Source organism: Mya arenaria, chromosome 4 (assembly GCF_026914265.1).
Source record: "Mya arenaria isolate MELC-2E11 chromosome 4, ASM2691426v1".
Lineage (NCBI taxonomy): Eukaryota > Metazoa > Mollusca > Bivalvia > Myida > Myidae > Mya > Mya arenaria.
This window is the reverse complement of record NC_069125.1, coordinates 43,973,432-44,091,354: the sequence shown is the minus strand read 5'-3', so window position 1 is coordinate 44,091,354 and position 117,923 is coordinate 43,973,432. Positions and strand designations below refer to the sequence as shown.

General features: G+C 34.9%; 6 protein-coding genes and 2 long non-coding RNA genes across 12 annotated transcripts; 4 read left to right on the top strand and 4 right to left on the bottom strand.

Moving 5' to 3' along the window:
- Positions 1–312: 312 nt before the first annotated feature.
- Positions 313–37,833, bottom strand: LOC128230611 (piwi-like protein 1). Of its 5 annotated transcripts, none has more exons than XM_052943031.1 (19): positions 37,705–37,833; positions 22,400–22,502; positions 15,314–15,563; positions 14,855–15,069; positions 14,452–14,576; positions 14,068–14,148; positions 13,651–13,845; positions 13,382–13,493; positions 12,704–12,827; positions 12,189–12,306; positions 11,627–11,741; positions 8,461–8,648; positions 5,218–5,369; positions 4,756–4,880; positions 4,301–4,475; positions 3,730–3,886; positions 3,263–3,388; positions 2,680–2,827; positions 313–1,823 (listed from the first exon to the last, which is right to left on the bottom strand). In XM_052943031.1, exons 2-19 carry the CDS (start codon positions 22,499–22,501, stop codon positions 1,707–1,709), a joined length of 2,625 nt encoding a protein of 874 aa, XP_052798991.1. In that variant the 5' UTR covers position 22,502; positions 37,705–37,833; the 3' UTR covers positions 313–1,706. The 5 variants fall into 5 exon arrangements, with proteins under 5 accessions (XP_052798991.1, XP_052798990.1, XP_052798992.1 ...); XM_052943030.1 differs by lacking the exon at positions 37,705–37,833 and adding an exon at positions 36,111–36,160; XM_052943032.1 differs by lacking the exon at positions 37,705–37,833 and adding an exon at positions 35,906–35,926.
- A 163-nt stretch (positions 37,834–37,996) lies between these two features.
- On the top strand, positions 37,997–49,904 carry LOC128230610 (uncharacterized). Its single transcript, XM_052943028.1, has 10 exons — positions 37,997–38,535; positions 41,422–43,460; positions 43,906–44,130; positions 45,121–45,246; positions 45,457–45,591; positions 45,700–45,823; positions 46,148–46,275; positions 47,943–48,023; positions 48,521–48,691; positions 49,090–49,904. The coding sequence occupies exons 1-10, from the start codon at positions 38,394–38,396 to the stop codon at positions 49,450–49,452; spliced, it is 3,534 nt and encodes a 1,177-aa protein (XP_052798988.1). The 5' UTR covers positions 37,997–38,393; the 3' UTR covers positions 49,453–49,904.
- A 2,553-nt stretch (positions 49,905–52,457) lies between these two features.
- On the bottom strand, positions 52,458–54,551 carry LOC128232380 (uncharacterized). The gene is made up of 3 exons (XR_008260522.1): positions 54,453–54,551; positions 53,913–53,991; positions 52,458–53,608 (listed from the first exon to the last, which is right to left on the bottom strand). It is a non-coding gene; the product is annotated as an uncharacterized LOC128232380 (long non-coding RNA).
- Positions 54,552–59,228: 4,677 nt separating this feature from the next.
- Positions 59,229–61,340, bottom strand: LOC128232252 (uncharacterized). Its single transcript, XR_008260513.1, has 3 exons — positions 61,242–61,340; positions 60,702–60,780; positions 59,229–60,396 (listed from the first exon to the last, which is right to left on the bottom strand). It is a non-coding gene; the product is annotated as an uncharacterized LOC128232252 (long non-coding RNA).
- Positions 61,341–66,013: 4,673 nt separating this feature from the next.
- On the bottom strand, positions 66,014–79,831 carry LOC128232780 (serine/threonine-protein phosphatase 4 catalytic subunit). Its single transcript, XM_052946508.1, has 9 exons — positions 79,756–79,831; positions 75,290–75,334; positions 74,555–74,678; positions 73,917–74,069; positions 72,920–73,093; positions 70,910–71,036; positions 70,274–70,463; positions 67,487–67,565; positions 66,014–67,181 (listed from the first exon to the last, which is right to left on the bottom strand). The coding sequence occupies exons 2-9, from the start codon at positions 75,313–75,315 to the stop codon at positions 67,131–67,133; spliced, it is 924 nt and encodes a 307-aa protein (XP_052802468.1). The 5' UTR covers positions 75,316–75,334; positions 79,756–79,831; the 3' UTR covers positions 66,014–67,130.
- A 4,167-nt stretch (positions 79,832–83,998) lies between these two features.
- On the top strand, positions 83,999–95,400 carry LOC128231604 (flotillin-2-like). Its single transcript, XM_052944630.1, has 9 exons — positions 83,999–84,149; positions 86,515–86,596; positions 87,223–87,437; positions 88,242–88,474; positions 88,691–88,810; positions 89,520–89,734; positions 90,434–90,617; positions 91,163–91,306; positions 92,045–95,400. Exons 1-9 carry the CDS (start codon positions 84,101–84,103, stop codon positions 92,075–92,077), a joined length of 1,275 nt encoding a protein of 424 aa, XP_052800590.1. The 5' UTR covers positions 83,999–84,100; the 3' UTR covers positions 92,078–95,400.
- A 7,542-nt stretch (positions 95,401–102,942) lies between these two features.
- Positions 102,943–106,534, top strand: LOC128229662 (uncharacterized PE-PGRS family protein PE_PGRS54-like). Its single transcript, XM_052941439.1, has 7 exons — positions 102,943–102,968; positions 103,654–103,742; positions 104,231–104,311; positions 104,555–105,358; positions 105,588–105,755; positions 106,034–106,123; positions 106,368–106,534. The coding sequence occupies exons 2-7, from the start codon at positions 103,658–103,660 to the stop codon at positions 106,382–106,384; spliced, it is 1,245 nt and encodes a 414-aa protein (XP_052797399.1). The 5' UTR covers positions 102,943–102,968; positions 103,654–103,657; the 3' UTR covers positions 106,385–106,534.
- Positions 106,535–111,876: 5,342 nt separating this feature from the next.
- On the top strand, positions 111,877–115,554 carry LOC128233104 (uncharacterized PE-PGRS family protein PE_PGRS3-like). Its single transcript, XM_052946988.1, has 7 exons — positions 111,877–111,923; positions 112,684–112,772; positions 113,262–113,381; positions 113,586–114,377; positions 114,608–114,775; positions 115,054–115,143; positions 115,388–115,554. Exons 2-7 carry the CDS (start codon positions 112,688–112,690, stop codon positions 115,402–115,404), a joined length of 1,272 nt encoding a protein of 423 aa, XP_052802948.1. The 5' UTR covers positions 111,877–111,923; positions 112,684–112,687; the 3' UTR covers positions 115,405–115,554.
- Positions 115,555–117,923: the final 2,369 nt, after the last annotated feature.

Here is a 117,923-nt window from a genome sequence, read left to right as displayed (position 1 = left end):
GAACTATCAACTAGAAGATGGTACACTTGCTGTTCGTAATCATGGGCTGATAGTCAAAAGGGTTGCTGCTAGTGTTAACTGGACTATCCCAAATTTGTTTTGACACAACCAAGGTACATGAACTTGTCTTTTCAGGTTTGTTGACAATAAATGGACAAAGTTTCTTTAGGTACCATTCCAGCTAAACAAGTCTTTTAGTCATATAACACTGTCAACAAGGTCTGACATTTTGCTAACAATGGTGGGTGTATTTTTCTTCACGTAAGTCCACATCCCGGCATGGATTGAATAGGATGAAAATTCTGTAACAAATGTGCTTCGAAAGTTTTATTGCTCTTTTCATAACATGAGTACAAAATAAGGAAATAAACATTGAACTAAAATATTTGATAAATTATATACACTCCCACGAGTTGCTGCCAACAGTCCATACATCAATTTGAATAGTTGACATTTATTTTAACAATTTCTTCTTTAAAAGTCGGGTATTTTTAAATGTATTCATAACCACATATTCATTCAAAATAATGGATCCAAATGATTTATTCTTCACGATTACCAATACTTCCATTAAACCAACAGAAGCCACTTCTAGCGTTTACATCAATGTCAAATTATTACTTTTGACTTTAACAATTTCTTTCTGTAAAAGTATTGAATTTTTAAAGTTTTATGATCACAATCATTCACAGCACTAAGTTTTTTTTTATTCTCAACAATCAACACTTTCCCTTTTAACTCTATATACACTATTTACACATTTATGTCTTTCTTGTCTCAAATACAGAGTACAACTGGACTAAAACACCTGATTATTTAAGAGAAACAAAGTTAAAGTAACATTTGAATTTTGAATAAAAACAAAACAAAAACTGTAACACTTTACAAAACACTCCCATACATGATAACACCGTCAATATCAAATTTTTTAAACAAAGTCACATATAAACAGTGTCTGAGATCAAAATGGATACTTCACCACAACTTTTCAAGTCACAAATTAAGAATTTAAATTCGCTGCTTCCAAGGGTTCTAATAACTGATATTTGTCAGCATACAAAATAGCTGAGGGTCTGGAGTGCAAGGAATTCATGCCCAAAAGCATGATAAAGAAGCTTAACCTCCTTTGAATATTTTCCAAAGGAATTTATATTCATTTCAAGGCACTTTCTTCAGTTTGTTAATACTGTAAAATAGTCCAAAGTTTAAAGATCTCGATCTCGAGTTAAGTTATTTTATAGAACCCATGTTCTAAATATTCTAAAGCACTAAAATTAGTAAAGTGGAATTATCATCGAAAAATAAAAAAGAACACTTTAAAAATTAAGATGACTAGTAAGTTCTAAGTTGAAAAATCTTTGAGCTTAGCTTGAAAACTTATGAAAATGCCACGGTTAAGATAATCAAATATGTACATGATTAAGTTCACACAAATTTGAGCTCAGCTTGAAAACTTAAAAATACTTATTATGTACATTGCAAAAAAGTTCACAAAAAACAGCATACACACCATATGGTGTAATCTCATAAAAGATAAGAACTACTGAACGCTCTAAAATATTGCTAAAACATGTGACAAATTTTAACAGTCATCCATATAAATGAAAGTTAAACACACCAAACCCACTGGACACATGTTTGATCATACAATGTCTGAACACTTATGGTGGAGATGGCTACCCCTGAGAATGGAACTTCTTTCCGCTCTACAAGAAATACAGCTTGTCGGACAACTCCAGTGCCGGATCTTTGTGGATGCTCTGTCCAACCAAGAAGGCCAGCTTGTGTGCATACTGGCATGGGGCTGGTACTCTGATGGTGCCCTGTAAGAGATCGGTATGAACATTTTTTACTTGTAAGCTAGTGTTGTGTGCATTTCTTATTTGTAAATTAGTCTGTACTACCGGTATGCACTATGCTTAGGCCAAACTAAAATAGTTTAGTTAGGGTTACATCCTAATCATAAACAGGTTGGGTAGGTAGGATTTTTTTGTCATCATTGAAGAAATGTGTTTAAATTATCTTCAGTCAGCTTTAAGGGTTGTTAACTACATAATAAACACAGACTTAAAGCTACACTCTCACAGATTGACCATTTTAACAACTTTTTTATTTTTTGTTTTGGAAAGCTGCGTAAATATTTGCAAACCAAAGATATGATTGCTGACAAAAATCAGATAGTAGATTTTTATATTTTTGTTAGAAAATTAATGTTTTATGGCTTAAATCATTACTAACGGTTTAAGAAAAATGCATAAAACATCAATTTTTGGAATTAAATATAAAAACTGCGATCTGATTTTTTGTCATCAGTCTTATATAACTGGTTTCCATGGATTTTCGCAAAAAATGGCTCATTCCAAGACAAAAAAAAAATTGTCAAATTGTTCTGTGAGAGTGCAGCTTTAAAAAAATTAAAAATAATGATTTTATTGTTTATAATTTTGTTTATATACCAACTGACTTAAAACATCAGGGTTGGTGCCTATTTCATAGGTAGGGTCAGATAACCCTATTGAATGTGGTTTTTTTAGAGCACATTTGTATATGAACTAGAATCAAATAATATGCGATACATTTAAACTACTAATATATGATTCATCAATATTTTCTTTCCAAAATGCATTTGAATGCAATATGCAAAACACTGAAGCAGGCAGATGGGAACATAAATCCTACCGGCCAGTTGTAGTACAGATGGCACAGCTTGTATGTAAGCCTCTGCATATGGTCGGGTTTGAGGCCAGTGTTGTCGTGAATGATGTTGTAGTGGGTCGGTGTCACAGTACCCTGGCGAACACACTGGGATACCAGGAAGAAGTCGTACCTGCAAATCACATTACAGGGATTTAAGACATATTTGTCTCACATTCTTTATACAGATTTTGTAGCACAAAATAGGTTTCTCCTATTCATTGTCATGAGTAATCAGTATTTCAAAATGTGACCATCAGCAATGCATTTTCCCAGAATTGTCAATACAGTGTATTTGTTATATTTTTATTTATGAAAGATATGCCAGCAAACTGCAGTTTCTCTTACAGTATTCAACCAGGCATTTCAAGATGGCAGTTTTTTCACTTGATGAAGTTTTTACTTTTTCCCAAATTTCAAAGTTACCTCTTGAATTTCAATATCCCTTACAGGTTTTCATGCACTATTTCCCCCAACAGAGATTGCTTATCAGCACCAAAGAAACAGCTAACGGATGAAACCAAATTCAGATGTGAGCTTTACAACTGTAAATCTGTCTTCTACCTACCATTCTGGTTTGGTGACTGTGTTGTCTATCACTGTGCCTGGTGGAGGGTTTCCCAGACCCTGACCGGCCCGGGCGAAGAATCGGGAGTTGATCCTCTTCTTAACCACCACCACACCTACACGTGGGCTGGAATGTTAAATCATATCACATTACAATCAACCTATTAATTAATTTTGATTTTTTTGTTAGTCACCAAACAGAACCTAAGCAGTTCACGTGCTTTTTAATTCATTGAATGATTAAACAAAATGGAAATAAATAAATTTAGTCAGGCATCTAGCTAAAACCAGGCAAATGGTAGAAAAAAAGCTGAATTATTTTGTCTGTTCGAAAGCATAATATATTTTTATATATATATATATATATATCTATATCGAGTTTGTTTGTTTTATACCCTCTTTCTGCAACATTTTCTTTCCACATCTGATGCAAACAACATCTTCATCAGGTATAAGCCTAAAACCTACTTGTAGTTCTGTCCACCAGCAGCCTTGAATGCATCCAGCATCTGTGGTACCTCGTGTTCATACACCGTGGGCAGCTGGCCATCACCGACACCGTCACGGAACACGATGATACGCTCAGGGAGACAGTTGTTCACCTCATGGAACTTCTCCAGCGCGCCTGAAATGGTTACGAACATCAACTAGCTGTCAACATTAGAGTCCGGCACACAGCAGCAACAAAATCTTTTAAACGTGATTATAGATGTATAAATGTATTTCTTTTCTTGACCTAAACAGTTGGCATTAACTACTTTCATTTTCTTTTATTAACTTTTGTTGAAGGTTTTATTGCTGAGACTTCCTAGCTTCACTTGTCAACATCATAATTACCAGTTATTTTATTTAATTTATCATTATTAGCTTCACATGTTAACATCATTATTACTGAAAATTATTATCACTACAAGACATACACATGTAGTTCAGATTCCTATACTGTGATGGTTGAAGATGGCCAATTTAAAACTTGAAATAGTTAATGACTATTCTCCTCTTGCATGACTCGATGTATAACAAAATGTCTCCCACTTACCCTTGAAGCACACTTTAAGGCCATCGAGAAGCTCCTGCATGGAGTGTTGGAATGTGCAGCGAGAGTAGTAACGTGTGAGAGCCTGGTTCATGGAGGCGATTACCCCACCCACTGACCGTCCTTTCTTCGCAGAGTCATGGTAGCTGTCAATCCCCACAACCATCATGTTTTTCAACTGGTGGTAAAAATATTAGTATTAGTGATTTTTGGTTCAATATCTTGCATATACTTCCAAGTCATTTTTAAAGTCAAATCTTTAATTTTACTGATGAAATATCTAAATGTTAGAGTGACAATAGATTTCAACAGTTTGAAGATAAAGTGCTGCAGTTTACACAATTATCAATATCAATGTGGCAAACCCTTTCATTCAAGACATTCAAATGATAAATGTTACTTATGATAACAAAAAAACACTAATCCTTAATAAAGGAATATCCAAATCAGCTACATACTGGGATTTCCAGAGCCCAGACCTCTCCACCCATTTTGCAGTTGAGCTGAATGGCCACCTTGGTCGCCACAGACATCATCATCTGCTTCTTGCTAAGGGTCCTAGATACAATCACCTGGCTCGGAACTAAAATCAAGTTGGATATTAATATCTGTTTACAAGTTACAAACAAGGCGTTAGTTATTCTAATTAATCAATTACCTTCTTAGATCCATCAAGTTAAGGAAGGGCTATTCCATTTATACACACAGTCCCAACTCAAGGTACTTTCATAAGGTCCATCAGAATTTTATTTAGCATAAAACAGAGACCTTCCCGTACAGACTCTTTTATTTGACGTTTAAGTCAGATTCTTATTTCATATGGTATCACCTTTGCAAGGATTATCAAGTTAAACATTATATTTTTTAACATTAATAACCAAATTACCTTACTGAACAGTTTCTTAAAAATAAATCATTACCTGGATGGTCAACACAGGTGAATTTCTTGATTGCATCATATCTGTCTTTCTTGTTTGTTGGCACAATACACATGACCATCTGCGTCTGGGGTCCAATGTTCTGTCGCAGAGCAGTCAGGTAAGAATCATTTCTGTCATCCTGTAACTCCACTCTGAAAGTATATACATTGAATCATCAAATAAGACTCAATTAGTAAAGGAATGATATTTCAATAATTACACTCCTACAGGGTTCGAATTTAGACTCGCATACTCGCAAAATGCGAGCGACATTTACAAATTGCGAGTGACTTTTATTCAAGCTTGCAAAATTCTGCGAGTGGCTTTTTCTAGACCACAAAATGTTAAAAGGAAAGTAGAATAAACATGAACTTAACTCCCCTAGGTAGTCGAGTGTAAACAGCCTATAAGTGGCATGTTTACACTACCACTATAAAGAAGACAGTGCGGAGTCCCGCTCTAGTAAGTTTTCAAAAATAGAACAAATACGGAAAGGCCGAGTTTTATCTCGAATCTTTCCGGGATGCTCCGAGGCGTGCATTATACAAAGTGAATACAAATGACGTAATCACCTAGCTCAATCATTGGCTAAATTTAGCGCTTCCGCGCACTATATGTAAACCCCATCATCCTTTGAAAATATTTTCGCCCCACTGTCAAAATGAATACAGTAGACTTTGTCGATCGATATATTTCATGGTCCAAAGTATCCACGCTACATTTACTGTTCTTTTTTTTATTTCAAATTTATAATGTTATTGATTTTAATACTTACAGACTTAATGAAATCTGTAGCGTGCTTGTCGAATGGGTATTAAATTACCCGATGGCGAGGGTAAATATACAAAGTGAACAATGTCAAATTATTGGGCATCTTTGTTATCAAAAAGCTGCAAGCATATGATGAGTCTTTCCGTACCCCCCAAATAGAATAAGCCATCAATAAGTTCTAGTAGTCGAGTCACTAAAGATTGATACCTTTTAATATTCATAATATGTCTTAGGTGTAAATTTCTACTTTAATTAGACAATATTATAAGGCAAGTTGATTTTTTATTTTGCGAGTTGCCTCAAAATGCACTCGCAAAATATTGCGAGTGCTCCTCAAAGTTAAATTCGAACCCTGACCTATCAAATTACAGTTGTACAGTTTTAAAAACAGCTATTAACAAGAGATGTTTCCCCCCCACCTTGAGCGCCATGTTGTCAGGATTATATGGACAATTAAATGAAATATGCATGGACCGAAATGACAGCTGATTTGTCAATGACATGGTTGATGCAGTTTTAAGATTATGAACATTCAAAGTGTGATGCTGGAGTGTGTTATGACCATGACCTTTGACCTAAAAATCCATAGGAGTCATCAGCTGGACACCAAATGTGAAGTTTTGAGGGCCATGGGTGCAGGCACTGACAATTCATCACACAGACAAGCTTTTTTCGTTCAAGGTCACTGTGACCGTGACCCGCTGACCCCTAAAATCATTGTCGAGTTATCACTCAAAACATTTTCGCATTCAAGGTCACTGTGAACTTGACCTTTGACCCTGTGGCTCCTAAAATCAATAAAGGTCATCTACTGGTCATGCCCAACTTCCATGTCAAGTCTGATGATCATAGGTTCAGACATTGTTGAAATATCACTGGGAGGTGATTTGTTAACTTTTTTGCATTAAAGATTACTGTGACCTTGACCCGATGACCCCCAAAGTCAAGAGGGGGCATCTACTGGTCAGGCCCAACCTTAATGTCAAGTTTAATAACCATAGGTCCAGGAATTGTCCAGTTTGCTTTCAAGGTCAATGTGTCCTTGACCTTTGACCTCTAGAATCAATAGGGGTCATCTACTGGTCAGGCCCATCTCCAAGTCAAGTTTGAGGGCCATGGGTGTAGCCATTGTTGAGTTATCACTCAGACAACCTTTATCATTAAAGGTCACTGTGACCGTGACCTTTGGCCCAATGACCCCTAAAATCAATAGGGGCCATCTTCTGGTCAGGCCCAACCTCCAAGTCAAGTTTAAGGGCCATGGGTGCAGGCAATGTCGAGTTATTACTGGGACAACCTTTAACCATTCAAGGTCACTGTGACCTTGACCTTTGGCCCGATGACCCCCAAAAACAATAGGGGTCATCTACTGGTCAGGCCCAACCTCCAAGTCAAGTTTGAGGGCCATGGGTGCAGGCATTGTCGAGTTATCACAAGGATTACATTTAACCATTCAAGGTCACTGTGACTTTGACCTTTGGCTCAATGACCCCCCAAAACAATAGGTGTCATCCACTGGTCAGGCCCAACCTCCAAGTCAAGTATGAGGGTCATGGGTGCAGGCATTGTCGAGTAATCACACGGACAACCTTCAATCGTTCAAGGTCACTGTGACCTTGACCTTTAGTCCGATGACCCCAGAAAACAATAGGGGTCATCTACTGGTCAGGCCCAACCTCCAAGTCAAATATGAGGGCCATGGGTGCAGGCATTGTCGAGTTATCACACGGACAACCTTTTACCATTCAAGGTTACCGTGATCTTGACCTTTGGCCCGATTACCCCCCAAAACAATAGGGGTCATCTAGTGGTCAGGCCCAACTTCAATATCAAGTTTGATGACCATAGGTCTAGGCATTGTTGAGTTATCACTTGGACAAGCTTCAACATTCTTTTACCATTAAAGGTCACTGTTACCTTTACCTTTGACCCGATGAGCCCTAAAATCAATAGGGGACATCTACTGGTCAGGCCCAACCTTCATGTCAAGTTTGATGACCATACGTCCAGGAATTGTTGAGTTATCACTTGGACAAGCTTTGGTCTACCGACGGACCGACCTACCGACCTACATGTGCAAAGCAATATATACCCCTTTTCTTCGAAGGGGGGCATAATAAAGAGCATACATTAAAGCGGGTTGTTTTGCATGAATTGTGAAGAAAAACACTTCTACAATGATCAAATTCAAATACGAGTTCTATTTGTTCATTATCATTGTAAAATGTTCAAGAGAATGCTTTATCTACATATCTACATAGGCAAGACTATTAAAAATTTAAATTATTTTAGGTTTGAATTTACAAAATGATTCTGATTGATCATACAAATATTTACCAGTCGCGGATTCAATTTCAAACACCTTAATAAAAAATTAATACTGCCATCTCTGAACAGTGCCTTCAAAAAATGTACTTGTGAACTATCTTTTGTCTCATTTAACAAGTTATTAAAGTGCAAAGTAATACATACGGTTGTGGGTTGTTGATCATCATGCCCATCGGTGGGCCAACGCGGGACAGAGTCTGCACAAACTCCTGGGCCTGCTGGTTGTTACGACGGAAGAAGATGACAACCCAGTTCTGCAGGTTCACGGGGGTGATCAATCGCTTCCCTCTCATGTCCCTGCTCCAGTCCGCATCCTCCTGCTTGTAGTTCAGCTGCAATGAGAGAAAATTCAAATTCTCATTTAATTGGTAAAGAAGACATTGTACTTGCAACAATCATATGAGTTAAGCTCAGGACACAACCAATCTCATAATCAAGTTAGATTTCATTTCAATCTTCATATAAGAAAAGCCCAACAGCATTACATTTTATTGGGAAATAAAATACCTAAACATTGTTCAAGTTACAGGGGTCGACACTAACCATTTTTTCAAGGGATCCCGAAGGGACACCAACATTTGAAATCAGGTGTCCCTTCCTGAAATTATGAGTCCCTTCCATTTTTTACATTACTTAACCTGTTTTAATATTGTATTTACCATGGAAATACAGTGTCTTTTAAACACCATATAAGCCGCATCGCGTGATTTTGGGCCTTCGGACATAATTATTACAAATGAAATAATCATTAATAAAAAATGCCAAAAATAATGATTTTTCTATGTACCGTAAATCAATTTCTTCCAAACTTCTTTCTTTTTAAGGTTTGTCATTGGTGCGTCATTTTCTCGACAATTTATGACCATTGGTTTACTCATGTTGCCATAGCAACCATGGATTTCGTCCCGACATATGCCTGCATTAATAGTCTGTGTTTAAAACTGCTAAATTTATGTATTAAAAATACTAAACTGATTCATTATTTTAACTTAATTTATGGTCATTGAAGATTCTATGATAAGAAAAGAATTTAAATTATAAGCTAAATGTGATATCGATACATTAATTTTGCACGTCATTTGAATAATGTGCTTTCGTAATGACGACATTTGAATGACGTCAAATTTAGTATTCAAAATGCGCAATACATGGTCTTACTTGTAAGCACGTATCTTACGCAATCTAAGTGATATCATCATGAATTTTTTAGAATATCTTCCTGAAACATCATTCCATTCAAATACCTTAAAACATTGTAATAGCATTATATGTCCAAAGGCCCAAAATCGCGCGACGCGGCTCATATTATACATGTTTTCAACAGCATGTAATGACAAGTTAGTAGCACAATGTCAGACATATGAACCTCTGGCAATGGCAAGAGGAAGATTTGGGTCTCCGAGTCAGTAGATTGGGTTCAAAAGCGGTAGAATGTCTAAGTCCAATTTGTTTTCAGTCAAAAACAAAGATGGATAAAATGTAAACAAAAACTTGATAGTTGGTAGTATTTTTAGATTTTCAGAAAATACGCATAAAATATGTCATGGTTCAGGGTCTTGTCATATGTCAGTGCTTTTGATTGAGAAACAGTTGGAATATTACATCTGGCTTGTGAAAACTCCAGTCTATACAGAAGAAACTCACTAAACCGGAACTCCACAAAACCGGAATCCTCGGGATACTAGACTTTTTTCAGAGTTCAGGTTTTCCCCTTCTATTTTCAATGTAAAAAAATCCCTACAAAACCGAAACCCTGGAATTCCGGATACCGGACAAAAAATCGAGAAAATTTGTTAGTTGTCAACGTAATTTTACCTCACAAAACCGGACATATATTTGTCCAACATGTCAAAATGATTTTGTGTACTAGTAATTCGCGAATCGCGTGTCACTGTTTTGACAGCCGGTGCATCGTTAAATATTGCACCTGTGATGTTGTGTTAACTCGATAATCGATAATGATGATTGCGCTATGGATTGACTGCCGCACGATAATCAAAGACTTCTATGATTGAATCAAATTAGAGCGATGCGTTAATTTAACTATCAAACATACTTAACAAGAATTAAATTACAGATAATCGGATAATTTGTTTGTTTGTTACTCAAATCAAGAACTTCGATTGGTGATGAAGTGGTCATTTTCGCGAGTTGTTTTATTTTAAGACTTGAAAAAAAGGATGATTATAAAAACGCAGAAATGTTTAATTATGTTTATCACTTTTGCATGCACATTGATATACATGTATTAACGAATATATATTCTATGCATTATTTCAAGTTACTTGAACCATTGTTGATGTAAAATAAATGTTATCTTTATGTATTTTCATTTTATTCCAGTTTTCAACTTCGCTTTAAAGGTTAACTCAGTTAATATTTTGAGTAAACTTACTCTGTACATCAAATCCTCACTAAACCGGAACCCTCACTTAACCGGAAATTTTGCCCAGTCGGGACCTTGTCCGGTTTAGTGAGTTTCTACTGTATTTAGTAGAGCTGTTGATCAATCAATCAGACTGCCCAACAGGTGTAGTGCATACTGGAAGAGCAGACCACCGAAAAATTGTGTATGTCAATTTTCGCGCCAAAATGTCGTAAAATTTTATACATTGATTGCATTGCTAAAACTATGGGAATTTTATTTCTATGTTGTTTTGATCAAAGCATAAAACAAAGAATGTTAAATAGTAGGATTCCGGAATTTGTGCCGTAAATGTTACTGTAACAACTTGAAGGTCGCATCATTAAGGCATCAAAGTCAGTAGTGTTGGCATCTTTTTTGGGCGGTTCTGACACACAAGCAAACTAATTCAACATAATTATTGTACCGATAATAAAAGTCTGTCACCTCTGACCTTGTTAATAATGACAACAAAACGGAAGCGTTAACTTGCATGCGCACTGTGAAATGACCTGTTTATTTATAGATTCATGACGTAACTATAGTCAAGAAGTCAGCCATACTTTCGCTTTAGTGTGTGCAACGTATTCATGATAATATCATTTTTACATGCACAGCACTTTTAAGAAATTTTGGGGGCCCAAATTTAGGTAACCCCCAAATTTCAATAATAAATTAATGAAATGCTATTTATTTATTGATATTTAGCTTTTATCAGTAAAAATTTAAGTGTCCCGACAGAATACCGGACTTTGTAGTTCAGGTGTCCCTCCCGAAACATTGGTGTCCTCGGGATCCCGGGACCCCGTTAGTGTCGAACACTGAGTTATAAGAAGCATTTTTTTAGTAATATGCATTTAAGATACACTATCATGTCTCACAATAACTTTTAACAGGATAACGTACCTCTCCATTCTGCTGGAATATCTTCTCCTGGGGCATCACACGAGCACTCAGTGTGACCAAACTGTCAGTGAACTTGAGGCCCCAGCCACCCATTTCTACACGAACCTTCTCGTTTCTGAAATCATATAAAATATAACATGTGCCACATGCTTAAAAACCGGCATGCTTAAAAACCCAGGCCACACGAGATAATGAAATAAAGCGATAATTGGATTTTTTTCAACAAGCTGATTTTTTAAGAGTGACTGTGGTTTAATTTTCTGTAAACTAACGGACTCACATTACAGCATTTTTGCATGTGGCCTGGTATTTGCAGATTTGATTGCATCACATATTTACAGAGAACATACAATGAACAAAAGACTGCCTTGCTACTTTCGTAACAATTACATCAAATAACTATATTTGAACACAAAAAGAAAAGCACACATTTTGCATTATGGAAAATAAATTCAGTTGAATTCTTGAAATGAAAAAAAAACAGCCTTCTTTTACCCTCTTCTAGGTAGATGGCCTTCACTTAAACTTCCTTACACTTTAACTCGATACCTCAATTATTTACCTGTTGATCTGTGAGATGAACCCTGTGAGGGTCTGTTCCCTGCTAGATGGGGCCACCCTTGTGTGTACAGCAACATCCTTCATGACAGTGAAGTCCGCCCTCGCATCATCAGACAAACCTGAGGATAAACAGAGACTTCTTACAATCGGTAATAAAGCAAACAAAAAAAGCATTTAAGTTCAGACCTGTGGAATAAATGTGATAATCAGTCTTCTAACAATCGGTAATCAAGTATTCATAAAAAGTATGCAAGTTCAAACCTGTGGAATAAATGGTTATAATCACAGTCTTAGTAAAATTGATAATGAAATAATCATCAAAAGCAGAAAGGGTTGTGAGGTTGGTGAATGGTTACACCTCTAGATGTCACAACTGTTTACTAAATGATTATACTGAAAACAATATTTTTTCGATATCTAATTAAAAATTAGAAACTAGAACATCTAAACATGGGCTCAATAAAGAATTGCTAGCAGTCAATCGTTTATATTTACTGGTTTCATACAAAAGCATACCTGTGAGAGTGCAGAGTTCTGGAATAAAGTACAGATTCTCCTTCATGCCTCGCCGGATGTCCTTAGGCTTGGGCTTGGATACAAGCAAAGGCTGCTGGTCATCTGCTATGTTCAGCTCATAATGCTGTAATCAAGTATGGGTGATTTCTTCCAGTAATGACTAACAACAAGTCAAATTCATGCAAGTGAACACAGTATCCACAACTTGAACATAGAATACATGATATACAATGTGATAATTTGATGCCTGGTAGCCTTTGGGCATCATTTAAAATGGTTTAATAGGTCAAAGAAGAATATGTTAATATTATTGAGATAAAAAATAAATATTGCATTCAAGCTGTTTTGACCATAATGGTCATTTCAGTTTTCAATCAGTTGGCAAAACCCTTTAAAACAGTACCAAAATTTTATGGGGTCCCCAGGCATCCATTTAATCATATTGACCGCCAGGATCAAATGACTAGCTTATTTGTACAACGGATTCCTTAAATAAAAATAGGGCTTCCAAAACAAACTGATGTTTGACCAAAGGCATACATGCACAGATATTTTCACAAAGAATGCTTAGAACAGAAATGATTAATTTCCAACTAGTTTGTTACCATCATTAAACTGTTATTCAGCCATTTATCCTTAGTCACAAAACCAATCTTACAGTGGAACATTAAATCCTACCTTCTGATAATACTCCTTGTATGTTATTTTGGACTTGTCCCTCAATTCGAACGAGTCCGTAGGATGCATGTCCCAGCAAATGTCATCCACTCGGTACGTCTTATTGTTGTACCTACAAGGTTTGAAATGAAAGAAATAATATGCAAAGTTAGCTAGCAACGTTAATGACAAGATGGCAAAGCATTTATTTTCATTTGCCTCCCGAGCACTTTCCATAATCTAAAATGTTCTTACCATTTCTTACTTTACAGTGAAGGACAAAACCTCACCTGGTCATGATGATGGTGCCGACCAGTTTTCTTGTGCATGCGTCGTAGAAGTTATCCCCCATGCGGGCATACATGTCGTACATGATGTCTAGGACAGTGTCACTACGCAGGATCTTATGGGAGATATCACAGTTCAGCAGCACGTTTGACTCATACTGCAGAATGGATGTGACGAATCCTGGCATCACACACAACCTAGAGAAAAGAGAAAATACAGTTGGAAGTATTTATCATCTTGAAATATGTAAATAAAGTTCATATACGTTTTTAATAAGTGTAAGTGCTTAAAGCATCAAATTTAAAAAAATAAATGGAGAGGTGAGAGATGATAGGTAGGCACCTACAATATAAACGTTCACTGAACACATCTCCACAATTTATGTACTAAACTAACAAATGAAATATCAGGTTGCTTACTTGTGTTGAGGGATGGTCACTTGCTGGGCTGGGTTGTAGTAGTTCCTACCAATCTGCTGCATCTCAATGGCTGCTAAGACTCTGTAATACAATAGGTAACATTTTATGATGATTTTATGGGCTACAATATGATAGGCATGTGCATGCATGAACATAATCAGATCATGATCAGAATTCTTAACTTCAACATCACGATCAACATTAGATCATGTAAAAACTACTTACTTTCCACATCTATCAATCATTTTGACCAATCAGTCAACATTTTGGCCAAGTTTGACCAAACCAAAAGGTCATACAATGACATTCTTGTAAACTATCATACATGCACAAGTCATTTTGCTGAGGGTGACATAAGCAGCAACAGTGCCTATACAGTATTACCTCCTAAAGATAATGTTGTAGACCTGGATACACTGAGGGGAGTTTGGAGGCAGCTCATTTGTCAGTTTGATGGTGATCTTTACCTTGGCGCTGTCCGACCTTCTCTCTGAGAAAACTTCGGTCACCTGCACACATAGTAAAAGTAAGTGCACATTGGTGTGTGGGCTCCTTCTTCAACCTTTTGAAATCATGCAACATATTAAGAAAACAATTTTGAGCAGTCTATTACATCAAACATGTTACAAATTTGGTGCAAGAAAAATGAGGTCATCGGGGTTTTTTCTTAAGTTGTTAAGTCATCACTTTTGTCAACATCCATGATTATTCTGCCAAACTAGAGAAAACAAGGAATATACTAGTTATTGAATATGGTTCTAAAAATGTTTGAGGCAAGGTAATGTACATTGTCCTGCAGTTTGTGTGGCAGGTAGAGCGTCATGCCATCAAAAGCCTTGGTCTTGCCCAACAGCTCTTCATGATGGTAGAGGAGACCAATACGCGTTTTCTTGAATTCAATATCTGGATTGTAGTCTACATGGTACTGATACAGGTGCCAGTCAGGGGCCTGCTCTAGGCCAAAATAGTTGGTCTTCAGTGGGATTGGCTGCCCTGATGTGCCTGTAATCATGTACAAAATAAAATATAAAATTGTCAATTTTTTAATTCTGACTTTAAGTCATTCATCATCACATTCAAGCCAGAACCATGTAATTAAATTAAAATATATGCGAAACATTTTCAAAAGAAAATACAAGTAACCCTCAGAAATTAATAGTAAGATCACAGGATCCAAGAGATCATCATCTAAAAACATGATACATTTCTGTCAACTTGATTATTATCAACAAGGCATCCAACTTACCACTCTTATCAGTGATGTGTGCAGGCCTAGTACGTGGCTCCTCTCCATACGTCCTGCGCCGGTCTCCCCTGCCATCGCCCCCACCCATGGAGAGTCTGGCCATCTCGTCTGCTGGTGCTCTCATCCCTTCCCCACCTGCCATGCCCGGCTTGGACTCCCTGGCTCCACCCCTGTATGAGGCCCGGCCGCTGGCTGGTGGAGGACCCCCATTTCCATTACCACTGTCAGGCGGAATAACTTGTGGCACAACCTTCATTGGATGAAAACCATATTCTTATTTTAAACAAGATCTATTGCCATGGCTGTTCAAGAAATATGTTGACACTGTACATAAAACATTTAATACAGTTAGGAATTGGGTGTTTATTTTTTTTTAGTCATATCTCACCAGTCTGTGCTAAAAGTCATAAATTTACCATACAAATTGGCAATATGATTGGGGGTTGTCTTGGAACTATACCAGTGTTATTTGGAAAATACATATATAAAACAAGAGGGCCATGATGGCCCTAAATTGCTCACCTGAGTAAAAAAGTTTAACCTATGTCAATATAGCTTGATATTTGCTCTCAAAGAATATTGAAAAACATACTGGTCAAACATGTTGCCTGGATAATCACTGACAGGACTTGTCACAGCAGGGTTCGAATTTAGACTCGCATACTCGCAAAATGCGAGCGACATTTACAAATTGCGAGTGACTTTTATTCAAGCTCGCACAATTCTGCGAGTGGCTTTTTCTAGACCACAAAATGTTAAAAAGGAAAGTAGAATAAACATGAACTTAACTCCCCTATGTAGTCGAGTGTAAACAGCCTATAAGTGGCATGTTTACACTACCAGTATAAAGAAGACAGTACAGATCGAGTCACGCTCTAGTAAGTTTTCAAAAATAGAAGTAGAACAAATACGGAAAAGGCCGAGTTTTATCTCGAATCATTACGGGATGCTCCGAGGCGTGCATTATACAAAGTGAATACAAATGACGTAATCACCTAGCTCAATCATTGGCTAAATTTAGCGCTTTCGCGCACTATATGTAAACCCCATCACCCTTTGAATATATTTTCGCCCAACTGTCAAAATGAATAGACTTCGTCGATCGATATATTTCATGGTCCAAAGTATCCACGCTACATTTACTGTTGCTTTTTTTATTTTAAATTTATATTGTTATTGATTTTAATACTTACAGACTTAATGAAATCTGTAGCGTGCTTGTCGAATGGGTATTAAATTACCCGATGGCGAGGTTAAATATACAATTTCAAATTATTGGAGAGCTTTGTTATCAAAAAGCTGCCAGCATCAGATGAGTCTATCCGTACCCCCCAAATAGAATAAGCCATCAACAAGTTCTAGTCCGGAAACCGTTTTTCTACTTTTAGTAACAGTGACCTTGACCTTGGCCCCACCAGCCCCAATATCAAACTTGGCCTGTATCTTCTGATGTTACACCTGTGTACCAAAAATTGTTCAAATCTGTCTAGCCTTTCATGAGTTATCGTCCGGAAACCGTTTTTCTATTTTAAGTAACAGTGACCTTGACCTTGGCCCCACCAGCCCCAATATCGAACTTGACCTGTATCTTCTGATGTTACACCTGTGTACCAAACTGTATCTTCTGATGTTACACCTGTGTACCAAAAATTGTTCAAATCTGTCTAGCCTTTTATGAGTTATCGTCCGGAAAACGTTTTTCTATTTTTAGTAACAGTGACCTTGACCTTGGCCCCACCAGCCCCAATATTGAACTTGACCTGTATCTTCTGATGTTACACCTGTGTACCAAAAATTGTTCAAATCTGTCTAGCCTTTCATGAGTTATCGTCCGGAAACCGTTTTTCTATTTTTAGTAACAGTGACCTTGACCTTGGCCCCACCAGCCCCAATATCGAACTTGACCTGTATCTTCTGATGTTACACCTGTGTACCAAAAATTGTTCAAATCTGTCTAGCCTTTCATGAGTTATCGTCCGGAAAACGTTTTTCTATTTTTAGTAACAGTGACCTTGACCTTGGCCCCACCAGCCCCAATATCGAACTTGACCTGTTTCTTCTGATGTTACACCTGTGTACCAAAAATTGTTCAAATCTGTCTAGCCTTTCATGAGTTATCGTCCGGAAACCGTTTTTCTATTTTTAGTAACAGTGACCTTGACCTTGGCCCCACCAGCCCCAATATCGAACTTGACCTGTATCTTCTGATGTTACACCTGTGTACCAAAAATTGTTCAAATCTGTCAAGCCTTTCATGAGTTATCGTCCAGAAACCGTTTTTCTATTTTTAGTAACAATGACCTTGACCTTGGCCCCACCAGCCCCAATATCGAACTTGACCTGTATCTTCTGATGTTACACCTGTGTACCAAAAATTGTTCAAATCTGTCTAGCCTTTCATGAGTTATCGTCCGGAAACCGTTTTTCTATTTTTAGTAACAGTGACCTTGACCCCACCAGCCCCAATATCGAACTTGGCCTTTATCTACGGATGTTACACCTGTGTACCAAAAATTGTTCAAATCTGTCAAGCCTTTCATGAGTTATCGTCCAGAAACCGTTTTTCTATTTTTAGTAACAGTGACCTTGACCTTGGCCCCACCAGCCCCAATATCGAACTTGACCTATATCTTCTGATGTTACACCTGTGTTCCAAATTTTTTTCAATCTGTCTAGCCTTTCATGAGTTATCGTCCGGAAACCATGAAAACCGACAGACCGACCGACCGACAGACAAGCTCACTCCTATATACCCCCTCAAACTTCGTTTGTCGGGGTATAAAAATGAAATTTCTTCTAAAGAATAAAGTGTATAATAATTATTTTAATCTATGATCCTAAAAAAGAACAATAATTACCTTAGAAGTGACTATGTTGAAGACTTACTAAAATCTAAAATATTTTCCCTTGATACTAAAAATAGAAAGTAGTGGAATCTCCAACAAAAAGGGAGACAATATAGCAAGACTTGCCAGGGCTCTCACTAGGCTGAAAATTTTGGGAGAAGTGACTTCTCCCTTCAGTCAAATTAGGGAGAAGTGGGGAGACTTTAGGGAGAAGTGATACTTTTCGTAACACCTGATACATAAACTATGCCCTACCACACACCTCATTTTGTACTCACATTGAAATTGATTGCTATAACTATAAAAAGTATTCATTAAATAATGTATCGTTTTTGGCTCAGCAAAAGTGTATTTGTCAATGTCACATAGTTTATCAGCAAAAAGCATCTAAAATGAAACAAAAACCAAGACAGCTAAGGATTTGAAACAATCAAAATGACCTTCAGGGCTCTCACTAGGCTGAAATTTTTGGGAGAAGTGACTTCTCCCTTCAGTCAATTTAGGGAGAAGTGGGGAGACTTTAGGGAGAAGTGATACTTTTCGTAACACCTGATACAAAAACTATGCCATACCACACACCTAAGTTTACATTCACATTCAAATTAATTGCTATAACTATATAAAATGTTCACAAATAATGTATCATTTTTGGCTCAGCAAAAGTGTATTTGTCAATGTCACATAGTTTATCTCCAAATAGCATCTAAAATGAATCAAACATCAAGACAGCTAAGGATTTGAAACAATCAAAATGAACTGTCAATATAGTAGGGGGACGAATCTTATTTTGGTACGTTCGGGATGGGTACGAATGTCACATTCAGCTATGCTGTTATATGCTTGTCTCTGGCTAAATAATTTTCAATATGCTGACATTTAAGAACCAAATTACATTTAAATCACTGTTCTTGATGAAATTTTAACCAATACATAATGGGTGGTTGAAAAATATAACTCGGAAAAGTGTTCTGACAAAATGGCGATCTCGCCGATTTTAAAGTCATCAACAGGAGAAAAATACTGTAAGTAAACACTACATAAAGCAAAAAAGAAGATATTTTTGTGTTTACAAATCATTTTTTATCATTTCATTATATCATGAACAGTTCACTTAAACCAATCAAATATTTGTTGATACGTCATGTTATTTTTTTTCTTAGCGCCACCTTGCCGATGGCCCGAGATGGTTATGACCGTCTGCTTCAAAAGCAACAATGTTTAAAATGTCTTGCATTGTTTGTTCAATACATATATCAATTACTTTTTAACTTCTTAATGCTTAACAAGATTTTTCATAATTATTTCGCCTTTTCAATCTGATTAAAACAAACTTATTTCATTTGATCAGGGACTTCTCAATGTACATTCTGATTGGTTGACCATCAATAGCTCCGCCTACTGGCGATGTTTTGGTAATTGGATGACACGGCCCAATTATCGGATTAGGAGATTACCTAATTTTATGAATGGCTAATTGCGGTGTTTTGACTAATGTGACAGTGGCCAAAGACTGCTGATTGACAGATTTACAATGTGCTATTTTTTTCGGCAAAGTCAATGTCGCTTTGATGATACAAATGGGCGAAGTCTGGGAATTTTAGGCGACCACTTCGCCCAAGTCGCCCCCTCGCGAGAGCCCTGCTTGCTGCCCTTGTTTCAAAGGTAAACTTTATATCACTATCAAATTTTAACAACATGTATTTATAATGAACTTGTAACCCACTGGGTGGGGCCAATTTTTCTTTAGGGGCATAATTTGAATACCGTAAATGACTGGGTATAAGACGATAGGGGGTATTAGACGCAGGGAAAAAAATCTGTGAAAAATCCAAGAAAAAAACTTTTGATCTATGTTTTTGGTTAAAAGACGCATAGAAAAAATGTCACAATCGTCCGGCATTTTCAGCCACCATGTTTGTTGACAGTGACAAAAAAATTTCTTTTCGTGAAAATGGCGATGGTTATCTTTAAAACCATACTGTCGAGAATGAAGTTATGTTAAGCAAAAAATGTTTTGACAGTGCCCAACTTTGCTTTTTTATATGTAAGTTTGATTATTGTTTAATTCAATTTATTATTCAAAATAATATTGAATACCGTAATTCACAAGAGTTCGGACACCATAAATTAATTATCTTTTTCGCTCTCCGAATACATAGAAAATTATCATTTTTACATTTTATTTACATGTTTGTTTAACCTGCCTTTTTTCTTCATGTTTGCTTTTTACCACTTATTAATTTATCCGTAGTAATCAATGGTCATAAACTTATTTATTACGCCTTTAAGTGTAAATCCTTCATGAAGTTAATTAAAACACCATTTTATACATGCACTGAACTGAATAAACACATTCTATCGCTTCAGATCAAAGAGTCACACTGTGTGACGTCACATAACTTACAGTTATGCCCACGAGGATCTCGTGGAGAGCATGGACATTGCTGTGCAGGATTAATGTATAACTGTACGATTATTGCTTCATATATTCTATAAGTGTGGTACAAGTTTGAAAGCTTATTGGCAGATCGTTTTACAAACATGCCATGTCGATGTTTTCTTAATCCCTTGATTGCCCTTGTTGTTTGTTTAATCCTCAAATAAATATATCACACTTCCTTTTCAACAGGCAATAAATCGTTTAGGATGGGTAGTAACTAATTAAATTGTCACAGTGGTGTATACGTTAGGTAATCTAGCCAGGCAGTGTAAAGATAAAAATCAATATTCTTCGTCTGTGAAACTTGGTAACTATGAAAGTTATGATTGATGTCCTTTGGGTGTCCGAAAATTAGGTACGCAAAATAAATTATTTTGGGAAATAATTATGGGTGTCCAAATATAAAATATTTTTGTTGAAATTATAAACGTCTTACGATATACCGTATCCCGATCTTCAACTGCCGTTTTAACCCGTATATACTCGATCAATATGACGCGAGTAACATCCCTTTCTACATAAATCTAAACAAACTCTCGGCTTGAAATTGACATCAGAAAAAAAGTTCAAAAAATTGTTACCGGGTATTATACGCAGGCATTTTTTTGCATCAAAATCTGAGGAAAAAAAGTGCGTCTAATACCCAGTCATTTACGGTAAACATGGTAGATAACCAATAGACAGTGTTACACGCCAAATATTTAAGCACTAGGCCTAATAGTATTTGCCAAAAAAAGTTTTGAAATATTTCCTTTAGGTTGCCATGGCAACAAGAGTTCTGTATGGAATTCAATTCTTTTAACAAATTTGAAAAAGCACCAACCAAGGATCATTCCTATGAAGTTTCATTCAAATTGTCCGAGGAGTTTAGGAGAAGATGATTATAACCAAATTGTTGACATTTTCCTTTAGGTTGCCATGGCAACCAGAGTTCTGCATGGAATTCTTTGAACAATTTTGAAAAAGCACCAACCAAGGATCATTCCTATGAAGTTTTGTCCAAGTGGTTTAGGAGAAGAAAATGATTATAACCAATTGTTGACGACGGACGACAGACGCCGGACATAGACCGATTACAAAAGCTCACCTTGAGCACTTTGTGCTCAGGTGAGCTAAAAACACATACTAGTTTGCATGTGGATCACTATTCTATTTTACCTTGTTAACATTATTATAAGGATGACTGTGAGCTCATTCACTGACAGGGCTTTTTCACCAAACATTGGGAAGAGGCCTAGTGTTTTCATTTTGGGAAATTTTAGCGCGTGAAATCCTGATAATTGGGAAATGTAAGCGCGTTAACGCCCCAAATTGGCAAATTCATCAAAGTCTTCGTCACTTTGCTGTCTCTTAATGAGACTAATTTGGATGAGAGCATCAAGCTGGGAAGAAGTCAGGGATCTTCTTAGCTTACTACATATTATAATATCATTTATGCAACTGAATCTAAAAAAAAAAAAAATAAATAAATGAAATGAACATTTTCCGCAATTGTGAAGTAGCCGAAATTCGGCCCCTTGCAAAGAAGGTAAAAAAGCCCTGACTGATGCCATTAATTCACAAGAAAGTGTTTTGTTGAAACAGGTTATTCGTCAAGGTACAGTCTTTCAGGAAAACACTTCAATTCATAATAATGAATGAAATGGAACCTAAAAGTGAAAGACTAAACATGTTAGTCTTGTTAATCACTGTTGCTGCTATTTTTTACAAAGATCATCAAATTTCTAGAGGTGCAGTTTGGTAAGAAAGTGCAATGCCTTTGATGTGTATGACTGTGTCATGATGTACTTCTCACTGTACCTGTTGTGGAGGTGGTGCAGCAGTTTCCCCTGGCCTCTGTGATGCATCATCTGTCGTGCCTCGGGCTCGTCCTCTTGCCTTGCCCCTTGCCCTGCCAGTCATGCTGCATAGAGAAATAAAATCACTTTTATTAAACTAATACTTTGAGGTCAGGTTTCAAGTGTATGACAGACCTGATGGAAGTTTTTCACTTGATGAATAATCTGGATTTCATTCAACCATGTTTTGATGATGTTTTTCTCATAATATTTGTGATGATAATTAAGTGATTCATTTTAAAATATGAGTTGAATAAATGCATGTTTCGAATCAATTTTGAGAAAGGAAATATCTAGGTGGCGAAAATATAAATGGTCCCCCTGCCACATTAAATTTTATCCTACTTCCGGTATGCATGTGCAAACAGTACAAGGAGACAAAACATGCATTTATGTAATTAATGCACCAAAAAATGTTCTGCACTTAACAATTTAAAACAACCCTCACCAAATAATCAATTTTATGAGACAGACTGGCGAGATATCCGAAAAATACTGATAATTAATATACCATGCATATAGCATAGTATATGGTTTTGCAGTTAAAAAGAATTATTTATCATGAAAATTTCACAAATACACTTGAAACTCACGAAAGCAAGATATGATAAATGTGCAAACTTTATTTGAAGAATTGGTACCCGGTGTGTATGGAATAAAATAGGGTCCATTGGAATAAGTAGATACCAGCAAGGTTCGAATTTAAATTTAAATGCGAGTGCTTAAATTTTCAACTCGCAAAACAAGACACTCGCTCGCAATTTTTAAGGCAAACTTTGTGTTTGCTAGGAAAAAGTATATATATTGTATGGAAAACAATGGTTTATAAGGTAAAGTGTAATTGTTTGAATGAATGATCATGTAATTGTACATTAAACAATATCATCATATCTGTAACACTGACAAAACATACATAGGAAGTCTGATCAGGCCAGTTTTGGTCTGTGCAAAATATTTTGAAAACGTTCCTTTCGTCATCTGTGTTGAGGGTAAATTTATTGTTCAACTCCCTCTTCCACATCGAAACAGTTTTAACGGACAAATTACAGGCCTAACGGATTATTTCATTTTGACGTCTTTTTTTGGAACTGATTGATCATCAGCCGTCGGCAATTTTAAAATCAACACGCGTAAAAATACTTATCTTTTTGCTTGTCATCATTATACAGACTGTGTCTCGATATGATTATCTCTAAATACCGCCGCCAAAAAATGTCAACGAAAGACCAGTCTACAAAAATACATAGCAACGAGTACCTGCCACATAGTAACGAGTACCTGCCTGTGCCCATAACGTTAATTGATCTACGTCATCAACTTCTGTGTGATTATCGGAAAGTGAAAGTAAGCATTTCTAAAATTAGCTTTATATCAACTGTGCAGGAATTAATCACCGATTATGTTCATATCTATTTCGAGAATTGCATATTTTCTGCAAATTTTGAACTCGCAATTTTTTGCGAGTGTCTTTAAATTCAACTCGCATTTTTCAATTTTTGCTCGCATTTTGCGAGTGTGGGAGTGCTAAATTCGAACCCTGACCAGTATGTTGTTTGCATGAGGTTTTTTGTGTCAAATTCAGTGTTCAAACAAGTAGCTACTAGAATGAGCATTCAGGGATACTTTACTATTAACATTTCTTTTGTATTCCTGTAGCGATTCTGTCATAGTCATAAAATCTTAGGGCCATTTTTTTTTATTTCAATCTAGTTTCAGTTTTGGTTTCATGGATTTCAATGGTTTGGAAACCCGTTTTAAAGGTTTCTCATGAAGTAACAAATGCATGGTTTTGTTTACAGTTTCTACAACATGGAGCTTCTGCATGTAGCCATTACTTCTGAACTTCTATAAAACAATGATGCCGCATATGGTTGTTTGCCTGTTTAAACTAAATGGTGTTTCAATACACTTCCTGGATCACTGTTTATACACCTTAGATGGAACAAACTGACAGTTTGAAAAACCAGTTCCGGTTTATGTTAAACAAATGATACTGGTTGACGGTACATTTCCGAACTAGGCACAAATCCCGAACACCTGTATAAACTAGCGTTTGTTTACCGTGTTTGATTATTCTTTGATCTAGATCAATACAGAGGCTTGCCTTGGGCACACTTGCGAAGTTTCAGCTTGTTGAGTTGAGTATTTTTATCAAAATGCCATTCAATGTTCTAATTGAATAAAGATCAAAATGTAGTACACGGGGAATGACGTCAGAGGGCGCATGCGCATCACTGAGACCTTGCAGTTATGTTGACCTACATTCAAGATAATTATCAATAGAAATCACGCTTTACATTTAAATCGCATGTTTTGAAAAACAGTGGGTAAATAACTTAGCAGCTAAGTGACTGGTTAGCGACCTATTATTCGCCCATACCACTTTTTCGCCCACCCAGTTAAAACCAGTCAAAACAACATATTTTACACAAATTAGTCTGGCGTTTCATTTCGGCATATTTTTTGACAGATATCAGCTGTTTTCTGTGTTCAAATGTTAAGTAGTATGTGGAATTCGATCCAAATAAACATTGTTTACACGTCTGACCTTGTAAGTTGCACGCGGGGGATGACGTCATCACGCGCGCGCTCATGTGCATGAGGCCCTGTTAGGATTTTTTAATTTTTCTTATACCTTGCACTATCAGACAACATTATTGATTTGTCATTATAAAGTACAAAACCGGTGATAAATTATTCAAATACCATAAATTGCTGTATTTCAAGTTCAATTTTCGACAAAGCCAATGGTAAAACCTAAAACCGGTGAAGTAATCGCTGATTGTTTCGTCTAAGGGAAGCAACTCAAATTTGAATTAATCATTACATTCTTCTACGGACATGCGTTGTCCCTCTTCGGAAGTCTTTAAATAAGCATACATACTGTAGGTCATGTTTCAAGAAGGAATCCCGGTAGCTTTTTAAATTTTCTTCAAAGAGAAGCCTTAGGCCTAAAAAAAATAATATGTTTGGTTAGGGTTACATCCTTTTCAAAAATAGGTAGGGTAGGTAGGCTTTTTAATTTTTTCTATTTTTTTTTTTTATTAGGCTTTATATAAGAATGTCATTTTCATCATTGGAGAATGGTGTTAAAGTTATCTTCTATATAAGCAATTAAGGTTTTAAACTACATATTGAAAAGCAATTTTTTATTTTTTTTAGTTTTTCATTTATTTTTTTCAAACTGACTATAAAAACGTTAGGGTCGGCGCCTATTCCGTAGGTAGGGTCGGGTAACCCGAACCAAATGTATATTTTTTTTAGGCCTTATCAAGTAGGTGTTGTATCATTTTAAACATATGTTATAGTTATTAACATATTATATTTATTGATCAATTGTCATTTTAAACGGTCGCTAGACTGGTCAAATAAAATAAAAATGTTTGAAGATATAGTTTAGAGAGAAATATATGGAAACATTGTAAGAACAGCGAATTTATGTGGTGGGCGAATAGTTGGTACAGTAGGGTGCTTATTTTAGCGAAATTATAGGGGTACTTTTCACGTGGGAATATTCAAAATATATGAGATAGATGCAAAGCTAGCTGTTTTTAAAAACAAATAACACAGTTTTTGTCGGAAGAGCCAACTTGTCTGAGTGTAAAGTTTTATCGTAATAGCTATCTGGTGTCAAAAGTAACATAGGAAAAACCTCCGTTTCCGGCCAAAAAGGGGTCGCTCACCAGTATTTGCTAAAGAATACTTATAAATTAATTATATTTGTATGACCATGTATATTCCTGTTTTCAAGTGTTCGGTATTTGTGCCCTCTATAGCATACATTGACGGATGATTGACTGTCCATAAAATGAACGATTTTCGACCTAAATTCGATAAGATCGTAAATCTGTACTTTGACAGATGCTGTCACATCAACCAAAGATGTTTCATTTGAAATTTTAACTTACAAAAACTCTTCAAGATAATTGTAAAAAACCTCCAAAAGTGTTCGGATATGTGACCTTAGCCAGTAAAGAGAACCCGTATCCTAACCCAACCAGCATTCATGACATTTTTATATCACACTGTTATTTCACTTGTATGCATTGTACAGACAAAATAACTATATTCTCAGGTAAATGAAGTAAATGTAGTTCACAAACACATTTTCAAAACCAAAAAACACTTCATAGATAGCTGTTTTACCCTTACTGGTTGATGGTACACTTCCGAACAGGACACAAATCCCGAACACCAGCTAAAACACACATTTGTTTACTGTGATCGATTATTCGATGATCTAGATCAATACAAAGGCTTGCCTTGGTCACACTTGCAAAGTTTCATTTTGTTTTGTTGAGTATTTTTCTAAAAAAATGCCATTCAATGTTTATTTGTTAAAGATCAAAATGTAGCACACGGGGGACTGACGTCAGAGGGCGCACGCGCATCCCCAGGTTTTGCGGTTATGTTGACCTACATTCAAGATATTTATAAATAGAAATCGAGCTTTACATTTGAATTGAATGTTTGGAAAACATCGGAAACAATAAATAACTTTGCAGCTAAGTGTTTATTTAATATAACATACTTAATAATTATAATTGTAAGACCATGTATTTTCACTTTTCAAGTGTTCGGTATTTGTGCATAAATTAAAGGATGATTAACTGTCTATAAAATGAATGATTTGCAACATAAAATTGATGAGATCGTGAATCTGTATTTTGACAGATGTTGTCACATTAACCAAAGATGTTTCATACGCAATTTTAACTTGCTACAACAAAAACTCTCCAAGATAATTGTGAAAAACCTCAAAAAGTGTTCGGATTTGTGACCTTAGCTAGCAATAACAACGTAAAAAAATCATTTCATGCGGTATAGTAAAGTGATATATCAGTTTAAAGGTTACGTCATCACAAACTCAAATATGCACATTTTTTTAAAATCCATCAATTTTTGACAGAATTATGGCCCTTTTAATTTTACATTTTTTTTCTGGCAAAATAAGTCAAATTAAAAACTTCGGAATTTAAATGAAATAAATAATGTAAAACAACACATTTTGTTTATTTTCTATAAATTTAATACACATTCCTAAATATCAGAACTTAAACAATGTTTTAAGCAAATTATTTCACGTTAAACAAATGATGAAAAAACGTCCATTTTTAAGAAATTTTAAAAATGCCGTATATTTTGAAGAATGAGCTAGCAAAAAGGTAAAAGTCAAAGAACATTTACATTCTTCCATTCACTGCTTGACTGTTGCATTTTTACAATTAATGGTATTATAAATAGGAAGATTAAAGGCAAACAAAAAATTATTTGCCATGGTAACCATTCGATAAAAAAAAAAAAATGCTTTAAACACCGCTTTTTGTCAAAAAGGAGATTTATGTATATCTTGCATTGATTTGCCTGACAACTGTAAAAAAGGTGAACTTCAACCCATCTGGCATTTCTGAATATTTTAATATAAGTATGAGATTGTCAGCAATTTTCAAGGTTAGATTATAAGTATAATTGTATACAAAGTATGACCAAATAAGTAAAAATAACAGAAATATTTCATTGACTGAAGCGGACATGCTAAAAGAGTATCACATTGAAAATACTACGGTTTTTAGACAACAATCACAGTTTCCTAGAAAAACTAGACTCCAGTAACCCTGGCAACTGTTTAAAGTGACACTCTTATTAAATATCAATGCATACACATGTATAACAAACATATACTTTGACTGTTAACGCTTTAACAACTTACCTAATAATTCATTTATGAAAAATATTTAGTATTGATAACAAGATTGTAACCGTGTATTTAATAGCTGAAAAAGCAAAAATTTTATATGATTGGTGAATGCTTAAAGATTTACTGTGATCTACTACGAATGGTAGAAATACTGTGTTTTATGCACATTTCCTTCAAGTAAAAATAGGTATCTTTCATTAGGACCATTGTTTTCGACATTTATTCATCCATTTTGGAATAATAAAACAATAGTATTAATTGTGGTAAATCTTTTGTGGGAGTAAGAGTGCATCTTTAAAAGAACTGACTTTTTTTAAATGGACATGGATACTATAAACAGAATAATACAAGTTACTGTTTAGAAACAAACAAAAGGACAATATTTCTGTTTCAAACAAAATTTAAAATACTTTTGTGGTTAATTATTGGAATCAAAATGTGCATAGATTTGGAATCATAATGTCCATGCATGTATTTGTAACCATTCATAACAAGTTTTAAACAATGTGACCAAAGACATTTTATATGGAAACATTTTCGATCTATAATCACTCAAAAATGAAGGAACTGTTCATGCTGTACAGGGGTATTTGGAAGTGCAGATACTTCTTATTGCAAGAAAATAATCCTCTTTGCACTACACTGTAATCTTGGATATTGCAGGAATTGAGAGAGAATCTGTGAGACACTTCATGGTATGACTGTTGCATGATAGAACCACTGTCAAATACTGAAAAATACTCTCAAATTACACCAAGCTGTTTTTTCTCAGAAACCATCATGAACCTGAAAATATAACAAAGGAATGTGTTGATTTCAATACACATGTACACAAAAGAAACTACATGCATTCAGTTTATATGGCAACATACATTTACAGATGTATACAAACAGTGTAAAAAGGTTTTATCACAATTAATTAAGGAAATACATTTTATTACCAAATATTATCTTAATCAAGTTGACATACAAGCAGAGAGAAATAAGGATTTTCTACTTTAAAACTTCATACTGTTCAACATTTTTGTCAACTTTTTTGTACATAGCAAATTACTTTTTCTTTATAATAATTTATTTTTCCTTTCCAAATTATTCCTCAAAAAGGTCAACATTATATTTTAATAGAGCAAAAAAATACAATTTGACAAAAAAGTACATACAATTAGGTTACTGAATCTGCATCAGTCAGGTGAGGGTGAAACTGAAAGTAAAAAAAAACATATTAAAGATAATTATGTATTATTCAGACAGGGACAACTATGTATATTTATGTAATGAGGTTTGATGTCTATACACAGTTTGGTATTTATCAGAATCATTTTAATAATCAATTCAACTTTACAGCTCAGAAAAATGTCAAAAGCATTTATTTTACATGCCATCATACAAAATGTCACAGTTTATAAAGAGTTCTCAATAAGTTAAGGTATAATTCCAAAGAAAATTAAGCAAATGGCATGTTCATGAGATATTCTCTGGTAAATATGAATCATAGTTCTAAGTTACCTCAGTTCTGCAATCCTTCCCATCATTCTGAGTGGCTGAATTTGAGTGGCATGGATGTATTCTATGGCTTTATATCTCACTGAAAGGAAGAAAATACTAAGTAAAAAAAGGAAAAGAGACCAATAAATGGCAAAACTGACCAACCATGAATTGGCAGACTTACTAATGTGTAAAAATACTAAGTAAAAAAAGTAAGAACAGCCATTTATGGAATGTGAAGTTTAAAATCATTTCAAATGAATAATCACAACATTGAGTTGAAAATTGATGACAGCAATTGAAATCCCATCATAACAGAAATTCCAATAAATTTGAAGACTCATAATGTTTGAAAAGTTGAATAATTTTTACAGAGAGTGATTTAATAATCCAAGTAACTATACAGAACATAAAAATGTCTCCTGAAATTTACACCTTAAAACATTGATCTGTTGAAATTTGAAACTTTCCCATTATTATTTAAGTATTAGTTACTTAGTGATAATGTATGATCTATAAACAATTAAAATTGGTAGGCATCCAATTAACTTTTTAGAAAATTAAAAAATGCTTACTTTCTTAGTTTCAATTGTGAAATGCCTATATATAAGTCAGCCTGCATTTTTCTTATTAACCAATAAAACACTAAATAGAAACTTGGCGTTGTAATTCGATTAATTGAGTTTTGGTTGTCGAGCTCCTTTAAGTTATTAAATATGATTTTGTCGGGCAATGCCGTTGGCAGAAACATGCGCATAAACGCTAACAACCTTCAGCTTGACAGATTTTTAATTAATAATTTAGAATGGCTTAAATAAAAAATAACTGCCAATTCTCCATTAGTTTATTTACATGTTTTAAAACCGAAAGTGACCAGATCCCTAAAGAACCCGGTCTGTTGATTTCATTAAAACCAATCACAATATCCAAAATTAAAACAATTGCAAAATATGTCTTTTTTATTTAAATTATAACACATTTGACCAATTTTCATGCAAAAGAATTGGCAACCCCTAATAAATAGCATTCTAAATATAATAAAACAATGATATGCATAAACCTACCTCAGGCCAGAGTTTTTATATCTTTAGATTTACGGGAGCGCCGTACCTAAATATTGCAAAACCCAAATAAAAATAAAATTCATTTTCGTAGTTTTATTTTTATTTTTTCCGACGAACGTTGCTCCAAGGTTAAGAAAAAAATAAAATTAGTGTTCTATAACCCATATCTCAGAACCAACTGGTGTACCAATTGTCATTCATTATCGGTCTTTTTACTGCACAAACCACGTAACCAGTCGGAAATACGCGGGGAAACAGAACAGGTACCCGTTACCATAACAACGTCCTGACAAAAGTGAAAGTACTTTTTGTCATACCCCTTATTTCTCACAATTTCTGCAGCTATATAGAAATGTTTTACTACAAAAACGTTCCGATGTTTATGTTTCATTATTTAAATCAAACCGTAGTGATCTTAGAGCGTGTTTATTGTGATTTTTTTGTAGATTCAGTATGTTGTTCGCGTTTCGTGGAATGATTGCGAAACTTCCGGTCAAAATAAGGAGACAGAAATTCGTGGGTTGTATTGTCTATTAAAAGTCGTTGGCGCACGTCGTATATTAACAAGGATGAATTGGATTACAGCGCAAAAATGTATAGCTTCTGACAAACACAAACTGCAAAATGATATAGTGTTCATCATAGTCAAAATTTTTGTTTGAATTTGACTCTGGGAGCATTGAACACACTGCTTCACGATCACATATTTGAAGAGAAAAACACAAGGTATCGTGATATTCGTAGTTGTTAATTAGTTTAATAATGATTTAGAATTTAAATCGTTATAGAATACTGAAAATGATGTAATAATAACATAGTGTGTGTTTCCGATAAAACAGAAAAAATCTGAACATAAGATATCTGGCAGTCAGTGCAAAGTCAAACTTATCCGTTGCTTATTGCCAACGGGCATAGCTGGAATTAGAAGGATATTTTTCAGGACTGATTCTAAAATCAGTTCTTAGACCTGGCTTTTTGAAACATATAACACTTGTAAAATTTATCTTAATGCTCCCGAATTTTCTTTGGTGAAGTACATAAATGTAGATTTTGACTGTCTGTGTATCTGTAAGCCCTGTCAAACTTTTAAGTGAAGAGGAATTTCCATCAGGGCTTCTACTTTTTTTGGTTATATTTTCTATATAACTAGAACTCCGCGAGTCGGATCTGTCGCCTGACGAATTATTTACTGTCGACATTATAGCTGTTAGATTGGCATTTTATTCATTTATAGACAATGATGTTGCCATTTAACTTTCAATTGTAGGTGGCATTTGAACCCTCAATCAGATATACCTACGGAATAAGTTTCAGGTTGAAACCTCCTATAGTTTACGAGATATGCCACGGACAAAACCTAAGCAAGAAAATTAACAAAGGGCAATAATTTTAAAACTAAGAAAGCAAGAGTTACTGTTATTGTGCACTGCACTTGCCCTCAATTAGGTCTATCTAGCTATGAAGTTTCAAGTTGATACCTCTTATATTCTTCAAGATATGCCCCGGACAAAACTTTAAGCATGAAAATTAACAAAGGGCAATAATTTTAAAACTAAGAAAGCAAGAGTTACTGTTATTGTGCACTGCACTTGCCCTCCATGAGATCTATCTACATATAAAGATTCAAGTTGATAACTCTTATATTCTACAAGATATGCCACGGACAAAACTTTAAGCATGAAAAATAACAAAGGGCAATAACTTTAAAAATATGGAAGCAAGAGTAACAGTTCTTGTGCACTGCACTTGCCCTCAATTAGATCTATCTACATATGAAGTTTCAAGTTGATACCACTAATAGTTTAGGAGATATACCCCGGACAAGCGAAAATGGGACGCGGCTGCCGCCACCGCCGACAAAAGTAACCCCAATATGTCATCTTTTCAGGCGACACAAAAACCACATCACGGTAAATTGTCACGGTGCTATTTCGTTAAAGACAGAAAAACACATTTGACCTCCTTATTATACCGTGTAAACTGTGTTCAATGTTTGATTACTTCACAATGGGAAGGATATGCTTATATTGTGGGCAAAAGGTTAGAATTGGCCATTTAAACTTCTTTATTACAGTACACTCCACGCGGAACTACCACTTTCCTCGGTGACTCGGAGGCGTTTTTAATTTATCGCGGATTTCCGCCGAGTACGCAACCTTTTTCCTCGCAAAATTTCGCCGAGTTGCACTGAGTTAATCGTTTTCTATGGAGGGTTTTATTGCCGGTAGCGCCGGTGATCGAATCGATTTATTGACCTAATCGCGGAACTCCGCGTGTTGTGCATAGCTACTACAGAACATTGCTTCTGTTAAAACAGTATTAAATAATTAGATATTAATTAATTTTTCAAAGTACAGTAAGTTTCTTTTTAAAAACAATTATCGAAAATTTCCATATCAATTTTCATCAGCATCGTCTAACAACTGTTGTTTTTCACATTATGTAATTGAAAGATATACCATAGCGTGCGTTTGTTATTGTCATCTTTCTCTTACTATATTAAGGTGTTGAGAACTTAAATTAGATTGGAGTAATGAAGGTGTTGAGAACTTTGTAAGTGTGAATATTTTTCGGTCTTTTTTTCCTAATTTGCATTTTACCGGACTTATTAATTTATCCGTACTTATCGATGGTTCTAAACTTATTTATAACGCATATAAGTGTAAATCCTTCATCAAGTTAATTAAAATCCCATAAAACACCATTTTATACATGCATTGAAATGAAGAACACATTCTATCGGCTTTAGATCAAACAGTCACTCTGTGTGACGTCACATAACTCAAAGTTTTACCCACGAGGATCTCATGGAGATCATGTATATTGTTATGCAGGATTAATGTGTCTGAGTGGTGTTTTCGAATGTAACTGGAGTATTGCATTTCCAACTTTAATTCATCACATTAATTAGTTACCTATATCATTGTATGTGTTGACTTTTATTGATGATTCAATAAGTATAACTGTACATAATTGCTTCATACAGTCTATAAGTGGTATAAGTTTTAAAGTTTATTGGCAGATTGTTTTACAAAAATGTCATGTCTTTGTTTTCTTAATCCCTTGATTGCCCTTGTTGTTTATTTAATCCTCCAATAAATATTTCACACTTTCCCTTTTTACATGCAATACATCGTTTAAGATGGGTATTTACTAATTAACTTGTCACAGTGGTGTACTATACGGTTAGGTAATCTAGCCAGGATAAAAGATGAAAATCAATAATCTTCGTCTGTGAAACTTGGTAAGTGTGAAAGTTTCGATTGATGTCCTTTGGGTGTCCGAAAATTAGGTACGCGAAATAAATTATTTTTATAAACAATTACCGGTGTAGCAAAAATTATCAAATAAATTAAACAAAATTAGATAAAGTGGGAGATTCTTATCAGTTTTCCTCCGAGTTTCGCGGTGTTTTTACCTCCGAGTAACGCGGGGATTGTAATTATACGGTCCACTGATCAGCCTCGGTGGGTGAACGAGTAAAAACGCCGAGGAAAGAGGATTATGATCAATTGGATGTCGTGTCCGTGATGACCAAAATCCGCCAAGGAAAACGGAAAGTGGTAGTTCCCCGTGGAGTGTATGTACACTGACATGTTTCATAAAATCCATGGGTTGATAATATATGCTGCTCATATGCATAGATGCATTCGAACAAATATATACAATTAATTTCAATGAGCGCTTGAACTCAGTGTTGAGGTCAATATTTTCAGTCATTAAAAGGATCTTTTAATTATGCTTTTGAAACTTTGTGGTGATCTATCACCCTTTTTTCAGCCTATGAAATAGCTGACACAAGTAAGGTGTGTTTTGTCTTCATGATATAAGAAGATTTAAAAAATAAAAAAATCAGAGAAAAATCCGTTTTATTTTTATTTATTTCTCCTTAGGGACATTTTATGCATTTTATTTTTATTTCCTCCTACTTACCCAACTTTTTGAAAAATCTCCCGTAAATCTAAAGATAAAAAAACTCTGGCCTCAATGTTTACTCAAAATCAATTACTATTTACAGAGGTTGGCATTGTAAAAGTATACAAAAATTACTTCCTGGTTAACTCGGATACTCTCGGCTTTTAAGGTTGCATGCCTTAAGAGTAGCTACAATAATGAGCGATCAGGGATACTTTTTTATTATTTTGACATTTCATGTGTATCCCTGTCACCAGTCTGCCATAGTCTAAAAATCGTCAAAAGACTGGTTGACGGCCATTTAGGTGGACTAACCTTAAGAGTCATCAATATTGTTCTTGTTTTTGACCACTCTCAGAAACGATGTGTTTATAAATAGCCCTTGCGGAAAAATGCGACAAATTACTGACTCAAATGGATAGTATCACTGTGTAGATAAATGAATGCATTTTCAGAAATTCGATGATGCATTGTTGATCTCTTTCGATTTGGACCTGTAATTCAGCATGTTTTATGCCCTGTTTCAGTTTTTGTCAAAATAAAAGCAGAAAAACTACATAATAATTCATAAAAGTTATACTCACCGATGCAGGAGACGTCAATGTATCCTTGTAAAGTCATTGACAATCAAAACAATTCTTCAAATATCCGAAATCGGAAGTATAAATTGTCAGTCAAAACGTCCCAAGACCGGCAGAAAAACAACATATTACAATAAATGCTTGTGAAACTTTTTGCTTGTTTTATTTTGTTTCACATTTGTATCCATTGGAGTGAGGAGTGGCATTAGCATTGTGCAGAATAGGGAAGTGTAAAATACGACGTCACGTTGTTATTGCTACCTTAGCCAGTATAATAAATCTGATTACCAACATTCCTGAACTAGGTCATAGTTGTGTTCAAATTTGATCATGCCGATAATAAGATTTTCAGAAAATATCCATGTGACCTACATTTTACCTCACAAATGTATAGTTTATTTTGGTGTTATTTTTGTATTTTGAATGATTAGAAATCTGGGGGTTACGCCATAATTTTAATGTGAAGTAAACATAAAAAAAATCAACATTAGCTTCCGTAATCAGATATTTTACTGTACACATAGACAGAAATAAACAAAAGAATAAATTTGATAAAAGTTCCTTTCTGTACTGTACCTGAAAAAGTGATTATTACGCTAACTAAAATTCCTTCGTGTCCAAAAAATGTATTAAATCTATTCAATAAAATAAATCTATTCAAATAAATAATAATTTGCGAATTTGATTTTCACTTTAAAAATAAATGTTTATTTTAGGAATGTGACCTTTGTCCAGGAAGAAATTCTTGTTTAATAATCGGTCCTTTAATAATCACGTGTTACACTGCACGCTCGGTTGAATTTAATCTTAATTTTAAAGTTACACTGATATTCAGGGTACACCTAAACTAGATAATACAGATACTTGTTGTAAATAGTATCTGTTTCAAGCTGCAATGATGCAGAATGTGAGGAAGTCCGTAAGGCATACCTGAAAATATTATTAAGTTTTTGGTGAACGTGTTCTTCTCTTCGGCTTGGTAATGTCTATCGGCTGTTACTCGCGGGAAAGATTGAAAACGCAGATAACATAGACATAGTGTTACGCAGATCATATATGCACAATGATGGACAAGGTGTTATGCAGACTATAAAGAATAAGTTGGGTTTTAAAGGCTTAAGGAATGCTTGGCATGATAATCCCCTGCTGTGCATATCCGGTTTATTGCAATTGGGTGACAATAAGGGTCCAATTTCCTGTGTATGTGTTTACATTCCCATCCATCAGAGGTAAATAATGATATATCTTACTCATAGCATCATCACTCTGGTGTACGAGAATGTTGTTTATTGGCTCAAGGCCATTTAGAGTTGACACTCCACTTTTAGTAGATAATCTCATTGTCCACTAATACATATAAACAATATGCATAGCTAATGTATTTATTATTTTATCCCATTGGAAATCAATAATAAACATAAGAGTAATAAGTGTTTAAATAGTTCTGCAGCATATGTATTTAAATCCTCTTTAAATGCATGGCCACAATTGTGCTATCCAAATTTTGAAGCATCATGGTTAAATCATAATAATGGGCTATTTTATGTATATCATTATTCTTATTCTAAAGCATTGTAATGCCAATAATATTATTGTTTTTAAAAAGTAAACAAAACACTTATAGACAAGATGTTTTGTTCAATTCTAAAATAAAACTGCCTGAACTGCACAGCATGACACTCAGATTGGTGATCTGATAGACAGCACAAGGCAATAAAGATTAGATCAATTCATATATATATATATATATATATATATATATATATTAGTTGTACTAAACACGGATGTTGGAGTGGATCACTTATAGAAGGCTTAAACTAAGCCTTTAAGTGTATGTTAATATCAATATCACACAGTAACACCCTGTCTATCAGATTTCAGAAATGAGTGTAGAACAGATGGGTATAACAGACTGGCCGGAACGGACCATTTCCGTACCAAATCATAATAATAAAAACAATCAACAATTAACAGCTTATTATATATAAGTATTGATTATATAATACAAAAGTTACATAAAATTATAATACTTGATAATGTTTGGATAGACACCGTGTGAACAATATACTCATTAAAAAACCATACAGAGAAATGTACATCAAAATAGCTCAAATTAATCAGGGACCAATAACAAATCTTCTTCCAGAATAAATGCACACATCAAACAATAAGCAATTACACTTTTGACGCAAATAACTATATTTCACAAAACCACTCCGTTTAAAATATTAATGTTTTATTGTTTGAATTTGTCTCTTTTGTATATTTATAAGTAAATATTTGTGATCATCATCTGAAACCGATGTTTGATCATTTGTATTTAGTAAACATGAAACGGACGTTATTACACAACGTAAACACGTACTGTTTACAAATTTTATTGAAATTTTAAATGCACTTCACAAAACAATACATATTTTCATATTTAACACACTAAGTGCACATTTGCATATACATTGTTAATAATTTTATTTTATTGAAACCCTGAAGGGATAATTGTACATAAAGAAAAAAATATACTTACCTATATAATAATTGTTTCCATTATATACTTTGATTTCAATATCGAATATAATGAAATTAAGTTGTGTCCAATAAAGCCCGCTAGTTTAACGTACACAAGGATTGTCTCAGGTCGCATTCATGAGTGAATTATAAATTATTTCACATTTCCGCCACTAGTGGCCGTGTACAATCGATTAGCTCTACAGAAATATAATACAGTGAGATCATTAATGATTGTAATTTTCATGTAGTTGTTTCATCCCAGGTAAATTCAAATACCACGACAGGTGGATAATTATTTTAATACCATTTGCACAATAAACTGCCATATACATGTAGTAAAAACGGATACGTGCGTATAGAGCATTATGAAATGAAAGTCGTAATTCAGAAATAAGAGTGATCGGACGATTATTGTGCTATGAAATATTCGATATTTAAAAAAGTATCTGTGCCCAGTGTTGCAAACAATGAGACGATGCAACGCTTGGTTAACCGAACAAAACACTGTGTTTATTGGGTATTACGGGATTGAATGACTTAGTAAAATTTATAATATCTGAATAGTGAACTGGGGTAATATATGGTGACACAACATAACAAGTACAGTACAGTTGTACCCTGTTCACTGCGATTTACATACCGGAGCAAACAAAATGGATTTTCAGTTCTAGTTTCCTCTGTTTTAAAGACAATACCGGATAGATCATGAACGTGAACATTGATTGGTCAGCCGAGTCGAGTGATGCACGTGCTGAGCTCGACGCACTAGATCGTCAGAAGAAACGTCGTGACGCCGAACCGCTGCTGTACACCAAGATCATCACAGAATGGACAAAAGCTGCATTTGGTAAGTGTTATAGCATTTACATGTAACAGAAACTATTTAATATGATTTTCAATTGTTCCATAGATTAGTGGAGTGGATTACTTCAATTTCCAGCATTTCCTTCCAAAATCATAATATTTAATTGTTCATATTGTGACACATTGTGTCAATTTCTCCGTTAGCAATAAGCTGCCAGTACCATGCAGCAGCTCTCGTTTTCTTACAAAATACATGTAATTCACTGTTTGATGATTTGTATGGTAACATATATACCCTGTCAGGGCTGTAATAATTTTATTATTGTGATTGTAATTTATTAGTTAGATAAAACCACATGTACTATGATTCAGTGCAGATTCTCTACAAAGGGAAGGATGTTATTATTTATGAGTGCTATGTTCTATAATGTTGTATATACGTCACACTTTCACTTATATAATGGTTAAACAAGGCCCTCAAGTGCTTGGCATCGTATAATTATATGAAACCCTGATAAGAGTTACCATTGTTATAGACAGTTATATAATGTTTAAACAAGGCAATGCATCCCCGTTAAGAGATACCTAAAAGCTTCCCCTAGTTATTGATATACATGTATCACAAATTCTTTCTTAAGCTTCGATAAAATCCTCTTTGTATTACACAATACCAACCTGGATACATATTGTATAATGAAAGGCGACCCGAGTTCTGTTTTCCGTTTCTCATTTTAACATTTATTATGAACGATTTTATTACAATACAAAACACATTGAGACTATTGTATCAGGTTTATATGACTTCACGGACCTATAAGTCCGGGATGACTTAGCACATTTAAAGCTGCACTCTCAGAGATATACCATTTTTACAACTTTTTTTTATTTTTTTTTGTCTTGGAAAGAGCAAATGTTTGCATAAATATCTGCAAACCAATGATAAAAGATTGCTGATAAAAAATAGATCGTAGATTATCATATTTCCGTTTAAAAATTAATGTTTTATGGCTTAAACCGTTAGGAAAAATGCATTTAACATCGTTTTTTGAACTGAAATATAAAATTCTGCAATCCAGTTAGAAGCAGTCTTATATAATTGGTTTCCATGGATTTTCGCAAAAAATGGCTCGTTCCAAGACAAAAAAAAATAGAAAAACGTCCAATCTGTGGGAGTGCAGCTCTAAAAACAAAAGAATACAAATACATTATAATTAAATGATCTTGCTGATGTTTTGGCACCAAAAATGAGTTTTCTCGATAATGCATCTGAAAACACTTATATCATAATTATTTAACTCTTTGATACCGAAATTTAGAATTTTTTTTTTATAGTACTAACACCTGGTTGTAGTGGGGAGCGAACCCAATCCGGAACAGTCTATAATAAAATAGATAACTGATACTATATCCACTCGCCCGCAAGTACTCACAGTAAGTTGACTGATTTTTCACGTGATAATGTCAATCAACCAATCGCGATACAGCCTTTTGATGAATCGCATTACTAATGCTTTTCAAAATCGTGGACTTCAACGACAAGATTTTAGCATGTATTAGCATTTGTTGAAGGGTTCCAGTCGTCAGTATTTTAGTTTTAACACTCCTAATGATTTGCCACACTTTATTTCGTAATAAAAAAATCCGCAATAAGTGCATTTTACAAACCGTGAAATAATCCCTTCAAGGACCTACATAAGTACCGAGCAAAAAGGAAATAAATGTGTCTGAATATGTGCGGATATGCAAATCCTCCCAACCACACCAACCCCCCAGTAAGGTTCTATTGATCGATAGGCATAATACCCAAACGGATAAAACCATCCATATGAACCGTTTTACTTCATTTATTATGACACATATGACTTTTAATCATCTTTAAAATTACCAAATACATGTAATAATATTACTTTTTCGACCAGCAAAACGTCTTTGATAGTGTAATTACGTGTATTATCGCTATTCTATTCCAGTTATGAACATTTTTGTAGATTGCCGTTAGTAAATTTTGCAAAAATGTATTTATGTATTGGTTTAAGAAATTGACTGGTTATTAAAGTTCATCGTAAAAACAATATAAAAAAGTAACTGTACCATATTGTAAAACATACGATTATGAAAAAACAAACGATAATGGTAATGTGCATATACAGCGCGTATATGCATAGATATAATACGATCTCTATTTTTTTCACTCTGGACTGGTATTCAAATTTGTCTTCATTGGATCTAAAAACGACGTAGCTAATCAGATTACTTGTTATTACTGACCAATAGAGTGAATGAAGTCATTGATGTATGACCCTAAGATAAACGTAAGTTCGGTATTATATACAGGTCCCAATATCACAAAATTACTTCAGTCATTTCTAAATCTCAATCTCAACTCATTTTACAAAATAACAGCATGCAATTATCGAATATCTCCTAGTGCTTTAAAGATGCACTCTTGCACTCAAATGAGATTTACCACAATTAATAATATTGTTTTAATATCCCAAAAAGGAAGCATAAATGTCGAAAACAATGGTTCCTATGAAGGATACCGAGTTTAATCTGAAAGAAATGTGCAGATAAAACACAGTATTTCTACCTTATGAGACTATAGCTGACCACAGTAAATCTTTTAGCATTCACCAATCACTAATATTTTTGTGCTTTCTTTTATTAAATACACGATTACAATCTTGTTATCAGAAATTAATATTTTCCATGAATGCATTATTTAGTAAGTACATAAAGGTTTATCAGTCAAATTTAATGTTTGTGATACATGTATATATGTATTGACTTTGAATAAGAGTGTCACTTTAATATTTAGAAGCTGGTTCACTCATTCATGCATACACTCATTCTACAGCAAAAATATTATTGAGTAAAACCCATTGTGTATACAAGAATGTATAATTCAAAACAAGTTTTTACTTTTCAGCGGTGGCATTAATTCTACAGGTGTTAATGTTTGCCACAACGGGGATTCTCCTTTTGACCGGTTACGATATTCTACCCATTTTTTTTGACGACGTGCCCATGCGTATGACGGATGAGCCATGGGACGCACGCTGGTACGCTTGGGAGGATCGAAACGACTTCCCGGGCAGTTACAAGCGAAGTGGGGAGGGGTTTAGGACAGCCACAAACTGGTTCAGTTCTATTGATATCATTTTCGATGCTGGCACCGGAAGAAATATTTTCAACAGAGATATTTTAAAAAAAATTCGAGAAATTGAAGACGAAGTTACTCACGCTAAGGACTATGATAAGATGTGCCAACTAGATCCGTCGACAAACGATTGTCTCCCTCCTGGATCTGTTACTCAGTTCTTTGACGGAACATTTGCAAGCATTAATCCTATATTCAACGATACTAACTTCGAAAATATAAATGCAGTAGCCAATGAAGCAAAAACTAACAATTTGACGAAAGAAAAGTTTGCATATTTTCTGGACAAAGACAACACACATTCCAATAACGTAGTCAAGACCTCGATAACAAGAACAACTATTTACTTCGGCCAGCCACATGAAACATACGAGGACACGCAGGATACAAGAGTGGATGAATACTGCGGTGAGGTTATGAAACCAATATTAGAAAAACACATGGAAGAGAATGGCCTCTTTACTATGGTCTTCCGATCGGTGCCCCTCTGGCAGTACGATGTGAGAAATCAAGCATTTAAGGACATGTATTTAGCCGGGGCAAGCATGGCTTTTATATTCTTCTTAATCCTGTTTCACACAAGATCGCTTTGGATCGCTGGGTTTGCAATGATGAGCATCTTTGGAAGCTTTGTGACCGGAAACTTGATATACAATCTTATCTACAGCTACAAGTATTTGGGATTCTTCCACGTCCTAGCTGTGTTTATAATTCTTGGCATTGGTGCAGACAATATTTTTGTTTTCTACGACATGTGGAGAGCTTCTGCTACAGAGCAATACTTAAGTTTGGCCCACCGACTGTCCGATGTGTACAAGCGTTCAGCCATAAGTATGTTCTTTACGTCGTTAACTACAACAGTTGCTTTCCTCTCCACAGCCATCTTGCCACTGTTGGGAATAAGGTCTTTTGGGTTGTTCGCTGGAACTGTTGTGGCAGTTAATTACATTTCGGTAATAACTCAGTTCCCTATTGTAATACTTATGTACCATAAATACTTTGAACATACTAAATGGCCATGTTGTGTTCCGTGTGTGCATTTGAAAAAGAAATGTTGTCAGAAAGAATCGGAACATTATGAAGAAGATGGCATCAGAGAAAACCGACTTAAAAACACAGAAGGCGACGAGGATGTCTCCAAGAACGTCGATCGTGGGAAATTTAATCCGGTTTTCATTTCAAACGATTATCAGAGCTACCCAGGACAGTCTCGCTTTCCGAATGAAAACCGACCTCGCTCAATATCGCCCTATATAGTGGAGCCTGGTCCCGATTATTCTTTCCCTAGGATTAATGGTGGCTCTCCTGAATATTCCAATGGCGGTATTAGGTCGGACAGATATAATGACAATCGTCAACCCATCCATATTCAATATACAAGAAATAATCAGGAAGGAAATCTCCCACGGAATGGAGGGCCATATGACTATGAAGTAACACCGTTTCCACACAAAGGCTATGAAAAGCGCAGCCATGATGATACGTTTTTCTACGATGGTAAGAAAGAAACGGGTCGTTTGCAAGGGAGTCCTGCTCGACATTATAAAATTGATGCACCGAATGATAGGTATCAGAATGGAGGTATGGACTCTGGAAAACATTGGAATCCAGTGAAGCAAGCTGTTCAATCTTCGAGTAAAGAACTACAGGGGCGCAAAAAGAAGTCCATATCAGTGCAGTTCTTTACGAATTACTACTTCCGGTTCGTGACCCATCGGGTCATTCGCTGGGTAATTCCGCTCGTTTTGTTCGGCGTTCTTGCATTCTTCATCTACGAAGCTTCAACTTTGAAAGCTGCTGGAGAAATCGTAGGTTAATAAACAAATCTGTGTTTTTAATGATAAAACATAAAATTCACTATATAATTTTGTTGGACATTCGAAACCCGGTCCTTCTGCTTGAATTTCAAATTAAACAGGTTGTTAACTGAGCATTAGTTTTTAAATAAGCAATTTATTTACCAAGTTTACAAAGTTCAAAAAGAAAATAATAATTGAAAAGAAAGTTGACAAATCGTATCTTTATAAACGTACCTATTATCTAACAATTAATGTTGTTTTGTTTTGTTTTTATCACACAATTTATTATATAGTATGCGTAACTTTTAACATAGCTGTTGTACTTAAATAAACAAAATGACCTCTTTTATCCAAAGCTTTATTGCAACAAATATTTTGTATGTTTTTACCGTAAGTAATTGGCAATTTCATATTGTATAACATATTTAAAATTTGGCAACCTTTACAATTTCAGTTCAAAGTTCTTCCGGATGACCATCATTTTGTGAAGGCAGCAGTTTACAAGAAGGAGAGTTTTGTTAGCAACAGCAAAGCGGAAATTGTTTCGGTCAACTTGATGTTTGGATCGTTGGAGAATGACCTCAGCGTGTGCGACTTTACGACCCCTATCTGCCGAGGGAATCAAGGACACGATCCAAGGTTCAACCCCAGCACCATGGAAGCTCAACTTGTTATTAAGGTAATACTCTAAGTCATATGACAATAATAATACAAACATTACAGGTCGAAACCCAGTAGCGCCACAATCCTCTCCTACCAGATTTGTTTTAGCAATAACCCTGGTTAGAAGCACAAAGCTGGATGTCTGACCGACACTAAACGAGAAAACACACGTCGTTTAAATATCACAATAATGAGACAATTGAAATTACAGGTGGAAGGCCAGTAGCGCCGCCCCAAAACAAAGACAGGCATTAAAATTAAAAAGAACTAGTATGAGGTCCCTGGGTCAAAGCGTTCTCAAGTTATTGATCGGAAACCGTTTTTCATGTTAAGGTCACACTGACCTTGACCTTTGACCCACTGACCTCAAAATCAATAGGGTTCATCTGCTGGTCATGACCAATACACCTACCAAGTATGAGGTTCCTGGGTCAAAGCGTTCTCAAGTTATTGATCGGAAACCGTTTTTCATGTAAAGGTCACACTGACCTTGACCTTTGACCCACTGACCTCAAAATCAATAGGGTTCATCTGCTGGTGATGACCAATACACATACCAAGTATGAGGTCCCTCGGTCAAAGCGTTCTCAAGTTATTGATCGGAAACCATTTGGTATTCCGACCGACCGACAGACAGACAGACCGACCGACCGACCGACCGACATGTGCAAAACAATATACCCCACTTTTTTCAAAAGGGGGCATAAATATATGTAAAGATGTTGGGAAAACCGCATTGGTACGGTCTAAGAAATATTAAGTTCACTGGGAAGTAAACCTCACGCTTGCCTTCATAAAGTTTTGATAAATTGGCGAGATTCACATAAACGTACTACTTTTGGTGTTTGTTTCAAAAGTACAAATACGCCATTAGTGATCGATCTTGCAGTACGTATAACATACTTGAGAAAGCGTTACCAGTGTGGCAATACATCCAAATGTTTATACATGCATCGATTAATAGTTATAGAGTAGTTGCGTTTGTATTTTCCATTTTCCATTTTAGAATTTATGCACCACATTGAAGACCCTGCCGGAAAAAGACGCAGAGGACTTGGCCATTCTTAAAAATCAATTTACAGGCCAGTACGAAGTCAAATGTTTTATGGACAATTTTGAAGTATTTTTAGAAGTAAGTATCCTACCTCAGTTATATATGTGTGTGTATCTTAATGAAAACGCAAATAGATAATGTGATAAGGTTTTATTGGAATGACACTTTCATAAAATTTAAAATGGGTAACAAAATTATAGCGTAGTGGTACGCAAAACTTATTTTAAGACCCTCTCCTTTGAAAATCACATCCATTTTTTTAACTTACAGCATATAAATTGATTACAGAATGAAGCTTCGACAACAGGCGAAAATCTGACTTTGCCTATTACAAACGCAAAAATGGTGGCCTTTATGAACACCAGACCCAAGTTCTACAACCTCACAGCTTTTGATGTGAACACGTTTAATGATACATTACAGGTAACTATCGCCATATTTTGAATCATCCTGATTTTGGTTAATTCATTCTCAAGTATTTATTGTTCAATGTATCCTTGTAAAGACGTTTTCTAAAATGCATTATTTTAGGTACCATTGTCTTACTGGCTTTTCAATAGATACGACGGGTCGTTTTCGGATGATTTTAAAACCTACGATTCCATGATCGGGGAGGAAAAGGTCAATAGTAGCCTGCCCGTCAGCTCCTCCTCAAGTAAGAGCTTTAACTCATACATTTTGAACAGAGTAGACTAATAACGGCAATCGTAACAACTCGGTCATCTCCAGTAAGCTTCGAGATAGACAATTATGTTGGATAATGGCCGAGGTGTTCCGATTGTAATAATGGTACACTCGTATTATTTCAGCCATGACGTCTCTTTTTTCGTCAAATGATGTCATAATTTGAAAATACAGCTATGATTTCAAAGTCAAAAACAAAACATTCAATGTAAATCGAAACATGAATAATTCATTCCAATTGTTGAAACTATATAAATACGGAGAAAAATAAGTATTTTTTGTTGTTTTGTTGCAGATGCCTACTACGGCAACAACATCATGCATATGACAATCCAGGTTGACACATCACTCCGGTTTGGGACTTTAAACCCAAGCGAAGGAATTCCAGTCAGAGACAAGTGGGAGGAATTTATGGGCAAAGAGGCAATACCAATTTGAAAACTCTGAATGATTAGTTGATCTGATTTAAATTCGCACACAGAACTGGGCTGGTTTCACACAAAAAATCAACAACATATGTCACATAAAAAATACTCAGCATATACTTCATTGCTGCGTGATTGGATTCTAATTATTCGTGACTGTCGATTCATATTATTGCAAATATTTTCTCATCTTAAGTAGTTCGAGAAACTAGCCCTGGTTTTTTAATTTTATGCCCCAAATCTATCGAAATAACTTAAACGTAAAAGGCTTATTATAATCTTTCAGATAGCTTAATTTCATACTTAATTTTTGGTAACAAAAAAATAGTTTACCGTGACAATCATACATATAATTTAATGATCTCAAAATCTCATTTAAGAAAAAAAAGTTCACAATTTTATCCGAAATGAAAATAGTGTGCTTAGCTTGAGCCTCTTATAAGGAACTTCACATCGTTTGAGAAATTTGGTCCTGGTATTTCGGGATCTTTAGAAATATCAACTTAGTGATTACCGTTAAACATGACACGTGCTTAAAATTGGTGACAGTATTGCAATTTGCCAAATACCATTATCTTATTAAATAACAATCTCAATCTAACTATAGCTGGTCCATTTTTAGCTCGACTATTCGAATGCATGTAACAAGGAAAGCTATACTACTCGCCTTTGCGTCGACGTCGGCGTCACACCTTGGTAAAGGTTTTGCATGTAAGCACCTTTAAGTCAATATCTCAGCAAATGCATCATGTATTGCAATGAAACTTAAGATATGTATTCCCAACTATATAACCTACTTAATTAAGAAAGATAACTCTAATTTGAATATATTGCAAATCACGGGCCTTGTAAGCACACAAAGGTTAATATCTCAGCAACAACTTGATGTATTGTGTTGAAACTTTATATAATGGTACTTAACCATCCAAACTACTTAAAACCAAAAAAGATGAATCTTTTTTTTATATAAAATGCAAATTTTGACCCTTTATATTATTCGATTTAGAAATTCTGGTTAAGGTTTTGCATGTCAGCACTCATAAGTTAATATATCAGCAACCACTTGATGGATTGCATTGTGACGTTATGCAACGGTACTCAACCGCCATAATTATAAACTACTTGATTAACAAAGTTAGATAACTCTGTTTTGCAAATAATGGCCCTTCATTATTCGACTAAGAAATTCTGGTTAAGGTTTTGCATGTTACTACATTTATGTCAATATCTCAGCAAGTACATCATGTATTACATTGAAACTTTATAAGTGGGCTCCTAACCATCCAGCTTTCTAAATTAATAAAGTTAGGTAACTCTGTCTTACATATGACATAAGTTTTGCCCCTTTATTTTTCGAATTATGGTTAAGGGTTTTCGTGTAAGCACATGTAAGTCAATAGCTCACCAACTACTTGATGTATTGCATTGGAAATTTAAACAATCAAGTATGATAACTCTATCTTAAGTATAATATAATTTTGCCCCTTTATATTTTGACTAAGAAATTCTGTTTTTTTTTTGCATTTAATCAAATTTTACAATGCATGTTTCACTAAATACTTTGCAAATCTTAACTCTTTTCACAAGTATTAATGTTTCAATGTTTCTACAAATGAAAGATCACGCAGGTTTAGCTGAAAATCACTCAACGGTTTTGTTTTATAGTTGAAGAAAATGCCCGCAGAGTTACAGAGCGGATTCCAGATGTCTTCACACCAGGCCTGGGTCTGGATTACAAGGCAACAGGTCGTTTATTGCATTAGTTATTTATTTTACAGCGATTGTGAAACAAGTCATAACAACATTATATTAATCAATTTCGTTGGCACCATGTAAGTGTGGTCTTGTTTTTTTTTCGCGGAGAAACGGAGAAAACCCACTTGTCCGGCTTGGTGACCACAAACGAAAATCACATGCACCATGACCGGGAATCGAACCCAGGTCGCCTAGGTGAGAAGCCAGTGTGCTAACCGCTCCGCTAAAAGGACAACCGGTTCATTGCATTGCTTTTTTTATCATCATTTTTTACAAAGACTATTGTGAAACTAGCCCACAGTACACAACATGGGCTTCTGAAATATGTTGTTCAAAATATATTTTCGGTATTGTTAAAATCAATTCTGTAGTGGATGATTGTTTCTCAGTTATTTTCTTTTCAATTGATTTCAACATTTCATTTCTATGATTTCAAAATATATCATGCATTGCAAACGCTCATTTACATTTTTGCAATCCTTTTACAGAGAATGATAATGAACGCTATGTACGGCATCATTATCGGTGTGTGCCTAGCGTTCCCCATATTGGTCATAGCGACCGGAAACATCATCACCGGCCTGCTTGCCACGTTCTGCATGTGCTGCTGTACTGCTTGTGTCGTCGGCGTCATTCCGTTGGGCGGTTGGAACCTCGGGGTATACTTCAGTCTCCTTTAAAATATCATTTTTAGAACTATTTTGCTTATAATTAACCCTCTTACTTAACTGATTTTTAATGGTTAAAGGAAAATAAGGAATATTTCTTATATATAATGATGAACAAAAAGAAAAAAAATGAAAAATGTGACTGATTATTTCAATATCATATGTGAACAGGACCAATAGCAAATCCTACCCTCAGTTGGATAGTAATAACTTGTATGCGTACATTGATACCATTTCATATCTTCTTGTAGTGTCCCGGTATATATGAAATATACAGCGCTTTACCGCCAGAATTTAATTGATAAAGTAGTTCCAACTTTCTGAAAAGTTTTAATGTAAAATGGACATATTCTTTCAGTAATGATAATTTACCAATTCTAATTCTGCAGTTGGTTGAATCCATCAACATGTGCATGATCGTAGGCCTTGCGGTTGATTACGTTGTCCATCTGGCGGAGGGATACACCCACTCTATGCACCGCGACCGCCTATCTCGGGTCCGCGACATGCTCGAGGAAATGGCCGTGCCCGTATTCTTCGGCGCCATTACCACCCTCGGGGCCGCCGCCTTCATGTTCCTGACTAAGCTCACATTCTTTATGCAGTTCGGAGTCTTCCTGTTTTCAACCATTGGGTTCTCATTAGTGTACTCCATGGGGCTGTTTGTGACCCTTATGGGCATTGTTGGGCCCGAAAATGACACCGGGGACCTTTACGCGTTGTTCAGGCGGTGTTGCAGACGGCGAAAATAGCTCAAATGACAGAATATTTGGGAACGAAACTGCCTGTTGATAACATATATATATACATTTACAATTTGTGGAGTCTCATTTTAAGATATGTAAAGTTGATTTTTAACCAGTGCATCTGCTTACCAGTGTATTGTTGCAAAATTGGCATATATGTATGTGTTGTTTGTATCTGTAAAAGAAATGCTTTTTACCGATATATTTTAACAAATACATAGTTTTACATTTTACTATGTATAAATGTAATAAACAGGCCCCAATTTCTCGACTTCAGGCTTATGTAGCTTATTTCAATTACTCAAAATACATACTTGAATTGAATTTTGATAAATAACTTAATCCTGTTATAAGGGACTTAAAAAGTTTCGAGAAATAGAGGCCTGGATAACATTGAGGCTTTTGTGAGTTTATGTCTTGACGCAAAGAGTTCAATAAACGCAGCAAATGCATCGCAATATGTTCGTTACCGTTCCGAAGAGTTCAATAAACGCAGCAAATGCATCGCAATATGTTCGTTACCGTTCCGAAGAGTTCAATAAACGCAGCAAATGCATCGCAATATGTTCGTTACCGTTCCATGACAAAACCAAAGCATATTAGTTACGCAAATTCCGTAGTGTGTGAATTTCGAATTGTGCACAAATAATCAGGACAACTTGCAATGACTGAGATAGTTTAAAGACAGCCTTTTGTGGATATCAAGTTTGTAAACCGCGCAATAAACTACATGGGACACCGATAATTACCCAACATACTCGAATTTCATGTCAGTTTCCTTTGTTACAGAATTGAGACGAGATCTGGTGTATGAAGAAGGTATCAAATAACATTTAATAAATACATTTAATGAATATTTTTGGTTTCAGTTACAGTAAGCTGCATTATCATGCTCTAAGACAAGATACATCAGACAGGTGTTTACTTATATCAAAACTTTCAAATGTCCCCTTCATGTATGTCGAATAACTTTAAATGTCGCAACAGTAAAGTTGTATAATAGGGACAACATACTTTGTTATAATAATGTCTTTTAGGCAAAGTGTTTACGGAACAATCGGATGGTCCCGATACTTTAAGCAGAAAATGCATTTTTCCAAGATACATTAAGTACTATGGCATTGTTTTATGAACTTTGTTATATTCATCTTGATAGCCCTTACCAAAGAATGTTATTTGGACGTTGTTTACCTTTGACATAGCGTAATACAAAATATACTCAAAATGAACACTAATGTACATATCGACGCTTCGTTTGTCTTTGGTCATGCAGATACTGCAGATGTAATTTTGGTGTTTGTACTCACAAACGGGGTGTTTTCAGTAAATTGATAACGTATGCTTAAATAACGCCTCTATTAATTACATATATCTCACAGTGGTGTTGATATTATTTTTGGTACTTAGGAGTTGTTATTCACAAATCCTTCGTAATCCACCAGCAGGGAAGCAAGTAATTCAATACTAGTAATTTAAAACTGCTGCGCACATAATATAGAAAACTAGAGTTTGCGTTTTTGTCTCCCTCATTGTGTGGTCATAGGTGGGAAATAATCAATGATGGACATGAAATTTGTACTAATGGACTGGAGACGAACACACATAGGGGTCATGTATTGGTCATTACCAACCTGCATTCCAAGTATTGAGTTCCTGGGTCCAAGTATGGTGTTCCTGGGTCCAAGCATTCTTTAGTTATTGAGCGGAAAGATGTGTGACGTACGGACTGGTGACCAACAAATTGTTTTTCACCTGAAGGTAACCGATTCAAGTTTTCTTTAGTTATTATTGGAAATTGTTCTTCCCTCAAGAACATTGCGACCTTGACCTTTGACCTACTGTTCTTAAAATCAATTGGGGTCATCTAAAAATCAAGACTTACTAGCAAACCAAGTGTAAAGATCCTGTGCCATGCATTAAGTTATTAAGCGGAAACATTATTTTACCTGTAGGTCACCTTGATCTTTGACTTGCTGGCCTGAAAGTCATTAACTAGTCATGACCAACTGACATACCAAGTATAAAAATCCTTGGTGCAAGGGTTCTTCAGTTATTGAGCAGAAACCGTATTTTCATCTTGCGGTCATTACGACCTATACCACGCCCTTGAACTTTGACCTACTGATCCCCAAATCAAAAGGGGTCATCAAGTAGTCATGACCAACTTGCATACCAAGTATGAAATTCTAAAGTGCACGCAATTTTACGTTATTCAGCGGAAACCGTTTTTGTCACCGCGACTTTGACCTACTAATTCCAAAATCAATAGGTGTCATCTACTAGTCATGAAAAACTGGCACCCCAAGTATGAAGTTCCTGTGTGCAATTGTTCTTAAGTTATTATTGGAAACTGTTTTTTTTCCATTCAAGGTCACTGCAATATTGACCTTTGGTATACTGATCCCTAAAATTAGAGGTCATCTTCTAGTCATGACCAATCGGCATATCAAGTGTGAAGTTCCTTAGTACAAGGGTTCTTTAGTTGTTCAACGGAAACCATTTTTTTCCCCTTAAGATCACTTGACCTTTTGATCTTAAAATCGACACAGGTCATCAGCTAGTCATGACCAACTGGCTCAACAAGTATGAAATTCCTGGGTTAAAGTGATCTAAAGTTATTGAGCGAAAATCGTTTATTCACCTCAAGGTCACCACAACCTTAACCTATAACCTTCTGATCTTAAATAGGGATCATCTTCTAGTCATGACTAACAATCATACAAAGTATGAAGTTCCTGGGTCTTAGCGTGTTCAACTATTGAGCGGAAACGAAGTGTGACGGACAGACTGACTGAGGCACGGACGGACTGATGTGGCAAAAACAATTATTGGGGGGACATAATTGCATTTTAGTAAATACTGATGAGAGCTACCTTGGTTGCCCGAAAAACTCATTAAATGCCGGAGAAATACTTTTTGAGATTTATATTGGCCTCATCAACCAACCCTATTCTGAAGGAAATATTAGTACCATGAAATGTCATTACTAGAATACAATAAAACAGAACAGATATGTGTTCATACTCTTTGATGCTTTTATTTGATCATATTACTAATACCACACATGAGAATAAAATCAGTAAGATGACAGATTCAAACAAATGGCCCTTCTTTATATTTACAAGAACACATGTACTTAAACATACAACTTAGAAAACATAGTAACTGAAAATAGTTTTAATTGAAATAAAGTAAATTAAATGAAAATATTTACAAATTAACATCATGAGGATCTTCATAAAATACAAATTCAAATATGTCACATATTTGATTTACACAATGTTAAATTAAAATATGTCAAACAACAATTAAACACATCTTCAATGAACTAAAATACTACAAAGTCTGCATTGGGATTCTTTGATACATACATCTATAAGTGATGACAAGGATGTTTAAGTACACTATTTATGTAACATTATCAATGTAAAAATGACCAGCATTTCCTTTATCTGAATACAGTCTTATATTCCCTCCAGTGGAATCAATAAGGCAAAATTATTCTATTAGGAAATTGAAAATACAATTGGTTAATTAAAATTACAAAATTACTTGCAATAAATATCAACTTTTGAAAACACCATAAATGACTGAATCCTTTCAATTTTTTTAAACAATACTTTGATACAATATCATTCCTAAAAAAACATACATGTACGGTATAACCACACTTATATTCATAATACTTAAATGTACCTTTGTGTATTTTCAAACTTCAATAAAAATGTACATACACATTTAATTTAGTCTGATCAATCATGAATGATTAGCCTAATCTTGAATTGATTATGCACATGTAGTAATCCGCTTAAAATCAATACACATCAAAGTATTGCCAGAGAAAATAAGTAACTAAAGGTGAAATTTAATTGGAATTTATCAGAATATTTATTACTAAAATATTTTCATAAATAATACAGTGAAATGCAGTGAAATACACAATACTGTGTCATTTGAATGTTTTTGACTTCCCAGATAAAACCTTTAATAGACAGATTGAGACGTTTTTAGCTTAAAACACAGTCTGAACACCTTAAACCAGTCTGCCAACCTGGCACCAGTCTCTTGCCACCTATCACATGTTGCTCTCTGTACGAAGGCTTTGTTGCGTTTATAAGAAATAGTCTGGCTGGGGCTTTTTGGTAAGTATTCCTCGAAGCTCCTGTAAAACAAAACCACGTAATTGGTTAAACATTTACACAAACAGATCATCCACAGCTGTGTTGAATCATCATTCCCAGATAAATCAGAAATGTAACACATGTTTTTATGCAAAAGAACAAATAAAAAACAACATGAAGCATGACATTGAGAAAGTTTCAACCTTGTTTTTTCAATCCACTTCACAGCTACCAGAAAACTTTTCATAGGGTTTAATCAAAAAGCATATAGGAATAATTGAATTATACAAATATCCAATAACAACATATAACTACAGCAATGCTTCCTTAAAAAAAATCCATTACCTGAGGAGCAGCTTCAAATATAGTAAAATCTCTCTGTAAATGTTCATCTAACTCTAGTATTGCAGCTACATTGCCGCATCTGAAAGAACAAATTCTTTTAATTACAATCTGCAATACAGTACTTTAATAGTCCACTACTTCATCCAGACTGCAATCACCTTTAGCAGTGGTTTTGTACAGATCAAAGGATGTGTGTTTCATTTAAATGGCATATGCCTTTCATAAGAAGCTCGGAGCATAAACAAAGGGAGATTATACATCGTCTTCAATCAAAGTATCCATTTACAAACTAACAAACCCCTCCCCATCTAAAGCGCTTACAGAAGTAGTAAGGTGCAGATCAGACAATAATTGTTTGTATAAAATTCAAAATGGTATATAAAAGGCAATGCCAACTACAATCAAAATTTACCAAACATACTATCAAAGTATTCAATTTTGTTTTCACAATGTTAAGTAGTAATTTAGTGCTGAATATGTTGTGAGAACCATCACTGGTCTAAATGAATTGCAAATCAATTTGAAAATGATACTGTCTACCGTAAATGACTGGGTATTAGACGCACTTTTCCCCCTCAGATTTTGATGCAAAAAAATGCCTGCGTATAATACCCAGTAACAATTTTTTTTAACTTTTTTTCTGAGGTCAATTTCAAGATGAGAGATTGTTTCGATTTATGTAGAAAGGGATGTTACTCGCGTCATATTAATCGAGTATATACGGGTTAAAACGGCAGTTGAAGATCGGGATACGGTATATCGTAAGATGTTTATAATTTCAACAAAAATATTTTTCGATTAAAGTTACCGTAATTCACCTAAGAGTTCGGACACTCTAAATATTTGGACACCCATAATTACTTCCCAAAATAATTTATTTTGCGTACCTAATTTTCAGACACCCAAAGGACATCAATCATAACTTTCATAGTTACCAAGTTTCACAGACGAAGATTATTGATTTTTATCTTTTCAATGCCTGGCTAGTCCCTAAATCTGGTCCGTAATGTCCCTAAATCTGGTCCGTAATGTCCATGGTCCGTAGTGTCCGTGACCCGGCTAGATTACCTAACCGTATACAACACTGTGACAATTTAATTAGTTACTACCCATCCTAAACGATTTATTGCCTGTTTAAAAGGAAGTGCGATATATTTATTTGAGGATTAAACAAACAACAAGGGCAATCAAGGGATTAAGAAAACATCGACATGACATGTTCGTAAAACAATCTGCCAATAAACTTTCAAACTTGTACCACACTTATATCTACTATATGAAGCAATTATCGTACAGTTATACATTAATCCTGCATAGCAATGTCCATGCTCTCCACGAGATCCTCGTGGGTATAACTGTAAGTTATGTGACGTCACACAGTGTGACTCTTTGATCTGAAGCCGATAGAATGTGTTTATTCAGTTCAGTTTTAATTAACTTGATGAAGGATTTACACTTAAAGGCGTAATAAGTAAGTTTATGACCATTGATTACTACGGATAAATTAATAAGTGGTAAAAAGCAACCATGAAGAAACTAGAAATGTGTCCATAGGACACGGATGCCCCCACTTCGATTTTTTGTCACAGAAAATAAGCCATAATGATTATTCAGGATAATCTGAGGGCCCTAACTCCTAAATGATTAAAGCGATTTCCATGGCTATCGAACTTGATCAAGATATTATGGTCACAAACATGTGTTAAAAGTTTGGTGAGGATTGGACAAACAGTTTTCAAGAATTAGATCGGAAACAATCTTCAGGACGTATTTTTCAAGTCTTTTTTTGCAAATAAAGGGCCGTAACTCCTAAATGACAAAAGCGATTTCCATGGCTATCGAACTTGATCAAGATATTATGGTCACAAACATGTGTTTAAAGTTTGGTGAGGATTGAACAAACGGTTTTCAAGAATTAGATCGGAAACAATCTTCGGGAATTTTTGGCAAAAAAGGGCCGTTACTCCTAAATGACTAAAGCGATTTCCATGACTATCGAACTTGATCAAGATATTATGGTCACAAACATGTGTTTAAAGTTTGGTGAGGATTGGACAAACGGTTTTCAAGAATTAGATCGGAAACAATCTTCGGGACGTACGTACGTACGTACGTACGTACGGACAAGGGCAACCCTATATGCCGCCACTTTGTGGGGGCATAAAAAGGCAGGTTAAACAAACATGTAAATAAAATGTAAAAATGAAAATTTTCTATGTATTCGCGTTGTTCAGGCGGTGTTGCAGACGGCGAAAATAGCTCAAATGACAGAATATTTGGGAACGAAACTGCCTGTTGATAACATATATATATACATTTACAATTTGTGGAGTCTCATTTTAAGATATGTAAAGTTGATTTTTAACCAGTGCATCTGCTTACCAGTGTATTGTTGCAAAATTGGCATATATGTATTTGTTGTTTGTATCTGTAAAAGAAATGCTTTTTACCGATATATTTTAACAAATACATAGTTTTACATTTTACTATGTATAAATGTAATAAACAGGCCCCAATTTCTCGACTTCAGGCTTATGTAGCTTATTTCAATTACTCAAAATACATACTTGAATTGAATTTTGATAAATAACTTAATCCTGTTATAAGGGACTTAAAAAGTTTCGAGAAATAGAGGCCTGGATAACATTGAGGCTTTTGTGAGTTTATGTCTTGACGCAAAGAGTTCAATAAACGCAGCAAATGCATCGCAATATGTTCGTTACCGTTCCGAAGAGTTCAATAAACGCAGCAAATGCATCGCAATATGTTCGTTACCGTTCCGAAGAGTTCAATAAACGCAGCAAATGCATCGCAATATGTTCGTTACCGTTCCGAAGAGTTCAATAAACGCAGCAAATGCATCGCAATATGTTCGTTACCGTTCCATGACAAAACCAAAGCATATTAGTTACGCAAATTCCGTAGTGTGTGAATTTCGAATTGTGCACAAATAATCAGGACAACTTGCAATGACTGAGATAGTTTAAAGACAGCCTTTTGTGGATATCAAGTTTGTAAACCGCGCAATAAACTACATGGGACACCGATAATTACCCAACATACTCGAATTTCATGTCAGTTTCCTTTGTTACAGAATTGAGACGAGCTCTGGTGTATGAAGAAGGTGTCAAATAACATTTAATAAATACATTTAATGAATATTTTTGGTTTCAGTTACAGTAAGCTGCATTATCATGCTCTAAGACAAGATACATCAGACAGGTGTTTACTTATATCAAAACTTTCAAATGTCCCCTTCATGTATGTCGAATAACTTTAAATGTCGCAACAGTAAAGTTGTATAATAGGGACAACATACTTTGTTATAATAATGTCTTTTAGGCAAAGTGTTTACGGAACAATCGGATGGTCCCGATACTTTAAGCAGAAAATGCATTTTTCCAAGATACATTAAGTACTATGGCATTGTTTTATGAACTTTGTTATATTCATCTTGATAGCCCTTACCAAAGAATGTTATTTGGACGTTGTTTACCTTTGACATAGCGTAATACAAAATATACTCAAAATGAACACTAATGTACATATCGACGCTTCGTTTGTCTTTGGTCATGCAGATACTGCAGATGTAATTTTGGTGTTTGTACTCACAAACGGGGTGTTTTCAGTAAATTGATAACGTATGCTTAAATAACGCCTCTATTAATTACATATATCTCACAGTGGTGTTGATATTATTTTTGGTACTTAGGAGTTGTTATTCACAAATCCTTCGTAATCCACCAGCAGGGAAGCAAGTAATTCAATACTAGTAATTTAAAACTGCTGCGCACATAATATAGAAAACTAGAGTTTGCGTTTTTGTCTCCCTCATTGTGTGGTCATAGGTGGGAAATAATCAATGATGGACATGAAATTTGTACTAATGGACTGGAGACGAACACACATAGGGGTCATGTATTGGTCATTACCAACCTGCATTCCAAGTATTGAGTTCCTGGGTCCAAGTATGGTGTTCCTGGGTCCAAGCATTCTTTAGTTATTGAGCGGAAAGATGTGTGACGTACGGACTGGTGACCAACAAATTGTTTTTCACCTGAAGGTAACCGATTCAAGTTTTCTTTAGTTATTATTGGAAATTGTTCTTCCCTCAAGAACATTGCGACCTTGACCTTTGACCTACTGTTCTTAAAATCAATTGGGGTCATCTAAAAATCAAGACTTACTAGCAAACCAAGTGTAAAGATCCTGTGCCATGCATTAAGTTATTAAGCGGAAACATTATTTTACCTGTAGGTCACCTTGATCTTTGACTTGCTGGCCTGAAAGTCATTAACTAGTCATGACCAACTGACATACCAAGTATAAAAATCCTTGGTGCAAGGGTTCTTCAGTTATTGAGCAGAAACCGTATTTTCATCTTGCGGTCATTACGACCTATACCACGCCCTTGAACTTTGACCTACTGATCCCCAAATCAAAAGGGGTCATCAAGTAGTCATGACCAACTTGCATACCAAGTATGAAATTCTAAAGTGCACGCAATTTTACGTTATTCAGCGGAAACCGTTTTTGTCACCGCGACTTTGACCTACTAATTCCAAAATCAATAGGTGTCATCTACTAGTCATGAAAAACTGGCACCCCAAGTATGAAGTTCCTGTGTGCAATTGTTCTTAAGTTATTATTGGAAACTGTTTTTTTTCCATTCAAGGTCACTGCAATATTGACCTTTGGTATACTGATCCCTAAAATTAGAGGTCATCTTCTAGTCATGACCAATCGGCATATCAAGTGTGAAGTTCCTTAGTACAAGGGTTCTTTAGTTGTTCAACGGAAACCATTTTTTTCCCCTTAAGATCACTTGACCTTTTGATCTTAAAATCGACACAGGTCATCAGCTAGTCATGACCAACTGGCTCAACAAGTATGAAATTCCTGGGTTAAAGTGATCTAAAGTTATTGAGCGAAAATCGTTTATTCACCTCAAGGTCACCACAACCTTAACCTATAACCTTCTGATCTTAAATAGGGATCATCTTCTAGTCATGACTAACAATCATACAAAGTATGAAGTTCCTGGGTCTTAGCGTGTTCAACTATTGAGCGGAAACGAAGTGTGACGGACAGACTGACTGAGGCACGGACGGACTGATGTGGCAAAAACAATTATTGGGGGGACATAATTGCATTTTAGTAAATACTGATGAGAGCTACCTTGGTTGCCCGAAAAACTCATTAAATGCCGGAGAAATACTTTTTGAGATTTATATTGGCCTCATCAACCAACCCTATTCTGAAGGAAATATTAGTACCATGAAATGTCATTACTAGAATACAATAAAACAGAACAGATATGTGTTCATACTCTTTGATGCTTTTATTTGATCATATTACTAATACCACACATGAGAATAAAATCAGTAAGATGACAGATTCAAACAAATGGCCCTTCTTTATATTTACAAGAACACATGTACTTAAACATACAACTTAGAAAACATAGTAACTGAAAATAGTTTTAATTGAAATAAAGTAAATTAAATGAAAATATTTACAAATTAACATCATGAGGATCTTCATAAAATACAAATTCAAATATGTCACATATTTGATTTACACAATGTTAAATTAAAATATGTCAAACAACAATTAAACACATCTTCAATGAACTAAAATACTACAAAGTCTGCATTGGGATTCTTTGATACATACATCTATAAGTGATGACAAGGATGTTTAAGTACACTATTTATGTAACATTATCAATGTAAAAATGACCAGCATTTCCTTTATCTGAATACAGTCTTATATTCCCTCCAGTGGAATCAATAAGGCAAAATTATTCTATTAGGAAATTGAAAATACAATTGGTTAATTAAAATTACAAAATTACTTGCAATAAATATCAACTTTTGAAAACACCATAAATGACTGAATCCTTTCAATTTTTTTAAACAATACTTTGATACAATATCATTCCTAAAAAAACATACATGTACGGTATAACCACACTTATATTCATAATACTTAAATGTACCTTTGTGTATTTTCAAACTTCAATAAAAATGTACATACACATTTAATTTAGTCTGATCAATCATGAATGATTAGCCTAATCTTGAATTGATTATGCACATGTAGTAATCCGCTTAAAATCAATACACATCAAAGTATTGCCAGAGAAAATAAGTAACTAAAGGTGAAATTTAATTGGAATTTATCAGAATATTTATTACTAAAATATTTTCATAAATAATACAGTGAAATGCAGTGAAATACACAATACTGTGCTATCACTTACTGGCAATCATTTGAATGTTTTTGACTTCCCAGATAAAACCTTTAATAGACAGATTGAGACGTTTTTAGCTTAAAACACAGTCTGAACACCTTAAACCAGTCTGCCAACCTGGCACCAGTCTCTTGCCACCTATCACATGTTGCTCTCTGTACGAAGGCTTTGTTGCGTTTATAAGAAATAGTCTGGCTGGGGCTTTTTGGTAAGTATTCCTCGAAGCTCCTGTAAAACAAAACCACGTAATTGGTTAAACATTTACACAAACAGATCATCCACAGCTGTGTTGAATCATCATTCCCAGATAAATCAGAAATGTAACACATGTTTTTATGCAAAAGAACAAATAAAAAACAACATGAAGCATGACATTGAGAAAGTTTCAACCTTGTTTTTTCAATCCACTTCACAGCTACCAGAAAACTTTTCATAGGGTTTAATCAAAAAGCATATAGGAATAATTGAATTATACAAATATCCAATAACAACATATAACTACAGCAATGCTTCCTTAAAAAAAAATCCATTACCTGAGGAGCAGCTTCAAATATAGTAAAATCTCTCTGTAAATGTTCATCTAACTCTAGTATTGCAGCTACATTGCCGCATCTGAAAGAACAAATTCTTTTAATTACAATCTGCAATACAGTACTTTAATAGTCCACTACTTCATCCAGACTGCAATCACCTTTAGCAGTGGTTTTGTACAGATCAAAGGATGTGTGTTTCATTTAAATGGCATATGCCTTTCATAAGAAGCTCGGAGCATAAACAAAGGGAGATTATACATCGTCTTCAATCAAAGTATCCATTTACAAACTAACAAACCCCTCCCCATCTAAAGCGCTTACAGAAGTAGTAAGGTGCAGATCAGACAATAATTGTTTGTATAAAATTCAAAATGGTATATAAAAGGCAATGCCAACTACAATCAAAATTTACCAAACATACTATCAAAGTATTCAATTTTGTTTTCACAATGTTAAGTAGTAATTTAGTGCTGAATATGTTGTGAGAACCATCACTGGTCTAAATGAATTGCAAATCAATTTGAAAATGATACTGTCTACCGTAAATGACTGGGTATTAGACGCACTTTTCCCCCTCAGATTTTGATGCAAAAAAATGCCTGCGTATAATACCCAGTAACAATTTTTTTTAACTTTTTTTCTGAGGTCAATTTCAAGATGAGAGATTGTTTCGATTTATGTAGAAAGGGATGTTACTCGCGTCATATTAATCGAGTATATACGGGTTAAAACGGCAGTTGAAGATCGGGATACGGTATATCGTAAGATGTTTATAATTTCAACAAAAATATTTTTCGATTAAAGTTACCGTAATTCACCTAAGAGTTCGGACACTCTAAATATTTGGACACCCATAATTACTTCCCAAAATAATTTATTTTGCGTACCTAATTTTCAGACACCCAAAGGACATCAATCATAACTTTCATAGTTACCAAGTTTCACAGACGAAGATTATTGATTTTTATCTTTTCAATGCCTGGCTAGTCCCTAAATCTGGTCCGTAATGTCCCTAAATCTGGTCCGTAATGTCCATGGTCCGTAGTGTCCGTGACCCGGCTAGATTACCTAACCGTATACAACACTGTGACAATTTAATTAGTTACTACCCATCCTAAACGATTTATTGCCTGTTTAAAAGGAAGTGCGATATATTTATTTGAGGATTAAACAAACAACAAGGGCAATCAAGGGATTAAGAAAACATCGACATGACATGTTCGTAAAACAATCTGCCAATAAACTTTCAAACTTGTACCACACTTATATCTACTATATGAAGCAATTATCGTACAGTTATACATTAATCCTGCATAGCAATGTCCATGCTCTCCACGAGATCCTCGTGGGTATAACTGTAAGTTATGTGACGTCACACAGTGTGACTCTTTGATCTGAAGCCGATAGAATGTGTTTATTCAGTTCAGTTTTAATTAACTTGATGAAGGATTTACACTTAAAGGCGTAATAAGTAAGTTTATGACCATTGATTACTACGGATAAATTAATAAGTGGTAAAAAGCAACCATGAAGAAACTAGAAATGTGTCCATAGGACACGGATGCCCCCACTTCGATTTTTTGTCACAGAAAATAAGCCATAATGATTATTCAGGATAATCTGAGGGCCCTAACTCCTAAATGATTAAAGCGATTTCCATGGCTATCGAACTTGATCAAGATATTATGGTCACAAACATGTGTTAAAAGTTTGGTGAGGATTGGACAAACAGTTTTCAAGAATTAGATCGGAAACAATCTTCGGGACGTATTTTTCAAGTCTTTTTTTGCAAATAAAGGGCCGTAACTCCTAAATGACAAAAGCGATTTCCATGGCTATCGAACTTGATCAAGATATTATGGTCACAAACATGTGTTTAAAGTTTGGTGAGGATTGAACAAACGGTTTTCAAGAATTAGATCGGAAACAATCTTCGGGAATTTTTGGCAAAAAAGGGCCGTTACTCTTAAATGACTAAAGCGATTTCCATGACTATCGAACTTGATCAAGATATTATGGTCACAAACATGTGTTTAAAGTTTGGTGAGGATTGGACAAACGGTTTTCAAGAATTAGATCGGAAACAATCTTCGGGACGTACGTACGTACGTACGTACGGACAAGGGCAACCCTATATGCCGCCACTTTGTGGGGGCATAAAAAGGCAGGTTAAACAAACATGTAAATAAAATGTAAAAATGAAAATTTTCTATGTATTCGCGTTGTTCAGGCGGTGTTGCAGACGGCGAAAATAGCTCAAATGACAGAATATTTGGGAACGAAACTGCCTGTTGATAACATATATATATACATTTACAATTTGTGGAGTCTCATTTTAAGATATGTAAAGTTGATTTTTAACCAGTGCATCTGCTTACCAGTGTATTGTTGCAAAATTGGCATATATGTATTTGTTGTTTGTATCTGTAAAAGAAATGCTTTTTACCGATATATTTTAACAAATACATAGTTTTACATTTTACTATGTATAAATGTAATAAACAGGCCCCAATTTCTCGACTTCAGGCTTATGTAGCTTATTTCAATTACTCAAAATACATACTTGAATTGAATTTTGATAAATAACTTAATCCTGTTATAAGGGACTTAAAAAGTTTCGAGAAATAGAGGCCTGGATAACATTGAGGCTTTTGTGAGTTTATGTCTTGACGCAAAGAGTTCAATAAACGCAGCAAATGCATCGCAATATGTTCGTTACCGTTCCGAAGAGTTCAATAAACGCAGCAAATGCATCGCAATATGTTCGTTACCGTTCCGAAGAGTTCAATAAACGCAGCAAATGCATCGCAATATGTTCGTTACCGTTCCGAAGAGTTCAATAAACGCAGCAAATGCATCGCAATATGTTCGTTACCGTTCCATGACAAAACCAAAGCATATTAGTTACGCAAATTCCGTAGTGTGTGAATTTCGAATTGTGCACAAATAATCAGGACAACTTGCAATGACTGAGATAGTTTAAAGACAGCCTTTTGTGGATATCAAGTTTGTAAACCGCGCAATAAACTACATGGGACACCGATAATTACCCAACATACTCGAATTTCATGTCAGTTTCCTTTGTTACAGAATTGAGACGAGCTCTGGTGTATGAAGAAGGTGTCAAATAACATTTAATAAATACATTTAATGAATATTTTTGGTTTCAGTTACAGTAAGCTGCATTATCATGCTCTAAGACAAGATACATCAGACAGGTGTTTACTTATATCAAAACTTTCAAATGTCCCCTTCATGTATGTCGAATAACTTTAAATGTCGCAACAGTAAAGTTGTATAATAGGGACAACATACTTTGTTATAATAATGTCTTTTAGGCAAAGTGTTTACGGAACAATCGGATGGTCCCGATACTTTAAGCAGAAAATGCATTTTTCCAAGATACATTAAGTACTATGGCATTGTTTTATGAACTTTGTTATATTCATCTTGATAGCCCTTACCAAAGAATGTTATTTGGACGTTGTTTACCTTTGACATAGCGTAATACAAAATATACTCAAAATGAACACTAATGTACATATCGACGCTTCGTTTGTCTTTGGTCATGCAGATACTGCAGATGTAATTTTGGTGTTTGTACTCACAAACGGGGTGTTTTCAGTAAATTGATAACGTATGCTTAAATAACGCCTCTATTAATTACATATATCTCACAGTGGTGTTGATATTATTTTTGGTACTTAGGAGTTGTTATTCACAAATCCTTCGTAATCCACCAGCAGGGAAGCAAGTAATTCAATACTAGTAATTTAAAACTGCTGCGCACATAATATAGAAAACTAGAGTTTGCGTTTTTGTCTCCCTCATTGTGTGGTCATAGGTGGGAAATAATCAATGATGGACATGAAATTTGTACTAATGGACTGGAGACGAACACACATAGGGGTCATGTATTGGTCATTACCAACCTGCATTCCAAGTATTGAGTTCCTGGGTCCAAGTATGGTGTTCCTGGGTCCAAGCATTCTTTAGTTATTGAGCGGAAAGATGTGTGACGTACGGACTGGTGACCAACAAATTGTTTTTCACCTGAAGGTAACCGATTCAAGTTTTCTTTAGTTATTATTGGAAATTGTTCTTCCCTCAAGAACATTGCGACCTTGACCTTTGACCTACTGTTCTTAAAATCAATTGGGGTCATCTAAAAATCAAGACTTACTAGCAAACCAAGTGTAAAGATCCTGTGCCATGCATTAAGTTATTAAGCGGAAACATTATTTTACCTGTAGGTCACCTTGATCTTTGACTTGCTGGCCTGAAAGTCATTAACTAGTCATGACCAACTGACATACCAAGTATAAAAATCCTTGGTGCAAGGGTTCTTCAGTTATTGAGCAGAAACCGTATTTTCATCTTGCGGTCATTACGACCTATACCACGCCCTTGAACTTTGACCTACTGATCCCCAAATCAAAAGGGGTCATCAAGTAGTCATGACCAACTTGCATACCAAGTATGAAATTCTAAAGTGCACGCAATTTTACGTTATTCAGCGGAAACCGTTTTTGTCACCGCGACTTTGACCTACTAATTCCAAAATCAATAGGTGTCATCTACTAGTCATGAAAAACTGGCACCCCAAGTATGAAGTTCCTGTGTGCAATTGTTCTTAAGTTATTATTGGAAACTGTTTTTTTTCCATTCAAGGTCACTGCAATATTGACCTTTGGTATACTGATCCCTAAAATTAGAGGTCATCTTCTAGTCATGACCAATCGGCATATCAAGTGTGAAGTTCCTTAGTACAAGGGTTCTTTAGTTGTTCAACGGAAACCATTTTTTTCCCCTTAAGATCACTTGACCTTTTGATCTTAAAATCGACACAGGTCATCAGCTAGTCATGACCAACTGGCTCAACAAGTATGAAATTCCTGGGTTAAAGTGATCTAAAGTTATTGAGCGAAAATCGTTTATTCACCTCAAGGTCACCACAACCTTAACCTATAACCTTCTGATCTTAAATAGGGATCATCTTCTAGTCATGACTAACAATCATACAAAGTATGAAGTTCCTGGGTCTTAGCGTGTTCAACTATTGAGCGGAAACGAAGTGTGACGGACAGACTGACTGAGGCACGGACGGACTGATGTGGCAAAAACAATTATTGGGGGGACATAATTGCATTTTAGTAAATACTGATGAGAGCTACCTTGGTTGCCCGAAAAACTCATTAAATGCCGGAGAAATACTTTTTGAGATTTATATTGGCCTCATCAACCAACCCTATTCTGAAGGAAATATTAGTACCATGAAATGTCATTACTAGAATACAATAAAACAGAACAGATATGTGTTCATACTCTTTGATGCTTTTATTTGATCATATTACTAATACCACACATGAGAATAAAATCAGTAAGATGACAGATTCAAACAAATGGCCCTTCTTTATATTTACAAGAACACATGTACTTAAACATACAACTTAGAAAACATAGTAACTGAAAATAGTTTTAATTGAAATAAAGTAAATTAAATGAAAATATTTACAAATTAACATCATGAGGATCTTCATAAAATACAAATTCAAATATGTCACATATTTGATTTACACAATGTTAAATTAAAATATGTCAAACAACAATTAAACACATCTTCAATGAACTAAAATACTACAAAGTCTGCATTGGGATTCTTTGATACATACATCTGTAAGTGATGACAAGGATGTTTAAGTACACTATTTATGTAACATTATCAATGTAAAAATGACCAGCATTTCCTTTATCTGAATACAGTCTTATATTCCCTCCAGTGGAATCAATAAGGCAAAATTATTCTATTAGGAAATTGAAAATACAATTGGTTAATTAAAATTACAAAATTACTTGCAATAAATATCAACTTTTGAAAACACCATAAATGACTGAATCCTTTCAATTTTTTTAAACAATACTTTGATACAATATCATTCCTAAAAAAACATACATGTACGGTATAACCACACTTATATTCATAATACTTAAATGTACCTTTGTGTATTTTCAAACTTCAATAAAAATGTACATACACATTTAATTTAGTCTGATCAATCATGAATGATTAGCCTAATCTTGAATTGATTATGCACATTTAGTAATCCGCTTAAAATCAATACACATCAAAGTATTGCCAGAGAAAATAAGTAACTAAAGGTGAAATTTAATTGGAATTTATCAGAATATTTATTACTAAAATATTTTCATAAATAATACAGTGAAATGCAGTGAAATACACAATACTGTGCTATCACTTACTGGCAATCATTTGAATGTTTTTGACTTCCCAGATAAAACCTTTAATAGACAGATTGAGACGTTTTTAGCTTAAAACACAGTCTGAACACCTTAAACCAGTCTGCCAACCTGGCACCAGTCTCTTGCCACCTATCACATGTTGCTCTCTGTACGAAGGCTTTGTTGCGTTTATAAGAAATAGTCTGGCTGGGGCTTTTTGGTAGGTATTCCTCGAAGCTCCTGTAAAACAAAACCACGTAATTGGTTAAACATTTACACAAACAGATCATCCACAGCTGTGTTGAATCATCATTCCCAGATAAATCAGAAATGTAACACATGTTTTTATGCAAAAGAACAAATAAAAAACAACATGAAGCATGACATTGAGAAAGTTTCAACCTTGTTTTTTCAATCCACTTCACAGCTACCAGAAAACTTTTCATAGGGTTTAATCAAAAAGCATATAGGAATAATTGAATTATACAAATATCCAATAACAACATATAACTACAGCAATGCTTCCTTAAAAAAAAATCCATTACCTGAGGAGCAGCTTCAAATATAGTAAAATCTCTCTGTAAATGTTCATCTAACTCTAGTATTGCAGCTACATTGCCGCATCTGAAAGAACAAATTCTTTTAATTACAATCTGCAATACAGTACTTTAATAGTCCACTACTTCATCCAGACTGCAATCACCTTTAGCAGTGGTTTTGTACAGATCAAAGGATGTGTGTTTCATTTAAATGGCATATGCCTTTCATAAGAAGCTCGGAGCATAAACAAAGGGAGATTATACATCGTCTTCAATCAAAGTATCCATTTACAAACTAACAAACCCCTCCCCATCTAAAGCGCTTACAGAAGTAGTAAGGTGCAGATCAGACAATAATTGTTTGTATAAAATTCAAAATGGTATATAAAAGGCAATGCCAACTACAATCAAAATTTACCAAACATACTATCAAAGTATTCAATTTTGTTTTCACAATGTAAAGTAGTAATTTAGTGCTGAATATGTTGTGAGAACCATCACTGGTCTAAATGAATTGCAAATCAATTTGAAAATGATACTGTCTACCGTAAATGACTGGGTATTAGACGCACTTTTCCCCCTCAGATTTTGATGCAAAAAAATGCCTGCGTATAATACCCAGTAACCTTTTTTTTTAACTTTTTTTCTGAGGTCAATTTCAAGACGAGAGTTTGTATAGATTTATGTAGAAAGGGATGTTACTCGCGTCATATTAATCGAGTATATACGGGTTAAAACGGCAGTTGAAGATCGGGATACGGTATATCGTAAGACGTTTATAATTTCAACAAAAATATTTTTCGATTAAAGTTACCGTAATTCACCTAAGAGTTCGGACACTCTAAATATTTGGACACCCATAATTACTTCCCAAAATAATTTATTTTGCGTACCTAATTTTCAGACACCCAAAGGACATCAATCATAACTTTCATAGTTACCAAGTTTCACAGACGAAGATTATTGATTTTTATCTTTTCAATGCCTGGCTAGTCCCTAAATCTGGTCCGTAATGTCCCTAAATCTGGTCCGTAATGTCCATGGTCCGTAGTGTCCGTGACCCGGCTAGATTACCTAACCGTATACAACACTGTGACAATTTAATTAGTTACTACCCATCCTAAACGATTTATTGCCTGTTTAAAAGGAAGTGCGATATATTTATTTGAGGATTAAACAAACAACAAGGGCAATCAAGGGATTAAGAAAACATCGACATGACATGTTCGTAAAACGATCTGCCAATAAACTTTCAAACTTGTACCACACTTATATCTACTATATGAAGCAATTATCGTACAGTTATACATTAATCCTGCATAGCAATGTCCATGCTCTCCACGAGATCCTCGTGGGTATAACTGTAAGTTATGTGACGTCACACAGTGTGACTCTTTGATCTGAAGCCGATAGAATGTGTTTATTCAGTTCAGTTTTAATTAACTTGATGAAGGATTTACACTTAAAGGCGTAATAAGTAAGTTTATGACCATTGATTACTACGGATAAATTAATAAGTGGTAAAAAGCAACCATGAAGAAACTAGAAATGTGTCCATAGGACACGGATGCCCCCACTTCGATTTTTTGTCACAGAAAATAAGCCATAATGATTATTCAGGATAATCTGAGGGCCCTAACTCCTAAATGATTAAAGCGATTTCCATGGCTATCGAACTTGATCAAGATATTATGGTCACAAACATGTGTTAAAAGTTTGGTGAGGATTGGACAAACAGTTTTCAAGAATTAGATCGGAAACAATCTTCGGGACGTATTTTTCAAGTCTTTTTTTGCAAATAAAGGGCCGTAACTCCTAAATGACAAAAGCGATTTCCATGGCTATCGAACTTGATCAAGATATTATGGTCACAAACATGTGTTTAAAGTTTGGTGAGGATTGAACAAACGGTTTTCAAGAATTAGATCGGAAACAATCTTCGGGAATTTTTGGCAAAAAAGGGCCGTAACTCCTAAATGACTAAAGCGATTTCCATGACTATCGAACTTGATCAAGATATTATGGTCACAAACATGTGTTTAAAGTTTGGTGAGGATTGGACAAACGGTTTTCAAGAATTAGATCGGAAACAATCTTCGGGACGTACGTACGTACGTACGTACGGACAAGGGCAACCCTATATGCCGCCACTTTGTGGGGGCATAAAAAGGCAGGTTAAACAAACATGTAAATAAAATGTAAAAATGAAAATTTTCTATGTATTCGGAGAGCGAAAAAAATAATTAATTTATGGTGTCCGAATTCTTGTGAATTACGGTATACAATATTATTTTGAATAATAAATTGAATTAAACAATAATCAAACTTATATAAAAAAAGCAAAGTTGGGCACTGTCAAAATATTTTTTTGCATATTTATATAACATAACTTTTCATTCTCGACAGTATGGTTGTATGGTTTTAAAGATAACCATCGCCAATTTTTTTTTTTGTCACTGTCAACAAACATGGTGGCTGAAAATGCCGGACGATTTTGACATTTTTTCTATGCGTCTTTTAACCAAAAACATAGATTAAAAGTTTTTTTCTCGGACTTTTCACAGATTTTTTTCCCTGCGTCTAATACCCCCTATCGTCTTATACCCAGTCATTTACGGTAATTACGTAAGTATCTCCTCTATAATCTACTCCATTTTTTCTTTAAATGCTCCCCAGAAGCAGTACCCTGGTACAGATCACACAATAACTGTCTTGAAATACATGTCCTTTTAATATCACGTAGTCTGAATCCAGTATCTTATAACCAATTCAAAGTATTCAATAAACATTCACCTGTAGCAGTAGTTTGGTGCGGACCAGACAGTGAGCACAGTCTCGTTGAAATGCCACTTGTATCCCTCCATAACAAGCTGATGTGCTCGACAGATCAGGTCCACATTGTTTGCCGTGTTGAACTGCGAGACAACATCACTACCGAACAGGTACCCAGCCCCGCGCGGGCTCACACCCCAACCCTGCATGTCTGAAACAAAATCAGCAATTATTACATGAATTAAAATTACTGTAGGTCTTGCTCTCCATGTATCCCGATTATTCAATATGCTAGAAATCCCCCCGAATCATAGGATACAGCAGCAATCAATTCATATGAACCAAAACTGTTTTGTTCCCAATAACATGTGGGTTCTAAGTTATACCATTACAGAACTTTCAATTTTGTGAATATCTTTGTTCATTGTAACTGACTAGATTATAATTGCAAGCCAAAACTGTTTAAATATCTGGCATCTGAAATAATTTCATTAATCTTTCAATAGAATGGCCATCCCATTAATATATTGGCAAATCTAAAAGATTATCTGCTTTAAGGTCATGTATAATTATAAATTATCTTACAATAAAAATCTCTTAAATTCTGTACTAAATTTTTTACTGGTAATGATCATTTAAGCAATTTGTACAACCCACCTTCAGGGTCTGACCAGAGCAGGTCACACATGGGCCCGTCATGGGGCACCTCCTGTTTCCTGTCTATTGACCGGATTTGGTCCAGGGTCTGAATGGATGGGGACAGGCCTCCATGTACACAGAATATCTGTATAAACAAGTTATAGTTCTCATGATCTTAATGAAAAGTAAAGCCAATAAATATTTAAATGCATGTACTTATTAATACATAATCGTTCCTTATCAACAAGAGCCGTCGTAAGACAGCGCGGTCGACTACGCCGCTTTGACTTAGAATACAATAACGATGTAATAATACCAAGTTTGGTCTCTTTATGTCAAACCTAACTATAATTATTTGATACATAAGGTGACTTTGATGCTGCCCTCCCACCAGCCCGCCCAAACAATGATGCAACTCATTCAAATAACTTGATTTCCCATTATGAAAATGTGGTTAAGAATATACAAATGTGCCTTTTAAAGGAAATTTAAAAAAAATAAAAAAATAAAAAAAAAAAAAAAATTCAAGGGCCATAACTTGTATTTAGGCTTAAAACGGAGTTATGTTTCTTGTTGTAAGATGGTCATAAATAATTTTGAACTTTATGAAGTGCATTTAATGAACGGTATAGAAGTTTTTTTTATTAACATCCCAACTTGCCCTTAACTTTTACTTGCCTAAAACTTTAACCTAAGTCAATCAGGGGCCATAACTTTAAGGATATGGAGTTTTAAGGATATGGAGTTATGTAACCTCATTGGGTGATGGTCCTGAACAATTGTGTGAAGTGTTAAGTCAATTGAATGAAGGGTATAGAAGTTATTAAACAATATCCCAACCTGCCCTAAAACTTTAACCTAAGTTCTATAGTCAATCAGGGGCCATAATTTGTATAAAAGATAATATGGAGTTATCTAAACTCATTATGTGATGGCTCTGAACATCTGTGTGAAGTATTAAGTCAATTGAATGAATTGTATTGGAGTTTTAAGTGAAAATCCCAACTTGCCCTAAAACTTTAACCTGCCCTTAAACTTTAACCCAAGTCAATCAGGGGCAATAACTTGTATTTAGGATAATATGGAGTTATGTAACCTCATTGTGGGATGGTCCTGAAATTAAGTCAATTGAACAAAGGATATAGAAGTTATTAGTAAATATTCCAACTTGCCCTAAAACTTTAACCCAAGTTCCTTAGTCAATCAGGGGCCATAATCTGTGTAAAGAATAATATGGAGTTATCTAACCTCATCATGTGATGGCCCTGAACAACTGTGTGAAGTATTAAGTCAATTGAATATAGGGTATTGGACTTATAAGTGAAAATCCCAACTTGCCCTAAAACTTTAACCTGCCCTTAAACTTTAACCCAAGTCAATCAGGGGCAATAACTTGTATTTAGGATAATATGGAGTTATGTAACCTCATTGTGGGATGGTCCTGAAATTAAGTCAATTCAACAAAGGATATAGAAGTTATTAGTAAATATTCCAACTTGCCCTAAAACTTTAACCCAAGTTCCTTAGTCAATCAGGGGCCATAATCTGTGTAAAGAATAATATGGAGTTATCTAACCTCATCATGTGATGGCCCTGAACAACTGTGTGAAGTATTAAGTCAATTGAATGTAGGGTATTGGACTATTCTTCGAATAGTCGAGCTAATAAAAGAATGTTATAAAGCTACTCATAAGTATTAACTTATTATTGGCTTGCTTCTGCAGAATTTAAACACTTAACGTTTTCTAAAAAAATATCAATGTTGAAATATACAAGAACTTGCAAGTGCATGCAAATATATGTCAGATTTTTAAGGGGCACAACAGAAATTTAAGCCTGAAATGTGATCCTTGCTATGCATATTAGTATGTGTATTTGAATTTGCACTGATTGAATAATGCTTGGAGTGAATGTTTTTATTGATTTTTGGATCCAATTTTAGTCTCTATGAATACCTTAACTTGTCTCTGAATTCTCTTTAATAACAAGACCATATACTGGAAGATACACACTAAAACTGTCTTTTACCTTTCCATCTATTATGGCAGAGAGGCTGAGGTAATCAAATATTTCTGTGCAGTAGCGCCAAACTGTGACAGACCCATACTTCCGTAAACATTCATCATAAAATCCGTACACCTGTGTGATCTGTCTACTTTCATGATTACCCCGTATAAGAGTTATTCTGTCTGGATATCGGACCTGAAAATATACAATTTAAGTAACACTCTAAATATAATGAATCACAGAATGCCTGTGTTATACCATTTCGATTTTTATAAATTATTTTCAATGGCATTTCCCTACAATATGTATGCTTGTACACTGTTTACAAGGACATCAACTGTCAGCAGTAAGCATTGCTTAACATTTGACATTGGGCGGATTTTCAGAACTTTGTTAAAGTTAACAACCTTGTTTACATAATCGTGGTTAACTTTCATTTTTTTTACAAATCTTTATTGCACTGGAAGTTTCATCATGTACACACTTTTGCAGTATTTCTGACATATTTCGAGACTGCTTATACAGCTGTGCTTGTTGTCGATGAGAATCAGAACATCATAAATCAATACACTTTTAAAGGTTAAACAATGTTATTAACTTTCAAAAAATGATGAAAAAATGGCCCAGTCTTACAAAATGTGCATTTTATCTATATTATGAATGACAAGGTCATTTAGGATATGACCAAATTGACATGAGATAAAAACCATTTCCAAATCACCAGATAAAATCCAGTGTTTCAAAATAGCTTTCAGTGTTTCAAAATATGTTTGATCAATTTGGTAATTCATGTACCGGTACATTTGTTTTTGTGTTGTTGTTTTTTACAAATATACAATATTTGCAGCCATATGATGCAGTAGAATGAAATTATTTACATTTTTACACTGTACAACTCATAAACCCTGCATGCATAACCATAGTGTGCATTATAGGTTAACATTTGTATCTAATAAATCAGCATTTGGGTTACAATATATTAACACTGTGACTGACTTTTAATATGACTGTGCCTCACCTTTAATGCTAAAAGAAGAAGGAAAGTTTCTACACTATAGAAGCCTCTGTCGACGAAGTCTCCCATGAAAAGATAGTTAGTGTCAGGAACATCCCCTCCTACTTTGAAAAGCTCTTTCAAATCATAAAACTGGCCGTGAATATCCCCACACACCTGCAATAGGGATAAAATTAATGAAAGGTGTTAACAAATTAAAATCAGTAACACAACCACAAACTATATGCCCCCCACCCCCAATAGGTGGGGGGCATAATTAGTACATCATGTGAAATGTTTGTTTTGTTTCTAATAACAACAATTACTTACACAGAGCATAATAACATGTTAGTGATCCAAAAACAAATCAAGTTTCCATACAGAACATAAAAACGGGTACAATTGTACATCCTTATGTATCTCTTATTGGTTATTATATTATTCTCATTGGAGGTAGAACGTGTTTGTGGGTAAACTCTTAAGAGGTTGTGGGTTTGATCATCCACTATCAGAGTACATTTATAACTTCAGCATGGCTCCTAAAATGGAACCCAGCAGTGGTTTATCCCAGGATAAGGAATTAAGCATAATGCTTCATAATTTATCAGTTTTCATACCAATGAAGAATAAACTAATACCCTAAAAATCAATAAACTGCTTACTGTGACAGGTGAATCCACCCTCTGTACATTGCTCTCCTCGACTAGAATTTCCCGGGCCTTGGCACACAGGGATTTAACTTCACTTTCTTTTATTATCTTACACTGACGTAGCAGTTCTATTTGCCTGGCAATATAATAAACATGTATATATACATTTAAGCTTTATTTAACATTTTGATTTAATTAACATGTTTATATTAAATATTCAACAAAAAGTTTCCATTAAACATTTTAACAAGCATCCTTAAAATTCATTTAAGAAAATGTTTAGAAAACATTCTCATCATAATAAAAAGTTTAACTCTAGCAGTTGAAACATATCATCCCTATAAAAAACAGGAATTAAGAAACAGTAAAAAGGCTCAATTTGCAACCACTTGATCAGTCAACTCAGCTATTATAATTTTGATCAAGCTTTAAGTGACAGAAAAAAAAATATATTAAAATAATTATGTTTTTGTAACTTTATGGATTTTTGGCATGATCGATTTACATCTCAAATTTTGGTCTTTAATCACACTCAACTGAATCAAAAAGGCACATGCAGTTTGAAAATGTGAAAGAAAAGTCACTGATGATTATATGTCATACCCTCATTGACTTAAAATAATAATGTAAACATCAAATACATGTAGATAACACTTACTGAGTTGATTAACATATAAGAAGGAAGAATGACTCTTTTTACGGATAACCAATGAATTGTACAATATTATAAAAATAAGTTTGAAATACCTATCAAGGTCACTGACATCAGACATGACTGTTGAAGGTTTGATCCTGAAACAAACAAGTATGTAAATTTAATACCTATTAACTTGGGATGCAAATGAATATTTTGAATATTCGATCGACTGTTGGTATTTGAATGCCAAAATTGGCATTCATATATTCGCTATCTTTTGTTGAATAAATAAAATAATAAATCTTAAGCCTTACGGGGCTGTTGTGTATAAAGTTTGAATTGTCTTTTTTTAAACAACAATTGGCCCCTAATGCCAAAGGCGTGAAGGTCATGACAATACACTATACACATGTCTAAATGTGTCATAAATCAATAAAGGGACGAATGGTCAGGTACTATAAACAGTCCCCGTCATTCTACAATAACAAGTTATCAAACAAGTGACATCAAACAAGTTTCAATTATCACTGACTTATTCGGATCTGCTCGAATGAAGCACCTGAGCAATGTTGATTGAATTTAGTTTTTAAGAAAAATATCAACACTATTTTATCATTTTTTTTTCAACAAACAGAATACAGACACATATTGGTAAGTTTCTCATACCATTCCAAATTATTGTTGAATTACGTTGGAACATGTTGAAATAAGTGCATTTTTACTCTGGACAAACCGGTGATCAGAATACTCTTTTTTTTGTTCTGACTGAACATATTATTTATTTGATGCATGTTCGATGAAACAGGAATTATGCTTGTACTATTCGTTATGTAAGTTAACCCTGTGCATCCTTGTCAGAATACTATATGCACCAGCAATTATTTAGTTGCAACAACATTTTTCTCACTAATACGTACAGTTTCACTTTCAAGTTTTTCATTTTTTTCCGGAAGTAAACAAAAACATTCAACGTTCCTATTGTCAATATTGCAACATATTTGTCTTTATTTTTCATCAATGGCATAACAATGAAACTATGTTGTTATAGACCTTTACTCCACACTGACAACGATCTACGCAGTTCTTCTTTCACTTTCATTAAAATTGACAGGAAGTAAGCGTTCACCTGTTTCCCGCGCTTTTTAGACCACGTGCTATGAGAATGTAATTTTTTCTGTGACACATTAAGAACTAATACAAATATATTTTTGATTTTCAAATAATACAATATATATAAAAAAAAGAAAACAAAATAGCTGTGTTGTTTTTCAAACCATCGTTAAAAGCCGAATATATCCATTAATTTGCATAATGGGGGGAGTCATCACAGTTTGAGTTGGTAACCAAGATTCAAGATCGATAATCGCTTGTCACTTCACAGTTAATTGCTTTTGACTTTAATTGATTCAACAAACATTTAGAGCTTGCCTTGTGGCTCCTTTCAAATGATACAGACTCTTGCGCTGATATTCGCCTGGGTCAAAACTGACACATAGTAAAAATTAATGATGTGCCAATTTTGGGTCATTTATTATTCCCTGGACTACAGGTTTTTTTGGGGTTAGATAAAGTAAACAGGTCAGTTCATTAAATGAACAAGAAACACTTCTGACACATAATAATTAAACAACAGATTTTCCCCAAAAATTATTGCAGGACATGCGGGACTACAATATACATGCAATTGCCGGACCTCGCCATTTATTACTGGTGGGTGCCGAGGTCCGACAAACTTTCGTAAAGACTGTCAGCAGGCTGTTGATTGTGACTGGTGCCAGAGATGGCAGCAGAGATCTTGTGAAACAGGTAAGGAAATGTGTGTGTTTTTTCGTAAAATGTACCAGACCAAATGTAACTGGGCTGAAAATGACCTGGCCGAAAAGCTTATTGGGCCAAATTGACCCGGATTCACACCAGTCACTAGTCCATATAAACAGCCGCTTCAGAGTCTTTGATATTTTTTTGTGTTGGCGACTCTTCGCATCCATATACCACTTGTTGTTTTCCTAGCCAAGATCCCAGCGCTAAGTATATTTAGCGCAAAGATAATGCACACCTGTTCCGGTTAAACTCCACTAATAAAATGCACATTTGAAATCAGGTAGTCATCTTCAGTTAAGGGCATCAATATTTGATAAAAATGTGAACACATATAAATAAGGTTTTTTAAAAGGTTTAATAAAACAAATACATATATATATATATATTTATATTTATATACTAATCAGGAAATCAGTCGAATAAAAATCAATCTTATGAATAATGTATCAAGAATATTGATGTCCCAACAGGGGAGGTAACTGCGTAGGATAAATATACTAATAGTGGCTAACCCAATATGGCAGTGAAAAGTTGACAGAAGCCGATCAGCGTCAGTTTATCATGGAAAATTTAAGTTATAAATAAAAGGTATTAACCAGTATATCATTTATGTGTCCCTTTTATGTTTTCTTTAACAATTCAGTGTTGTTGTAATATAATAGTCTAATATTTTATTTTACACTGGTATAAATAAACCAACTTGTGGCATTATAGGGCACACAATAAATATCCAAATGTTAAAAAACGTTCCTTAACACGCATTATTGTGGCTAACCAGCCACTAGTCCAAATAATTGTACGTTGACGGATTTTTTTTTAGATTTTTGATATGGCAAATCCTTCACGTACAAATTGTTTAGCAGTGTTCTGCCAAGGATTGAAAAAGATGGGGCCGAATGGCCCAGCAGTCATGAAAATTAGGGGCCATGACCTTTTCCAGGGGAAAAATGAAAACTTTTAAATGAAAGTGTTTTATTTACCCATTATATAATGGTGTAACATCCACATGACATCAATATTCTCAAATATTGGACAGATCCATTTAACATTTAGAAAAAAACTTTAAACATGGCACAAATGAGACACCATGATATATGTTAATGAACAGTTTCACGTGTCAATGTGTTGTTATGCTTTATCAAGGATGTGATTGACCTGGTCGCTGGAGGGCTGAAACCATTTCTGTCATTGGGGCACTTTTGGGGTCAAAAGCACACTGCCGTAGCAGAAAAACTGGCCCTAAAGCACACTTGTATTTTTTTCAATCAGCTAAAAAAACTTAAAAAAACACTTTTTTTTAAATTTATTTCTTCTTTTTTTTGGGGTGGGGTGGGGGTTGGGGGGCGGGTCCTTGGGGCCATTAGATCCGCGGAATTCCGCGAATCCGCGGCAAATCACATCCCTAAATTACAACCCTCCCTACCCAGGAACATATTCCTCTGTTTTGCATTCCTTTAATGCACCAGGCCCTCATTGAAATTGAATTTGTTTATATCTCCCCACTCTACTTTGAGGTGTTTTCTTTTTCTCAGCCATGATGATGACATTGAATTTGGTAAAAAAAATATACTACCCCTCGCGGTTGGATAGTTACACATAAACGGACCAATGAAAATCGTTGTTTTATCGAATGAAAGCTGTGCTGTAAAACTTCTGAAAAATAAATCGATTAAGTCAAAAAGGCTCTTTAAAAATTTGATTAAGTCAAAACGGCTTTTCTAAAAACGGGCGCGCCAATCGGCCCATCTACAGGTATTTCGTTGCGCCATCCCGATTTTTTCTGCGCCAATGGCGCAAGGGCGCGTCCTTGGTAGAACACTGGTTTAGTATCAAAAGTGGGTGGTTGTTCCGATCAGGATTCCGGGTTAAAGCATATAGCGTCTATAAAATATCATAAAAACAAGAAATATTACCAGATAATGTTATTTTATATTAGTTCCGTACACAAAAAATAAATATCCAACTTATAATTATGAGTTTGACGGCTTTTTTTCATTTCATTCTGTCAAAACATAACGATATATACATGAAGGGCACCTGCAAGGCTTCAGGGCACAGTTTTAAATCGCTCGGAACATTTCGGCCATGGCCGAAATGTTCCGATTGTATAACGAGGTCTATCTCAAAGCTTTGTCGGAGGAGGCCGAGTTATTACGATTGTATCGAGTTGTTCCCCTTCGCATAATTGTTTTCTGTGTCAGTCAACTTTCGTTTTATTGGAAAGGTAAACAACTTGTTTTAATGCATTAAATGCTTGTTTAGTGCAAAATAGCATTTCACTTACATGGTAAAATATGAATATAACTCTTTATGATCAATTTCAACCATAAAATACTTCACTTAAAACAATTTCAATATTTTTAAAACACCCCCGTTTTTTGCACATTCCCGTTTAGACGTTAGGGATTGGAAGAATCCCGTATAACACGTCTAATATTTTAGACTAACCAGCCACCTGCGTTATTTCTGTCCTTACACTAGGTCAAATAGAGCTGGCCAATTCATTTCCTGCGCTATTATATGGAACATCCGTATTCAAGAGTGGCTGACAGAAAAAAAACATTATTACTAAATGGAACCTTGCCAAAAATGAATTAAGAAGAATTGAAAATACCCCACCCACCAGCGTGTAACATCATTTTTTACACCAATCATATATTTCGGGGACAACGGCAGTCGGGCACACATACTGTTATCAATTCAAGTTACACCATAAGATAACATGTATTTATACTACCAATACGGGTGTACATACCTTGATACGATTAAAAAGTACTTCTATTCTTGTTCTGTTTTGTTTTTCTCAGTGCGTCATGCAAACTAACGCGATATATCGCGAGATCGACATCGTACTTAGTCGAATTCGAACCGCTGCAAATTCGCACCGTATTTTTGCGTGACCGAAATGATTATTTCACTCAAGATTTAAAAGGTTTAATTAATTTGTATTATATAATACCCTGATGCAAATAAGACTATTTATATATCGAAGAATGTGAGTAAAAGTTGTGAAAGAAAGAGTACTTTTTAAAAACAAAGTTAAAATTGGGAGGTATACAGGTTAGGTTTAAAAAGTAAAAAAAAAATGATAGCCCCCTATGGCGTCACATGTTCAATCTGGCAGACAGCCTGATTGAAGTGCTCCAGGATACGGCAGGCCACTATGTTGGGGGGGGGGGGGGGGGGGTCCAATGAAAGACGGCTCTTGGGAAGAAAGAGAATTAGTAGTAGACGGTGTTGGCAGATATTAATATATGTATGAGGAGCTGTGATACATAGTGTCGAGATGGTCTTGTCAGTGGGATAAGGTAGCCAGAGATAGGGATTGCTGGTTATGTGTTATTTTCTACATAAGAGAAAGCTTGTTATATATTCCTCTATGATCAAGTCTACGCCACTGTAAGGACTGCATCATGTTAGTGACACTTAATTGATGTTTGTCTATAGTCATGTTTGGACCATCTGGCAGCCCTTGGACAGATTCGAGTCGGTATATGTGGATATCAGTGAAAGGACACCAAACTGTGGAGCAATATTCAAAATGGCATAGTCATAGTCATGCTAAACGTTTTAATACATTGAAAAACAAACAGACCTGTATAGGGGTTAGATTATTTGATACTGCGCAAAAACGAAGTCGGTAAGGTACATTTTTCTTGATATCAGACGATTTATTAATTAAACATTGAATACATGTTGTTGTCTTTTAAAAATAAAAAAGAAATAATAAACGAGCAGTTTAATAAAAGAAAGGCGCACTTTTTTCAGCGAAACACGACGCAGTTTTTCCCGCGAAAAATGACGTTATAGACCAATTTAAAATAAAACAAAACGTTAAACAAGAGAAAGAAAAATATATGTGCGTGAACGTTTTCACAAGACGCACATGCGGCTGAAATTTCATAGCGGCAAACGAAGAATTGATGAAAATATCGGTTATTGTAGGTGGAACGCAAAAATATGAGAGACGTCTCAAAATTGACGTCAGTGGTATATTTTGAAGAATCGTTGTTTCAAAACTGTTCCGAGTATTGAAAATGTAAAAAAAGGCCCTAACTGGGCATATGCTCTTCTATTTGTATACCAATTTTCAGAGAGTAATTCGAAAATTCGTTCACAGTCGCGTTCCACCTTAAAGACCGTCCTGTACTTTAACCACGGACCTATCAGACTTACTTAAACAACTATATCAAATACCTAACCACTTGACTGGAAATCAGCCTCGTCTCACCTGTCTTCAAGAAAGGAAAATCATTATTCACCATCCAACTTAATTCACACCCTATTCTTTAACATCGTTCTCCTTCAATGTGTTGGAACACGTACATCATCTGAAGCAAGAATGATCAGTCTCTTTTTGACTCTCAGAACGTCTTTTCAGACTACCAACATGGGTTTAGGATAAACATATTCCTGCCTAAAGGTATTGAATAAAATCATCAAATCGACGCTGTCCTACTTGACTTCTCCAAAGCTTTCGATAAAATTCAGCATCCACGTCTCCTATTTTTTTTTAAATCACTATGAAATAAGAGGAACAATTAATTCCAAATGCGTTCTGTGAGATTCGTGAAACATGACACCCGAAAAAGCAGCATCACCGACATGCTTAAATTACCGACCTTAACCTGATGTGTCATGTGATAGATTCATACACTGGCGCAACAAGACTAAAACGACAATGGTTTTCAATATACCACACTATACTGGCATCCAATTTGACATTAAGCCAGACCCTCTTTTCAACAATGCTAAACCATACGTGGGCACAATCAACGCTTCAGCCAAATCCGAACTCGAATGTCAATCTTCTAAAACAGTTTCTTACCATCGTGCGGTGGATAATTTTTTCCAAACATTTGCTGACTAGACACGTTTAGATGTGTTTTTTTTTTCCATCGGCTTTGGCCAACCAGCATACATGTACTTGCTATACATAAGCGGACGATTTTTTACCATTAAAAGATGAATATAGTGAAACTTTCATTTGAAAAACAGTCAGTCCTGTCTGCTACGTATGTACGAGGGCCATTCAAAATACGTTCTGATTTCCTTGATAAGTTTTTGACCTCGTTTAATAATACTTTAAAATGTAACTACTTGGAGTACATCAAACAAAATCACTGTACCCAAATAGATTGGACATTTACTGTGATATGTATATATCATGATATTTACCTCCAGTAAATGTTTTATGTATAATGTGTACGTATTTTTATAGTCCTCGTATATAAGGTTTTAAAGTAAATTTAAACATATTTCGACTAGAGTCCTTGTGAAGGAAGCAATCACTTTAGATGGAAGTATGATAATGATGATCGCCGATATTTAATAGAGATGTGTATTTTAGTGCATCATCGGAACCTAGGAGCAATACTACTAAATTTTATAGGTTAAGAAATATTGCTTCCAGTCTTAACACCCGCTTTATTTTTCCGATTACTTTACGCATTCCCTGGGAAAAGATTGTGAAAAACGTAATCTACACACCTTGATCCCTCTTATCAGATCTATGATCTGAGTATCATGCTGTGCAGTTTTTAAAGTTTTATTATAGAAATTGACCCTAAATGGCCCTGAGCCTATAAACGAATACACAGGAAATTGACTCCTACTGTGACCCCAGTGCAATGAGCAGGAGATGCACAGCAGGGGACTATCATGCCAAACATTCCTTAAACTAGGCATTTAAACGAAACGTACACAGGGAACGAGCCTATTTATATTGCGCTAAATTACATATAATGAGTTCATTTATGTGACAAGAAACGCTAACAGCAGGACTAATAAATTTACAACAGCTAATATGTATTGTATCATTATATTATTAAGATATGGAAGAATAAGAACAAGTCCTACGTACGTATAGTTGTAGAGTCACAGACCCAAAACAGGTCGAACTCTTTATGTGTGAAAGGAAAGTCTAAACACATGGCTTTGGATAAAAGTAAACGTATATATTCAGGACGCCATAGAAGATGAACAAAATATCGAAGAGTGAAAAGTTATTTACAAGAGGTAAATTTACACATAAGTATGCATGTACACATAATCTGTAAATACAGATGCTGGATACAAATGCCCGTGCCGATACAGTATAGCAATATTGATTTTAATGTGAATCGTTTTTAGATTTCATAATATACATAAAGTGTTGCTTTGATTTTCACTACATTTTCAATTCTTCCTGTTTTAGCATGGAAAAATTGTGAAACACAGTAAAATCAGATTTTTTATTCTTAGACTATACGACGGTTTTTCTCCAAGTTTTAAGTCAGAATATTTAAAATAAAGATTTAAAAAAAATCAAGTTTTTTTTTATTAATCACAGTCTTAAAATTACCCATCTATATACTTGGCGTCAGACATGTACTTGTCATGATAACATTATCAGGGGTATTCCCTCTTATTTTGTGACTGTTTTATAGTTTATACCGTTGAAATAGACGGTGCCCTACTTTGAGAGATAAAAGGGCTACGAAGATCTTTATTAAGCTATTGCGAAAATATTGCATGTTTTGATTAAATAAAACAACAGCCTTATTTAGATTCAAATTCTATTTATGTGAAGTTTATATGTATTTCTTATTTAATTATTTGATTATCATAACTTAAGCAAACATATATTCGCTGGTGGCAATATATCTACTGCTCCCAGATATTGACCATGCCATTCTGAATAAATCAAGAAATCTTGAATTATGTTTTAAACTTGTTCACCTTCCTACGAATGATTCTCATGGAACAAGCTTCAACCGAATACGTTTAGCGCAACTCTGGTAAGTAGAAGGTTTGAGGCTAATCATAATGGTTCGAAACGACTGAGTGCGAAATCAGACACACGCAGAGGCAGTCGGAACTCCTCGGCTAGTATCAAGATATGGCTATCTCGAAGCTAGACTGGTACCCTTATTCTTTTCTACAAAAAGTGTTAGATTTTTATCAAAAAGTAACGAAGGGTACCAGTATATCTCGAAGCTTGCCGGAGATGGCCGAGTTGTTACGATTGAAGCAGAGGTATTCCGATTGTAAGGACTGGCCATTTTGGATTGGGAAATTGTTAATTTATTTCGAAATACTCGAAAAGTAGCAAATTCAAGATGGGGAACATCCACACCAGCGGTCCGAATGAAGCTATTGTTATATCAGGTATACTTTTGCATTGCCTTCGTTCTTATTGCATGGTGAGATTTTGGAATTTTGTGCATACGATTTGACTAGACAAATGATGTCAAATCTGTTATTTTTAGAAGTAAATATGAAACCAGGGAAATTATTGTTTTGATTGTTCAAACGCTTCATATTATAACACACCTTTCACTTATTAAAATCTTACTATGATGAAATGACCAGCATTTAAAGTTAATTTTATGCACATCTTGCGACTCTTTTAAAAAAAATAGCATACCTGTGTTAGTCCACCATCCTAGTCCAAATAATTGTACGTTGATGGATTTTTTTTGATATGGCAAATCCTTCACGTACAAATTGTTTTTTATCAAAAGTGGGTAGTTGTTCCGATCAGGATTCCGGGTTAAAGCATATAGTGTCTTTAAAATATCATCAAAACAAGAAATATTACCAGATGATGTTATTTTATATTAGTTCCCTATAAAAATAAACAATAAACAAAATATTATTGCCTACTATTAAACACATATTTATTTATGTCGTTAGGCTAAAAAACATGTTCAGATATCATAAAACACATGTGTATCAAGTATCTCGATATCTGTTAATCTGAGAAAAAACTTACAGATTGTGTACATGTATAAAACAGTATCAGTGACCCAGAATATATTTATGTGAAAATAATGACTCTAAAGACAAATTCAATCCAGTTTAGAACACTGTCGGGTATATATTGAACAATTTTTGTCATTTTTATTCATAATATTCATATTCATGCATATATAACTACATATTCTTTAGCCCAGTGTTAAATGGTAGAGTGTTGTAGCCTTACAGGGATACATATGAAATGTCAAAATAATAAAAAAAAAAAGTATCCTTGATCGCTAATTATTATAGCTAACCCCTGCATCTGGTATGCTGTAAATAAACTACAAAAGGTCTCTTCCAAAAATGCTCCTATCTTAACTGATATATCTTATCCAAACCATTGAGAAAATAAACTCAATATATCTTTAAAAGTTCACTTTATTACAACTTGTATTGCAGAGAAACTAAACCTTTCCTTTTGGGCCATAATCACAGGATCGATTATCACCAAGCAGTTTCATATAATTTTATACTTAAATGGAAATATATTGTATTGGAATTAACAATCATCATTTACCAATTATAATTTTTTTTAATATTTCTTTCATATCACTTAAAAAGGATATTTCTTGCATATTATCACTTATTTTTGATAATTATTTTAGTTTTAAGATGTTGAAAACATAATTGTTCATTATTCAAAATAAGATCTGATGATTGATTATGATATTGGACAAATTTTTAATCCCTTGACGAATGGATATACAGGGCTTCAATGACAGGAAGTAAGGAAGTATATTACTTCCTAGAAATATGGGATAAAACTTCCATAAGTGAATGCTTTGAAGGACAGAAACATATAACAAAATGATAAATCTTCCTAAAGTGAATTCTTGGAAGTTGACAAAACCAAAATGTGGTGTTGATGTTTCATTTAAGGCCATTCTTGCAGTAAAAAGAAATCTTGAATTAATATGATTTGATAGAATTTCCTTTTGTGGCACTGGCTTGTTTCAGTTGCAAATTATCTGAGAAGGTCATGACAAAAATTGTACACTAATGAAGTAATTTTTAGTGTCTAAGAGACTTGAACTTCTTTGTTACGGATAAAAACCTCCAAAATTGAAGGCAAGTAAGTTTATACTTAGGTGTTCCAGTTTTAAATTTTTAATGAAAGCCCTGAAAAGAACATATATTTTAATTTATTTACCTTCAGAGTATTGTATATGAAGTATTACCTTGAACTATTCAACCTAAATCAATGTGTGTTTAACATTTTTTTATAATGGAGTGCTGCAACCGATGTCATTAATAACTTATTTAATAACCCTTTGCCTATTAAATATCATACTGGAATCTGGAATATTGATGATAATAGGTAAATGTTTCTATTTCTGTAAATAATTTATGTATGTGCTTGCCTATGTTGATACATATACATACATTCAACAGTTAAAATTATGGATATTAATGTATTTTAATAATAATTTAAGTTTTCAAGTTCTCTTTTCACTAAAACAAATGATGATATATCACCAGAAAATAACAAGGTTGATACATTTTCATGTTTGGCCTACCTTGTACTGTTGTGTTGCAGTCAGAGAACAAGAAAAACATATGCCTCAGCCAGCCTTAATATATTACCTATAAGGAATGGAATATGACTTTCTGTTCATCAAACTTATTTGTGATAGAGTTTATTGCCAAATAGGATATTTTGGCAAATACTGAAATTATAATGCTTTTGACAGGAAAAGTTGACTAGTAATTATTAAGATATTTTGTATTTTAGGTGGCTGCTGCGGTGCAACTGGTAGAAAGTTTATTGTTGGAAGCTGGGGGTGGGCATGGTGGTGTGTCACAGATACGCAGAGGTAGAATATATATTGAACTATTGTTAAAATATAACATTTCAGTGCTTCAGAAAGTATTTGAAAAGGGCAGGGTGCTAGGTCAGAAAGGGCACTTTTGATGCACAATTGAATGAGCCTTATTTGAGCACTTGAAAGGACCAATGCTCAATTAGTATTATGTATGATATGTTGTAACTACTGTCAATACTTATATTTCCTTATGAATACCCTAGCTGTTATCTTTACTTCAGTGTCAAAATTATGTATATTGATTATTTTACACTTATTTCTGAAAACTGACTTTGTCAACAAAATTGCTCATCAGGGTGTAGTAAAAAGGCTGCAGGATGCTGAAAAAGGGCAGCAGGGTGACCCTCCATGCTTTTGAGGCATTGGGCACTGCATTTCTTTTTTTGTTGTAAAATTTTCAAGATTTTTTATATGTGAGATATGATAACCAATTAATATTGAAGCAACATGTAAAATAGAATTCGATATCATATGCAAGAAAAAATTGAATGTTTAGGTGAAAGATGATTTCATGAAGAGTTAACTAAATGAACTATATATATAAAATAAAGTGTTTTTATTTTGCTGTTAAATTTAGATATTATATAGAAATATCAATAACAATGACTGTGATTTAGGATCTGCTTGGAAGTGATGACATTGAACCCTCAGTGCGAGAGTGTGGAGACATCTGAGGGTGTACCAGTCACAGTGACTGGTGTGTGCCAGGTGAAGATCATGCGTCAGCCAGACATCCTGAAGACAGCCTGTGAACAGTTCCTCGGCAAATCTGTTGATCACATCCAGCGTGTCATCCTGCAGACTCTTGAGGGTCATTTGAGAGCAATTCTGGGTATAAGCCATTCAAATAATTATAAAATTCATTTATTGCACATTTTTTTAGAACAGTAAAATTGAGATTTATTGTATAGATTTAACCGTTTGCAAGTGTTAATAGGTCAATCTGTCTGAACAATATTTTGACAACTGTTTGACCGAGGACCATGGAACTTTAGTGGTTGGTAACCCTTGACCAGTACATCATATGGTCAAAGTTCAACAGTGCCATAAGATTGTTTTTATATGACTGAGAAACATGGAAATTCACAGGTTAAACTTTGCCATGTGATGACTACTACTGTTTTTGGTGTTAAGTAAGTCAGTGGTCAAAGTGATGGCCAATGCTGTTTTCCTGCAGACGATCTGTCTGACCTAGGACCATGATACTTTATTGGTAGGTTGAACTTGACCAGTAGATAACCCTTTTTAAATTGTGGGTCAGTAGACACAGTCATTGAATATGCATTCCTCTTAATAAAAACACATAATGCAGTCAAGCACCATGTAATATATTGGACAATACAACACTCAAGGGGCATACTGTTATACTGTCATTTGCTGTATATTGTAACTTTGCAATAGTCTTTATTTTCTATGTTTTCCTCGTAACGGGCAAAAACTGAAAGAATATGATTTTTAAGATGTTTATTTATTAACTTACCCAAGTATTATTTTTATGCTGTAAAATTTGCATAGGAATAAAATTGGTACTTGTTTTTTTTTCAGTTCTTTACACAAAAAAAAAAGATTTTTATGCATTTTACAGCCATGCAGTCTTCTGCTTTCTTTATCTAAATTATATGTTAATTTTTATCAGGTACACTGAGCGTTGAGGCAATTTACCAGGATCGAGACCAGTTTGCCTCGCTTGTGCGCGAGGTTGCTTCCCCTGATGTTGGCAAGATGGGCATCGAGATTCTCTCATTCACAATCAAGGATATCTTTGACAATGTGGAGTACCTCTCCTCCCTGGGCCGTGCTCAGACAGCCAACGTGAAACGTGATGCTGACATTGGTGTGGCTGAGGCTAACAGGGATGCTGGAATCAGGGTAACTAACCTAATGGCTTGTGTTAATGAAAGTCAGTGAATGAACAGCAGCTATATATTTTTTTCTAAGAATGATTGTATATGAACTGATTATATTGATTTGTCTTTGGTTTGCTAACAGAGTATAGAATTTCTCCTTTTTTAACAACTTATCATCCATCATGTTTTTGCATTTTGTTACATGTGTTATTGTGAATTATAATAAACTATTTCACAGGAAGCCGAATGTGAGAAACTTCGCATGGATGCTAAATATGCTGCTGATACAAAGGTGGCTGACTCAAAGAGACAGTACGAGATGCAGAAAGCTGCTTTCGATATGGAGGTTAATGCTAGGGTGAGTCCTTCTCTGACTCTATTTCTGATAGAGTTACTCGTAGGAATGAATACCTCAACAAAAAATATTCATAATATCTGATTGATAAAAGTTCAAGGTGTCAATGCAGCTCTGCCGTATCTACAGTTACCTTAATTAGTGTTGGGAATCAAACCTAATGTTTAATACTATTCACTATCTGAAACGCATCTTGAACTTGAAACTCATCAATGTTTAGTTCATAATCAAAAAGTGTCATACATGTACAACTACAAACACTTGATTTGCCCTTTGGATTAATTGTTATATATTTATTTTACATGTTACATGTATTATTATTTATTTTTCTTTTGTATTTTCTGCCCTGTCTGTAATGTGAGTTTCATTTTCTTTAGCATTGGTCACAAATTATATTAATTTAAAATTAACTATCTAAGCAACTATTAAAAAGCATGTATCAATTTTGAAAGAAGAAATGGCACTGTAATGGTCTTAAAATAGCTCTTAATAACAATCTATTAAATCATTGATAGTTTCCAATGAAGACCATTGATAGTTTCCAATGAAGACATTTTTTATCTATTTTAGATTATTATCATAACATTAGATTGATCAAATCCCTTAGACTTAATTATATAACCTCACAATCATTTGGCAATATTTTTTAATTCTTGTCTATTTTTGAATCAAAAACAAAGTATTCTTTCAATATGTTATAATAATGTAACAGAGAGCAGAATCCGGCCTTGCCTACGAGCTTCAGGCAGCCAAGGAGCGACAGAAGATCAGAGCTGAGGAGATTGAGATTGATGTTGTTGAGCGTAAGAAGCAGATTGACATTGAAGAGAAGGAAATTCTCCGTAAGGAGAAGGAGCTGATTGCAACTGTGAAGCGCCCAGCTGAGGCCCAGGCCTACAAGGTGGAGACTATTGCTGAGGGACATAGGTAAATAGTTGTAATTGCATCACACTTGTAGTTTTGTAATGTGGGGACCATTCTGGGGGACATGTTGCTTCTAGTTGTGGTTTTGTAAGTTGGTAGAGGCATGTTCTCCTTAAGCTCACTAGGGAATAAGTGTGATCTAGTGGTGTAGGTGTCCGCCTCTCACCCAAGAGGTTGTTGGTTTGATCCCCACTAAGGGTACTTTCTCATGGCCTCTCAAAAAGGACACAGTACTGGTTTCTTCCCAGGAAGACGACTTGAGAGTGATTCTATAGGCTCAGCTTTTGTCACAATCAAGCTAAAATGAATTCGTATATACTAACAGTCTTTATACAATCTTCAAGTAACTGAGTCAGAATATTTCTCAGCATGATATTTAGGACCAGAATCAACTTAGATCAAAAACTAGGTTGAACCAGTGTGAATATGGATTAGTAGCAGTATTTACCTGTTCCTCTAAACATTCATCCTGCAGCAGGATCGCATTTGTCATAATAAAAAAATCTTGCTTGGTTTCAGTGTCTGTTAACTTAAACAGTCATGGTTTTATTTTAGTATTGAAAGAACTGTTTTCTTTTATATGAAAATTGATGCTCTTGACTAATATTCATTATTAAATATAATATTATTATATTACCTACCTGAGTCTTTACTTATCTTGTACTCACCAATAACTACATGGTTGAATTATCTTGTATACAGGACCCAGACAGTGGAGGTTGCCCGCGCCGAGGCGGAGAAGATCCGGTTGATTGGTGCCGCTGAGGCCACCTCCATCGAGGCGGTGGGTAAGGCCGAGGCTGAGAGGATGAGACTCAAGGCCTCAGCCTACAAGCAGTACGGTGATGCTGCCATGCTCAGCTTGGTCCTTGAGACTCTGCCTAAGGTTTGTTAATTTCTATTTTCTGCGATTTGTTTTAGGATTTGGTTTTTAAAAGTAAAGGATTTGGTATCATTATGAGGGTCTGTCAGGTCAGATAAAAAATGTGAAATAGTTTGGTTCGAAATTGAAGAACAAAATTTTAACATAATAATGTTTAGGCTCTATTTGATTATGTTAAATTTGTTTGTTAACAACATTAGTGTTTTGCGTTGTTTTCAATTCCTTGTATAACATTTTGGGGCCTATATTAGACTCCATAGTTCAAGAACTTATCCTCCACTGTATATTACATGTAAATGAGATCTACTGCAATCAGACTGCTTTTGTGAATTGTTCTTGAAATCTTTATTGGAAAAACATCCAAATTTGCTTTCTAATAATTGCATTCTAGTATTCACTTCCATATTCAATACATGTTTGTATTTCCCTCTTGAGGTGAAAAATGGCACAAATACCGCTTATCAAGGCCCATCCACATGTCCGAGAAAACGAGAAAAACTCATTTCTTATTTGAAAGAACTAAATTGAAACATTTATTGTGTGTTTAGATCGCTGCGGAGGTGTCTGCGCCATTGTCACGCACAGAGGAGATAGTGCTGGTCGGAGATGACCGCACAACATCGGAGGTCAGTCGTCTGATCAGCCAGCTGCCCCCCGCTGTCCAGGCACTCACTGGAGTGGACCTCTCCAAGGTATGAGGTTGTCTTTGAGTAGTTTGAATACAGGCTGAGGCAGTAGTCACTAGTGGTGTCCTACTTAGGTTTAAAGTGTGAGAGTACATCTATAAGGGATGATAAAAATATGTGGACATCGCAAATAAGATGACTCACTTGAGTTGACATCTCAAGAGTTTATTTGAATTTTTTTTTTTGCAAAGGAACTATAATACACTAATGACCTTTATCAATACATAGACTTTGCGCAATGTTCAAATGATTTTTCAGGTTAAGCTTAAATTTTGCGAAAAAAGATCTTGGCAATTCTTGGATAATTTAAACATGTAAAATTACAGATAGATTTATTTGTTGAAATGTTGAATGTTTGAACCTGTTTTATGAAATTTGTCATGTATTTCAACATCATGTCCCTGCAGTTACAAATAGAGAGATTATTTCCTGTTACATGTATTTTGAAATAGTCATTATTTTGTAACACCTTAATATCAGTGCTGTAAGTGTATTTCAACACAACTGATATTTCAAAATAATTTGTGGTATTTTGTGAAAACATAGGGATAGTTATATGATAGCAATGATGTATATGATAAGCGTGTCTGAAGGATTATTATCATTGCATGAGTTATTCATGGTTAATGCTTGGTTTAAATGCTTAGAAGTCGAGTATAAAAAAAAACTTTTCAAAAGCTACTGATGTAGATATATATATAGCAGTAATAACACATGAAACAAAATTGTCCTCTATATTTACAGGTTCTGCAGAAGATCCCTGGGGCTCAGGCTTAAATGGCAGGTTGCCATGGCAATATTGGATACTGTGGTAACCATAGTGACACAGCATAGTGCATTTCTGTCAAACAGTTACAAATCAGGCTCCATTAGGATACATTTAACTCTACAACAACATTGTGAATCTTCTATCTTCGAACATAGACTTCACAGAAATGTAAAACAGATGTTAGAATTCACAATTTATTGAACAAACGCCTTCATGTGTACTTAAATTTCTAAGAGATACCTCAAAAGTGGCTTTAGCTAAAACTCTTGGCTCCCATTAAAATTATGTTTAATCTTTTTTAGGTTTTTTTTTTATAGGATTTAAAGTATTTGGATACTTTTTAAGACAAGCGGTTTCCTTTTACAGTACATTGAGAAGAACAATATTTTTTTTGTAATATAAGCAAAAGAGTTCACATTTCATTAAATGCTTACATAATTTATAGTGAAAGATATGACCCAATGTTTATACCAGTGTATGCCTATATCAAGAAAATAAGTAATTATGTAATAAACTAACTGTATTACTGAATGTGTATATTCAAAAGTGTTGTGCACGTAACTGACTTACACATATGCGTTCGTATATAGTCCATAAACCTTTGTAATCAACATGAGATTCATGATTTTATCCTGTTTTATACTATTTTTATTGAAAATGTAAGGTGTATTTGTAAATTTGCTATTTATTTCTCCCACATATTTTATAAATGTTGTATTCTGTTTGTCAACAAAAGGTTTTACTCGTCCTATATTTGTACATGTATTCTGTATGTTTTTTCATAAACATTTGTGGATTTCTTGTGGTTGTTAAAGGACTCAGATACACATAAAGGATTTCTGATTGCTTCAAAGTCCTCGGCTGTAACAATCATTAAATAAGCTTTTATGATTATCATTTATGTTTTATTAAAACAGATTAAAGGACCCTCAGACAGCGATCGTTCGTACAATTACGTTTCCAATCAATATCACTAGTAGTGACTAAGTGAGTAGTAATTAGGTATATCAAGAAACAAATTCTACAAATGAAATGGTATGATGAAGATTTTTTTAGTTTGCAAGTAAAAATTTCAACAACATTTGTGATAATTTCATAATATGGAACTGATATTCTTCATCTTACTATATGTTGTTGCACGTCTGTTGATAAGATGCCCTGGAAGAACATAAAGCAATAAGATCGTTATGCGTTTGAGCATTGCATGTAAGTAGTTCTTTTCCACTTGTATTCAACTACTGCGCAGAAAGATTTGAGATGTAGCTGTAATTTCACATATAAAAAAATACCTAATATAGAGATTGTATATCATACTAGTCATCATGTAGCATTTATGAATGGTATATCTGATAATTATTCAGTTTTTAACTTTGTATCCTGAAGGACACATATTGTAAATACACTGACTGAATCAACAACAAAAAATATCACTCATCACTACGCCTTTTCCTCTATTATAACAAGTATTTTGAGTCTTAAATATGTTGTCACTACTTAATCTAGCACGTTTTTTGGTTTGTCTTTCTTAAAATAAGTTATGCAGAGTTTGCAAAAGCTGTCTGACCCTCCAGACAAGTTTGGTTAAATTTGAGTGGGATTCAAGCCTGACCTGCCAACCAAATCTGGTGACTTTTAAGAGGGAATGGTAATTTTATGTCCATTTCATACTAGACAGAGGACAGAAAATGAGTTATCCATCTGGTAAAATCTGGCAGTCATTCACAATTGCCTAAATTCCATTGGCCTGAAGGGACAGCGCTAGAATCTTAACCTGTTCCAGTTTGAACTGTATGGTTTATTTTGGCAAAAGTGAACTAGCTTAGCATAGAAGACACAAATGGACGTGATGAGACAGTGTGACTTGACTTGATATTTTATTTTATTTACTTTGTTTTCCTGTGTTCAGTATTTTGTGACAATGATGTTTTATTCAATGCAAGTTTTGTCTACCTTATTTATAAAGATGTCCGGTTCAATACCGGGGTTTTAGCCAGGTTTTTATAACACAGCAGGGTGCTGCAGAAGAGGGACAGGGTAAAAGGACACATTGTATTGGACTGGATACAGTTTTAGAAAGGTGCTATCAAAAAGGACAGGCTGCAGCACCCTATTAACTCTTTAGATAAAGCCCTAGATTCGTTTAACTGTGCAATGGCATCTTTTGATTTCTGAACATTTGCTTTTGTTCTGATGAGCTTAGGTGTTATGATTAATGCACTTTTATTTATATTTTATTTTAATAATAAAAGCTTTTATTGATCTTTATACGGTAAATGCTTCTCCTACTTATATAATGTTATTGGATACCCAATGTCATCCTTGTACGGTATTTGTTCACCAATGTGCACTGTCCCTGTTGTGAAACTATCAAGGGTCCACATTGTTTTCCCATGTTTATTTGTGTGCCTTAGGTCCAAGCAGTGTCTTGTGAGGGCATCTACCACATTTCTTCCACACATTCAGTTTTTCTGTTCCAGTTTTTCAATTGTTCACTTTTAAGCAGTTAATCGCTCTTTGATATTTTTATTTTGTCACTGAAAAATAAGAAAAAACACCAAACAATTAGGACTGTTCATGGTTTTGTAAGTTTACCACAGTTAATTTGCAGCATCTCGAACACAGAGAATGTATATGTATCCACTCTCCAAGATGATCTTAAGATTAACATTTATCTTGAATACACTGCTGTTTTGCTACTTTTACGCTGTATTGTTTTCACCATGTATGTTTAGAAAAGCTGCCAATTTCTGACAATACTTGTTGCTCAAATGAAATGTCTTAAGACATACTAGTATTTCTTTTGAAATCCATTCAGGTTGCATTCAAAATTGTTCATATTGATTATTAAAAATAAAATGTAGATGAAGTTAAAAGTGAACAAACTCTTGCCTGATACAAAAATATTAAAGTCATATATCATAGTAATATTATTATTATAACCAGTAAGTTTTAATAAGCATGTATGTCTTAACTTGTATTTTTATTAAGTGTTGTTATTGTATAATATCTATTGGCTGTGAGAAAGCTTTTAACAGACATTAGAAAAAATTGATTATCCAATTAAAAAAAGCTTATATAAATGGAAATATATACCATCAAATATTTTATAAAGCATTAGGTTAATAAATATTGGGGTAACGCTCATTTCTCGGCAATATATTATTACCATACCTCAGCATTGAATTATGTAGAAGTGGAGATGTTTTGTTGTACATTAGTTGTCGTTTTAAATAACTTTTCAGAGATTTTGTTGTTTTATTATCATGCTATTTTATCATTGTATATCTCCATTCTTTGTAATTCTGTAGACAAAAATAAACTTCAAACCCACTTTATAGTTACTTTCATTCGATAACCTAATATTCATGCGGTTTCTAGGGCCAGTAGGACCTAACATAACATACCTTTATTCAGCATTAAACAACATATGCACATCTATAACCATATATTAAACAGTACTATATAAAACAGTGAAAACACACAGTATTTACAGAGAGGTCATGCATTTAAGTATGTCAACGTCTGCATTTGAGTTTTCATCAAAAACTATATAATAAAGAATCATGAAATAGTCGGTTCTGTTCGGTGGGTCACTATTTCATAGACACGATCGTGTGAAATAATGATTGTTTACTTTAACAGCTTTTGTTCTTAAACAACACTACAAAAGCCTTCGAACCATTCAAACATCTCCAAAGTATTACATTGCTGTTTTAGTAAACGTCATATTGACCCCCACCCCTCGGGCAGAAATCAGTGGTTCACTACTGACCATGAACACCGTGTATACAAAGTTTGAGGAATACAACAAGACATTCAGAAGTAAGTTTTCTACTGAAGGTCCAAACGACCTTAACCTTTGACCTACAGTCCACAAATATATCAGTGGTATTTATACTGACCATGATCAATGTGAATATGATGTTTGAGGACTCCATCACAAATCATTGATCATAGATCGTTTTCTAGTGAAGATTAATACTGCATTTGTTAAGCACTAGGGGAGATCATCACCAATGTTCATATACAGTTTGAGGACACACATCATTTATCAACTGCTGTTCGATTTTTGGCAAGTTTCGGCTTTTTAATATTTCACATATCGAGGGCTCAACGCAACACTATTGTAACTGCAATTTTTACAGAATTTATATTTTTGGCATTTTTGAGTGTATTTTGTTAAGATGCATTAACTCATAAAATATTTTAGATGTATTCCTAAAATAAGTGTATCTTTAAAAATATTTGCTACCTAATTGTATCTCTGATGTGTTAAATTCCAAATTGCAACACTATTGTAACTCCAGTTACAATAGTGTTGCATAAAAATTATAAACACTTTGAAAAAATGTCACAGTGCAACACTATTGTAACTCTGTTATACTATATCACTATGATGTCATAATGTTTGATTACATCATCAGTTTCTTGGAAAAGAAGCTTAATATAGTAAGTAGGTTACAACTTTACAACTTCAAGTATGGAAGAAATCAATAACAGTATGAAGTTTATTTATAGAATTATACATGGTTGACCATGGCTTTTGGTTGATAATTGCCCCAGTGGAAGAAATAATTATTTCCACTGGGGCAATTATCAACCAAAAGCCATGGTCAACCATGTATTATCCTCATGACCCTGTATAATACATATGTTTTGTCATTTGTCAATGATTTCAAATGGATTTAAAGAACATAATTTTGTGGAACAATAAAGGATGTGCATTATATGATTAGCATGTACTGTAGTGACTTAAGTCTTAACGTTTTAAAAATGTGAAATAACAAAATGGTTTTGAATGGCATTAGCTGTGAAAAATAACGAATGACTGGAAATCACATTAGCAAACCTTTTCGTACGTGTTTTCAGAATAAGCCTGCAATATTCTCATTCTTCAAATATTTCCTGTTTTACATTGGCTGTTTTGGTTGTTCATTTCAATTATAAGGTGGGCACAGCCAGGGTCGTCAAGCCTAGGAGCAATTTCATAAGCATCTCGACTTAAATGACCCTAGCCATTCTGCTGGAATAATTAAAAATTCTCAGCGAGTAAAGTAAAAAAAAAAAACGTTTCTACAAAATATTTCCTTGCCTCAGTGCTTTATGACCTTTAACGGATGTAAACATCTGGTACAATTTCGGGTAGTACTCATTTAACTGAAACAAAACGTTTGCCTACCAAGTATACAGCGGCCATTCTTATTAACGTGATATTGATGTCAGTCTCGTTCTCGTTCTCATCGGGCAATTATGCCATAATCGTAATAATCTCACGGGTTGGGACGATAATCATTATTACGGGAACGAATTTCTATAGTGAAATGTTATTATTTATAGTAACATGTGTATTATCCCAAGATAAAGGGTAAGAATCATATCACATCATTAGTATTCACTAAAGAGTGTGTCAATATTGCAATAATGCATAGAAATGTTTGAGAGGCTTGCGCTTTATAATACAGAAGTGTTTTACTTTTCATATAAACAATTTCTTATTGTAATAATATCTTATGAAATTATAAATTAAATAACAAGAAAAATATTATTATGTTATGTTCATTACAAGGTAAAAATAAACTGATTTCTTTTATTTTTTAATAGTTGGCTGTACTGTATATGAAGATTAATATGTGTAACCATTCTAAACATTTTCTTTAATCATTTTTTTATGTTATATTAATAGTTCAATTTTATTACAGATTTAACTTTAATTATGTGGCCCTGACACCATAGAACCATAATCTATTTAATACCATGACAATTTGGTACATGTAAAGTAGTTCAGGTGTTATATAACATCCCAATGCAATTCAACGGAAATAAACAAAAAACACTCACTTTTTAAATAATATGGTCAAAATAATTTTATAATTGACTTAGGAAAAATATCTTTTAGTAGTGTCCTAAAATGTTGATACAAACAATGTTAACAAATCTGTTATAAGACCCTGGTACAAGTCATTTAGTCCGGTCAATTTAATGTTTTTTCATAAAAGTTCTTAGAAATGTGCCATATTTGCATTCCATCCGATTTGTTAAGGTTCTGTGGGATAATAGAAGTATTTGCTGAAAAAAATGCTACTTTTTTTGAAAAAATGGGTTTTATCCATAATAACAACATCCTATAAAAAATAATCCATTTTTTTGTATCTAGGAAACAGATAATATGTTGCAAGATTCTAAACACCAGGGACACGCTTCCTATAACGGATGTGACCGGCAGTGTGTTGCAAACTCAGTAGCTGCCATATGGCAAGGCTACCAGCATCCTCCTGCAAAGGGGGAGCAGCAAACTATGGACAATCACACATAATTATTTGCAAAAAGGTTATACACAAAATGAAGGAGATTCAATACATGCTGAAGTTGAGAGAGCATCAAAACATGACAGTGTGTATACAAGTGGGCAGTGGGCAGCAATTGTCCGAACTGCTTTACATAAAAGGCCATATTTTGTGAAAGAAATAAGTACGACTGACATTTTAGACATTAAACAGGTTGCAAGCAATGTGAAAAACTTTTCAATAAATGAAGATAATGAAAAGGTCAAATACAATGAAATAAAGACGGTATCATATACCTCAGAGAGGTCAAATAGCTTCTTTTATCAAACAAGCTATCATGGTCCTCAGAAGGAAGTGAACTTGATTCACAGAGATTATAAGTATCTTCCATGGCTAAGAGTGTAAGACGAGGTTTACTGAGTGTCGCAAAACACCCTGCGCGAGGGTCGGGATGAACCTATAATCTTACACGAGCAACTATGGTAGATACTTATAATCTCTGTGAATCAAGTCAACTATTAAACCAAAACAGTACTATGCCACTAGTACAGTGTTCTTTAAAAATTAGAACATATGAAAATAATGAGATCAATTATAGAAGTATAAATATCTATAAATTAATTTATTAATATCGTATTATTCATCGTCGGATCAACATCGCTATGCTTCATTGTGTATGAAATTTAACAGAAAAAGTACTGTAGTTGCCAACGATGCTAATATTATGATGTATTACTTAGTTTAACATCAGATTATTAATTTGAATACCTAATTGTGATTTCAGTGTATTCCCCGTTTGCCAAACATAGAGGATAGCATGAGTGTTCGTTCAATAAGGAATTTATTTTACATTTATTAATTAAAGTTTTCTAAAATTGATTGAAATAAGCTGTGGAAACTTTCTATCAATTTTTGACAATTCAGTAAACATGAAATTAATAAATTTTGTTTAAATGACCACGAATGTGATATTCTATTTATATAATAAATTACATTTCTATGATTTACAGGGCATTTTATGATGGCAACATCATGTTATAACATATTTTTAAAAAGTCAGATTGTTAAAGCTGCACTCTCACAGATTGAACGTTTTGACAACTTTTTTTTATTTTTTGTCTTGGAAACCAGTTAAATAAGACTGCTGGCAAAAAATAGATCGCAGATTTGTATATTTAAGTTAAAAAAATGATGTTTTATGCATTTTTCTTCAACTGTTAGTAATGGTTTAAGCCATAAAATATTAATTTTCAAACAGAAGTATGAAAATCAAGATCTGATTTTTTTTCAGCAATTTTATATCATTGGTTTGCAGATATTTACTCAAAAATTTGTTTTTTCCAAGACAAAAAATAAAAAAGTTGTACAAATGGTATATCTGTGAGAGTACAGCTGATGTACAGCTACATGTAGTAACTATTGATATACAAATATGTTATGAAAATTCTAAAAATTGTTATTATTAATCAAATGTAGGAACACTTGATATCATTGCACAGAAATCATATTTTCCAAGTTTGTTTACAATTATGGTCCTTTGTATTTCAGATTTTTAAGGAATAGTGAGAGAAATTAAATCATAAACACAATTAATTGTAAAGAGAATCACTTCACAAATGAAATGCTGAATTTGCTGGTATATAACATAATTATATTTAACTATGTAGTTAAAGTTGCTTTACCGAAAGCTATGTTTTATAATTTTAATAAACAGATAAAATTAAATGCAAGCTTTTTTCATTATAGTCAGTATGATATATTGCTAGGTTATTGAGTAAATTCCAAGCCACAGTACAGTACACAGCGCATTAAGATTCAAGTTAACTATGTGTGCCTTTTTTATGAATTGAATTTAAACGGCAATTTTGACTCTTATTAAAAACTACAAAGAACTATGAGGAATTAAATGTGTTTTAAGCTATGTTTTAAATTAATATGCAGGCACAACTTAAAAACAAAACAAAAATATCATTGTGTTGCTCTGCAAATTGTAAATAACTGGTAAAAAAAGATAATGCAACAATATTGCAACTTCAGTTACAATAGTGTTGCGTTGAAAAATTAAATGATATTTTCTCATTTTCAGAGGCAACAGTATTGTAACTAATATTTATTCAAATATAATAAAAACACAACATTATAATTCAAATTTCTATTTGAATTAATAAATTGATTCTACTTTCAAAGACAAATATACTAAGACTCTTACAAAATATGTATAATACAAAAAATTGTGAAGTTTTTTCAACCTCCTGTAAAATTTGAAAAAATGAGTTACAATAGTGTTGCGTTGAGCCCTCGATATTCTATAAAGTTATATTGGTTTTCATAGAATATGAAAAACAACACATGCTATTTAAAATATGTAGTATGAAAAAAATACCCAAAATGCGTAGACAAAAATGTAAACTTCTTCGCCAAAATAAGACATTCGTTTCGGTAAAAAAATCTTTAGACCACTATAAGCTTTATTCGGGAGTTATTGAACATGTCCTTCGAATAAAATATACAATACATATTCCCCATAAAGCTTGATCTATACATGTATATACGTTACAGTGTCCCGCATATAGCTCACAAATACGGACTGATCTGTTTGCGGTTCCACAGGACAACGTGCACAGGCATTATGTAACCTTGGTTAGAGCTACCCCGGTTCTTTAACGTGAGCCAGTTTATATCCCGGGATCCCCTATTTAACGTTCCTCCCGGAAGGCGATTAGTACTAAACTTTAGACCTCGGTAGTGAGGCGGGTATTGAACCTGTTAACCCTGGGTTGACATTCAAGTGTGTAAACAGAAGAACTGCATGGACAATTCGTAAAGGAAATGTTATGAAAATAACAAAAAAACAGACATCTTAAAACGCAGAGTACCCGATAGGGAGAATGCAGTTGTTAAGGTTTGTGGTAAAAGAGACTTGGCATTCTTTAAGATACCAACAGTACTTTTATGGTCTTTATACTTATGCACGTCCACTAAATGACAGCTCCACCACTTAACGGTAGTGCAAAGAAAATGAGCTGTCGACACTTCCGTGGTACAGCTGCGCCCTGTGTTTAACAATTCGCACAATATTGAAACGAAATCGTAGCCAGCCTACAGTTAAGGTGTTCTTCCACGGTACCACTTTCTCCGATTTTCGAAATATGTCCGTTTAATAAAACTATTAGATAAAATATACATCATACTCCCGTGTGTAGAATTAAACACAGGGCACAGATTCACGTCGACATCTAATTTTCATTGCACGTGACCGTTAAGTGGTGGAGCTGGCGTTTAGTGGCCATGTTATGGAGACAGATGCGCATTGTAGGAACGCATTGTGGTATCAGCCTAACGTACTTGTTGAACACCCAGCAGCGTTACAGTCGAATATTTTAAAAAAAATACTGCCATCTCATTTGTTTAAAACGTATTTAAACCAGTAATTCAAATGAATGGCAAAATTGATATTCGAATATTAGATATTTTTTATCGATTATTCGAATATTTGATTACCAAAATGAATCTTTTAGAAATTGTAGTAAGCTGTTACTACTTATTCGCTATGCATGTAGTAATAACCAGAGCATTTTTACCCTTCTTTGTCGTAGCCGGTACCCGGCTATTTCCTCAAGCGACTGTCCCTGTTTTCCCCAAATTAGCATCCGAAACTCCCCAATTTCAGAAAAAAAATCCAACTAAAAAAAACAATACATTTTTATCAAACCAAAAACAAAATCGAATAAGTTCAATTCCACTGTGTTCTTATTTGTAAAACAATGTAAATACTAGAAAATGTAGATATCCATCTAAAATTTAAACCATTATCTATACTTTTACAATTTACATTGAACAATAATATGTAGGATCGAGCTATACTAGTCTATAGTATGTACCACTGCAACGCGTTTTGGTGTTAAAACCGGTAACTCTGTTTGATCTTCAACACCAATGTTAGGCTGATACCATAATGCGCTCCTACAATTGAAGAAAATAAATGTACTGGTGGTAGAATGCCTAGTTTTTTACCACAAACCTTAACAACTGTTTTTCGTGTAACCGGTATTCTGCGTACCCTTCACATTGGCATGAATATTTAATGAGGGTGGTGTATGCCCCCAGACCATAAGCCCGCTAGTGGAAATATTAGTTTCTATACGCTTCTTCTCTAGCTTAAATATATAAAAAAGGAGCATATTGCTGAGTCTGACACGAAATTAATGCGCCATATAGTAACTATCTTTTAACAACACCGTTCCAGTGCTAACGAGACATCCATTTGATGTCTTATGATTTTCACGCCTAATTACGGAAATGAAAGGGCTGTATTTTAACAAAGCCCCTTAACTGCTTCCCTTACATGAAATATGACAACGTACAAATAAGCAAACACTTTGAAGATGTATCATGCATACGACTTACAAATCAAAGTGTCAGAATATCACAAATAAATTTCATGGGGACATGCACTTTATCTGTTTGTCTGTTCGTTTTGCACGTTTCCTTGTGAGTCAATGATAGCTCGTTAGTCGTGAGGCGGGTATATAAACGGTCTGCTTTGACCAAAGAGGTACTGTTTTCTCGCTGACCGGTCTGTTGTCACATCTATCAAGGATCTTCAACTTGAAAGGTAAGTCCGTTTTTCTGAATTGTATACAAACGTCACAGTACAATGAGAATTGTAGAAACTTATCTTTCAGCTGACAGTTATATTATGTTCATTTGTTTTTCTAAGTTTGGATTTATTTCAATGAAAATCAGTCTGGCTTAAATTGTTAAATGTGTCAGGAAATAAATCAATAGTGCTTGTAATACTCGATGGAATTTAAAAAGCATTTAACAGCCTTGTGACTAGCCGTTTTCTTTAGGCTAAGAAATAGTCTTTTGAAAGTTCCATTATATAATTTTCAAACTATCCCATTTTCATACAATTTATACAAGACAGAAAACATTATTATTACAACTTATAAGCTTTTAACAATATTTCGACTGGGTTTTCTTAAATTTTTGAACACATATTTACTTAACATGCACGAAGTCGGTGTAGAAGATTTTCCTTCATATTTGATTGTTTTATAAGAAAAGTTTTCAGGGATTGGCTGCGTCCTTAAAGTTCTCATTCTCTCCGCAGGTGTGTACTTAAACCAACTGAAATGTTAGAATTGACACTAAGGTTGGCCAGTGTCCGAGATTTTGCTTAATAAAGTTCTGTCAATAAAGTTAGGTAAGCATCGGGTTAGATTAATTCTAAGATGACATTTGGGATTAATATTGCATTAGCGACCACGATTCACATTTTCATACTTTGTTTGCAGCATCATGCTGAGATTGTCCGCATTTCTGTTGTTGGGGGCCTGCTCCATAGGGGTCATCGCCGGACGCAGTACCTACGGCGGAAGTTTGAGTACGCTCGCCCACTCTTTTAAATGTTGATACATGCATATGCTTTAAGCAATTTACTAGATTAATTTGTTTGTGAAGACATTGTACGTTGAATCACACTCAGTACTGTTGTATCTTGTGAGTACCTCTGATAAGGCTAGAACCCAAATTCTGCCATTACCATCCTTATACTTAAAACAGAACTCGAGAACGGCGAACGCCTTTGTCATTAGGCCTCTTACACAAAACTGTATGTTAAAAACAACAACGTTTTATATACTTTTAATCAGAGACTTAAAAATCTCAAAATAAAACAGTACCGAATTAAATGTAAATGGGTTATTGATAAAAACTTTACAGAAACATTTTTTACAGCATACTCTTACAAAGCCAACGTATAAATATATGTCATGAACATAGTAAAGAAATATCAGCAAAATAAAACTAAATCATGCTGAAAGGAATAAGGCAAAATTGCATAAAATAACATATCAATTTTGTTTTATAAAGGTGGCGGAAATGGCGGAATTGCCGGGCTTCTCGGGGCTTCACGAAACGGTGGCCTAAACGGGATTGGCAGTATGGGCGCCGGTAATAACGGAAGGAATAAAACGGGAGGTGTAAGCGGAGGTAGTCCTAAACTACTTCTAATTACATGATTGATTAAATGTATGGCAGTATAAGAATAAACGTAAGATTGGATATATGAAATTATAAGAAAATTAGTGAAAGAAAAGCGCCATTGAACATTTCTCTGAAGAAAAACTCAAAATAAAGTTTCAAACACAAACTTATCCTTTATCGATCCTTTAAGTTCCTTTAATCTGCTTTCAGCAGGTGCCGTCAACATGCAGGTCTTTCCCTACGCGCCATTTCTGCCAAATAGCGGTGCTAGATATCGCTTATTCGGATCGGGAATGGGATTAGCTGGTTTTGGTGGACTCAGCTTTGGCGGCCAAGGAGCAGGTACATCAGGCAATTCTGGTTCCTACGGCTCAAGCGGTGGCGCAGGTATTGCAGGTATTGCAGGTTTAAGCAGTGGTCTTCGTATGCTCCCCCGAAACGGAGATGGTGGTAGCCTCGTCAACATTGGACCAAATGTTGTTGATTTCGTACCTTTGTCCATGTCATCAGTCAGGGGCTTCCCTACCCGTCCTGATACGATCCCAGTTAACGGTATGGTTGCTGTTGGCATGAACGCGAACGCCGGTGGTATGGGCGCAGGTGGCATTAACGCGAACGGCGGTGCAATGGGCGCAAGTGGAATGAACGCGAACGCCGGTGCTATGGGCGCTAGAAGTATGAATGGGAACGGAGGTGCTGTATCCGCTACGGGAGCGGGTATGGGCAGCATGAACGCCGCTGCCATGAACGCTGTATTGAACGCAGTAGGGATGAACACAGGAACTGCATTAAATGCCGGAAATACTGGTATTGGCACTAACACGGCTGCTGTCGATATGGGTGCTGCGATAGTCGCTATGAACACCATGGCCGGAGCTGGAAGAAACGCTGGCATGAACGGCGGCATGAACGGTGGCAGGAACTCGGTCATTGGAGGAGGAATGAACGACAGCGTTATGAGAGCCCTCGGAGCTGGTATGGGCGGCGGTAATGCTGGCGTTGATGGTTCAACTGGTAAGTAACGCATATTGTTTAAAAGGAAGCTATTTTTACGGTGATGCCAGTAGAAAATATACAGTAAGTTTTTCGTTATACACTTTTTCGACCATATGTACACTGTTTTAATCATGGTAGAGGAAGCGTGACGTTAACGACAAATGTAATTACCTAACCATGATGCATCAGTTTTAAGTGATCACCGATATTTCACCTGTGCGATTTGACTGTAATTACTACCTTTCAGGTGGAGTGAACGCGCCGATGGTGTCTGTGGCCATGATGCCGTTGGCTGTTGCCGGAAATGCCGGTCAAATGAATTTAGGTGGCAGGGGGGATGCCATCAGCGGCGGCATCGCAGGGTTCGGGATGCAGGGACTCACTTACATTGGGAACGGATGTTACATCGACGAATGTCAGTATTCAACAAGTTTTTGCTAGTTAACGGTGTAAAGCTTTAAGTCTTGTATGTTTGCTTCAAGCGTTGTTCCTCTTGCAAAGATATTGCTTCATTCAGACCAAAACCGTTGATAAATATAACAATGTCAATTTTGAGCCAAACTAAATGGTTTTAAGCCAATAAGGTTGACCATTATATAATAAAAATCATAAATCTTATTATCAGAATATATTGACTTAGTGTAAAGAAATATTTCAGTATGCATCTTGCCTGAAATAACTCACATATTTCAGCTGGCAACATTGTGAAGCTTGGTGAGGGAGTAGTGGGAGTTGCAGGAGTGGCGGGGGCTGGAAACCGCGGTTCCGGCCGCCGGGCTGGAGGTAAGGCCTTCCTTTGATATTTTATGATACATTTTAGATTTTTTTGTATTGAAAGCTTTAATTTAAGGAGGACATTCTCTTCGATAATAAATTAAACGAAATTTTGCTACCCATCATATTTCTGGTGCCTTAAATAATACATGTACTTGAAAACAGTTATGTTTGCAATCCAGCAACATACATTCGACTGATTTAAAAAGCATTATTTACAAATTATATAACTGTTATTTTTTTTTATTTGCAGGCAAATGGAAACTCTAGGCTCAAAATCCGGCATATTGATTGACTCCGGTAAATGTACTACAGCTTCTGCCAATTTGCGCTGGTCGTACAGTCCAGTGCACAATATTTCCCTATTCTTTGCTTTTTGTATTGTTTTTATGAAATAAATTGCTTTGTTTTGCACACAGAAACGTTTGTAATGTTCGTTCTTTCCTGAACAACATATTTCCATTTCCTCCTAATAAACAGTAACCTATACTAAACGTTGAAGCTCGTGGCATCGATGTCCGCATTTACCTCTGGGTTCTTTCTATAACATACAGTAAAATTTAAATTATAGGTCAAGTTTGAATTAATGTTAGTAAAAAAACTGTATAATTATGCTTATTATGTGAAAATGCTGACACATGGGGCCGTAATTCATAGTTCAAATAATAAAATATTCTAGTTTTGATTTTGTTTTTAAACTCTCAATCCGTGAATCGGATGTCTCGCGTATCGGAGCACCTTTAATTTCGAATCCTACGAATTGAAAACCATGTAGAATGTGTCAGTACTTGTATTACGTTGACACATTGACATCGAAATCAATTTGGGTCAATATTCTTTTCTAGTAAATGCTATACTGACCCAATAATCGTGAACGGCTATCAACTGACAATGAAATGCGCATACAAAGATCTAGGACCACAACTAGTATTTCGGAAGTTTTGTTTCTATAGTACAGAAGGTATAAACGTCCGCAACCGTTGACCTACTATCCCAATTTTCAACAGTGCCAGTGGTCATTCTTCTGACAATGACAAATGTGAATACGACGCTTAAGGACCATTTACGAAGTTATTTAAAGATATTGATCAACACTTAATTCTAATTAAAGTCACTACAAATTTGACCCTTGACCCCAAAATCGTCAAGGGAGACCATAACAAATGAACGTTTAAAGTGTAAGGGTGACCTGGGGTTGTACCCTTAGTTGACGACGAAAATGGCCTACCCCAGTGATAAACTCAGTCTTGTTTGATGTCGGGGTAGTAAAGCTCATCCCGAGCTTTGGTCTCAGCTATAAGGGTTAAGCGTGCACTGTGTGGGAACGGACACTGGATATAGCTCAAAAAGTGATAAGTAAACAGACAATTATGCAGTTGTTTTTCTTTACCAGAGGTAAGATCTTGCTGCGTTAACGCATATCTACCGTATCCACAAAAGTGTTTGAACTAATAGCTGAATGCTAAATTTGGCATATGGTATACTTTAAAGTGCTTACGATTTAGCAGACATCGTAAAATGTTTCTTCAAATCTGAGATGATCACCTCAAAACTTACATTGAGGTGAGAGTGGTCTAGTGGTATAGGTGTCCTCCTCTCACCCAAGAGGTTGTGGGTTCGATCCCCATCAGGGGTACTTTCTCATTGTCTCTCAAAAAAGGACACAGTACTGGTTTCTGCCCAGGAAACGGACTCGAGAGTGATTCTATAAGCTTAGCTTTCGTCACAATCGAGCTAAAATGAATTAGTATACTTAGTATACTAAAACTTACAGAATTTTGACAAGTATTGTTATTTTTAGGAAATATATATCGAATAAATAAAAAATCTGAATTCAAGGATTTCACAAGCATAAGATCAACTATTTTTATTGTAAGAAATAGCAATGTAACTTTTAAACTGTTAAAGATATGCCCTTAGAAATGTTCACAGTACTGTACTGGGGATAGCCGTATTATGTACTGGGGATAGTTTCAAAGTTGAGAAATGTGTGTCCTGGTGATAACATGTAAAATGGGACAAAAATTGATAGTAACACTGTTAATATACAATCTACATGTATATGTCTATTTCGAACTTTCAAATAATCTGCAAATAGTGAGAGTACAATTTGATAAGAAATTATTGAGCAAACTTTAGTTAACAATTAGTTTGATCCATGCTCTCCTAAATGAACGTATATATATATACAAGCTGCGTAAATATCAGGTTGGTCACAATCATTCTTTCTCACTGAAGTGAACGAGCAGAGACCATTATTCTGTTCTAAGTAATACCAACATCGACCCAAGCTTAGAAAAAAGCTTTACGTGTTCCAAATTTGATCACAATATCTCATTCCCTACTGGTGACTTTCTGTGTGCAAAAACGTACCTACTTGATTTACAAAGCAATACTATATATATGAATAGCAAACACCACATAATTTCTACGGCCATATGTTTTGTGTTACTCAATAAATCAGATTACCGGCGTATTTCAAATATTTAGATATTGATGCTTGTGAAAAACACATCATGGTTAACTAATCTGTATGAATGAAACAGTTTTAAGTGCATACAGATACAAAAAAAACAACAACATGTTTTTGCTCTCATCCCTCGATAGGGACAACATCGAACATTTTCCCTCGAGCTCGCGTCTGGTAAATAGCTGTAATCATTATCACAGTCTCGTTATTCTAAATGCATCGTTACTGTCCTCAGTCCACTTAATAGCTATCCCCTGTGCAGTTATTTATTTGCTTCATCTAACCCCAGTACACTGCCAGGGCATCAAAAGGTATGAATATCTCCGTAACAACAAAAGATATCATATTGATATTTTACACATTACTAGATTATGTAATTACAATGAAATCGCTCGATTCAGTTTTTATTCTTATTTTCAATTTGTTGATTTATGTTTGAAATCGTACCACATAAATGAACATTTGTGAGCGATCATGCAACTTTCGGCGAGAATTGGGCTATTATACAAAAGAGAGCTTTAACTATTATGCATACTAGGAGGGATTTTCACGATTTTATTTTATTTATCCCCCCCCCCCCACCCCCGTTATCATTTTACTTCGTGTAGAGAAGTCGTAATATAATGACAACAGCTCTCTTTTCTAAAGAATAATAAAATAGTCGGTTCTGTTCGGTGGGGTCACTATTTCATAGACACGATCGTGTGAAGTCATTATTTTTTACTGTAACAGCTCTTGTTCTTAAACAATTATACTTAGGTTGAGGACCTTCGGACCATTCAAACGTCTCGAAAGTATTACATTGCTGTTTAAGTAAACGTCATACTGACGCCCCCCGGTCAGAAATCAGTGCTTCACTACATACCATGAACAACGTGCATACAAAGTTTGAGGACTACAACAAGTCATTATGAAGTTATTTTTCTAGTGAAGGTCCAACGACCATGGCCTTTTACTTACTGTCCCTAAATTTACATCATCATTTATCAATTGCACTTCGTGTATTTGGCAAGTTTCGGCTTTTTAATATTTCACATATTCTATAAAGTCATATAGGTTTTCATAGAATATGAATAACAACTCATGCTATTAAAAAGACGTAGTTTGAAAAAAATACTCAAAACGCGTAGACATAGATGTAAACATCATCGCCAAAATAAGACGTTCGTTTCGGTAAAAAAATCTTTTGACCACTATAAGCTTTATTCGGGAGTTATGGAACATGTCCTTCGAATAAAATATACAAGACATATACCCCATAAAGCTTGATCTATACATGTATATACGTTACCGTGTCCCGCATATAGCTCACAAATACGGAATGGTATGTTTGCGGTTCTACAGGACAACGTGCACAGGCATAATATAACCTTGATTAGAGCTACCATGGCTAGTTTACATCACGAGATTCCCCATTTAACGTCCCTCATGGAAGGCGAATAGTATTAAACTTTAAACCTCGTTGGTGAGCCCGGAATTGAACCTGTTCACCTTGGGTTGACAGTCAAGTGTGTAAACAGAAGAATAGCATAGAGAATTCGTACAGGAAATGCTATGAAAATAACAAAGCTACAGACGCAGGGTACCTGGTAGGCAGAAACAGTTGTTAAAAAGGTTTGTGGTAAAAGATGCTTGGCATTCTTAAAGATACCAACCGTACTTTTATGGTCTTTGTACTTAAGCACGTCCACTAAATGCAAGCTCCCACCACTTAACGGTTGCGCAAAGAAAATGAGCTGTCAACACTTCCGTGGTACAGCTGCGCCCTGTGTTTAACGATTCGCACACTATTGAAACAAAATCGTTGCCAGCCTGCAGTTAAAGAGTTCTTACACGGTATTACTTTCGAAATATGTCCATTTAATAAAATTATTAATTAAAATATAAATCATACTCGCGTATGTAGAATTAAACACAGGGCACAGCAGTACATCGACATCTCATTTAATTACACCACCATTATGTGGTGGAGCTGGCGTTGAGTGGCCGTTTTATGGAGACAGATGAGCATTGTAGGAACGCATTATGGTTACAGCCTAACCTTGTTGATGAACACCAAACAGCGTTACAGTCCAATATTAAAAAAAAAATATATACTGCCATCACATTTGTTCGAAAAATATTTAAACCAGGGATGCAAATGAAAGGCAAACTTGATATTCAGATATAAGATATTTTTTGATCGATTATTCGAATTTTCGATTACCAAAATTAATATTTTAGAATTTGTAGTAAACCATCACTATTCGTCATGCATGTAGTAAGAGCCAGACCCTTTTTACCCTTCTTTGTCGTAGCTGATACCCGGCTACTTTCTCAAGCGACAGTCCCTTGTTTCCCCCAAATTAGACTCCGAAATTCCCCACTTTCAGTAAAATATCCTACCAAAAAAACAAACATTTTTAACAAACCAAAAACAAAATCGAATAATTTCAATTCCTCTGCGTTCTTTGTAAAACAATGTTAATAGAGAATAGATATAGATATTAAAGAAAATATAGATAATTATCTATAATTTAAACCATTATTTATACGTCTATTATTTACATTGTCAAATATTATGTAGGATCGAACTATACTAGTCTGTAGTATGTACCACTGCACCGCGCTTTGGTGTTAAACTCGGTAACGCTGTTTGGTGTTCATCACCAACATTAGTCTGATACCATAATGCGTTCGTACAATAGAAGAGCATAAAGGTACTGGCGGTATCATTTAGAATGCCTAGTATTTTTTACCACAAAACTTAACAACTGTTTTTCGTGTAACCGGTATCCTGCGTACCCTTCACATTGGCATGAATATTTAATGAGGGTAGGGTATGGCCCCAGACCATAAACCCGCTAGTGGAGACATTAGTTTCTATACGCTTCTTCTCTAGCTTAAATATATAAAAAAGTAGCATATTGTTGAGTCTGACACGAAATTAATGCGCCATATAGTAACTATCTTTTAACAACACCGTTCCAGTGCTAACGAGACATCCATTTGATGTCTTATGATTTTCACGCCTAATTACGGAAATGAAAGGGCTGTATTTTAACAAAGCCCCTTAACTGCTTCCATTACATGAAATATGACAACGTACAAATAAGCAAACACTTTGAAGATGTATCATGCATACGACTTACAAATCAGAGTGTCAGAATATCACAAATAAATTTCATGGGGACATGCACTTTATCTGTTTGTCTGTTCGTTTTGCACGTTTCCTTGTGAGTCAATGATAGCTCGTTAGTCGTGAGGCGGGTATATAAACGGTCTGCTTTGACCAAAGAGGAACTACTTTCTCGCTGACCGGTCTGTTGTCACATCTATCAAGGATCTTCAACTTGAAAGGTAAGTCCGTTTTTCTGAATTGTATACAAACGTCACAGTGCAATGAGACTTATAGAAATTTATCTTTCGGCTGACAGTTATATTATGTTCATTTGTTTTTCTAAGTTTGGATTTATTTCAATGAAAATCAGTCTGGCTTAAATTGTTAAATGTGTCAGGAAATAAATCAATAGTGCTTATAATACTCGATGGAATTTAAAAAGCATTTAACAGCCTTGTGACTAGCCGTTTTCTTTAGGCTAAGAAATAGTCTTTTGAAAGTTCCATTATATACCTTTAAACATACGGTATTTTGTTTTTATTTTGCTTTAAAGCTTTGCCAGTTTACGGCAACATATGATTTATATAATTTTCAAACTATCCCATTTTCATACAATTTATACAAGACAGAAAACATTATTATTATAACTTACAAGCTTTTAACAATATTTCGACTGGGTTTTCTTAAATTTTTGAACACATATTTACTTAACATGCACGAAGTCGGTGTAGAAGATTTTCCTTCATATTTGATTGTTTTATAAGAAAAGTTTTCAGGGATTGGCTGCGTCCTTAAAGTTCTCATTCTCTCCGCAGGTGTGTACTTAAACCAACTGAAATGTTAGAATTGACACTAAGGTTGGCCAGTGTCCGAGATTTTGCTTAATAAAGTTCTGTCAATAAAGTTAGGTAAGCATCGGGTTAGATTAATTCTAAGATGACATTTGGGATTAATATTGCATTAGCGACCACGATTCACATTTTTATACTTTGTTTGCAGCATCATGCTGAGATTGTCCGCATTTCTGTTGTTGGGGGCCTGCTCCCTGGGGGTCATCGCCGGACGCAGTACCTACGGCGGAAGTTTGAGTACGCTCGCCCACTCTTTTAAATGTTGATACATGCATATGCTTTAAGCAATTTACTAGATTAATTTGTTTGTGAAGACATTGTACGTTTAATCACACTCAGTACTGTTGTATCTTGTGAGTACCTCTGATAAGGCTAGAACCCAAATTCTGCCATTACCATCCTTATACTTAAAACAGAACTCGAGAACGGCGAACGCCTTTGTCATTAGTCTTCTTACACAAAACTGTATGTTAAAAACAACAACGTTTTATATACTTTTAATCAGAGACTTAAAAATCTCAAAATAAAACAGTACCGAATTAAATGTAAATGGGTTATTGATAAAAACTTTACAGAAACATTTTTTACAGCATACTCTTACAAAGCCAACGTATAAATATATGTCATGAACATAGAAAAGAAATATCAGCAAAATAAAACTAAATTATGCTGAAAGGAATAAGGCAAAATTGCATAAAATAACATATCAATTTTTTTTTTATAAAGGTGGCGGAAATGGCGGAATTGCCGGGCTTCTCGGGGCTTCACGAAACGGTGGCCTAAACGGGATTGGCAGCATGGGCGCCGGTAATAACGGAAGAAATGAAGCGGGAGGTGTAAGCGGAGGTAGTCCTAAACTACTTCTAAATACATGATTGATTAAATGTATGGCAGTATAAGAATAAATGTAACATTGGATATATGAAATTATAAGAAAATTAGTGAAAGAAAAACGCCATTGAACATCTCTCTGAAGAAAAACTCAAAATAAAGTTTCAAACACAAACTTATCCTTGATCGATCATTTAAGTTCCTTTTATCTGCTTTCAGCAGGTGCCGTCAACATGCAGGTCTTTCCCTACGCGCCATTTCTGCCAAATAGCGGTGCTAGATCTCGCTCATTCAGATCGGGAATGGGATTAGCTGGTTTTGGTGGACTCAGCTTTGGCGGCCAAGGAGCAGGTAGATCAGGCAATTCTGGTTCCTACGGCTCTAGCGGTGGCGCAGGTATTGCAGGTATTGCAGGTTTAAGCAGTGGTCTTCGTATGCTCCCCCGAAACGGAGATGGTGGTAGCCTCGTCAACATTGAACCAAATGTTGTTGATTTCGTACCTTTGTCCATGTCATCAGTCAGGGGCTTCCCTACCCGTCCTGATACGATCCCAGTTAACAGTATGGTTGCTGTTGGCATGAACGCGAACGCCGGTGGTATGGGCGCAGGTGGCATTAACGCGAACGCCGGTGCTATGGGCGCAAGTGGAATGAACGCGAACGCCGTTGCTATGGGCGCTAGAAGTATGAATGGAAACGGAGGTGCTGTATCCGCTGTGGGAGCGGGTATGGACAGCATGAACGCCGCTGCCGTGAACGCTGTATTGAACGCAGGGATGAACACAGGAACTGCATTGAATGCCAGAAATACTGGTATTGGCACTAACACGGCTGCTGTCGATATGGGTGCTGCGATAGTCGCTATGAACACCATGGCCGGAGCTGGAAGGAACGCTGGCATGAACGGCGGCATGAACGGTGGCAGGAACTCGGTCATTGGAGGAGGAATGAACGACAGCGTTATGAGAGCCCTCGGAGCTGGTATGGGCGCTGGCGTTGGTGGTTCAACTGGTAAGTAACGCATATTGTTTAAAAGGAAGCTATTTTTACGGTGATGCCAGTAGAAAATATACAGTAAGCTTTTCGTTATACACTTTTTTCGACCATATGCACACTGTTTTAAGCATGGTAGAGGAAACGTGACGATAACGACAAATGTAATTACCTAACCATGATGCATCAGTTTTAAGTGATCACCGATATTTCACCTGTGCGATTTGACTGTAATTACTACCTTTCAGGTGGAGTGAACGCGCCGATGGTGTCTGTGGCCATGATGCCGTTGGCTGTTGCCGGAAATGCCGGTCAAATGAATTTAGGTGGCAGGGGGGATGCCATCAGCGGCGGCATCGCAGGGTTCGGGATGCAGGGCCTCACTTACATTGGGAACGGATGTTACATCGACGAATGTCAGTATTCAACAAGTTTTTGCTGGTTAACGGTGTAAAGCTTTAAGTCTTGTATGTTTACTTCAAGCGTTGTTCCTCTTGCAAAGATATTGCTTCATTCAGACCAAAACCGTTGATAAATATAACAATGTCAATTTTGAGCCAAACTAAATGGTTTCAAGCCAATAAGGTTGATCATTATATAACAAATATCATATATCATATTATCAGAATATATTGACTTAGTATAAAGAAATATTTCAGTATGCATCTTGCCTGAAATAACTCACATATTTCAGCTGGCAACATTGTGAAGCTTGGTGAGGGAGTAGTGGGAGTTGCAGGAGTGGCGGGGGCTGGAAACCGCGGTTCCGGCCGCCGGGCTGGAGGTAAGGCCTTCCTTTGATTTTTTTATGATACATTTTAGATTTTTTTGTATTGAAAGCTTTAATTTAAGGAGGACATTCTCTTCGATAATAAATTAAACGAAATTTTGCTACCCATCATATTTCTGGTGCCTTAAATAATACATGTACTTGAAAACAGTTATGTTTGCAATCCAGCAACATACATTCGACTGATTAAAAAAGCATTATTTACAAATTATATAACTGTTATTTTTTTTATTTGCAGGCAAATGGAAACTCTAGGCTCAAAATCCGGCATATTGATTGACTCCGGTAAATGTACTACAGCTTCTGCCAATTTGCGCTGGTCGTACAGTCCAGTGCACAATATTTCCCTATTCTTTGCTTTTTGTATTGTTTTTATGAAATAAATTGCTTTGTTTTGCACACAGAAACGTTTGTAATGTTCGTTCTTTCCTGAACAACATATTTCCATTTCCTCCTAATAAACAGTAACCTATACTAAACGTTGAAGCTCGTGGCATCGATGTCCGCATTTACCTCTGGGTTCTTTCTATAACATACAGTTAAATTTAAATTATAGGTCAAGTTTGAATTAATGTTAGTAAAAAAACTGTATAATTATGCTTATTATGTGAAAATGCTGACACATGGGGCCGTAATTCATAGTTCAAATAATAAAATATTCTAGTTTTGATTTTGTTTTTAAACTCTCAATCCGTGAATCGGATGTCTCGCGTATCGGAGCACCTTTAATTTCGAATCCTACGAATTGAAAACCATGTAGAATGTGTCAGTACTAGTATTCCTTTGACACATTGACATCGAAATCAATTTGGGTCAATATTCTATTCTAGCAAATGTTATACTGGCCCTAATAATCGTGAACGGCTATCAACTGACAATGAACAATGCGCATACAAAGATCTAGGACCACAACAAGTCATTCGGAAGTTTTGTTTCTATAGTACAGAAGGTATAAACATCCTTAAACTTTGACCTACCATCCAAATATTCAACAGTGGTCTTTCTTCTGACAATGACAAATGTGAATACGACGTTTAAGGACCATTTAGGAAGTTATTTAAAGATATTGATCAGCACTTAATTCTAATTAAAGTCGCTACGACTTTGACCCTTGACCCCCAAATCGTCAAGGGAGACCATAACAAATGAACATTTAAAGTGTAAGGGTGACCTGGGGTTGTACCCTTAGATGACGACGCAAATGACCTACCCCAGTGAGAAAATCAGCGTTAGCTAAACTGGCTATAGACGACTCTTCACTTGTTGCAATAAATTTTCACCCTAAACCTTGTTTAGAAAATCCATTATGATTGTCTGTGTATACAAATAAAATTTGTGTTCAAATGAAGATTTGAAATAAGAAAGCTGATAATATTTAAAATATATATGCAATATTGATAAAATTACCAGGTTATGTCATATTTCTTTTAGCTGGTGATATTTCATTTTTTACCACACCATAAAATGGAAAATGGTATATCCAAAACTCGTTTAAACAGAGCAACATGTTCAATTTTAAAGAAAAATAGAACGAAAAAAAATGTTGTTAGTCGGAGACATTTTTTTAGATTTCTTTTAAAATAGATTTCGAAAGTGAGCAAACTATTGATACAATAGATTGCCAATTCTTAGAATTTTAAGAGAATATTTGGCACGTGAATCCGTTCTTAAAATAAGGATACCTTATAAATCTTAGCATATGTTTTTAAGACCATGGGCGTTACTTTCTGCCTTTGAAATTTTACTCGAATGTAATCAGCATTAATTATTCAAGAAAAACCTCCATTTCCGGGTGAAAAGGGGTCGTTTGACTAGTAAGTGAAAAAAAGGTTTTCCGCATATAGCTGATTAATGAGCTATATGTGTTGGGCGTAAGATACTATTCGACTAAATGTTTGCTTATTCCGCATATAGTTTTTGTAAGAGCTATATGTTTTTACGCACCAGCTATAAACGAACTAAAGGCCTGTTCATTCCGCATATGACTGATGTATGAACTATACGTGCTACGCGTGCTACATGCGAATAACAGGCATGCTCATACCGCATATACCTTATGTGTGAACTGTATGCGTGAGCAATATGCGAACAAAAGCATGCTCATACGGCATACAGCTTATGTGGTTGCTATATGTGTGAGCCAAATGCGTAAAAAGGCATGTCCGTTCCGCTGTATTGTATGTCTAAATATTGAACTCGTTATATAATATGCCAGTTCTAATGTAATACTGTAGTAAACAAAATATGTAACCCATTGTTACAAAGTTGCTTCCCTTAATTAGACAAAAATGCATAAGCACAATACAAATATATGTTGAAAAAAAAAGGAATGAAAACTTTAAAGTAAATAAATGAATGGTATATTTGACTTGTGCACATAACAAGAAATAAGAAACACTGTGACTCACTGTAATGAATTATACTTGGAAGTGAATGAAAAAATGTCACTTGCGTCAACGGTGTAAGAACGTTTTATGACCCCGAATGGTGGCACAAAGTTATTGCCATGTTCCTTTGTTCGTCCACCCGTATGTCCATGTGTTCGTCTATAACAATCGTGTTTCAGCAATAATTTTGTTAATATTGATATGATTTCATATAATCTTCACAGAATTATACATCGTCAAAAAAGGTTTGTCTCGAACACGAACATCAGATATCATACATTACTCAAATTATCGATTCATTTTATTGATGTAAGCTTAAAATCATTAGTTTCATTAAAAAAAAGATAAAACCAATAAGCTGTATGCCAAATCACGGCCCTCTGCCTT

Coding starts and splice junctions, on each gene's coding strand:
- LOC128230611 (XM_052943031.1), bottom strand. CDS start 22,501: ATGACTGGCAGGGCAAGGGGCAAGGCAAGAGGACGAGCCCGAGGCACG. Junction 13,846..14,067: donor GTGACCATCCCTCAACACAA/GTAAGCAACCTG, acceptor TCTTTTCTCTAG/GTTGTGTGTGATGCCAGGAT. Junction 3,887..4,300: donor CCTTAAAGTGTGCTTCAAGG/GTAAGTGGGAGA, acceptor TAACCATTTCAG/GCGCGCTGGAGAAGTTCCAT.
- LOC128230610 (XM_052943028.1), top strand. CDS start 38,394: ATGAACGTGAACATTGATTGGTCAGCCGAGTCGAGTGATGCACGTGCT. Junction 46,276..47,942: donor AGGAATTTATGGGCAAAGAG/GCAATACCAATT, acceptor TTTGTTTTATAG/TTGAAGAAAATGCCCGCAGA. Junction 48,692..49,089: donor TGGGCGGTTGGAACCTCGGG/GTATACTTCAGT, acceptor CTAATTCTGCAG/TTGGTTGAATCCATCAACAT.
- LOC128232780 (XM_052946508.1), bottom strand. CDS start 75,315: ATGTCTGATGTCAGTGACCTTGATAG. Junction 67,566..70,273: donor GCACCAAACTACTGCTACAG/GTGAATGTTTAT, acceptor TTGTTCTTTCAG/ATGCGGCAATGTAGCTGCAA. Junction 67,182..67,486: donor TATTTGAAGCTGCTCCTCAG/GTAATGGATTTT, acceptor TTTGTTTTACAG/GAGCTTCGAGGAATACCTAC.
- LOC128231604 (XM_052944630.1), top strand. CDS start 84,101: ATGGGGAACATCCACACCAGCGGTCCGAATGAAGCTATTGTTATATCA. Junction 84,150..86,514: donor TGAAGCTATTGTTATATCAG/GTATACTTTTGC, acceptor TTTGTATTTTAG/GTGGCTGCTGCGGTGCAACT. Junction 87,438..88,241: donor TCATTTGAGAGCAATTCTGG/GTATAAGCCATT, acceptor AATTTTTATCAG/GTACACTGAGCGTTGAGGCA.
- LOC128229662 (XM_052941439.1), top strand. CDS start 103,658: ATGCTGAGATTGTCCGCATTTCTGTTGTTGGGGGCCTGCTCCATAGGG. Junction 103,743..104,230: donor TACCTACGGCGGAAGTTTGA/GTACGCTCGCCC, acceptor TGTTTTATAAAG/GTGGCGGAAATGGCGGAATT. Junction 105,756..106,033: donor CGGATGTTACATCGACGAAT/GTCAGTATTCAA, acceptor CACATATTTCAG/CTGGCAACATTGTGAAGCTT.
- LOC128233104 (XM_052946988.1), top strand. CDS start 112,688: ATGCTGAGATTGTCCGCATTTCTGTTGTTGGGGGCCTGCTCCCTGGGG. Junction 114,378..114,607: donor TGGCGTTGGTGGTTCAACTG/GTAAGTAACGCA, acceptor ACTACCTTTCAG/GTGGAGTGAACGCGCCGATG. Junction 114,776..115,053: donor CGGATGTTACATCGACGAAT/GTCAGTATTCAA, acceptor CACATATTTCAG/CTGGCAACATTGTGAAGCTT.